The sequence below is a fragment of the Centropristis striata genome, chromosome 23 (assembly GCF_030273125.1).
Source record: "Centropristis striata isolate RG_2023a ecotype Rhode Island chromosome 23, C.striata_1.0, whole genome shotgun sequence".
NCBI classification, from domain to species: domain Eukaryota; kingdom Metazoa; phylum Chordata; class Actinopteri; order Perciformes; family Serranidae; genus Centropristis; species Centropristis striata.
The window spans coordinates 3,283,151-3,427,329 of record NC_081539.1 but is presented as its reverse complement, the minus strand read 5'-3'; the positions used below and the strand labels follow the sequence as shown (position 1 = coordinate 3,427,329).

At 37.5% G+C, this 144,179-nt stretch overlaps 4 protein-coding genes across 4 annotated transcripts; 1 reads left to right on the top strand and 3 right to left on the bottom strand.

Moving 5' to 3' along the window:
• Window positions 1-6,427: 6,427 nt before the first annotated feature.
• On the bottom strand, window positions 6,428-33,423 carry LOC131961928 (NACHT, LRR and PYD domains-containing protein 14-like). Its single transcript, XM_059326859.1, has 12 exons — window positions 33,278-33,423; window positions 31,610-31,726; window positions 31,191-31,307; window positions 30,146-30,327; window positions 25,048-26,845; window positions 23,818-23,994; window positions 20,233-20,406; window positions 16,296-16,469; window positions 12,368-12,541; window positions 8,562-8,735; window positions 7,734-7,907; window positions 6,428-7,303 (listed from the first exon to the last, which is right to left on the bottom strand). The coding sequence occupies exons 1-12, from the start codon at window positions 33,406-33,408 to the stop codon at window positions 7,294-7,296; spliced, it is 3,402 nt and encodes a 1,133-aa protein (XP_059182842.1). The 5' UTR covers window positions 33,409-33,423; the 3' UTR covers window positions 6,428-7,293.
• A 3,499-nt stretch (window positions 33,424-36,922) lies between these two features.
• Window positions 36,923-61,542, bottom strand: LOC131961724 (NLR family CARD domain-containing protein 3-like). The gene is made up of 12 exons (XM_059326578.1): window positions 61,398-61,542; window positions 54,077-54,193; window positions 53,664-53,780; window positions 52,870-52,986; window positions 52,493-52,609; window positions 48,770-48,951; window positions 45,656-47,447; window positions 44,595-44,768; window positions 41,666-41,839; window positions 39,027-39,200; window positions 38,208-38,381; window positions 36,923-37,716 (listed from the first exon to the last, which is right to left on the bottom strand). Exons 1-12 carry the CDS (start codon window positions 61,526-61,528, stop codon window positions 37,710-37,712), a joined length of 3,276 nt encoding a protein of 1,091 aa, XP_059182561.1. The 5' UTR covers window positions 61,529-61,542; the 3' UTR covers window positions 36,923-37,709.
• A 10,810-nt stretch (window positions 61,543-72,352) lies between these two features.
• On the bottom strand, window positions 72,353-100,098 carry LOC131961726 (NLR family CARD domain-containing protein 3-like). Its single transcript, XM_059326580.1, has 10 exons — window positions 100,063-100,098; window positions 99,669-99,818; window positions 95,796-95,912; window positions 95,375-95,491; window positions 94,276-94,457; window positions 91,128-92,925; window positions 89,888-90,061; window positions 79,199-79,372; window positions 75,550-75,723; window positions 72,353-75,078 (listed from the first exon to the last, which is right to left on the bottom strand). The coding sequence occupies exons 2-10, from the start codon at window positions 99,797-99,799 to the stop codon at window positions 75,072-75,074; spliced, it is 2,874 nt and encodes a 957-aa protein (XP_059182563.1). The 5' UTR covers window positions 99,800-99,818; window positions 100,063-100,098; the 3' UTR covers window positions 72,353-75,071.
• An 8,456-nt stretch (window positions 100,099-108,554) lies between these two features.
• LOC131961725 (NACHT, LRR and PYD domains-containing protein 14-like) lies at window positions 108,555-130,194 on the top strand. Its single transcript, XM_059326579.1, has 10 exons — window positions 108,555-108,736; window positions 110,025-111,822; window positions 112,838-113,014; window positions 114,293-114,466; window positions 119,244-119,420; window positions 121,495-121,668; window positions 123,715-123,888; window positions 125,361-125,534; window positions 126,189-126,362; window positions 126,820-130,194. Coding segments are annotated over exons 1-10 (3,030 nt in total). The 5' UTR covers window positions 108,555-108,735; the 3' UTR covers window positions 126,827-130,194.
• Window positions 130,195-144,179: the final 13,985 nt, after the last annotated feature.

Below are 144,179 nucleotides of genomic sequence, written 5' to 3'. Positions count from 1 at the left end.
CGATAATGTAATAAAGTGCATTTCCCAATAATGTAATGCACTTTTTTTTTTTTACCAATAATGTAATAAAGTATAACATTAATGGGAGGTTATTACATTATCAGGTTAGCCTTCATTTCTCAAGTCCTGATAATGTAATAATTCCCCAATATTGTAATAATTTAACAGCAGACCACCCATTACTTGGGTTCAAGTGGTGATACTGTGTATCAACTCTAGCTCAAGAGCTCTAGCGCCACCAACAGGTCAAAGTTGAATGTTTATTCACTTTTGACCCGTTTTTCACAAACGAACCAAACGGCTTCTTGAAATCTAAAGGTGCTTGGTGTTATACTTTATTACATTATTGGTAAAAAGTGTATTACATTATTGGGAAATGCACTTTATTACATTATCGGGAAGTTATTACATTATCAGGTTTTATTACGTTTTCAGTGGACTCGAGTGCAGATTTTTATTACATTATCAGGGTTATTACATTATCGGGAATTTATTACATTATCAGGTTCTACAAGCAACAATGTTTGATCAACACTCACTGTGTGCTACAGATGCTGCATTCATGGAGGAAGGAAGAGGAAAACTCTTCTTATGCCAAGATAATTCAACAGCCATTTTGATCATCAAAGTTATTTTCAAGCAAAGAAGCCAAACATTACTTTGTTCCAACACTTGTTGATCGTTCAAGTGAAGTCATTCGATGGTCATGTGGGCTTTAAGGAAAAGTCCTCCTGAGTCAGTGACATATTGGGCCTCATGCAGGAAGCGAGATACAATTTTATTGCCATTAATTCTTGTTCATATCCATATTTTGTTATTTATTTTAGACATATAGGCCTAAGTGGTGACTCTAAACTTTGGACTGTGGGAGGAAGCCAGAGAACCCACGGGGAGAACATGCAAACTCTGTGCAGAAACAGAAGAGCTGAAAGCTGGATTCAAACCCGGATTTGAGTACTCACCACAACAATCAATGTGAAGACTTCAGTGATTTTTGGGGATTTACAAATGTTTTCTTATTTTTGCTCTTCTTTTATAGGTAAGAGAGGATTCCAGGTGGAGTCCAGAACAATTTTACCAAGATAAGATTTAAAAAAAAAAAACAACAACCCAGAAATTGTTTGTTGTAACCAAGTAAACTGAAGTTTGAAATTTGAGGAACATATGAAAACACATGAATATCATAAAAACAAATTTCAATATTGTATGTTTCATAATTGTGTTGTTTGTGTATGTTTTATTAATCTGTTTTTGATTTCCTGTCCCTCCAGAATTGACGTTATGGAAAATCACATTGACTTTTAAGTTCAATTTACAGTACGTCCATTTTATTTCTGTTGAAATTCACTTTTTTGTGCCATATCTCCAGTTCTTGGGCACACAGCACAACACCTGACTGTATATATATTTGAGGGACGTTATCAATGCTAATAAATAATTCATTCAGCACACCTTGGTAGGAGCACACCTGGATGGCTCAGCACGTTTGTGCCTCTGGAGTTGACTTATTTTCTGTTTTATCATAACTGAAAATAAGGAAAAATCTAAGAGAATGTTTGTGTATGAGGCCCAGTGTTTGTCAGTAGCATTAGCCAGTAGAACAGCTGCCACTTTGTGTTCTTCAAAGTGAATTACCACAATTGTCATATTACATGAAAACAAGCGAAGCATCAGCCTATTTACCATGTTGCCGTTTCTGCGTGGATGTCCAAACATGATGTGACACAGGAAGCCGTTCCTTTAAACTCATCATGCACTTTCAGTGTAAACCAGGGGTCTCAAACTCACGGCCCGCGGGCCAATTGTGGCCCTTGTGACGATATTTTGTGGCCCCCACCTTGATATGAAAGTTTAATGTGAGTTTTATATGAATGGCACTTTACCGTGTTGTGTGTGGAAGGTCCCTTTATTGCTCCAGCTGGAGCTTTGTTTCACTTGTTTCTATGACGACGTTAACAAAAAGAAAGGCAGCTGCTACCAGAGCGTTTATTATCTGCCGTGTTGTTGTTACTGAAAAAAGTGGAAATGTTATGGAATGTAATTTTGTGTCTTTTTTTGGTAATTTTGTGTCTTTTTGGTAATTTTGTGTCTTTTTTTTGGTGATTTTGTGTCTTTTTTTAGTAATTTTGTGTCTTTTAGTAATTTTTTGTCTTCTTTTGGTCATTTTGTGTCTTTTTGTATTAATTTTGTGTCTTTCTTAAAGTAATTTAGTTTTTTTTCAGTCATTTTGTTTCTTTTTTTGTCATTTTGTGTGTGTTTTTTTGGTCAATTTCATGTCTTTTTTAAAGTAAGTTAGTGTTTTTTCAGTCATTTTGTGTCTTTTTTTAGTAATTTTGATACTGCCTCCAGCGGCCCCCAGGTAATTTGAGTTTGAGACCCCTGGTGTAAACCAAGTGAACGAAAATCTGCTGCTCCACGTTGATGGCTGTGTTTGGCCTTTCATATGACAAGAGTGGATTAAACTTGAGATTGTTCTAATTAAGTTGCAGAGGCAGCGACAATCATCTGGGGCCGGATTCACAAAAATGTTCTTAAGATAAAACTTTAGAAAATTCTTTTTTTTTAAAGAATAGGATGTTCCTAAGAATGTTCTTAAATGTTTTAATTATATGTCAACTGCCCAAATAATTTTTATGTGATACATTCACAAAAAAAACCACTCTGACCAACTCCAATGAACAAAACTTGTTAACACGTTGTCTAAAATAAATATTAAAGAAATCAAATACAAGACTAACCTTTTCACTGTAGCTGTTTTCAGACTGCTGAGGGTTTCTCTTCAAGTTGTGAAGAATTTAAAGAAGAAATCTAAGAACTTTGTTTTCAAGAATCTCACTTGTTCTCAAGTTCTATCTTAGGAAAAAAAACTTAAGGAGAAAGTTAAGAAAAAAAACTGAAGAAAAGATAAAAATGTCTTCATGAATACCAAATCTTCTTAAATTTTGTCGTAAGAGCAAAGTTAAGAAAAAAGTGGCACTTAAGAAGCATTTTTCTTAAGAATGCTTTGTGAATCCGGCCCCTGGAGTACATTTAGGTAAAAAACTGAATTATTTCTCAGTCCAGTAAAGCTATGATGGTAACACAGTTTCTGCCTGGGTGAATTAAACCTTATTATATTTAGAAATATCTTTAAAAAATAGAACAAAAAAGGAGCCAAACTAGCTAAAACCCTGTGTTATCAGCGTAAACACGGCGTATCAGTGTAATCAAAGGATTGTCCACTTTGTAGCTCTAAATATATGGTGAGAAAGAACAAGTACACAATTTGCCTCGAACGTTGTTTCTTGGCAGCAACAAGAAACAACAGGGCTGAAAACACCGTCACTTACCATTGATAGCCTTTTTTTTTAAGCCAAGACCGCCATCTTGTCAAAAAAAAACAAACAAATGCTTTTTGTAGACAGAGGTGATCCCTCTGAGGCACTACCAACTATCACTATAGAAGGATCAGGGCAAATTTCCTGATCACAAAAATACGTTAAAGTGTCAAAAATGGTTGTCCAGAATAAGACTAACTTAGGGCAAGACCTACATGTTACCAAGGGTGAACCGCGCTTGGTGAGACATGCATGCAAGTCGGATCCAGTCCAGGATAAATAGAGAGCCAACCTTTAGAAAGGTAGAGATGTGAACCATTTTCTTTATTTTCTGAGCCCACTAGATGGTGCTCTTTAAGGGTGTTTCCACTACAGTCCAGTACCCAGAATGAGGCGGGTCTCACACGCCAAAACGCCCCTAATTTGAATATGAGCCGTCCTGAGCGGTCTTTTGTCCGGACTTTTTTTTAGAAGAGCAGAGCCGTTATTCTCCACTGAAAAAAGCCTGGTTGCTGATTGGATAGAACACTAAGCAGGATGTGACATAGTACTCGACGCCACAACAACACGCGCCATTTGTAAAAGCCGGCAGAAGCAGTGTTGCCAACATAGCGACTTTGATGCTATATTTAGCGACTTTTCAGACCCCCTTAGGAACTATTTTTCAAAAAAATGACTGGCGACAAATCCAGCGACTTTTTCTGGTGTTATTGGAGACTTTTGGAGACTCGTTCTTACTCTTCTTAACGAGCCGCCAGCCCCCGCGGCTCATTAAGAAGAGTAAGAACGAGTTGAAGCGGCACAGTCCTCCTGCAGCAGTCTCTCCCAGCTGGAGCCGGAGGGGATTTTAATTGTGTGTGTGTGTGTGAAGCATTCATGCTTTAAGATGTGTAGCTTCTCTGCAGCAGCATCCATATCTGAAGCATTGTCTGTTGTCATGGCTACATATTAGTCTGGACACACATGGATGTAAAACTGCAACATGATTTGTTGACAGGTGGAAATATTCGTTATGTTGATTTCTGTCGTTTTAAACTCCAACTTCATTCAGATAAGTGCATTTTGACCGTTAAGTCAAACTAATGTTATAAAGAACAGTTTGTGTATGTGACTGGTACGATGGGTTGGAACCACTCGTGCATTTCATTTGTACAGAAGAAAAAAATCTTAATGGGAATAACTGGAGAATGTGACAACTTGTACATTCTAGATGTGTTTGGTAGTGAAGTGACAACGAAGCTTCGTGAACCATTTGCTTTATTTTTTGACCCCACTAGATGGCGGTCTGGGCTTTAAAAAAAGGCTCTAGCAATGGTAAGTGGGTGTATTTTCAGCCTTTTGCTGAACAAAGAGCGCCATCTAGTGGGCTCAGAAAATAAAGAAAATGGTTCATGAAGCTTCGTTGTCACTTCACTAGTGTTTGGTTCTTACATGAGGCCCGCTGTTCCTTCTGTGGACTTTGACATATTGTAATTACATCAGCTGACTTGCATCATCTTTTTAGGAAAGTTCACATAACCTTATGGTTTGCATGGCTAAATACTTTAAAAACAATTACTACAAGAAAAAACAAAACACTATATGTGTAACAACATTATCCTTTTAATGGAAGATGAATGTTCTTTCTCAGAGAGTTCCCTTTATGTTATTTCTAATTGGACATTTTTGACCTGATGCAGCCCAAAAATATGGAAGCCCAATTGTGTCACTAAAACAAAGATTCATAAATAAATCGTTATGGTTCAGAAGTAGTGAAGTGACAAAGAAGCTTCATGAACCATTGTCTTTATTTTCTTAGTCCACTAGATGGCGTTCTTTGTTCAACAAAAGGCTGAAAACACACTCAATAATCATTGCTAGAGCCTTTTTTTTTTTTTTTTAAAGCAAAGACCGCCATCTAGTGGGGTCAAAAAATAAAGCAAATGGTTCATGAAGCTCCATTGTCACTTCACTACTAAAATTCCAAATATACTATCTCATAATTATGATGGCCTCAAAATCTAATGACTCATTCTGTGAGGACCTGGAATATCAATAGTACATTTCTCTAGAGTGGTCTGACCTGCAGTTATGTCTTGCTATTAGAAAAATGAAACTTGATTTACAGTATTTCATCATTGCAGCATGTATGTTAAAGGTTTTTGTTCTGTCAGGAAAATAACGACATCCAGACCAGGTGTGTCTCTCTTTGTCTTGTCTCGTTGTGGTTTATTGGACCTTGTTGTGGCACCAGCTGAGGCGTAAAAGAATCGTACAACAGAAGACTTCTATGGGCTCTTTGCTCGGATTGAGTCTAGTTTTCAGCGTTTTCAGCAAAATATTGTTATCTGACATTTTTGGGGGGAACCCACTGAGACTTGTGTTACGGTCAAGAATATATGGAGCGCTAAAACCAGTGGGTTTTATAATGAGACAGGGCCCTGTGCAGCAACACGGTTTATTCTAGATATTGGAAACGCATGGCATAATATTCTGTTAAATCATGGCAAACTATGCAACAGTAGTTATGAAAGCATCTGAGCCTTTTATCTGCCCATCTTCTCCTTTTCAACTGATCTTTTCAACACAAAATACCATTATGCATTGTGAAATATGTAAATAAACTTAACTTCTGATAAAACATGATACTGACTAATGGATTTATTTGAAATTGCTTGTTAACACCAGATATGGCCTCATTTGCATATGTAAACATTAAAATACAAAAAACATGCAATACATTTTTTTCTCATCTTAACATAAGTAATCAACTGAGAAAGTTTCATGGTGATATCTATTATTTAATTTTTTTACACTATTCACCTGTGGTGTCTTGACTTTATTAGCTTATTATGCTAATTATGCAAATTGCCCAAAGTGCAACTTTTAGCAACCAAGTTGAATTCCATCCATTAGGCCTATAGATGACATTTCTGCAATAAAACTTTAGGGTACTCAACATTTCTGGGTTCAAGAAATTACGACTAGACTACTAGGTGGCGCTGCTGGAGCCGAGTCTGAATAAATTAATAAAGCCTTAATGCCAAAGACTCGATAAAGGGAAAGAGTCTTAATTAAAGTGTGAAAAAGGATTTTTTTTTTTAAAGTTTCAAATCAAATGGCAGTAAATTATAGTGAGTGGATTTTTCTCCTCATGCTAAACACATTACTCACTTTAAACTATGCATCTTACTGAGTATTGATTTATAAGGGTGGGACAAACCTGATAACAATATTAATGATTTTTATCACATATCATAAAGCTTAGCTGTGTTTTTAGGAGCAGGAAGTGAGAACTAACTATGTTTATTCCCCCCATTAAATCATTTTTTGTAGAAATCTGACAGAGTTGACAAAAAATGGATAACAACTTTAATGAGCCACATTTTCATAAAAAATACAATTTAAAGCAAGACAAAAATATTCTCTTATTAAGTATTTACACACATGTAATCAGGAGATACTTTAGATTTTGAAGACTTTGGAAACTCTTTCAAGACTCGAGAGTTATGAATTATTGTCTGGTAATAGGACAAGTGCATTAGCCATAATCTGTTAGTTATCATTTGAAAAACTTTAGTGAAGCCTTAAAGGTTTTAACTTCTACAACAAGCAAATATTCATCTGTCATAATATGAGAAACGGCTGATATTGGTAGTAATAAGGTAAGATCAACTTCTTTGGTTATTAACACATCAGAGGAAATGAACTACAATTCCCCTTTATTCCACAGGGTGGAGCTGTAACAGAACACAAAGCAGAAACATGCATCTAAATGTGTTGATGTAGAGTCACGTTGTCATGACGAGAACTAATGTGCAGAGGAACTCTGAATTCAGATTATATGAATGAATGAAACAACAGACGGAGGTGGAGGAGTCTCAGTGTGTCTGCAGAGAGAAGGACAGAGCAGCAGCAGAGCAGTCCACATCCTCTGATGATACTCTGTCACATCAGAGGAACACAGGGACCATGCTGGACTGGACTTTACTGGAGATCAATGCCACCTGATGAGAGAAGAAGACAGACAACCGAAGAGATAAATCAGAGACTCTCTTCATCAGCAACAAGTCTGTTTACTTTGCAGATTTCACTTAAGTACACAGTCGAAATAAACAGAGAGCCCTGAACGCATCATTACTGCAGAAAAAGAGAGATATGATGTTTGAGTTCAAAGCTGTTAAAAACCAGAGTCTCAGTCACACTTGATATCGTCAACTCTTGGATATTATAAATATTAAAATATCTGGACGAAACAAACTTGTGATGTTTCAACAAGCTTCTGGCTGATCTGATTGGCTGACTGTTCTCTCTGTGTTTCTGTCACCATTCTCCTCTCACAGCTTCACTGAGAAGGTCGGAGGTTTACAGGAAATACTGGATCTTTCTCTGATACTAACTGTGTTCCGTACAATACTGCTGAAACCCTCTACTGACCCCAGACTCTCCAGTCTGCAGTGTGGACTCTCCTTCAGATCACACAGCAGCTTCACGTCTGACTCCTTCAGGTTGTTTCCACACAGCTCCAGCTCTCTCAGATGGGAGGGGTTGGACTTCAGGGCTGAGGCCAGAGAAGCACAGCTGATCTCTGACAAACTGCATCTCTTCAATCTGAATAAAGAATAAATGATGCAGATAAAAACAGATTTATAATCCAATCAGATGTGTTCATGCTTTAATGTGCAGCTCAACATTACTGAGTCATAATCAATTAGCTTTTCTCTAAAATGAGTAGAGTGACTGTAATTGTGTTATTGTGGATCATCATGATGTCAGCCTTCTACAGACATCATCCAAATATCACCACAACATTCATAAAACTATTCATGTCAACACAAATTAATAACATGCTGCTGCTCTCAGTCAGGTCTGTCATTAGAGGATCAATACTATATTGAACCTTTAAATAGCTGTGTGTGTTCTGAAGGATCAATGTTCATGATACAACCTTATTTTTGAAAATATATTAAAATGACTTTATCAATATAAAACAGGGTAGACAGTTCAGGGTATCCTCTGAATACAGATGTAACCATTAACAAAAATTATGAGCGTGAGTTTACTTTAACAACTAGCAGTGGACATTTATACAGTTTATTTAAGAAACACTTGTTTTTTTATTCATTTTTAGGACTAGAAAAAAAAATGAACAAAATTAAATGTTCAACTTTATGAATGTTATGAAATGTAATGTTTATAAATGAATTAGGTTCCATTGTTGATTAAACATATTAGATTTATAAAAGTAACAGTTAGTGAACTGACCCCAGAGTCTCCAGTCTGCAGTTTGGACTCTGCAGAAAATCACACAGCAGCTTCACTCCTGAATCCTGCAGCTTGTTGTTGGTCAGCTCCAGCTCTCTCAGATGGGAGGGGTTGGACTTCAGAGCTAAAGCCAGAGAAGCACAGCTGATCTCTGACAAACTGCAGTACCCCAATCTGAATAAAGAATAAATGATGTGACTTTAGAAGACAATGTTCCCGCTTGAAATCATTCAGTGTTTAATTATGTGTTCAGAGCTGAAGAAGCTTTAGAATCAACAAGTTTAGAAAATGGAAACTCCTGAAAACACCTGAACTCCACATGATGGAGGTTAAAAACAAGTTGTGTGAGTACACTGACATCAAATCAGACATGATGGATTAAAAATGAACTGTTGTTACTTTCTTTATTTTCTGTTTCCCCTTATTCACAACAATTATGTGATTTAGTGAAAAATACTAAGATTTTTCTTTGAAATGAAACAAACAAGACTTTATCAAATTAATAATAATTGAGGTAAATTCACCCACTTCATATTCTCTCATTTCAAAGCACAGATTGAGGCTATTCTCATCAACACACAGATGACTGAGTGTGAGCTCTGCAATTACAAACATGTCAGAGGGACTAAAGGTCGGAATAGTTACAAAATAAAACGGTAATAAATATCTTGTAAAGCTTGTGGTTATAAATTTGAACAGATTTATGTTTGGATATTGATTCATATGATGCATAAAGTATAGGTATTGTTTAATATGGACAGTCAGCTCTGAAAAAAATAAATGTGGATTTGATCATAGAAAATGTAGTAAAAATAACAACCAGATTAATGGAATGGAATTAATGAAATTACTAGAACAACAACATTCGCTTACATTCAGACTAACTTTCTGTATTTCATCTGATATATTATTCATTGTTGGGTTTATGCATTACATTCTCTTTATTTCTATTGTGGGGATGTGGTGATTGGAGTGTGCCAGAGGGCAGTAGAGGGCTCAGTGTTCACTTGGTGATTGTGTTCAGAGGGAGAGCAAGAGGCACTAGGGTGATTAAACTTGGGTGAGCACCTGGGAGGCCTTTTGTCTTCCCTGGGTGTGGTTTGATTCACTGGAGCACAGAGACGCTTTTGGTGTGTATCCCTTAATTTCCCCACTTATGGTTTTGTTAAGACATGATATAGATTTGAATCTGATTTCTGTTTGTTTTTCTCTTTTGAGGTTATCAACCTGCTGACAATCCAGAAAAGTGACAATAGTCAAATGAAATAAAAGGATTAAATTGAGCGAGTTGACTCCTGCGTCCTCTGTGCCAAGCCTGGTCGAGTTCAGGCAGCTGAAACCCCTAATAACTCGACATTCATCATTTAAGAGAGAGAAAATATACATCACCTACTTTGTTTAGTAGGTAGATACCAAAGTTTCCAAACATGACAAATATGTCAGTATTAATGTTTTGTTGATCCAAAGAAATGGACAGAGACTTATATTATGAAAAAGACAGGCTGAGAAGCCCATGTTGCTGCTTTTAGAGACAGAAGCTGATTTCTGGAGGGACTTTGCTTGCTGGTCATTTCCAGGGATGCTACTGGTGGAGAAATGGTTTTAGGTTGTATTTGTTGCAAGTTGAATGCATATTTGATGGTAAAATGCTATTGTAGTTCATTTCTAAATTTCTAAATTCACTTCTGGCATAGATAGTAGTAGTACGGAAAAAACAATGGGCCTCATTCACCAATATCTTCTTAAGAATCTTCTTAGATTCTTTCTTAAGTCCTTCTTAAGAAGATTTCTAAGAAGACCCTACGTCAGATTCATCAACATGTTCTTAAGCCGCTGAAATGTTCGCAGCCGTGTTCTTCAATTGATGAATGCCAGGTGAGTCTAATTAACATAGGATTAGCATAGGTAACCGCCCATTAATGCCCATAAAAGGGCCCATAAAAAGGACTGCAGGGCCGTGTGTAGACGCCTCACAGAGGAAACAGCAAAAGAATGCCTAAAGCAAAACATAAATCCGTTGGAGCACAGGTAAAAAGAAAAAAAAACTTTAGCAGTTCAGAACTAGAAGTTCTGCTGCAGGAGATCACTCGGAGGAAGAAAATTATATTTAGCAGCCTCATTACAGGTTGCACCAACACAAACAAAAAGGAGGCCTGGGAGGCAGTTACGCGTGCAGTGGATGCATTAAAATGAACAAGAAATTGAAGAAAACAATGTTCTAATAATTTTTTCTATGACTATGTTCACTGCTCAAAAAAATAAAGGGAACACTTAAACAACACAATGTACAGTAACTCCTAGTCAATCACACTTCTGTGAAATCAAACTGTCCTTGAATGTGTGGTATCACTAATGGACGGCATGATTTCCAATTTAATTGATTCATATTAAAGCGCTGGCACATTTAATTTAATTAAAATGGAAAAAAAATGAAATGAATAAATAAATACATAAATATGACGGAAATTTCACTGTAATGTATTTTATTGAACTTAACAAAAGAAGACAACACAACCATGGCAACATGTCAGCACTGAAATGTGATTAAGAGTACTCCTGAGTGTTCGTAGGATTTGTTCTTACCTAACCAAAATCCTGGATAAGAAAATAATTCATGAATGCCACAATCTTTGTAAAATTTTCGTAAGTAGGACTTAAGAACAAATTTGTTCTTAAGAAGGGTTCGTGAATGAGGTTCATTGTTATTTGGAGTAATGTTGGCCTATTGAAATTAATGTAAGGTTTAATGGTAATTTTATATTTGTGTGTATATTTGATGTAAGGCAGTTTGACTAACTGCAGTATTTTTTGTTTGTTTTCTTTTTCTCTTGTCAAGGTTTTCAACCCTAACTGACTAACTTAATAACTAGATAGAAGAAAAGAAGAAGCGTTTGAGTTGAATACGTTTAACCCTGTAGATGTTCGAGGCCTTCATCAAGTTTGGGCAGAAGTAAAGTGAAATCCCCTGAGAACTTGACATGAATTTTGGGAAAATGGAAACAAAAGATATTTACGATATTTCTTTTAGGAATAGTGGAGTCATACATTCAAGGTGTCTTCAGTTTAAACTATTCAGTCAGATAGCTTTATAACAATGCTGGAAAAAGAAAATACTGAATATATACTAGTTATTATCTGACAGTTTAAAGAGATATAATTTGATACATGTATTATATTTATATATTTTTGTATGATTATGATCAAATCAAATCAATTTTATTTATATAGCCCAAAATCACAAATCACAGATTTGCCTCAAAGGGCTTCACAGACTGTACATGGTACGACATCCTCTGTCCATAGACCCTCACATCGGCCAGGGAAAAACTCCTTTAAAAAACCCTTTTAGCAGGGGAAAAAGAAGAAGAAACCTCAGGGAGAGCGACAGAGGAGGGACAGACGTGCAATAGATGTCGTTGTACAGGGCAGGTCAACAGAGTAGAGTAGAGTAGATAGAGGTTGGGGGGGGGGGGGGGGCACAGCAGCAGGTGATGATGCGCCACCATTGGCCAGTAGTGGTGGTGAGTGGACCAGGAGAGGAACATTCCCATCTGTGGCCGAACCAGATGTTAAATAAAAGATGAAAATCTGAGTGAATGATCCAGTGGAGGATTTTTCTTCTTATATTCAGGTTTTAAATGTGTAGCTCAACACTGCTCTGCCACAGTTAACAGACTAAACCACTGAAGAAGAACACAGACTTTAGCATTCAGATCCTCAGTGTGGATCAGTATAATATCAGCCTAATGTCGACACAACTTTCACATCATATTCATCTCAGCACAGAAGTTAAAATGGTGTCTGACCTCAGAGTCTCCAGTCTGCAGTTTGGACTCTGCAGAAAATCACACAGCAGCTTCACTCCTGAATCCTGCAGCTTGTTACTGCTCAGGTCCAGCTCTCTCAGATGGGAGGGGTTGGACTTCAGATCTAAAGCCAGAGAAGCACAGCTGATCTCTGACAAACTGCAGCTCCTCAATCTGAATAAAGAATAAATGATGTGAATTAAGAAGACAATGTTCATGCTTGAAATCATTCAGTGTTTAATACTGTGTTCAGAGCTGAAGAAGCTTTAGAATGAACAAGTTTAGAAAATGGAAACTCCTGAAAACACCTGAACTCAACATGATGGAGGTTAAAAACAAGTTGTGTGAGTACACTGACATCAAATCAGACATGATGGATTAAAAATGAACTGTTGTTACTTTCTTTATTTTCTGTTTCCCCTTATTCACAACAATTATGTGATTTTATGAAAAATACTAAGATTTTTCTTTTAAAATGAAACAAACAAGACTTTATCAAATTAATAATAATTGAGGTAAATTCACCCACTTCAAATTCTCTCATTTAAAAGCACAGATTGAGGCTATTCTCATCAACACACAGCTGACTGAGTGTGAGCTCTGCAATTACAAACATGTCAGAGGGACTAAAGGTCAGAATAGTTACAAAATAAAACGGTAATAAATATCTTGTAAAGCTTGTGGTTATAAATTTGAACAGATTTATGTTTGTATATTGATTCATATGATGCATAAAGTATAGGTATTGTTTGATATGGATAGTCAGCTCTTAAAAAAATAAATGTGGATTTGATAATAGAAAATGTAGTAAAAAATAACAACCAAATTAATGCAATGGAATTAATGAAATTACTAGAACAACAACATTCTCTTACATTCAGACTAACTTGCTGTATTTAATCTGATATAGTATTCATTGTTGGGTTTATGCATTACATTCTCTTTATTTTTATTGTGGGGATGTGGTGATTGGAGTGTGCCAGAGGGCAGTAGAGGGCTCAGTGTTCACTTGGTGATTGTGTTCAGAGGGAGAGCAAGAGGCACTAGGGTGATTAAACTTGGGTGAGCACCTGGGAGGCCTTTTGTCTTCCCTGGGTGTGGTTTGATTCACTGGAGCACAGAGACGCTTTTGGTGTGTATCCCTTAATTTCCCCACTTATGGTTTTGTTAAGACATGATATAGATTTGAATCTGATTTCTGTTTGTTTTTAAGACATGATATGATTTAGATTTGAATCTGATTTCTGTTTGTTTTTCTCTTTTGAGGTAATCAACCTGCTGACAATCCAGAAAAGTGACAATAGTCAAATGAAATAAAAGGATTAAATTGAGCGAGTTGACTCCTGCGTCCTCTGTGCCAAGCCTGGTTGAGTTCAGGCAGCTGAAACCCCCAATAACTCGACATTCATCATTCAAGAGAGAGAAAATATACATCACCTACTTTGTATAGTAGGTAGATACAAAAGTTTCCAAACATGACAAATATGTCAGTATTAATGTTTTGTTGATCCAAAGAAATGGACAGAGACTTATATTATGAAAAAGACAGGCTGAGAAGCCCATGTTGCTGCTTTTGGAGACAGAAGCTGATTTCTGGAGGGATTTTGCTTGCTGGTCATTTCCAGGGATGCTACTGGTGGAGAAATGGTTTTAGGTTGTATTTGTTGCAAGTTGAATGCATATTTGATGGTAAAATGCTATTGTAGTTCATTTCTACATTTCTAAATTCACTTCTGGCATAGATAGTAGTAGTACGGAAAAAACAATGGGCCTCATTCACCAATATCTTCTTAAGAATCTTCTTAGATTCTTTCTTAAGTCCTTCTTAAGAAGATTTCTAAGAAGACCCTACGTCAGATTCATCAACGTGTTCTTAAGCCGCTGAAATGTTCGCAGCCGTGTTCTTAAATTGATGAATGCCATCTCCTCGTGAATTGAGCGCGCGTGCCAGGTGAGTCTAATTAACATAGGATTAGCATAGGTAACCGCCCATTACTGCCCATAAAAGGGCCCATAAAAAGGACTGCAGGGCCGTGTGTAGACGCCTCACAGAGGAAACGGCAACAGAATGCCAAAAGCAAAACATAAATCCGTTGGAGCACAGGTAAAAAGAAAAAAAAACTTTAGCAGCTCAGAACTAGAAGTTCTGCTGCAGGAGATCACTCGGAGGAAGAAAATTATATTTAGCAGCCTCAGTACAGGTTGCACCAACACAAACAAAAAGGAGGCCTGGGAGGCAGTTACGCGTGCAGTGGATGCATTAAAATGAACAAGAAATTGAAGAAAACAATGTTCTAATAATTTTTTCTATGACTATGTTCATTGCTCAAAAAAATAAAGGGAACACTTAAACAACACAATGTACAGTAACTCCTAGTCAATCACACTTCTGTGAAATCAAACTGTCCTTGAATGTGTGGTTTCACTAATGGACGGCATGATTTCCAATTTACTTGATTCATGTTAAAGCGTTGGCACATTTAATTTAATTAAAATGGAAAAAAAATGAAATTAATAAATAAATAAATAAATATGACGGAAATTTCACTGTAATGTTTTTTATTGAACTTAACAAAAGAAGACAACACAACCATGCCAACATGTCAGCACTGAAATGTGCTTAAGAGTACTCCTGAGTGTTCGTAGGATTTGTTCTTACCGAACAAAAATCCTGGATAAGAAAAAAATTCATGAATGCCACAATCTTCGTAAAATTTTCGTAAGTAGGACTTAAGAACAAATTTGTTCTTAAGAACGGTTCATGAATGAGGTTCATTGTTATTTGGAGTAATGTTGGCCTATTGAAATTAATGTAAGGTTTAATGGTAATTTTATATTTGTGTGTATATTTGATGTAAGGCCGTTTGACTAACTGCAGTATTTTGTGTTTGTTTTCTTTTTCTCTTGTCAAGGTTTTCAACCTTAACTGACTAACTTAATAACTAGATAGAAGAAAAGAAGAAGCGTTTGAGTTGATTACGTTTAACCCTGTAGATCAGGGGTGTCAAACTGATCCAGGAAAGGGCCTAGTGGGTGCAAGTTTTCATTCCAACCAAGCAGGAGCACACATGACTCCACCCATCTAATCACCTGGGCTGTCATCACTCGTTTGATTTGTCGTATCAGGTGTGTTCTTGCTATAGGTTGGAACAAAAACCTGCAGCCAAAAGCCTGCAGCCATGACACATGTGCTTAAACCACATGTGTCAAACTGATCCAGGAAAGGGCCAAGTGGCTGCAGGTTTTTGTTCCAACCTAGCAAGAGCACACCTGATATGACAAATCAAACGAGTGAAGACAGCCCAGGTGATTAGATGGGTGGAGTCATGTGTGCTCCTGCTTGGTTGGAATGAAAACTTGCACCCACTAGGCCCTTTCCTGGATCAGTTTGACACATGTGCTGTAGATGGTCAAGGCCTTTATCAAGTTTGGGCAGAAGTAAAGTGAAATCCCCTGAGAACTTGACATGAATTTTAAGAAAATGGAAACAAAAGATATTTACGATATTTCTTTTAGGAATAGTGGAGTCATACATTCAAGGTGTCTTCTGTTTAAACTATTCAGTCAGATAGCTTCATAACAATGCTGGAAAAAGAAAATACTGAATATATACTAGTTATTATCTGACAGTTCAAAGAGATATAATTTGATACATGTATTATATTTATATATTTTTGTATGATTATGATGTTAAATAAAAGATGAAAACCAGAGTGAATGATCCGGTGGAGGATTTTTCTTCTTATATTCAGGTTTTAAATGTGCAGCTCAACACTGCTCTGCCACAGTTAAAAGACTAAACCACTGAAGAAGAACACAGATTTTTAGCATTCAGATCCTCAGTGTGGATCAGTATAATATCAGCCTAATGTCGACACAACTTTCACATCATATTCATCTCAGCACAGAAGTTAAAATGGTGTCTGACCTCAGAGTCTCCAGTCTGCAGTTTGGATTCTGCAGAAAATCACACAGCAGCTTCACTCCTGAATCCTGCAGCTTGTTGTTGCTCAGGTCCAGCTCTCTCAGATGGGAGGGGTTGGACTTCAGAGCTAAAGCCAGAGAAGCACAGCTGATCTCTGACAAACTACAGCTCCTCAATCTGAATAAAGAATAAATGATGTGACTTTAGAAGACAATGTTCATGCTTGAAATCATTCAGTGTTTAATAATGTGTTCAGAGCTGAAGAAGCTTTAGAATGAACAAGTTTAGAAAATGGAAACTCCTGAAAACACCTGAACTCAACATGATGGAGGTTAAAAACAAGTTGTGTGAGTACACTGACATCAAATCAGACATGATGGATTAAAAATGAACTGTTGTTACTTTCTTTATTTTCTGTTTCAAACAAGACTTTATCAAATTAATAATAATTGAGGTAAATTCACCCACTTCAAATTCTCTCATTTAAAAGCACAGATTGAGGCTATTCTCATCAACACACAGCTGACTGAGTGTGAGCTCTGCAATTACAAACATGTCAGAGGGACTAAAGGTCAGAATAGCTACAAAATAAAACGGTAATAAATATCTTGTAAAGCTTGTGGTTATAAATTTGAACAGATTTATGTTTGTATATTGATTCATATGATGCATAAAGTATAGGTATTGTTTGATATGGACAGTCAGCTCTGAAAAAAATAAATGTGGATTTGATAATAGAAAATGTAATAAAAATAACCAAATTAATGGAATGGAATTAATGAAATTACCAGAACAACAACATTCTCTTACATTCAGACTAACTTGTTGTATTTCATCTGATATAGTATTCATTGTTGGGTTTATGCATTACATTCTCTTGATTTTTATTGTGGGGATGTGGTGATTGGAGTGTGCCAGAGGGCAGTAGAGTGCCCAGTGTTCACTTGGTGTTTGTTTTCAGAGGGAGAGCAAGAAGCACTAGGGTGATTAAACTTGGGTGAGCACCTGGGAGGCCTTTTGTCTTCCCTGGGTGTGGTTTGATTCACTGGAGCACAGAGACGCTTTTGGTGTGTATCCCTTAATTTCCCCACTTATGGTTTTGTTAAGACATGATATAGATTTGAATCTGATTTCTGTTTGTTTTTCTCTTTTGAGGTAATCAACCTGCTGACAATCCAGAAAAGTGACAATAGTCAAATGAAATAAAAGGATTAAATTGAGCGAGTTGACTCCTGCGTCCTCTGTGCCAAGCCTGGTCGAGTTCAGGCAGCTGAAACCCCCAATAACTCGACATTCATCATTCAAGAGAGAAAATATACATCACCTACTTTGTATAGTAGGTAGATACCAAAGTTTCCAAACATGACAAATATGTCAGAATTAATGTTCTGTTGATCCAAAGAAATGGACAGAGACTTATATTATGAAAAAGACAGGCTGAGAAGCCCATGTTGCTGCTTTTAGAGACAGAAGCTGATTTCTGGAGGGACTTTGCTTGCTGGTCATTTCCAGGGATACTACTGGTGGAGAAGTGGTTTTAGGTTGTATTTGTTGCAAGTTGAATGCATATTTGATGGTAAAATGCTATTGTAGTTCATTTCTAAATTTCTAAATTCACTTCTGGCATAGATAGTAGTAGTACGGAAAAAACAATGGGCCTCATTCACCAATATCTTCTTAAGAATCTTCTTAGATTCTTTCTTAAGTCCTTCGTAAGAAGATTTCTAAGAAGACCGTACGCCAGATTCATCAACGTGTTCTTAAGCCGCTGAATTTTTCGCAGCCGTGTTCTTAAATTGATGAATGCCATCTCCTCATAAGTTGAGCGCGCGTGCCAGGTGAGTCTATTTAACATAGGATTAGCATAGGTAACCGCCCATTAATGCCCATAAAAGGACCCATAAAAAGGACTGCAGGGCCATGTGTAGACGCCACACAGAGGAAACAGCAACAGAATGCCTAAAGCAAAGCGTGATTTCCGTTGGAGCACAGGTTAAAAGAAAAAAAAAAATTAGCAGCCTTACCGCAGGTTGCAACAACACAAACAATTTATTTTCTGGAATAATACCTTGAAACCACAATATGTAACTGGCCGTAGAGGCCAAACTGGTCAGAGAGTTGGACTGTGATTACTTTATCAAGGACTTTTCCTCGAAGAAGTCCAGTAAAAAGCCGGTGGTTTAGGTGAGTAGTTTCTAGGACTGTAGCCGGTATCTAAGTACTCGGCATCCGAGTGCCTCGTTCGGTCGGACGGTCGGCCTGAACACATTAGCGCGATTTAGTGCATTTTTTATTACCATTACAACATGACTCCTCCATGGCATGTGCCTGTATTTGTGTGTAAGTGCGTCTGTGTGCGCCGGCCAGCGCGAGGGAGAGAGAGTATTAATGGGACACTCTGGATGCGCTGATTGATAGTTTTTTTAGGTGGTTATATTTTAATTAATACTACAAGGGCTGACTATTTGAGCATTCTGTCTCTCCCATAATATATGTATCGTCCTGTACGTGGCAGGTGCCAAACAAAACAAACCTAAAATGACAGTTATTTTGTGTGGTTGTGTGTTGGCCGGTTATGTGCATAATGGGAAGAGCGCCTTTGCGCGCACACTTTGCGTGTGTAGGCAGGGGCCCGTGGCGAGTTTGTGTCCAGAGGTTGTGGACTGAGGGGTTGCAACCTTGGCTTGATTTTATTTTTTATCACAGATGAAGTCCCGCAGAGCCAACTTGCAACAGAACCAGTACGGACAGAGCCCTCCTGCAGCAGCAATATATATGCCATTGTTTTGTAGGTCGTGGAGAAATGCCACCCATAAATAGGGTGGTATCACTAATGGACGGCATGATTTCCAATTTACTTGATTCATGTTAAAGCTTTGACACATTTAATTGAATTAAAATGAAAAATGAAAAAAAACAAAATTAATAAATAAATACATAAATATGACGGAAATGTCACTGTAATGTATTTTATTGAACTTAACAAAAGAAGACAACACAACCATGCCAACATGTCAGCACTGAAATGTGCTTAAGAGTACTCCTGAGTGTTCGTAGGATTTGTTCTTACCTAAGAAAAATCCTTGTTAAGAAAAAAATTAATGAATGCCACAATCTTCGTAAAATCTTCGTAAGTAGGACTTAAGAACAAGTTTGTTCTTAAGAACGGTTTGTGAATGAGGCCCAATGTTATTTGGAGTAATGTTGGCCTATTGAAATTAATGTAAGGTTTAATGGTAATTTTATATTTGTGTGTATATTTGATGTAAGGCAGTTTAACTAATTGCAGTATTTTGTGTTTGTGTTTGTTTCCTTTTTCTCTTGTCAAGGTTTTCAACCTTAATGGCTTAACTGACTAACTTAATAACTAGATAGAAGAAAGAAGAAGCGTTTGAGTTGATTACGTTTAACCCTGTATATGATCAAGGCCTTTATCAAGTTTGGGCAGAAGTAAAGTGAAATCCCCTGAGAACTTGACAATGAACTTTGGGAGAATGGAAACAAAAGATATTTACGATATTTCTTTTAGGAATAGTGGAGTCATACATTCAAGGTATCTTCAGTTTAAACTATTCAGTCAGATAGCTTCATAACAATGCTGGAAAAAGAAAATACTGGATATAAACTAGTTATTATCTGACAGTTTAAAGAGAGATAATTTGATACATGTATTATATTTATATATTTTTGTATGATTATGATGTTGAATAAAAGATGAAAATCAGAGTGAATGATCCAGTGGAGGATTTTTCTTCTTATATTCAGGTTTTAAATGAGCAGCTCAACACTGCTCTGCCACAGTTAACGGACTAAACCACTGAAGAAGAACACAGACTTTAGCATTCAGATCCTCAGTGTGGATCAGTATAATATCAGCCTAATGTCGACACATCTTTCACATCATATTCATCTCAGCACGGAAGTAAAAATGGTGTCTGACCTCAGAGTCTCCAGTCTGCAGTTTGGACTCTGCAGAAAATCACACAGCAGCTTCACTCCTGAATCCTGCAGCTTGTTGCCACTCAGCTCCAGCTTTCTCAGATGGGAGGGGTTGGACTTCAGAGCTAAAGCCAGAGAAGCACAGCTGATCTCTGACAAACTGCAGCCCTCCAATCTGAATAAAGAATAAATGGTGTGAAATGAGAAGACAATGTTCCCGCTTGAAATCATTCAGTGTTTAATAATGTGTTCAGAGCTGAAGAAGCTTTAGAATGAACAAGTTTAGAAAACGGAAACTCCTGAAAACACCTGAAAACACCTGAACTCAACATGATGGAGGTTAAAAACAAGTTGTGTGAGTACACTGACATCAAATCAGACATGATGGATTCAAAATGAACTGTTGTTACTTTCTTTATTTTCTGTTTCCCCTTATTCACAACAATTATGTCATATTATAAAAAAAATACTAAGATTTTTCTTTAAAATGAAACAAACAAGACTTTATCAAATAATAATTGAGGTAAATTCACCCACTTCATATTCTCTCATTTCAAAGCACAGATTGAGGCTATTCTCATCAACACACAGCTGACTGAGTGTGAGCTCTGCAATTACAAACACGTCAGAGGGACTAAAGATCGGAATAGTTACAAAATAAAACATTAAATAAAAATCTTGCAAAGCTTGTGGTTATAGATTTGAACAGCTTAATGCATGTACATTGATTCATATGATGGATAAAGTATAGGTATTGTTTGATATGGACAGTCAGCTCTGAAAAAAATAAATGTGGATTTGTTAATAGAAAATGTAATAAAAATAACAACCAGATTAATGGAATGGATCTGCAGACAGAGACAGCCATGATGTAATCAAGAGGTGTGACACAGAGCTGGAATATATCAAACCAAACTGGGAGCACTCCACAGCTAAAGTGTTCCTTTTCTATGTGTTGTATCAGATATTTAAAACAGATTAAATGAACCATCAAATGTTCTGCTCTCCACTGTTTGTGTGATCCCTCATAACGTGCTGCTCTAACAGCATTTCTTCATCACATTTCACCTTCACATAACTTCTGACGTCAAATTATTAGAACAACAACATTCTCTTACATTCAGATTAACTTGCTGTATTTCATCCGATATAGTATTCATCATTCAAGAGTGCTAAAATATACATCACATACTTTGTATAGTAGGTAGATACCAAAGTTTCCAAACATGACAAATATGTCAGAATTAATGTTCTGTTGATCCAAAGAAGTGGACAGAGACTCATATTATGAAAAAGACAGGCTGAGAAGCCCATGTTGCTGCTTTTGGAGACAGAAGCTGATTTCAGGAGGGACTTTGCTCCCTGGTCATTTCCAGCGATGCTACTGGTGGAGAAATTGTTTTAGGTTGTATTTGTTGCTAGTTGAATGCATATTTGATGGTAAAATGCTATTGATACTGACTAAATGGAGGAGAAGCAGCTTTTGGCTCCAGCTTCTCTAGTGTGTGACTCAGTGGTTTGTGTTGAAAAAAACAACAACAAAAAGAAGAGAAGAAGACGCTACAAAATGCCCCTCACAAAGTTGAAAAAGGGTTTCTGTTTTTATCACATGAAAATGTGACTATTTTACTGAAAAATAGATATAAGCAAGAATAAAGGAAAGGAACATTCAGAAATGAATTCATGATATACATTTATGTCCTATTTAATTATAATTTGTTTAACTGAATAATTATATTTATCAGCTCTATCAACTTTCATTTAGTTAATCATACATTACTGATCCATTAATTATTACTTATTTATGTATACATTTATTGATACATTTTAACTGGGTCTCCTTACTGTTCTCTTTACTAAGAAACATCTAAATATATGACATCACTATATTTTTATTGAGGACTGAGCTTACTAGCATTATTGTGAGTAGTGCAGTGCCCGTATTCGCACACCATCCAGCACATACACACTGAACATTGATATTTGCTGGAAACTATTGGAATCTTATTGGAAAATCGAACCTTGTAGCGCACTTTAAAGCAGAGCCTAGTCTGACTAACTGTCAGAGATATGAACTAGACACACACACACACACACACACACACACACACTTTTACAATATTTATTTTAGGAATAGTGGATTCATATATTCAAAGTATCGTCAGTTTAAACTATTTAGTCAGTCAAAGCATCAGAGAGCTTCATAGCAATGCTGGAAAAAGAAAATACTGATATTTTTCACCCTGTAATCTGAGTTTATATGATACATTTATTGTATTTATGTATTTTTTAGGATTATGATGTGAAATATAAGATTAAAATAAAGTATTTAAGAGGTTGAGAGTGAATGATCCAGTATAGGTATTTTCTTCATATATTCAGGTTTTAAATGTGAAGTTCGACGCTGCTCTGCAACAGTTCAACTGAAAATGGAAACTCCTGAAAACACCTGAACTCAACATGATGGAATTTAAAAAAAACATTTGAGTACACTGAAATCAAATCAGACATTTAAAAATTAATTTAAAATGAACTGTTACTTACTCTTCTTTCTGTTTTCTTTAATTCAGAACAACCATGTCAAATTATGAAAAACACTAAGACATTAATGAATATGACTTAATATAATAAATAATAAGTGAGGTAAATTCACCCACTTCAGATTGTCTCATTTCAAAGCACAGATTGAGGCTTTTCTCATCAACACACAGCTGACTGAGTGTGAGCTCTGCTTCATCCTCAGTCCTCTTTAGAACTGGATCAGATGTTCAGAGTAAAGTGAGATACATGTTCTCATCATCTCAGATTTAATCTAGTAGCTCCCTGAACAAACATACCTGCAGCTCATTATTTATGCTCCTGACAGATAGAGACTTTCTCAAAATTTTTAAAGTGTTTGTTCCTTTTGATTACTGACTATATTTACAGAGAAACCAGCTGTTCAGGTAACCAGAAGCCGCCAGATGTTTTGTTCCACAGAACCGTCTGAGAAGCCGTCATTGGAAACTGTTTGGAAAAAGGCAGAAGCTTCCAAAAATATCTGCCATCTGATTGGATGAACTATCTGTCTATCAGCGTCTATCACAGGCTGCTGAAGCCAGTTGGGAGAAGAGCTAAAACATGTCTTCCATGTGGAAAAGCCTTCAGTGTTCTTTGATCTTCCTTTAATGAAGAAATACTCAGTTTGAATACAACTATTATTGCAGCACCTTCGCTCGCCTCTTTCTCTGTTTCACTGTTTTATACAACAACAAGAAAGATTTGACCTGAGCCACATTATTGTTTTCAACAAACTGGAGTCATCACACACATCTAAAGTGTCGCCGTAGCAACCAGTAGCTCCTCACAGGACACTGATTGGTCCAAACCACTGGTGGTTCAGGCCCAAACACATGACCTGAAGCCTGACCACATGGATTTTTGTGATATGTGAGTCCAAATGCAAGAGAACAGGCTAACAAACTGGGTTATAGATCTGTGCCCAGGCAAACTCAGAAAACAAATGAACCAAACTAAATCTGAAACATCAATTATGATTCAAATTCAGCAGATATACACTGTGTGTGAGCACAATACAGGAACTGACCTCAGAGTCTCCAGTCTGCAGTTTGGACTCTCCAGTCCAGCACACAGACGCTTCACTCCTGAATCCTTCAGGTCGTTGTTGGAGCTCAGGTCCAGCTCTCTCAGATGGGAGGGGTTGGACTTCAGAGCTGAGGCCACGACTTCACAGTGAGTCTCAGAGAGTCGACAGCCAGAAAGTCTGTGATTACAGAAAATATAACATTTTAAACATAACTAATTATTTAGTCTTTTTTACTTTTCATCTCACATTTCAATAATTTAATGAATCCTGTTGCATTTATAGTAGAATTACTTCTAAAGATTGTAATATTATCATTTGTTGACTGATTGAACAGGTTGAAGTTCATGTTTTGGAGCTAAAAATGTGAGCAGTGAGCTGAAGCTCTGGAGCTCTGGTTCACTGGCAGAATGAACCTGGAGGTCCCAGCAGCTGACTGTGTGATGAGCTGCTGTGTGAGGAAATCAAGTTAATGCAGGTCTGAACAGGACCAGAGACAAGTTTAATAGAAACCACTGTGCAAATGTGGTTTCTAAATGAGAGAGAGAGAGAGAGACAGAGAGAGAGAGAGAGAGAGAGAGAGAGAGAGAGAGAGAGAGAGAGAGAGAATTCCTGATTATTTAAATCAATCAAAATTCTAATGCAGGAAAAAATCTGAAAATGAATTCATTGTTGGGAACTAAATGTAAAGTTGGAGATTTTATTGGAGAGAGAGAGGGATATTTGTCCTTTAAGTGGAGGATGGCATAGTTCAGAAACTGCTGAGAAGAAATATGCTAAAAATTACTGATAGAAGCTACGTTGAGAAAAATAAAACTTCAGTGACATCATTTCCAGTAGAAGACAAACATTACATGTCTGTGTGTCTATACAAAGAATAATAAATAGAGACGTTACAAAAACATGATGCAGACACTGTATACGATGTCAAACAGGCTGTGTGTTGTGATTCAGTGATGAGTGTGGAAACATTTCCAGCACACACTCTTTAGTTTTCTGGGCTGGATTTGTATGAGGCCTCCATCACTCCAACAGAGACAGATAGGAGATGATGACGTTGGCAGTGGAACATGTAGAATGTTTTCAATATGCAGGTTTAATGCTAGTTGAAGAAAACTTTGATAGTGTGCAGCTTTTATACTGTGCATGTGTGTAAAGTGTGTATCTTTACTCTAACACTGATGCTTCAGCTTTACATTGCTGTATAATGTTGATGATCACATATGGACTTACTTAGCTTTCCTGCAGTTCCTCACAGCTGGAATCAGTCTATGTTTTCCCACGTATGATGTTGTGTACTTGTCCAGGTCCAACTCATCCAGAACCTCCTCTGACATCTGCAGCATGTAGGACAGAGCTGAGCACTGGATCTCAGAGAGTTCCTTCTCTGATCTGTTCTCTGACTTCAGGAACTCTTGGATCTCCTGATGGACTGAGAGGTCGTTCATCTCCGTCAGACAGTGGAAGATGTTGATGCTTCTGTCAGGAGAGATCTTCTCAGTGTTCATCTCCTTCAGGTTGTTGATGGCTCTCTTGATGACTTCTGGACTGTTATCTGTGTGAACCAGCAGGCCTCCTAACAGTCTCTGGTTGGACTCCAGAGAGAGGCCATGAAGGAAGCGGACAAACAGGTCCAGGTGGCCATTTTTACTGTAAAGGGATTTATTCATGGCTCTCCTCAGGAAGACATCCAGAGATGACCCCCTATTGTCCCAGTCTTTCCCCAGAAAAGCCTCCAGTACCTTTTTGTTCCTGGTGGTGTAACAGTGGAACATGTAGACTGCAGCCAGAAACTCCTGAACGCTCAGATGAACGAAGCAGTAGACTGTTTTCTGGAAGATCACACTCTCTCTTTTGAAGATCTCTGTACAAACTCCTGAGTACACCAAGGCCTCTGTGACATCCAGACCAAAGCGCTCCAGGTCTTCTTGGTAGAACATGATATTTCCTTTCTGCAGCTGTTCAAACGCCAGCCTCCCCACCTTCAGAAGAACTTCTCTGTCAGCCTCCATCAGCTCCTGTGGACTCGTCTCATGTCCCTCATCATACTTCTGCTTCTTCTTCTTGGTCTGAACCAGCAGGAAGTGTGAGTACAGGTCAGTCAGGGTCTTGGGCAGCTCTCCTCTCTGCTCTGTAGTCAACATGTGGTCCAGAACTGTAGCAGTGATCCAGCAGAAGACTGGGATCAGACACATGATGTGGAGGCTCCTGGATGTCTGGATGTGTGAGATGATTGTGCTGGAGCGCTCTTCATCACTGACCCTCCTCCTGAAGTACTCCTCCTTCTGGGCGTCAGTGAAGCCTCGTACTTCTGTCACCCTGTCGACATGTTTAGGAGGGATCTGATTGGCCGCCGCGGGTCGGGAAGTTATCCAGACGAGAGCCGAGGGAAGCAGATTCCCCTCGATGAGGTTTGTCAGCAGCACGTTGACCGATGACTTCTGTGTGACATCAGACAAAACCTCCCTGTTGTTGAAATCCAGTGAAAGTCTGCTTTCATCCAGGCCGTCAAAGATGAACAGAAGCTTACAGACGGCGAGCTTCTCTGCTGGGACCTTCTGTAATGTTGGATGGAAAACATGGAGCAGCTCCAGAAGACTGTACTGCTCACCTCTGATCAAGTTCAGCTCCCTGAAGGAAAGCGGAATCACCACACTGACATCTTGGTTCTCCAAACCCTCTGCCCAGTCCAGACTGAACTTCTGCACCAAGAAGGTTTTTCCAACGCCAGCGACGCCGTTGGTCAGAACCACTCTGATGTGTCCCTGTTGGTCAGGTAAGGCTTTAAAGATGTCCTGGCACTTGATTGGAGCGTCGTGGACGGTCTTCTTCTTGGAAGCTGTCTCCAGCTGCCTCACCTCATGTTGGGTATTAACCTCTTCACTCTGTCCCTCTGTGATGTAGAGCTCAGTGTAGATCCTGTTGAGGAGGGTTCCACTTCCTGTTGCATCACTTCCTTCAGCCACACGTTCACATCTCCTCCTCAGACTGATCTTATATTCATCTAAAACATCCTGCAGACCACCAGCCACTAAAAGAGGAACAAGATAGACAAAGCAAGAAAGAGAAAAGCAATGAGTAGTAGTAATATTTTACCAATTCTATTACCAATATGAAAAAACATCAATATAAGAACATATAGTAGAAAATGCTATAAATCATTCATCAATTCTTGAGTTTAAAAAAATAAATTTGTTTAATAAAGAAGAAGAAAAGGTGTTTTCTGGGGGAACATCAGTAATGCTCCTTTTTCTCTCAGCCTCTGACTGTGTCAGTGTAAATGTTTGATTGACAGCAGGAGGCTGAGCCTCAGCAGCTCCACATGCTTTTGTCAGTGGAAAACTTTTCTGTGAAGCAGCAACAATTGGGAAGGTTTGTTTAAAATAGCAATAAGTTAACAAGGCTCTGAAATGCTGTATTTTATGTTTTACTGCTTGCCTTTAATCAGTTATACATATATTAAAGCTGATATCTTTAAGTACAAACCGGGACACCAGAGGAAACGTAAACTCCAAACCACAGAGATTCGCTTAGAAGCTCCAAAAGCACTGAGAGTTGAACACAGAGAGCTTTCTGTGGTTTGAACACAGACACACAAGTTGATCCAGTCAGTTTAACTACAGACTTGGCTTTGGTTTGAGGGAGGAGATCATCTCAGTCTGTTGCACGTAAAACCAGCAAGAGACAAAGTGAACAAACATGCTGAAAGCTGTAGGTTATAAACTGACAGCAGACAATGTTTTATTAGCAGACGCTGTTGAAGTGAGAGAACTGTTAAACATCTAAACGGGCTGATGTTGATGTCAGCAGGAACATGATGTCAGCTCCTTAATGTGCTGAAACTGACTAGTTAACTAGAGCTCCACTTTGTCTCCTCCGGTTCTCAATCTGAGTCTTTAAAACCGGACTCTAATAATATACAGAATACTTCTCCATCTCCACTCCCAAATAATGATTTTGTTCAAATCTTTTAATATTGTTCCACTGGACGTAATTGAGGTCCATAGAGCCCTAAAGCATTTGGACCCTGCTAAATCTGCAGGTCCTGACAAGCTTGAGCCATTATTTTTTAAGTTGGCTGTAGACTTCATAGCAGAACCTCTTAACCATATTTTTAATTTGACATTTTCTAATAATGAGATTCCTAACATGTGGAAATCTGCCTATGTCCTGCCTTTGTTGAAAGGAGGTGATCCTACAGTTTTAAACAATTACAGGCCTATTTCTAAACTATGTGTTTTAGCTAAAGTCCTTGAAAAGTGTGTCAGTGACCAACTGAAAGACTTTTTAGACGTGAATAATATTTTATCCCAACACCAGTCAGGTTTTAGAAAACGACACAGCACAATTACTGCAACATTAAAAGTAATTAATGATATAATTGAATCATTGGATTGTAAAAAGTATTGTGCTGCTGTTTTTATTGATCTTTCCAAGGCATTTGATACTGTAGACCATGCCACCTTGGTAGATAGGCTACTCAAAATTGGTTTATCTAGGCAGGCTGTACACTGGTTTTCTAATTATTTGTCAGTAAGAACGCAATGTGTCCAGTTTGCTGGGTCCTCGTCCTCCTCTCTCCCTGTATCAAAGGGCGTGCCCCAGGGTTCCATATTAGGGCCATTGTTGTTCTCCATTTATGTAAACAATCTTTGTGACACAATAACCAATGCTCCCTGTCATTTTTATGCAGATGACACTATTATTTATTGTTCATCCCCGTCAGTGGCAGACACTTTTCATTTCCTGCAGTCTGCTTTGGACGTTCTGCAGTCACAGCTGACAAAATTGAAATTAGTTTTAAATAGAGATTAATATTAGATTAATGTTTTTTTCAAATAGAAAACCTCTACCAAAAGTTTTGCCAAAGCTTATAACTAGTCATGGGACCGAAATTGAAAGGGTCAATTCGTACAAATACCTGGGTTTCATTATTGATGAAAAATTGTCTTTTAAACTTCATATTGAAAAACTGGTCTCCAAATTAAAAATTAAATTAGGTTTCTTTTTTAGAAATAAATCATGCTTCTCATTGCAGGCCAGGAAACGTTTGTTCACTGCGACCTTTTTACCGTTGTTAGATTACGGTGACCTGCTGTACATAAACGCCCCTGACCAGTACCTCAAGAAATTGGATACCGTCTACCACTGTGCTCTGCGATTTTTAACTGGCTGTGGAAATCGTGTCCACCATTGTACCCTGTATGCCACTGCAAAATGTCCATCGCTATCTGTACGCAGACTCTCACACTGGTTGTTTTTTGTTTACAAGTGTCTTATTGGGCTGGTCCCTTCATATCTATGTGTTTACATGTCCACAAACAAATGTAGCTATGGTTTGCGTTCTAGGGATGTGTTACAGATGTTGGTACCCAGAGCTAGAACTGAGTTAGGGAAAAAGGCCTTTAAATATGCTGCGCCTTCTGCCTGGAACATTGTGCAAAAGCAGCTGAAGCTGCCGGAGCTGGTCACCTTGGGAGAATTCAAAGTAATCCTGAAGGACAGAGAAGATAGTTCTCTTGGTCAATGCAATTGTTTGTAAAACTATTTTCTGATAACGACCAGGTTTATTCATTCATCTGTCACCAGTTTATTTATTTCATTTTTAACTGTACTCATTTAAATCTTCATATAGTCTTGTCCCTGATCTTGTATGTACTTTAATTGATGTTGAATGTGGTGTATGAGAATTGTGGTTGACTGTTCTTATTTTATCATGGTGCAGCCTTCTTGGCCAGGTCATTCTTGAAAAAGAGATTTTAATCTCAATGAATTTTTACCTGGTTAAATAAAGGATATTGATTGATTGATCCACTGCAGCTTCAAATACTGTTGGCAGTGCACTTTTCCTCAATGGATGTTTGGTCACTTGTTCAACAAGTCGATCTACAGGACAAGAAGTGTGTTTGTGTGTTAGAGAAGGAGGAAACATTAACAGCTGGACCTTGTTCTGTGTCTGTGGTAAATGTCTGTCTATGATAGAACAGTGATGTTACTGCTTTAAGCTGTTTAATAGTTACCTTTATCTAAGCAGAGGGAGAACGAAAAGCATGCTGATTAGTTCATGCAAAGACAGAGGGCCCTATCATAAAACAAAAACAGCAAATATACACCTTCTCTCAAAAAGTAGAACAGAGAACAACTGATACAGAGCAGATCTGTCTGCTGGAACAGAAACAACATGCAGTTAAATTAAATTTAAGGAATAAGTAAAGATATTTATAATGAGCTTAAAAGCCTGTGCTGTATGACACAACAAATGTCTCTGTATTAAAACAACAAGTTGTGTTTTAAGACATGAAGACATCAGCAGACAGAGGGACAGTCTTACTGGTTCTGGATCTTTGTCCACACTGGGGACAGGAGGAGTCTCCTGGTGAAGCAGACTGGTCCCAGTATGAGCTGATGCAGCATCTGCAGAACCAGTGTCCACAGCTGGTTGAGACGGGATCCTTCAGGACTTCCTGACACAAAGCACAGCAGGACAGCTGCTCCTCCTCATCACTCCTCTTCCTGTCAACACATTTCTTTATTTTCTTCAACATTTCTAGATGGGAAATGTTCAACTATTGTAGCTACAAAAACAGGTTTAAATGTGTGCTCTTCTGAAAACAGTAACTTGAACTGAGTATTTTATACCTCCAACAAGGAGGTTATGTTTTTGATTTGTTTCTCTGTTTATCAGCAGTAAAACAAAAAAAAGCCCAATTCTAAATCTTAGGTGAAGAGTGTTGGAAGGGGTCAGATCAGAATCACAGGGTCGATATACTAATTATTTTCCAGTCTTTTGTTAACATTGTGGGATGGTCTTGTTGGTGGACCTTCAAGTGTTTTTGGTTTATTTGCTCCCATATTTATATGAGGGATGCATTTCCCATGAACAGAACCAGACGGGTTATTCTGTTTCTGTCTGTCTGTATTGTAAACTATTAAAATAAGACATACATGTATTTCAAATTTTCTCAACATATAAGTGGTACAAATATTCATTAGTGTGTAGTTAATCAGCTAATAGCATTTACATCAACACAACCCATGGATGTTCATGTTCGTTCTGGAGCTTCAGGAACAATAAGTGGTGAAGAGAATCTAAGCTCAAAGTTCCACTTATTACTAATCCAAAACTTTTGAATAATAATGTTTTTGACCAACTTCAGCATTCAGTCAAAAATATGAACATTATCTTGAAGGGTCATTCTGAAAAAAGACATTTCTGTGTGTTTTGTTACAAAAATACAAGATCCATGTTAGTTTGAAACAGTTGCTGCACTAATCGGTGTGCATCATCATGAACATTAATCTTTCAGCAAAGTATTTCATCTCGATCCTTAATGAAACATCTTCTCTCTGATCAGTGTGTAGGACAGTTCTCTTACTTTGTGTCTGAGGGTCCAGGTTCATTACTGAAGGTCAGAGGTTCACTTCTGGACCAGTCACTCTTCATAGAGAGACAGCCGGACACTACAGACTCTGCTCTGTGTCTGTTCTGAAGTCTTTAATAACAAAAATAGTTTCAGTCATATCACATGAATCACTGATGATTTCTCTTTTTTGAAGGAAGCTCTAAGTACATAGCTGCTGTTACTGCAGATGGAGGTTTAATAGTTTGTATTATTCCTAAAATGGATTACAGGTTACAGGTTTTCTATGTGACTAACAGTGACACAGTGGAAGATGGAACAAATGATTTATCTTTGTGTCACAAAAGGTTCATGAACACAAAAATCAACAAAACATTACATTGGCAGACAAAACTGAAAATGAGTCATATAAATTAGTTAGTATCAGTTCTTACTTTGTGTCTGAGGGTCCAGGTTCATTACTGAAGGTCAGAGGTTCACTTCTGGACCAGTCACTCTTCATAGAGAGACAGCCGGACACTACAGACTCTGCTCTGTGTCTGTTCTGAAATCTGCAAACACAAAAATAGTTTCAGTCATATCATATGAATCACTGATAGGGTTGGGTACTGAACTCTTTTCAGGGTACAGACTGAATTACGTCAGTACTATCGATTGACGTTAAATCAGTCAGTGGCTGATTTCGGTACCTGAGAGCATCTGGTTGAGACAGCAATTGTTTTTTATAGCATGTTAGCTGAATGACTGGAAACAAAAACTGTGTGGAGAGTTAGCTGCCACGTTTGTTGTCATTTATGGTCACACCAACATCTCTGTCCTCTCCTCATCCACACACACAGGCGTGCATGCAGTGAAAGCAAAGAGGCGGCAATGAGGACAGTTAAAGAGAGCAAGCAAACTACGTCTCTCCTGCAGCATCATCAAGTTGTAATGAGTCAAGGCCATAGTGAGCCTCAAGTGTGGATAACTTTTTAAAACCTCACACAGACAACGCTCGCTGCAGTATGATGCAGTGATGTTGATGGTTTTACAATGTAGTGAGCCCACAGGACCCACAGGTGGTGATTTAAGTTGGTCCCTGAGAAACTCAAAGGGTCCCCAATAACATTTTAATTTCTTGAGAAATTATATTGTTTAACTCCTTTGATGTTGGTATGGTACGATATGGCTAAAATTAACGTATATATTCATGAACATTCAAAATCCATCTGACAATAAACATGAAATTCAAAATCTTTAAAGTTTAGGGTCACATCTGCATGACACACAAAATTCAAATAAAATAGCATTTTTGTTGCAACATAAATATAGTGGTGGAAAAGGTACTCAGATCCTTTACTTAGATAAAAGTATTAACACCACAATGTGAAATTACTCCACTACAAGTAAAAGTCCTGCATTCTAAAGTAAAAGTACAAAAGTATCAGCATCAAAATGTACTTAAAGTATCAAAAGTAAAAGTACTCGTTATCCAGAATGTCCCCACTCAGGTTGTTATATATATTCCAAATATAAATATTGTATTATTACTTTTGATACATTTATGTAAGCAGCATTTTACTGTCATCAAGCTCAAGGTCGGGTTCATTTGAACTACTTAATATACTGTTATGTAAAGCTGTCAGCTAAATGTAGTGGAGTAAAAAATTACAATATCTGCCTCAAAATGTAGAAGAGTAGAAGTATACAGTTACAGAAGTGGAAATACTCAGTACCTCAAAATTATATTTAAGTACATTACTTGAGTAAATGTAATTAGTTACATTCCACCAGAAATAGCAAAAAAGAAACATAAATATATATATTCTGTTTTCTGCTTACTCTAGAAAAACGCCATCTTGTCAGAATGGGGATGTATTTATTTTGCAGACACGCCTGAACATGACAACGGCAGCTGCCGTTCAAAGTATTGTTAACACAGCCACCGGAGCATGTTTTCTGTATTTCAGTACAGCTCGCCCCCTAGACGTTAAAACATGGTCAACATGTGTCAACAAAGCATCGACCAGTGGAAACGTCAGTTTATTTACTACGGTGCAGTTCTCTTGCAGGTTACTGTGATTGTTATAGTCATATATATGAGATAGTAGCAGTTCTCTTACATGGTGTCTGAGTGTCCAGGTGTATTACTCAAGTCTGGAGGTTTATCTTTGGACCGGTCACTCTTCATATAAAGATAGTCGGACACTACAGACTCTGCTCCGTCCTCCTCTTCCTCCACACGATCACTCATCTTCTGATCTGAAGTCAGTCTGAGAGGGAAAACAGCAACACTGACTGTGGCTGTTAACTCACAGCATTAAAGGAGAACAAGTCTGTTTGGGATGAGTCATGCCCAAGGCTTCGAGAACAGGAATTCACACACACACACACACACACACACACACACACACACACACACACACACACACACACACAGAGTACACAGTACAATAAAACCACTCAGTCCTCCACTTTCTTTAAATCTGTGATTGTTTTCTTTGTTTACAGCAGTTCTACTGTATTTTATTCAGCCATCATGACTTTGTGTTCTGGATTAAAACTCACCCTGCCTCAGCTTCAACTTGTCGTCCTCCCTGTTCTGTTGAGTTGCTCAAAATGGAGTCGCAGGTGACTGATATGTTCACTTTCAGGGTTCCCTCCCTGTTCTCATGAGACGGGATCAGATTTTCAGTGTTGCTCCTCCCCTCTCCATTTACAGGAAATAAGGCTGTTTTTATCAGTGTGTGTGTGTGTGTGTGTGTGTGTGTGTGTGACTTACTTCCTCTTCTCTAAGTTTTGGGTGTGACTTGAACAGACTTGTTCTCCTTTAATGCTGTGAGTTAACACTTAGTGTTGCTGTTTTCCCTCTCAGACTGACTTCAGATCAGAAGATGAGTGATCGTGTGGAGGAAGAGGAGGACGGAGCAGAGTCTGTAGTGTCCGACTGTCTTTCTATGAAGAGTGATGTGTCCAAACATAACCCTCCAGACTTGAGTAATACACCTGGACACTCAGACACCATGTAAGAGAACTGCTACTAACTCAGTGGTGTAGTCTAGTTTTTTGCAGTGGGTATACTGTCTATACTCATCTCCCGTCCCAGAACAACAACATTTTACAACAACCATCTTGGAGCAACACCTCATAAACACCATCACCACCTTGTGTCTGATGCTGCATCCTAACATGTTGATTACATACCCAGTCTTTCACAATGCTCTCAAGATGTATACTGGAGGCTATGCATTAGTGAATGTGATTCAGATTCAGATGTTTTTTTTATTCTTGAACTAAAAAACATCCGAATCTGAATCACATAAGACATAAAGAAGCATGAGACTGGACATGTCAGTTAGGAAAGCTGGCTCTGTGATTGGTTGGACACGCAACCGTTCATAGTTATGTGATTTCCCTGATGTTCATGAACGCGACATAAACCAAGGGGCTGAGAAGCCTGTCTATCATTGTCGTTCCCATGACAACGGGTTGTTTTGAGGTGGGCGGGAACTGGGGATGTCCTGAGAGCCGGCAGGCGAGAGAGCCGAGCTAACGGTTGGTCTGTTCATGACAAAGACAGAATATGGTTAGCTTGTTTTGGTGTTAGCTACGGCCCACAGTAGCCTGGTTGTTCACGAATAAAGCACCGTGAAACCAGCTGATGGTAGTGAATGTACTGAGGAACGGTACAATATATTTAAATATACCAACAAACACCTGCTATGCTAATTTCACTTGCCGGTTGGCGTTATGGTGGCGTCGGTCTCCTTCTGAGAAGCTTCAACTTCATCTTCATCTGGTTGTTTGTTTATATGTTTTTTTCTCCGACCTCTTCTGCTGAAGCTGCAGTGTCACCCGAAGCGTCTGTGGGTTCAGTGGCAGCTTCGGAAAACACTGAAAAAGTTTCCGGCGTTGTTTTTGTTTCATCTCGTTGTAATTCACTCGCTGATTTTCTCCTTTGTGCCGAGAAAGCCCGCGAAATGAATATGTTGCTGTTTTCATCAACGGACAACGGAAGCCTCAGAGGTCTAAACATCATGTGAACACAGGCTGGGTTGATTTAATGAATTAATCCAGGAGTTCCCCCAATTTAACATAAATCTCACACTTCAGATCAGACAAACTCAGTTGATACGACGAATTTTGGACAAATAATGAAGCAGACAACAACTAAAACATCTCTCTGTCTGTGCATTTATATATATTTTTATATTTTATTGTTACTTTTAATCTAAGTCCTTTGCTATCAGTTTAAAGGTCCATTCTGACCTCCTGAGTGTGTAACAGTCAGCTTCAAGCCAGAGACTCCTTGGAAAGTAACAACTTGATACTTTGGGATTTGTCAGAAAAGACACAAAATTACCCAAAAAAGAATCAAATTGACCATGAAATGACACAAAATGACCAAAAAAGTACATAAAATTAAGCAAAAAGGGACTCAAATTGACCACAAAAAGACACAAATTGACCAAAGCAAAAACCGCCATCTAGTGGGGTCAAAAAATAAAGCAAATGGTTCATGAAGCTCCATTGTCACTTCACTACTGAAATTCCAAATATACTATCTCATAATTATGATGGCCTCAAAATCTAATGATTCATTCTATGAGGACCTGGAATATCAATAGTACATTTCTCTAGAGTGGTCTGACCTGCAGTTATGTCTTGCTATTAGAAAAATGAAACTTGATTTACAGTATTTCATCATTGCAGCATGTATGTTAAAGGTTTTTGTTCTGTCAGGAAAATAACGACATCCAGACCAGGTGTGTCTCTCTTTGTCTTGTCTCGTTGTGGTTTATTGGACCTTGTTGTGGCACCAGCTGAGGCATAAAAGAATCGTACAACAGAAGACTTCTATGGGCTCTTTGCTTGGATTGAGTTTAGTTTTCAGCGTTTTCAGCAAAATATCGTTATCTGACATTTTTGGGGTGAACCCACTGAGACTTGTGTCACGGTCAAAAATATATGGAGCGCTAAAACCAGTGGGTTTTATAATGAGACAGGGCCCTGTGCAGCAACACGGTTTATTCTAGATATTGGAAACGCATGGCATAATATTCTGTTAAATCATGGCAAACTATGCAACAGTAGTTATGAAAGCATCTGAGCCTTTTATCTGCCCATCTTCTCCTTTTCAACTGATCTTTTCAACACAAAATACCATTATGCATTGTGAAATATGTAAATAAACTCAACTTCTGATAAAACATGACACTGACTAATGGATTTATTTGAAATTGCTTGTTAACACCAGATATGGCCTCATTTGCATATGTAAACATTAAAATACAAAAAACATGCAATACTTTTTTTTCTCTCATCTTAACATAAGTAAGCAACTGAGAAAGTTTCATGGTGATATCTATTATTTAATTTTTTTACACTAATCACCTGTGGTGTCTTGACTTTATTGGCTTATTATGCTAATTATGCAAATTGCCCAAAGTGCAACTTTTAGCAACCAAGTTGAATTCCATCCATTAGGCCTATAGATGACATTTCTGCAATAAAACTTTAGGGTACTCAACATTTCTGGGTTCAAGAAATTACGACTAGACTACTAGGTGGCGCTGCTGGAGCCGAGTCTGAATAAATTAATAAAGCCTTAATGCCAAAGACTCGATAAAGGGAAAAAGTCTTAATTAAACTGTGAAAAAGGATTTTTTTAAAAAAAGTTTCAAATCAAATGGCAGTAAATTATAGTGAGTGGATTTTCTCCTCATGCTAAACACATTACACAATTTAAACTATGCATCTTACTGAGCATTGATTTATTAGGGTGGGACAAACCTCATAACAATATTAATGATTTTTATCACATATCATAAAGCTTAGCTGTGTTTTTAGGAGCAGGAAGTGAGAACTAACTATGTTTATACCCCCCATTAAATCATTTTTTGTAGAAATCTGACAGAGTTGACAAAAAATGGATAACAACTTTAATGAGCCACATTTTCATAAAAAAAATACAATTTAAAGCAAGAAAACAATATTCTCTTAGTAAATATTTACAGATATTTTAGATTTTGAAGAATTTGGAAACTCTTTCAAGACGAGAGTGATGAATTATTGTCTGGTAACAGGACAAGTACATTAACCATAATCTGTTAGTTATCACTTGAAAAACTTTAGTGAAGCCTTAAAGGTTTTAACTTCTACAACAAGCAACTATTCATCTGTCATAATATGAGAAACGGCTGATATTGGTAGTAATAACGTAAGATCAACTTCTTTTGTTATTTACACATCAGAGGAAATGAACTACAATTCCCCTTTATTCCACAGGGTGGAGCTGTAACAGAACACAAAGCAGAAACATGCATCTAAATGTGTTGATGTACAGTCACGTTGTCATGACGAGAACTAATCTGCAGAGGAACTCTGAGTTCAGATTATATGAATGAATGAAACAACAGACGGAGGTGAAGGAGTCTCAGTGTGTCTGCAGAGAGAAGGACAGAGCAGCAGCAGAGCAGTCCACATCCTCTGATGATACTCTGTCACATCAGAGGAACACAGGGACCATGCTGGACTGGACTTTACTTCAGATCACTACCAGCTGATGAGAGAAGAAGACAGACAACAGAAGAGATAAATCAGAGACTCTCTTCATCAGCAACAAGTCTGTTTACTTTGCAGATTTCACTTAAGTACTCAGTCGAAATAAACAGAGAGCCCTGAACGCATCATTACTGCAGAAACAGAGAGGTATGCTGTTTGAGTTCAAAGCTGCTAAAAACCAGAGTCTCAGTCACACTTGATATCATCAACTCTTAAATATTATGAATATAAAAATATCTGGACGAAACAAACTTGTGATGATGTCAGCAGAAATACACATTTATTTCCTGGAGACATGAACACAACAACTCAAACACATGATCACAACAAGCTTCTGACTGATCTGATTGGCTGACTGTTCTCTCTGTGTTTCTGTCACCATTCTCCTCTCACAGCTTCACTGAGAAGGTCGGAGGTTTACAGGAAATACTGGATCTTTCTCTGATACTAACTGTCTTCAGTACAATACTGCTGAAACCCTCTACTGACCTCAGAGTCTCCAGTCTGCAGTGTGGACTCTCCTTCAGATCACACAGCAGCTTCACGTCTGAATCCTTCAGGTTGTTTCCAAACAGCCACAGCTCTCTCAGATGGGAGGGGTTGGACTTCAGAGCTAAAGCCAGAGAAGCACAGCTGATCTCTGACAAACTGCATCTCCCCAATCTGAATAAAGAATAAATGATGCAGATAAAAACAGATTTATAATCCAATCAGATGTGTTCAGGTTTTAATGTGCAGCTCAACATTACTGAGTCATAATCAATGAGCTTTTCTCTAAAATGAGTAGAGTGACTGTAATTGTGTTATTGTGGATCATCATGATGTCAGCCTTCTACAGACATCATCCAAATATCACCACAACATTCATAAAACTATTAATGTCAACACAGATTAATAACATGCTGCTGCTCTCAGTCAGGTCTGTCATTAGAGGATCAATACTATATTGATCCTTTAAACAGCTGTGTGTGTTCTGAAGGATCAATGTTCATGATACAACATTATTTTTGAAAATATATTAAAATGACTTTGTCAATTTAAAGCAAACATTAGTTCAGAGTATCCTCTGAATACAGATGTAACCATTAACAAAAATTATATTATTAACAACTAGCAGTGGACATTTTATACAGTTTATTTAAGAAACACGTGGCTTTTTATTAATTTTTAGGACTAGAAAAATAAAAAATGAACAAAATTAAATGTACAACTTTATGAATGTTATCAAATGTAATGTTTATAAATGAATTAGGTTCCATTGTTGATGAAACATATTAGATCTATAAAAGTAACAGTCAGTGAACTGACCTCAGAGTCTCCAGTCTGCAGTTTGGACTCTGCAGAAAATCACACAGCAGCTTCACTCCTGAATCCTGCAGCTCGTTTAAGCCCAGCTCCAGCTCTCTCAGATGGGAGGGGTTGGACTTCAGAGCGAAAGCCAGAGAAGCACAGCTGATCTCTGACAAACTGCAGCTCATCAATCTGAATAAAGAATAAATGATGTGACATTAGAAGACAATGTTCATGCTTGAAATCATTCAGTGTTTAATAATGTGTTCAGAGCTGAAGAAGCTTTAGAATCAACAAGTTTAGAAAAATGGAAACTCCATTGACTCCATCAAATCAGACATGATGGATTCAAAATTAACTGTTGTTACTTTCATTATTTTCTGTTTCCCCTTATTCACAACATTTATCTCATATTATGAAAAATACTTGGCCTTTTCTTTTAAAAACAAGGCCAAAATGAAACAAACAAGACTTTATCAAATAATAATAATTGAGGTAAATTCACCCACTTCATATTCTCTCATTTCAAAGCACAGATTGAGGCTATTCTCATCAACACACAGCTGACTGAGTGTGAGCTCTGCAATTACAAACATGTCAGAGGGACTAAAGGTCGGAATAGTTACAAAATAAAAAGTTAAATCAATATCTTGTAAAGCTAGTGGTTATAGTTTTAACAGCTTTTTTTATGTACATTCATATAGCATATAGAGTGTAGGTATTATTTGATATGAACAGTCAGCTCTGGAAAAAAAAAAGGCTGAAGAATTTGGATTTGTTAATAGAAAATGTAGTAAAAATAACAACCAGATTAATAAAATGGATCTGCAGACAGAGACAGCCATGATGTAATAAAGAGGTGTGACACAGAGCTGGAATATATCAAACCAAACTGGGAGCACTCCACAGTTAAAGTGTCCTTTTCTATGTGTTGTATCAGATATTTAAAACAGATTAAATGAACCATCAAATGTTCTGCTCTCCACTGTTTGTGTGGTCCCTCATAACGTGCTGCTCTAACAGCATTTCTTCATCACATTTCACCTTCACATTACTTCTAACGTCAAATTATTGAACAACAACATTCTCTTACATTCAGACTAACTTGCTGTATTTCATCTGATATAGTATTCATCATTCAAGAGAGAGAAAATATACATCACCTACTTTGTATAGTAGGTAGATACCAAAGTTTCCAAACATGACAAATATGTCAGAATTAATGTTCTGTTGATCAAAACAAGTGGACAGAGACTTATATTATGAAAAAAACAGGCTGAGAAGCCCATGTTGCTGCTTTTGCAGACAGAAGCTGATTTCTGAAGGAAATGTGCTTGTTGGCCATTTCCAGGGATGCTACTGGTGGAGAAATGGTTTTAGCTTGTATTTGTTGCTAGTTGAATGCATATTTGATGGTAAAATGCTATTGTAGTTCATTTCTACATTTCTAAATTCACTTCTGGCATAGATAGTAGGAGTAGGGAAAAAACAATGGGCCTCATTCACCAATATCTTCTTAAGAATCTTCTTAGATTCTTTCTTAAGTCCTTTTTAAGAAGATTTCTATGAAGACCCTAAGTCAGATTCATCAACGTGTTCTTAAGCCGCTGAATTGTTCGCAGCCGTGTTCTTAAATTGATGAATGCCAGGTGAGTCTAATTAACATAGGATTAGCATAGGTAGCCGCCCATTAATGCCCATAAAAGGGCCCATAAAAAGGACTGCAGGGCTGTGTGTAGACGCCTCACAGAGCAAACAGCAACAGAATGCCTGAAGCAAAGCGTAAATCCGTTGGAGCACAGTTAAAAAGAAATATAAACTTTAGCAGTTCAGAACTTGAAGTTCTGCTGCAAGAGATCACTCGGAGGAAGAAAATTATATTTTCAGCCTGAGTGCAGGTTGCACCAACACAAACAAAAAGGAGGCCTGGGAGGCAGTTACTCTTGCAGTGGATGCATTAAAATGAACAAGAAATTGAAGAAAACGATGTTATAATAATTTTTTCTATGAGTGTATATGCACTGCTCAAAAAAATAAAGGGAACACTTAAACAACACAATGTACAGTAACTCCAAGTCAATCACACTTCTGTGAAATCAAACTGTCCTTGAATATGTGGTATCACTAATGGACGGCATGATTTCCAATTTACTTGATTCATGTTAAAGCGTTGGCACATTTAATTTAATTCAAATGAAAAAAAAAATTAAATTAATAAATGAATACATAAATATGACGGAAATTTCACTGTAATGTATTTTATTGAACTTAACAAAAGAAGACAACACAACCATGCCAACATGTCAGCACTGAAATGTGATTAAGAGTACTCCTGAGTGTTAGTAGGATTTGTTCTTACCTAAAAAAAATCCTGGATAAGAAAAAAATTCATGAATGCCACAATCTTCGTAAAATCTTCGTAAGTAGGACTTAAGAACAAATTTGTACTTAAGAACGGTTCGTGAATGAGGCTCAATGTCTGGTTTTAAATGTGCAGCTCAACACTGCTCTTCCACAGTTAACGGACTAAACCACTGAAGAAGAACACAGACTTTAGCATTCAGATCCTCAGTGTGGATCAGTATAATATCAGCCTAATGTCGACACAACTTTCACATCATATTCATCTCAGCACAGAAGTAAAAATGGTGTCTGACCCCAGAGTCTCCAGTCTGCAGTTTGGACTCTGCAGGAAATCACACAGCAGCTTCACTCCTGAATCCTGCAGCTTGTTGCTGGTCAGCTGCAGCTCTCTCAGATGGGAGGGGTTGGACTTCAGGGCTGAGGCCAGAGAAGCACAGCTGATCTCTGACAAACTGCAGTTCCCCAATCTGAATAAAGAATAAATTATGCTGATAAAAATAGATTTATAACCCATCAGATGTGTTCATGCTTTAATGTGCAGCTCAATATTACTGAGTCATAATCAATGAGCTTTTCTCTAAAATGAGTAGAGTGACTGTAATTGTGTTATTGTGGATCATCATGATGTCAGCCTTCTACAGACATCATCCAAATATCACCACAACATTCATAAAACTATTCATGTCAACACAGATTAATAACATGCTGCTGCTCTCAGTCAGGTCTGTCATTAGAGGATCAATACTATATTGATCCTTTAAACAGCTGTGTGTGTTCTGAAGGATCAATGTTCATGATACAACATTATTTTTGAAAATATATTAAAATGACTTTGTCAATTTAAAGCAAACATTAGTTCAGAGTATCCTCTGAATACAGATGTGACCATTAACAAAAATTATGAACGTGAGTTTACTTTAACAACTAACAGTGGACATTTATGCAGTTTATTTAAGAAACACGTGGCTTTTTATTCATTTTTAGGATTAGAAAAAAAATATGAACAAAATTAAATGTACAACTGTATGAATGTTATGAAATGTAATGTTTATAAATGAATTAGGTTCCATTGTTGATGAAACAATGAAACATTAATTACACACATTAATTAAAAGAGGAAGCTTTAGAAAAATGGAAACTCCATTGACTCCATCAAATCAGACATGATGGATTCAAAATGAACTGTTGTTACTTTCATTATTTTCTGTTTCCCCTTATTCACAACATTTATCTCATGTTATGAAAAATACTTGGCCTTTTCTTTAAAAAGAAAAAAAAGGCCAAAATGAAACAAACAAGACTTAATCAAATACATAATAATTGAGGTAAATTCACCCACTTCATATTCTCTCATTTCAAAGCACAGATTGAGGCTATTCTCATCAACACACAGCTGTGAGCTCTGCAATTGCAAACATGTCAGAGGGACTAAAGGTCGGAATAGTTACAAAATAAAAAGTTAAATCAATATCTTGTAAAGCTAGTGGTTATATGTTTTAACAGCTTTTTTATGTACATTCATATAGCATATAGTGTGTAGGTATCATTTGATATGAACAGTCAGCTCTGGAAAAAAAAGGCTGAAGAATTTGGATTTGTTAAAAGAAAATGTAGTAAAAATATCAACCAGATTAATGGATCTGCAGACAGAGACAGCCATGATGTAATAAAGAGGTGTGACACAGAGCTGGAATATATCAAACCAAACTGGGAGCACTCCACAGTTACAGTGTTCCTTTTCTATGTGTTGTATCAGATATTTAAAACAGATTAAATGAACCATCAAATGTTCTGCTCTCCACTGTTTGTGTGGTCCCTCATAACGTGCTGCTCTAACAGCATTTCTTCATCACATTTCACCTTCACATTACTTCTAACATCAAATTATTAGAACAACAACATTCTCTTACATTCAGACTAACTTGCTGTATTTCATCTGATATAGTATTCATCATTCAAGAGAGAGAAAATATACATCACCTACTTTGTATAGTAGGTAGATACCAAAGTTTCCAAACATGACAAATATGTCAGAATTAATGTTCTGTTGATCCAAAGAAATGGACAGAGACTTATATTATGAAAAAGACAGGCTGAGAAGCCCATGTTGCTGCTTTTGGAGACAGAAGCTGATTTCTGGAGGGACTTTGCTTGCTGGTCATTTCCAGGGATGCTACTGGTGGAGAAATGATTTAAGGTTGTATTTGTTGCAAGTTAAATGCATATTTGATGGTAAAATGCTATTGTAGTTCATTTCTAAATTTCTAAATTCACTTCTGGCATAGATAGTAGTAGTACAGTAAAAACAATGTTATTTGGAGTAATGTTGGCCTATTGAAATTAATGTAAAGTTTAATGGTAATTTTATATTTGTGTGTATATTGGATGTAAGGCAGTTTGACTAATTGCAGTATTTTGTGTTTGTGTTAGATACATGTTCTCATCATCTCAGATTTAATCTAGTAGCTCCCTGAACAAACATACCTGCAGCTCATTATTTATGCTCCTGACAGATACAGACTTTCTCAAAGTTTTCAAAGTGTTTGTTCCTTTTGATTACTGACTATATTTACAGAGAAACCAGCTGTTCAGGTAACCAGACGCTGCCAGATGTTTTGTTCCACGAAGCCGTCATTGGAAACTGTTTGGAAAAAGGCAGAAGCTTTCAAAAATATCTGCCAGCTGATTGGATGAACTATGTGTCTATCAGCGTCTATCACAGGCTGCTGAAGCCAGTTGAGAGAAGAGCTAAAACATGTCTTCCATGGGGAAAAGCCTCAGTGTTCTTTGATCTTCCTTTAATGAAGAAATACTCAGTTTGAATACAACTGATATTATTGCAGCACCTTCGCTCGCCTCTTTCTCTGTTTCACTGTTTTATACAACAACAAGAAAGATTTGACCTGAGCCCACATTATTGTTTCCAACAAACTGCTGTCGTCACACACATAAAGCGTTGCCGTAGCAACCAGTAGCTCCTCACAAGACACTGATTGGTCCAAACCACTGGTGGTTCAGACCCAAACACATGACCTGAAGCCTGACAACATGGATTTTTGTGATATGTGAGTCCAAGTGCAAGAGAACAGATTAACAAACTGGGTTATAGATCTGTGCTCAGGCAAACTCAGAAAACAAATGAACCAAACTAAATCTGAAACATCAATTATGATTCAAATTCAGCAGATATACACTGTGTGTGAGCACAATACAGGAACTGACCTCAGAGTCTCCAGTCTGCAGTTTGGACTCTCCAGTCCAGCACACAGACGCTTCACTCCTGAATCCTTCAGGTCGTTGCCACGCAGGTGCAGCTCTCTCAGATAGGAGGGGTTGGACTTCAGAGCTGAGGCCACGACTTCATAGTGAGTCTCAGAGAGTCCACAGCCAGAAAGTCTGTGATTACAGAAAATATAACATTTTAAATATAACTAATTATTTAGTCTTTTTTACTTTTCATTTCCCATTTCAATAATTTAATGAATCCTGTTGCATTTATAGTAGAATTACTTCTAAAGATTGTAATATTATCATTCCTTGACTGATTGAACAGGCTGAAGTTCATGTTTTGGAGCTAAAAATGTGAGCAGTGAGCTGAAGCTCTGGAGCTCTGGTTCACTGGCAGAATGAACCTGGAGGTCCCATCAGCTGACTGTGTGATGAGTATGTATGATTCCTGATGATTCAAATCAATCTAAATTCTAAAAAACAGTCTGAATTCATTGTTATGAACTAAATGTAAAGTTGTAGATTTTCTTGGAGAGAGAAAGGAATGTTTTGTCCTTTAAGTGGAGGATGGCATAGTTCAGAAACTGCTGAGAAATATGATAAAAATAACTGACAGAAGCTACGTTGAGAAAAATAAAACATGTATGTATGCATTTCCAGTAGAAGAATATATTACATGTCTGTGTGTCTATACAAAGAATAATAAATAGAGACATTATAAAAACATGATGCAGACACTGCTTACAATGTCAAACAGGCTGTGTGTTGTGATTCAGTGATGAGTGTGAAAACATTTCCAGCACACACTCTTTAGTTTTCTGGGCTGGATTTGTATGAAGCCTCCATCACTCCAACAGAGACAGATAGGAGATGATAACGTTGGCACTGGAACATGTAGAATGTTTTCAATACGCAGGTTTAATGCTAGTTGAAGAAAACTTTGATAGTGTGCAGCTTTTATACTGTGCATGTGTGTAAAGTGTGTATCTTTACTCTAACACTGATGCTTCAGCTTCACATTGCTGTATAATGTTGATGATCACATCTGGACTTACACAGCTTTCCTGCAGTTCCTCACAGCTGGAATCAGTCTATGTTTTCCCTCGTATGATGTTGTGTAGTTGCCCAGGTCCAACTCATCCAGAACCTCCTCTGACATCTGCAGCATGTAGGCCAGAGCTGAGCAGTGGATCTCAGAGAGTATCTCCTCTGATCTGTTCTCTGACTTCAGGAACTCTTGTATCTCCTGATGGACTGAGAGGTCGTTCATCTCCGTCAGACAGTGGAAGATGTTGATGCTTCTGTCAGGAGAGATCTCCTCAGTACTTATCTCCTTCAGGTTGTTGATGGCTCTCTGGATAACTTCTGGACTGTTGTCTGTCTGACCCAGCGGGCCTCCTAACAGTCTCTGGTTGGACTCCAGAGAGAGGCCATGAAGGAAGCGGACAAACAAGTCCAGGTGGCCATTTTTACTTTCAAGGGATTTCTCCATGGCTTTCTTCAAGAAGTCATCCAGAGATGATCCCCTATTGTCCCAGTCTGTCCCCAGAAATGCCTCCAGTACCTCTATGTTCCTGTTGGTGGAACAGTGGAACATGTAGACTGCAGCCAGAAACTCCTGAATGCTCAGATGAACGAAGCAGTAGACTGTTTTCTGGAAGATCACACTCTCTCTTTTGAAGATCTCTGTACAAACTCCTGAGTACACCGAGGCCTCTGTGACATCCAGACCACAGCGCTCCAGGTCTTCTTGGTAGAACATGATGTTTCCTTCCTGCAGCTGTTCAAACGCCAGCCTCCCCAGCTTCAGAAGAACTTCTCTGTCAGCCTCCATCAGCTCCTGCGGACTCGTCTCATGTCCCTCAGCGTACTTCTGCTTCTTCTTCTTGGTCTGAACCAGCAGGAAGTGTGAGTACAGGTCAGTCAGGGTCTTGGGCAGCTCTCCTCTCTGCTCTGTAGTCAACATGTGGTCCAGAACTGTAGCAGTGATCCAGCAGAAGACTGGGATCAGACACATGATGTGGAGGCTCCTGGATGTCTGGATGTGTGAGATGATTGTGCTGGAGCGCTCTTCATCACTGACCCTCCTCCTGAAGTACTCCTCCTTCTGGGCGTCAGTGAAGCCTCGTACTTCTGTCACCCTGTCGACATGTTTAGGAGGGATCTGATTGGCCGCCGCGGGTCGGGAAGTTATCCAGACGAGAGCCGACGGAAGCAGATTCCCCTCGATGAGGTTTGTCAGCAGCACGTTGACCGATGACTTCTGTGTGACATCAGACACAACCTCCTTGTTGGTGAAATCCAGAGAAAGTCTGCTTTCATCCAGGCCGTCAAAGATGAACAGAAGCTTACAGACGGCGAGCTTCTCTGCTGTGACCTTCTGTAATGTTGGATGGAAAACATGGAGCAGCTCCAGAAGACTGTACTGCTCATCTCTGATCAAGTTCAGCTCCCTGAAGGAAAGCAGAATCACCACACTGACATCTTGGTTCTCCAAACCCTCTGCCCAGTCCAGACTGAACTTCTGCACGGAGAAGGTTTTTCCAACGCCAGCGACGCCGTTGGTCAGAACCACTCTGATGTGTCCCTGTTGGTCAGGTAAGGCTTTAAAGATGTCCTGGCACTTGATTGGAGCGTCGTGGAGCTTCTTGGAAGCCGTCTCCAGCTGCCTCACCTCATGTTGGGTATTAACCTCTTCACTCTGTCTCTCTGTGATGTAGAGCTCAGTGTAGATCCTGTTGAGGAGGGTTCCACTTCCTGTTGCATTACTTCCTTCAGTCACACGTTCACATCTCCTCCTCAGACTGATCTTATATTCATCTAAAACCTCCTGCAGACCACCAGCCACTAAAAGAGGAACAAGATAGACAAAGCAAGAAAGAGAAAAGCAATGAGTAGTAGTAATATTTTACCAATTTTATTACCAATATGAAAAAAAAATCAAAATAAGAACATATAATAGAAAATGCTATAAATCAAGGATCAATTCTTGAGTTAAAAAAAATACATTTGTTTAATATAGAAGAAGAAAAGATGTTTTCTGGGGGAACATCAGTAATGCTCTTTTTTCTCTCAGCCTCTGACTGTGTCAGTGTAAATGTTTGATTGACAGCAGGAGGCTGAGCCTCAGCAGCTCCACATGCTTTTGTCAGTGGAAAACTTTTCTGTGAAGCAGCAGCAATTGGAAAGGTTTGTTTAAAACAGCAATAAGCTAACAAAGCTCTGAAATGCTGTATTTTATGTTTTACTGCCTGCTTTTAATCAGTTATATATATATTAAAGCTGATATCTTTAAGTACAAACCGGGACACCGGAGGAAACGTAAACTCCAAACCACAGAGATTCACTTAGAAGCTCCAAAAGCACTGAGAGTTGAACACAGAGAGCTTTCTGTGGTTTGAACACAGACACACATGTTGATCCAGTCAGTTTAAAGACAGACTTGGCTTTGGTTTGAGGGAGGAGATCATCTCAGTCTGTTGCACGTAAAACCAGCAAGAGACAAAGTGAACAAACATGCTGAAAGCTGTAGGTTATAAACTGACAGCAGACAATGTTTTATTAGCAGAGGCTGTTGAAGTGAGAGAACTGTTAAACATCTAAACGGGCTGATGTTGATGTCAGCAGGAACATTTTTCAGCTCCTAAATGTGCTGAAACTGACTAGTTAACTAGAGCTCCACTGCAGCTTCAAATACTGTTGGCAGTGCACTTTTCCTCAACGGATGTTTGGTCACTTGTTTAACAAGTCGATCTACAGGACAAGAAGTGTGTTTGTGTGTTAGAGAAGGAGGAAACATTAACAGCTGGACCTTGTTCTGTGTCTGTGGTAATTGTCTGTCTATGATAGAACAGTGATGTTACTGCTTTAAGCTGTTTAATAGTTACCTTATCTAAGCAGAGGGAGAACAAACAGCATGCTGATTAGTTCATGCAAAGACAGAGGGCCCTATCATAAAACAAAAACAGCAAATATATACTTTCTCTCAAAAAGTAGAACACAGAACAACTGATACAGAGCAGATCTGTCTGCTGGAACAGAAACAACATGCAGTTAAATTAAATTTAAGGAATAAGTAAAGATATTTATAATGAGCTTAAAAGCCTGTGCTGTATGACACAACAAATGTCTCTGTCTCTGTACATCAGCAGACAGAGGGACAGTCTTACTGGTTCTGGATCTTTGTCCACACTGGGGACAGGAGGAGTCTCCTGGTGAAGCAGACTGGTCCCAGTATGAGCTGATGCAGCGTCTGCAGAACCAGTGTCCACAGCTGGTAGAGACGGGATCCTTCAGGACGTCCTGACACAAAGCACAGCAGGACAGCTGCTCCTCCTCATCACTCCTCTTCCTCTTCCTGTTAACACATTTTTTTAATTTCTTCAACATTTCTAGATGGGAAATGTTCAACTATTGTAGCTACAAAAACAGGCTTAAATGTGTGCTCTTCTGAAAACAGTAACTTGAACTGAGTATTTTATACCTCCAACAAGGAGGTTATGTTTTTGGTTTGTTTCTCTGTTTATCAGCAGTATAACAAAAAAAAGCCCAATTCTTTTATGAATCTTAGGTGAAGAGTGTTGGAAGGAGTCTGATCAGAATCACAGGGTCGATATACTAATCATTTTCTACTCTTTTGTTAACATTGTGGGATGGTCTTGTTGGCGGACCTTCAAGTGTTTTTGGTTTTATTTGCTCCCATATTTTTATGAGGCATGCATTTGCCATGAACAGATTATTTTATTCTACAGTCCAGACGGGATATTCTGTTTCTGTCTGTCTCTATTGTAAACTATCAAATGAAGACATACATATATTTTAAATTTTCCCAACATATAAGTGGTCCAAATATTCATTAGTGTGTAGTTAATAGGGCTGGGTATTGTGGCCAATTTCCTAAATCGATTCGATTTCGATTCATAAGGTCCTGAATCGATTAATCACGTTTCGATTCGATTCAATCCAATCCAATCCACTCTTAAATAATGAAAATGGCTCAACTGTTTTACAAAATACAAATGTACTTTATTTTTTCTCTACACCGTAAACAAAGGACAGTTTAAATTGGACAGTTTAAACTTGAGCTGTAAACACAACTGTCTGAAGTCTCAAAAGTGCAATTTTGAAATTAGGAAGGAATTGCTAGTGAAACTATACCTGAACTACAACATTCCATCACTGCAAATTGCATTAAGGCATTGTTTCTTAATGTGCAAAAATAACAACAATAATAGAAACAAAACTTAGTAAACTTATCCTGTCTTAAGTCAAGTCCTGTTATTGTGACTTTGTTCTCATTTGGTAATTGTGAGATTCTTGTGCAGGAAAAGGAGCTCATTGACATGATCTGGAGTTAGGCAGCTCCTTTTTGCAGTGACAATATCACCTGCGGTTGAAAACACCCTCTCCGACGCAATACTGGTCCCTGGGACACAAAGGTATTGCTTCGCCAGGCGAGCCAGCAGTGGATACTCCCTTTTATTTGACCTCCACCAGGTCAGAGGATTTTCATTCAGCCCAGCAGGTTTCTCCACCCTGTATCTTCTAATTTCATCTTCAGCCCTTGTTGCTGGAGTTTTCTCTTCATTTTCCTTTACTGTTGGTGAGTAGACTGCTCCAAGGAGAGACTCCAAGGTGCTGGATTTCTTGGGCTTTTTGGGCGAAGTCGCTCCCCCCTTCTCCTGAGCTCCTTCATCAGCATCGTTACCGTCAGTATTTTGCTGTCAAATAAGACAGAAAAAAGACATAAATAAATTAATAGATTGAAATAATGTATTAATTATTTTAAATTATATAATATTCATTATAATCCAATTGACAAAAATAAATAAATTGAACAGTTTAAAAAAAATACTTACATCACATGCAGCTGTGGCAGCCTCAGTCTGCAGTCTGGAGAAGGTGTCATCTCGCTCTTTAGCGGACAGGGATAGCAGGGCCTTAAAGCGAGGATCCAGCGCTGATGCTGCATACAATGTGTCCTTCTTCGCATCATATCTTAAAGACATTTCACAAATTATTTTTGTTATCATCACAGTATGAGGATAAACATGGCATGCATACATATATACAATTTCACACATACAAACAAAAGTGCATGGATGAAGTGGGCCGATGACAGACAGAGTGGGTTGCTTGTCCTCCAACATTGCCAGTGTAGCTTCTTTCATTGGTTTCAAGACCCGCACCAAATCTTCGGCAATCGTTACATCCTCCTCTGTTAAGGTCCACAGATCCTTTTCATTCCTGCGCACGTCTTGTGAAAGGAGGGTGGCAGTGATCGCTGGCTGTTGTTCTAAAAAGCGCTCCAGCATGTCCAGTGCGCTGTTCCACCTAGTCACAACGTCCAACGTTAGCTTGTGCGCTGGCAGTTGAAGCAGCTTCTGTTTTTCTTTTAGTATGTGATTTGCCGTCGTACTCCGATGAAAGAACGTTGCTGTACGCCTCACTCGAGCTAGCAGACGTGACACGGCTGGAATTTTTAGACCTGCTTGTGAGGCTAAATTCAGTGTGTGCGCGAAGCAGCCGACGTGCATTAGCTGCACTAGCTCCACCGCACGAACCATATTTGCAGCGTTATCCGTCACGACTGCTGGGTCTTTGCTGGTCAGCCCCCACTCCTGTATAGCCTGCGTCAACATATCAGCTATATTATTAGCTGTGTGGCTCGTAAGAACCTCGGTGGTCTGTAGCACATGAGACATGAGACACCACTCGTTGTCGATGTAGTGACAGGTCACTGTCATGTACGACTGCGTTGACAGTGATGTCCAGGTGTCACGTGATGCAGTGATGCCGACTCTCTCTGCTGACTGCATTTTCGCTAGGATGTCATTTTTCTCACATTTATACATCATAGGGATAACTGTGTCAGTCAGATGTTTACGTTGCACCATAACATAGTGTGGATCGAGCACCTGAACGAGCCGCTTGAAGCCTTCGTTTTCGACTACCGAGTACGGGCGCAAATCTTTGCAAACAAACGTTGCGATGGCCTCTGTTATTTTTATGGCCCGCGGAGAATCGGCGGGCAATGTTAGGGATTCCCTCAGTTTCTTTTGTTTTGCCCCGGACGGCTTGTTGTCCGAAGCTAACGTTAGCGTTGTGTGATACCTTGTCAAGTGGTTTCTGAGGTTTGTATTATTTCTGCAATAACTGAGCTCCGCTTGGCAGATCTTGCAAACCACTTTGCTTTTATCCTCTTTGTCCTTTGTCGTTTTGAATCCGAAATGGTTCCAGACGTCAGACTTAAGTTGGGACGGTTTGTTTATCGGTGTTGTAGCTGCGTCGGCCATCTTGCATGCTTGTGCGCTTGAATGAATATTAACCGGAACGTCCATAAATGCGCCATGGGTGCATTACGCACGTGACTACTGGGGTCAACGTCATAGGGAAAAATCGATCTCAGGCCCTATTAATCGAAGTTGCAAAATTTAAATGAAATCGATCCAAAATCGATTAAATCGATTTATTTACCCAGCCCTAGTAGTTAATCAGCTGATAATATTTACATCAGCACAACCCATGGATGTTCATGTTCGTTCTGGAGCTTCAGGAACAATAAATGGTGAAGAGAATCTAAGCTCAAAGTTACACTTATTAATAATCCAAAACTTTTGAATAATAACGTTTTTGACAAACTTCAACATTCAGTCAAAAATATGAATATTTTCTTGAAGGGTCATTCTGAAGAAAGACATTTCTGTGTGTTTTGTTACAGAAATAAAATCAGTACTTTACGTTTTTAAAAGCCAGACTAAGATCCATGTTAGTTTGAAACAGTTGCTGCACTAATCGGTCTGCATCATCATGAACGTAAATCTCAAAGTATTTTATCGCCATCCTTAATGAAACATCTTCTCTCTGATCAGTGTGTAGGACAGTTCTCTTACTTTGTGTCTGAGGGTCCAGGTTCATTACTGAACTTCAGAGGTTGACGTCTGGACTGGTCACTCTTCATAGACAGACAGCCGGACACTACAGACTCTGCTCTGTGTCTGTTCTGAAATCTTTAAAAACAAAAATAGTTACAGTCATATCACATGAATCACTGATGATTTCTCTTATTTGAAGGAAGCTCTAAGTACATAGCTGCTGTTACTGCAGATGGAGGTTTAATAGTTTGTATTATTCCTCCTAGAAGAGATTACAGGTTTTCTAGGTTAAGAACAGTGACACTGATATGAAGAGGAAGATGGAACAAATGATCTTTGTGTCACAACAAATAGACTGAAATGAGTCATAGAAGTTAGTTAGTTTCAGTTCTTACTTTGTGTCTGAGGGTCCAGGTTCATTACTAAAGTATGGAGGAGAATCTTTGGACCAGCCACTCTTCACAGACTGACAGCCGGATACTACAGACTCTGCGCTCTGTCTGGACTGAAACCTGCAAAAACAAAATAAGTTTCAGTCATACAAACATGTTCAACTTCTATTTATTTAAGCGCTTTATACACAAACTGCTGTTCCTGCAGATAATAAGGATGTTTATTAGATTGTATTAGTGCTCTTAGATTGGGTTACAGGTTTTCTAGGTGACGAACAGCTGTCACTGATATGAAGATGGCACAAATGATTTCTCTTGTCTGTCACAAAAGGTTCACAAACACAAAAATCAACAAACAATACATTGACAGACAAAACTGAAAATGAGTCATAAAATTAGTTTGTAGCAGTTCTTACTTTGTGTCTGAGGGTCCAGGTTCATTACTGAAGTATGGAGGAGAATCTTTGGACCGGCCACTCTTCATAGACAGACAGCCGGACACTACAGACTCTGCTCTGTGTCTCTTCTGAAATCTTTAATGACAAACATAGTTTCAGTCATATCACATGAATCACTGATGATTTCTCTTATTTGAAGGAAGCTCTAAGTACATAGCTGCTGTTAATGCAGATGGAGGTTTAATAGTTTGTATTATTCCTCATAAAACGGATTACAGGTTTTCTATGTGACTAACAGTGACACTGATATGAAGAGGAAGATGGAAAAAATGATTTATCTTTGTGTCACAACAAATAGACTGAAATGAGTCATAGAAATGAGTTAGTTTCAGTTCTTACTTTGTGTCTGAAGGTCCAGGTTCATTACTGAAGTATGGAGGAGAATCTTTGGACCAGTCACTCTTCACAGACAGACAGCCGGATACTACAGACTCTGCGCTCTGTCTGGACTGAAACCTGAAAAAACAAAATAAGTTTCAGTCATACAAACATGTTCAACTTCTATTTATTTAAGCGCTTTATACACAAACTGCTGTTCCTGCTGATAATAAGGATGTTTATTAGATTGTATTAGTGCTCTTAGATTGGATTACAGGTTTTCTAGGTGACGAACAGCTGTCACTGATATGAAGATGGCACAAATGATTTCTCTTGTCTGTCACAAAAGGTTCACAAACACAAAAATCAACAAACAATACATTAACAGACAAAACTGAAAATGAGTCATAAAATTAGTTTGTAGCAGTTCTTACTTTGTGTCTGAGGGTCCAGGTTCATTACTGAAGTATGGAGGAGAATCTTTGGACCAGTCACTCTTCATAGACAGACAGTTGGACACTACAGACTCTGCTCTGTGTCTGTTCTGATATCTGCAAACACATCAATAGTTTCAGTCATATCATATGAATCACTGATAGGGTTTGGTACTGAACTCTTTTCAGGGTACAGACTGAATAACGTCGGTACTATCGAGTGACGTTAAATCAATCAGTGGCTGATTTCGGTACCTGAGAGCATCTGGTTGAGACAGCAGTTGTTTTTTTACAGCATGTTAGCTGAATGACTGGAAACAAAAACTGTGTGGAGAGTTAGCTGCCACGTTTGTTGTCATTTATGCTCACACCAACATCTCTGTCCTCTCCTCATCCACACACACAGGCGTGCATGCAGTGAAAGCAAAGAGGCTGCAGTGAGGACAATTAAAGAGAGCGAGCAAACTACGTCTCTCCTGCAGCATCATCAAGTTGTAGTGAGTCAAGGCCATAGTGAGCCTCAAGTGTGGATAACTTTTTAAAACCTCACACAGACAACACTCGCTGCAGTAAAATGCAGTGATGTTGATAGGTTTTACAATGTAGTGAGCTCACAGGACCCACAGGTGGTGATTTAAGTTGGTCCCTGAGAAACTCAAAGGGTCCCCAGTAACATTTTAATTTCTTCAGAAATTATAATGTTTAACTCCTTTGATGTTGGTATGGTATGATATGGTTAAAATTAACGTATATATTCATGCACGTTCAAAATCTATCTGACAATAGCATTTAGCACAAAATAGCATTTTTGTCGCAACATAAATATAGTGGTGGAAATATGGGCTTAAATATGTCTCATTAATACTTGTAAACACACAGGGGGTGATCTACAAATATTTTTGATTTGCACACGTGTTTTGCTATCCACAAATACAAATTTCTAATTTGTAACTTGTATTTTGGTTTTTACAAATACGAGTGTACTTGTAAATATATTGTGTTTTTGTAAATACACAATTTTCCATTTGTAAAAACAAAAAAGCCATTTGTAAAACTGAAAATTCTGCTTGTGAAGTGTGACTCAGCATTTGTGGATCATTAATCACGCACACGCATCTCTTTACTCACTTACGCATTTTTGAGACGTTCCTGTCGCAGATCCACACAGATCTACAAGCAAATAGCTTGTGATTCACAAATGACCTGCCCTCCTCACCAGTAGGTGGCAGTGTTGTTGTATACATACAAATATTCCTTCCACAAACACAAATTTAGGATTTGTAACTTGTGTGTTGGTTTCTACAAATAAATGTCTATTCGTAAAAAAAAGCCATTTGTAAAACTGAAAATTCTGCTTGTGAAGTGTGACTCAGCATTTGTGGATCACCAATCACACACACGCATCTCTTTCCTCACTTGCGTATTTTTGAGACGTTCTTGTCGCAGATCCACACAGATCCACAAGCAAATAGCTCGTGATTCCAAGTAACCCTGGCTGCAGCCTGCAGACGGCGGCGGAGCTCAACGGACATTGAGCTGGGTGGAGTCAAACGTTGAGCTGGAGGAGTATGTTAGATTTACTCAATGGCACTGGCCGCATATAAACAAATAAGGAGCATATATATATTTATATTTTTGTTTGTAATGACTCAAGTAAAGAAATGAGGACTATTAGTTTTATATGGAATGACTATTCAGCATTCACAAGTATAGTTAATTTTGACTGACATGACATAAGCAATGATAATGTTATAAAACAGCAGAGAGTTGTATGAAAGCAATTAATGCATGTCCAAAAGCATTTATAATTTGTTGTAAGGAGAAACTGCTAATATGATGAGCACAAATGACTAAATGTTGTGGAGGTTGAACTAACTGTTGTGCAAATGTTAATATTGATGTGAGAAATGCACCAAATGACAAATAAGGGAGTTTGAAGCGCCATTAAAACTTTAAAAAGCTGTTGTCATTCCCATTTTCATCATGCTAAAATAGTTTGCATCCTTTTGAAGTCTAATGTCGAGTTTTTTTGCCTTTAGTGAATTCTAGTAAAATATGGGTCATCATTTATTTTGATAAATGTTAAAACTTTATCTGTCCTTATTTATAATGCTAGTATGATGTGTCATTTGTAACATTTTACTTGTACTAGAAAAATTCTGTCAGACACACTGACAAGGTGAGGTAGAGAGATCAAAGACTGAGGTGACTTTAACATCATCTTTATTGAACTGAACACAATTAAAAATCAAAGATAACATATTTAAAAAATAACTTATATAAAAAATATAATTAAAAATCACAGCAAAACCCCTCTATTAAACAACATAACACACTACTAAATTCAAAAATCAAAGCAAAAAAAACCCTCTATTAAACAACATATCACACCAATAAATTCAAAAATCAAAGCAAAAAAACCCTCTATTAAACAACATAAACCAATAAATTCAAAAATCAAAGCAATACACAACACAGTACAGGCCTAGAAGCCCATGTAGATAAGTATCCAAAACATATGGAATACAATAATGACAAAGTATGAAAAAATATACTGTACATATGATGTAATACAGAATATATGATGGGTATTTAAATATAATACTTAAAAAATATTAATATAAATAATATTTATAAAATATTAAATATCGAGCCACATGCACACATTTACTTACAGTTACTTACAAGTGCATATCCATACAATTAAAAATATATATACAGACAATGGCCCTTTTAATATAATAATACAGAATATATTTTATATTATTTCATATTTGTTTATTATTATTTCATAATTAAACTGTCACATGCATCAAGGAAGTAGGCAGTCCTCTGGTGTTGCTGCTTCTCAAACTGTATCCTCTGACAGAGTCGTATGGAGCTTCACAAGATTGACCAAATGTTTCTCATCTACAAAATAAGATAGCATAAATGAAAAATCCAGTCATCACAAACCTTTTGGGCTGGCTAAATCATATTGAATCATTGTTGAATGAGGCCTGATCATTTCTGTATTATTGCTTCAATATGTGATCATTCACTGATAGACAGACTGTAGCACAGGATTCAATACAGCCCCATATTCAGAAACATAACATATTCACCATACAGGTTATGATTCACCATATCAGATCTTTTAAACAATACTTTTACTATACTTTTACCATACTTTAGGCTGTTTATTTTGTTATAGCCTAAATATCTCCTCATCTTTGTGTCTCACAGCAAACCTGTCTCCTACAAATTATGTTTGTATATTACTGTTTAATAATTAGCCTCAGTTGTGTGGTGATAAGGTCATCACTGCCTGGATTATGTTCAGAAACAACACTTTTTTGAGTGAATGAAACTGTAATTTATAGGAGACAGTAGACACCTGAGTACACACACCTGGGCTAACGTTACACACACTATAGTTATCACACAGCATTATTAGCTGCTTTCTTAGCCTGCTCTAGTGATTTTATTAGCCCTTACTAACAGAGAAAAAGAGGATTGTGTAGATAAAGTATAAGCACGTACCATCAGTCATCTCTTTAACTAGGTCACGTCTTCTCACGTCTCCGGTGAACAGCAGCTAACAGGCGCCGCTGTTGTGAAGCTTGCGGGTCTACTTGTACTCCCGAGCTGTCGCAGTCTCTTTAACATTGTCCTCGTTTAGATAACTACAGTCAGAGACATTGTATGCTACCATCGGCTCATCCATGAGCGCAATATCTTCCTCCTCATCTTCCCCCAACTCACTCTCTCCGTCATTATCTTGGCTAACGTTAGCCGGACCGTTAGCGTCCTAGCCGGAGGTCCCGCTGTCTCTCTCTCCTCTCGTCTCCTCACCTACCGGTGCGGTGAAATAGTCCATAATTAACTCTGTCCAGTTATCATCACATGTAGCACCTCTATCTCTGATTAAATTGAAAAGTTTTGCAATGTTCTCCTCACATTAATCCACCGGAGCTAAACGACTGAAGTTCCACTGCTTTTGACTCCACTCAGCTCAACGTTTGACTCCACCCAGCTCAACGTTTGACTCCACCCAGCTCAACGTCCGTTGAGCTCCGCCCCGATCTGCAGGCTGCAGCCAGGGTTACTTGGAATCACGAGCTATTTGCTTGTGGATCTGTGTGGATCTGCGACAAGAACGTCTCAAAAATATGCAAGTGAGGAAAGAGATGCGTGTGTGTGATTGGTGATCCACAAATGCTGAGTCACACTTCACAAGCAGAATTTTCAGTTTTACAAATGGCTTTTTTTTTTACGAATAGACATTTATTTGTAGAAACCAACACACAAGTTACAAATCCTAAATTTGTGTTTGTGGAAGGAATATTTGTATGTATACAACAACACTGCCACCTACTGGTGAGGAGGGCAGGTCATTTGTGAATCACGAGCTATTTGCTTGTAGATCTGTGTGGATCTGCGACAGGAACGTCTCAAAAATGCGTAAGTGAGGAAAGAGATGCGTGATTAATGATCCACAAATGCTGAGTCACACTTCACAAGCAGAATTTTCAGTTTTACAAATGGCTTTTTTGTTTTTACAAATGGAAAATTGTGTATTTACAAAAACACAATATATTTACAAGTACACTCGTATTTGTAAAAAACAAAATACAAGTTACAAATTAGAAATTTGTATTTGTGGATAGCAAAACACGTGTGCAAATCAAAAATATTTGTAGATCACCCCCTGTGTGTTTACAAGTATTAATGAGACAAATTTAAGCCCATATGGAAAAGGTATTCAGATCCTTTACTTAAGTAAGTAAGTAAGTAAGTAAGTAAACTTTATTTATATAGCACCTTTCACAGACAGAAGTCACAAAGTGCTTCACATAAAAATCATACACATAACATAAAAATGTACATACAAGTTTTAAAAGACCAAAACAACAGCAATTTAAACAACCATAGCAGTCCCAAAACAATTAATCAAAAGCCTGAACAAATAAAAATGTCTTCAGTTGGCTTCTAAAAGTGACAACAGAATCTAGTGAGCACAGTGAGGGAGGGAGACTGTTCCAAAGCTTGGGAGCAACAGCCTGGAAAGCTTGATCATCTCTGGTTCGAAAACGGGTGCGTGAAACCATGAGCAGATTCTGGTCTGTAGACCTCAGAGGCCGAGTGGGGGTGTAGGTCTGTATCAGGTCACATATGTAGGGTGGAGCCTGGCCATGTAAGGCTCTGAATGTTAAAACCAGAATTTTAAAATGTATTCTATAGGAGACAGGGAGCCAATGTAAGGCTTTAAGAACAGGGGAAATGTGAGACCACCTATGTGTGCGGGTCAGAATTCTCGCTGGAGAGTTCTGTACTAATTGCAGACACGACAGCTCATTTTTGTTAAGACATGAAAACAAACTATTGCAGTAGTCTAGCCGAGAAGACACAAATGCATGAATAATGATTTCTAGGTCATTATGCGACACCATTTTTCTGAGTTTGGAGATTTTTCTCAGTTGAAAAAAGCAATTTCTTGTGAGCTGTTTGCAATGCTTTACTAGGGACATGTCTTTGTCAAATATGACGCCCAGATTTCTCAGGGTGGGTTTAGTTGACTGGCTTAAATCACCCAAGTACTTGTTTATATCTGGAATTAAGTCCTCCGGGGCAACAACCAGGGTTTCGGTTTTATCTGGATTTAGCTGTAAAGAATTTTTACACAGCCATTGTTTCACTTCCACTAAACACTGGACTAAGGAGTCAAGCTTCTGGACCTCCGTAGGCTTAAAGGAACAGTAAAGCTGTATATCATCGGCAAACAGGTGGAATGAAACATTGCTAAACCTTTGGATGGCCTTACCCAAGGGGATCAAATACAGCAGAAATAATATAGGGCCCAAAACGGAACCTTGGGGGACACCACATAACAGGTCCGCTGAATCAGACCTTATTTGGTTGGCTGAGACACTAAAACTACGACCAGTTAAATAGGAGGAGAACCAATTTAGAACTAGCCCTGACAGTCCTACTAGGTCCCTCAATCTTCTCAGCAGGATGCGGTGATCAACAATGTCAAAAGCTGAGGACAGATCCAGGAGAACTAAAACAGTGCATTTACCAGAGTCAGCAGACGGGAGCTTGGAAATAGGCCTGAAATTTTTTAGGTCTGTCGGGTCTAAGTCTACTTTTTTGAGTAGAGCCTCCACTATAGCATGTTTAAAAGCACTGGGAAACACACCAGTGCAGAGAGAGAGATTCACCATTTTGGTAACCCAGGGGCCAATTACATTCAACACAGAACCAAAAAGCCTGCAAGGAAGGACATCGGATGAACAAGAGGAGGGCTTCATTTTAGTCACTAACGCAGAAATATCATCAAGGGTCACAGACTCAAACGAGGTCCACACGTTGGAGACAGGCTCTGTGCCAGCAGGGTAATCACACAAGAGGGGCGGGATCTTATCCTTAATTGTCTTGATTTTGTTTCTGAAAAATCTTTAAAAATCATTGCTATCAGCATCACAGGAAACAGGGAGAACTGGAGCAGTAGGATATACAAGACAATTTATAGTGTCGAACAACACTTGAGGGTTTGTCTTGTTTGCCATGACCAACTGACTTAAGTAAAAGTATTAACACCACAATGTGAAATTACTCCACTACAAGTAAAAGTCCTGCATTCTAAAGTAAAAGTACAAAAGTATCAGCATCAAACTGTACTTAAAGTATCAAAAGTAAAAGTACTTGTTATCCAGAATGTCCCCACTCAGGTTGTTATATATATATTCCAAATATAAATATTGTATTATTACTTTTGATGCATTAATGAAAGCAGCATTTTACTGTCATCAAGCTCAAGGTCGGGTTCATTTGAACTACTTAATATACTGTTATGTGGACTGATTTATAAACATGCAAATCGTTTCAAATTGATTTGACCTGAAAAGTTTGCCTCAAAATGTAGAGGAGTAGAAGTATAAAGTTACAGAAGTGGAAATACTCAGTACCTCAAATTTATATTTAAGTACATTACTTGAGTAAATGTAATTAGTTACATTCCACCAGAAATAGCAAAAAAAAAACATAAATATATATATTCTGTTTTCTGCTTACTCTAGAAAAACGCCATCTTGTCAGAATGGGGATGTATTTATGCCATGACAACGGCAGCTGCCGTTCAAAGTATTGTTAACACAGCCACCGGAGCATGTTTTCTGTATTTCATTACAGCTCGCCCCCTAGACGTTAAAACATGGTCGACATGTGTCAACAAAGCATCGACCAGTGGAAACGTCAGTTTATTTACTACGGTGCAGTTCTCTTGCAGGTTACTGTGATTGTTATAGTCATATATATGAGTTAGTAGCAGTTCTCTTACATTGTGTCTGAGTGTCCAGGTGTATTACTCAAGTCTGGAGGGTTATCTTTGGACCGGTCACTCTTCATATAAAGACAGTCGGACACTACAGACTCTGCTCCGTCCTCCTCTTCCTCCACACGATCACTCATCTTCTGATCTGAAGTCAGTCTGAGAGGGAAAACAGCAACACTGACTGTTAACTCACAGCATTAAAGGTGAACAAGTTTTAACGATTTCAACTTTTAAATGTTATGGGTTTAATGTCAGTATAGCAGCTGCCTAAAATAATGTAGCTGTTTGTGTTAAATATTGACACAATATGATAATATTTAACAGGAATTGTGTTCTATCAAGGTCCATAAAACAGACCTTTGGTCAGATTCAGATGTTTAACAGGGGCTGTAAAGTTATATGGTGGAATGCAAATGAATTCAGTAATAAAACACTGTCACCAAACACCTTCTGGACTTCAGTCAGTCTGAGAGACAACCAGTAACACTGAGTATGAGCTCAGAACACAAAAAGCATGAGAAACAAGTTTCTTTCTGTTTGAATTCAGCATTCAGTCTGGTCTGAAAATGTTCCTTTAATGTGTTCTCCTGCTTTATCAACATACACAGATGGACCTCAAAAGGGTGCAAATGATTTCTCTTTGAGCGTGTCACAAAATGACAAATATTGGAAACAAATGTACTTGATACCAAACTTTAATATGCAAACAGAAAATAAACAGAAAATATTGTTATATAAGTGAGTTGGTATCAGTTCTTACTTTGAATCTGAGGCTCCAGGTTTATTACTGAAGTTCAGAGGTAGAAATCTGGACCGGTCACTCTTCATCGACAGACAGCCGTATACGTCAGACTCTGCTCCGTCCTCCTCTTCCTCCACACGATCACTCATCTTCTGATCTGAAGTCAGTCTGAGAGGGAAAACATCAACACTGACTGTTAACTCACAGCATTAAAGGAGAACAAGTTTTAGCGAGACTCACACAAGACTGAGAACACACACACACACACAGTGTACAGTACAATTAAACTTTCTTTAAATCTGTGATTGTTTTCTTTGTTTACAGCAGTTCTACTGTATTTTATTCAGCCATCATGACTTTGTGTGCTGGATTAAAACTCACCCCGCCTCAGATTCAACTTGTCGTCCTCCCTGTTCTCTTGAGTCAACTCAAGTGACTGATACTTCCCTGATCTCATGAACTGAGATAAGGTTTTCAGTGCTGCTCCTCCCCTCTCCATTTAAAGGAAAGAAAGCTCTGTGTGTGTGTGTGTGTGTGTGTGTGTGTGTGCTCAAACAAATCATGATGTGTTTCCCTTGTCTTGAACAGGTTTAATTAAAACAACTGTTGGTGGAAATGTTCTTTTTCATCTTAATGTCTTAAATGTCTTACATCTTAAATCATATTATTTAATATTTCTGCATCGTTTTCTTTAAGAGACATTCTTCTAAAGACCTGGATAACAAAATGACTCATGCATTATGAAAAATATTTAAAGCCTGTTTCCTGAGTCAAAACTATTATTTATGATCCTAACAAAGATGGTAGCCAGAAATTACACATATCCCTGTTTAGTTTGTACAATAAATATTATAATTTAGTCGTATACTAGCTATATCTGTATCCTGTGATTTAGAAAAAGAGTGAGGACTTGTCACTTCAAGCAACCTGGGTTTGGAAATACAGTCACATGTTTATAGAACCTGGTTAAAATCTTTACAACAGACTGAATATTTTATCATCCAGGTGTTCAACAGCGTGTTTGTGCGGTCTGGAAATACCTTCAGAACAGCTGACTGAAGGACGTTCTGGGTTTTCAAATATCAGAAAATATTTAACATGTATATTTGCATATTTATTAATATTTTTCTGTCCCTGCTGAGAAAAATGATCAATTATTATGAATTGTGTGACATGTTAAAAACTCATGCAGAATGTAGCTAACATCAGTTGTTGAACACTAAGATGACAAAATAACTGCGGCTCTCATCTTTACTACAATGATGAATTCAGATTTTACTTTCCAGTAATGCTCCAGATATCCGTTTATCTCAGACTGTGAGTCCGTGTATCTTCCCTTCAATCCATATCCGTTTGGAAATCAAAACACGGATAACGAATAGTGAATAATTAACCTTTCATTTACATTATGTCAAAGTCCCACTTGTCTCTTTTTTTAAACACAATGCATGACCAGGATATCAAGTATGAGAATAAGGGCCTGAATGTTGATTTTGAAAATTTACATTTTGCAATTTAGTGGTCATGAGGTCAGGATTATATGACCCTGAGGTTCCCGCGGCTGCGACCTCTTTCATTAAGGTAAACTTAAGGTTGGAGGATATGTCCAGGGACAAGATATGTTGTGTATCACTGTGGTCACTACCCAGTTCAGAAATACAGTCAAGCCAGCCGCCACTTGTTTTCAAGATGCGTGTATTTACTAGACATTACAGTACCAACGTGTTGGACCGGCCTTCAAAATAAAAGCCTTTAAAAAAAAAAAAACATCAGAATGTCTTGTAGTCAGCTGAGGAACATCCTGAGGATGTCCACTGTCTACCTGAAGTGGAATGATTCTGATTATGCACGGTTTTCTTTTAATTGCAATCTGAATTAGAAGAACAATTGTGTGTTATGCAATTTTTCAAAAGGCTTTAATTTTAAAATGATACATTAGAATGTACTGAAATCAAGTTAGGGACACCCTGAGGGGGTCTACTGTCCAAATGAAGTGGAATGATTCTCTGATTATGGAGAGTTTTATTTTAATTGCAATTTTAAATTAGATGGTAACAAGAAAACTGCTTTTATTTTGGGGGGGAGTTTTTCATTTTCTGTTTGTCTCATTTCCCATCTTATTATGTTAAAGGAAACATGGAAAATTAAAATGAGAAATGACAATCAATTCCTATTTAACAGGCATATTTTGAATAAAACAATCCAGTTTTTAATTGAAAAAAAAAATAAAGTTATTGGAAATGCTTGATAAAAGTACCAAAATGAAGCTAGTCTGATAAATGGTCCGGGTGAATCCGTGTATGGTTCGTTCTTTGGTTATTCTGTTTCAAAACCAAATCGGAAAAACAAACAAACTGCATCGTTTTTCTGTTTTTCAAAATTACCATAATTGGTAATATTATATATTACATATTAATATTACATTGCCATAGTATAATTCCTTTTTCTGTCCAAACGAAAATACAAAAAAACGAAAAACGGCGTTTGTTTGTTTGTTTGCTCCATGACTGGTTTTGTTGTTCACCAGCGAAGAAGAAGAAGAAGGAGAAGAAGAAGGAGGAGAAGGAGAAGAAGGAGAAGGAGAAGAACAAGGAGGAGAAGAAGGAGAAGAAGGAGGAGAAGGAGAAGAAGAAGGAGAAGAAGAAACAACAACAACAACAAAAATAATCCGGTATGGCAGCACTCCAGCCTTATGCTAGTTTAATCAGCGAACTTTTTGAAAGTGGAAATACACACGCGGAAATAAGCAGCGCTCTGCAGCGTGTTGGTGCTCCGCGGTGCTCCATTATGACGGTGAGGAGGTTCTGCATGGAGCACAATATGCGGAGACGAAATCATGTCTCTGATGCTCAATTGGAAACGGCAGTGATTTCTTCAATCTACAGGGTATGTGTATATTTACATATTTAATTTCCGTGGCCTGTTTATTTGTCGGAGAATAGTAATCTATGTTTTATCTATGTCTTTTAACAGACGGGTCCAACCTATGGCCGTAAATTTATGACGGGGTACCTGTCTTCAATCGGTGTGCGTGCAGGAGAAAGCAGGGTTGGAAGAGTCTTGAGAGAAGTGCATCAGCCTTACCACGATTTGTGACGACATGTAAGTAACACATTTATTTATATATAATCAATATTTTTTAACAATACTTTGTCATTTCATAAGTACATGACCAGTGGTGTAAAGTAATTAAAGTACACGTTTGAGGTAGTTGCAGTATTTCCATTTGATGCTACTTTATAATTCCATTTCAGAGAGAAATATTACTGCGGTCAAGCCAGCCGTCTCTGGTTTTCGCGTAGTGAAGCCAGCCGCTCCAACATTTCGAGTGCGCCCTTATTGCCGACTTTATGGCAAATACTTTGAGACAACTGGGAAAGTCAGCGCTAGCTTACTGCAGTGTGTGGAAACTTTCGGTTTTCAAAATAAAACTCCACTGATCTTGAGCCAATAGGTCACGTGACCTGGAAGCTATTGAGTTGTCTCAAAGTATTTGCCATAAAGTTTATTTGAGTGACTGAACAAACACACATGAGCAAATCAGTTATTATTGTATTCCTCTTTATTTTAAAGGGTGCTTGTAATCTGAACCCCATCCCCTACCATGCTGAGTATATGGGCCATAAGATACACATGGACCAGAACGAAAAGCTTGCCATGTTTGGTGTCACACATGTGGTGGCAGTTGATGGCTACAGCAGCAAAATTGTTGCAAATGCTACCATGCCTGTAAAAAATAATCTAATTATTTATGAGCAGGTGTACAGGTGAGTAATATACTATACTTACAAAGCAAATTTATTAAATGTAATTTTGTTTTTTAGGACTCTCATATAAAACTGAATGTTTCGTCAGTATCTATCCAATGCATTTTATTTCATTCATTGTAATGCATTCGACTTATTCGATGTGTCTATGCCACCAAATAGACATATATATATATATACATATATTATAATGAACACACATTCATTTGTTCCAGATCGGCAGTAGTCAACAATGGGATGTGGGACCAGGTGAGAGTTGACCATGGGAAGGAGTTTTATTTGTGCCTGTACATCCAGGAAATCCTTTCAAAGAACAGGTATAACCTCAGCAGGCAACCTTACGTTCAATCTACATCTTGCAAGGATACTAATCAAAATTAAGTGCGCCAATTATAACCTGAGACATTGAAAGATGAAAGAATTGACATTAATAGAGGTTTTGTTGCAAATTATATATCAATATGTATTTGCAAAGACAGGGAAACCATATGCAACAGTTCCATTCCAACCTGTATACAAACACACACATACACACACACACACACACACATAAATACAGAATATGTCAGGATTTGTCAACAGCTTTGAACACAATAATTAATATATGGAGCAGATACCAGCATTGTAAACGGTTTATCTTTGTGACTAATTTTTCTAACATATCTTGTTCACAACAGAATCTAAGGGTGGAGCGGATTTGGCCAGAGATAAATAATCGGGTTAACTACCCACTGAAGCAGGTCTTGGTTCACCTGGTCGACCAAGAGGCCGTAGACATGCAGGACAGCACTGTAAAATTCTGTGTCTCAAACCTGACGTGCCAGCTCAGCCAGATTGGGGTGAACCGGGTTGTGCAGTCATGGAATGCACATAGGATTCCAGGTATGCAAAAAAAAAAAAATGTAATTCCTGAAGAAACCAAAATATCCCCTCCATAACTGTTTTAGGATATATATAAACTTACATACTTTGAATAATTTGTCTGATATGCTTTTTTTTTTTTTTTTTACAAAATAGTAGTCGTACCAGTCTATGAGTAGTTCAAATCATGCTTGTAGGCCCGCCCCTTAGACACTTAAAACACTGTATAAACATCGTTCTGCCCAGTGAAGCTGAAACATAAAAACACATTTTTGAGTGCAGGTGGGCTTACATTAATTTCCCTTTACCAGGCAGAGGAGTACCAAATGGCCTAGCTACAGGAGGATGCCCAGCCAAAGTATTGGAGGACCTGCAACCCAGTGCTTCCATTGCAGCAGACAGGTATGAGCAGCATTTGGGAGCCTCTCTCAGAAGGGAATCAACCTTTGGTGTGGACCCATTTCACTCCGATGAAGTCAGGAGCCAGGCAGAAGAGGACTTTGCGGTTGCCTACCCTGATCTGTCCGTCATTTTTGACAGTGTGGTCAACAATGACCATAATGTGTTCAACGAAGCCCTTTTCTGCCTGCTGAATGTGACGGAGAGGCATGTGTGAAATTATTGCATAAATATTCACCCCCTTTTCAGGTAACTGACCTAATTAAACAGTTCAAGCTAGTTGATGCAGCAGTGTCACATTTATTTTACCTTATGTATTTCTAATGAATTGATACTATTTATTATTCCACTAGTTCCCTTGGATTTGACATAACTATCATATCAAAATTGTTATTCCTCATTTTTTAGATAAACAGTTGCAAATTATTTTACATTTCTACACATCTCGACTACTATTTTGGATCCAAATAAAAATTAGGGCAGAATTAAGTACATTAGGACAATAATAATAAGTGTCAATACAAATTTAATGAAAAAAATTACATTCAACAATATAATGCATAGGTAATTTACAAAAAAATTACCCTAAAAACACGTTGTACATCAACATACAACGTTGTACAACAACATACAACATTTTTTTAAATCTATGAAATAATGTTGCTCAGTGCAACCAGTGCATCATCCAACCCCACCACTGACTGTTGGTTGATATAAAATGCATCAGTTCTGCATTTAGGACAGTATGTATGGCCTTCCTGCCATTGCTCCATGCAGGCCAGGCAACCCAAGAGACTCCTGCAGCAACTTGCAAAAATGGGCTCAACAACATCAACAATATATGATATGTAACAGTAGCTGGTGGCCAGTGGTCTGCATTAAAACATGTGTAACATGTTCCATTGGGAACATTACAGGTATTAGTATTTTTGTGTAAACTTTCATGGTAAATAACTCATATTACATACTGTACCTCCACAGATGATGCAGGCAAAGGCAGCTTTCACAGCTGCAGCCTGTTCATCACTGAGGCACACTGTTGTGCGCCGGTTGGTTTGCACAAAGTGTACGAGGTCTTTCAGGGTCCTGGAGACCTCCTGGAGACCCTGGGATGCAAGCGTGACCTCCTCTATTTGGTCAACGACCTCAGAGAGTTGAGAGCTGAAAAACATACAGAACATAATGTAAAGTGTGAATTCCATTAGACATTACAACACTGACAACATATTGAGGAAAAATAGTTGTTCTACATCTGAAGAATCCTACTTTTCCCCCACTTAATTTAATTTCATACCAATCACAGCACACCAGCTGACCTTTGTATTTCATCACAGGCATTGTGTTGACCTGCACTTAAGTATCTAAACTACCTTTCTCTCCGTCTTTTGCTTCCACGTAGCCTCTGGAGATGCTCTTCTGGCACGGCATAAATTTTGCGGGCATGCTGGTTCCAGAATGCATATCCTGTAATGTAATGATTTTATAGGAGTAGTGTCTATTAACAACACACAGCAATTGTTTTGAATATGAAATATACATTAAAATATATGGACACCCTCTCCACAGCTGTAAACCTAGGGGAAACACTAGATATTGTGATTTGGTGCTATACAAATATAGTGACCATTATAAAGAACACAAGGCTTAAACACTTAAAAGTTGATGATGTCTCAACATTATTAAAAGGACCCAATTCGAAGAGATAGTGAATTTCTAAAAAGGAGACATTGAAATAACACCAACATGTTATTGACAACATTAAATGATAATAGGAATGGTTGGATTTAAACCTCTTGTTCCATCACAATCTATAATTTCATTCCCATGGCTGTCAATCAAGACAATTGGCTCATCTGCGCCCAGGGCTTCAGCCACCTTGTCCCTGATACTGCCCACCGAGGACTCGAACTCGGAAAACTTGATAGTCACGGTTTTCCTCGTCTCAATTTTCCTGTCCACGACCTCTGCTATTAAGACATTCCTGAGTATAAATATACACAAAACATTTAAGACCATTTATGAAGCCCATCTTATACTTACATGCATTATAGACAAGCAAACACAAAATGTAACAGGTAATAGTGATAAAGTAAAATTTTCAGTGTACTTGTATTTACCTTTGCATCATCTTTGGTCCAGTGGGTCTGGGAGCAATCAGAGGCCGAGCAGCTGAAGGACCAGGATCACTGCCACTGGATGGGCGGCGAAATCCAAAGGGCACCACAGGGTTTTGAGAGCTTTCAGTGGTGCTCTCCCCATTAATTTGGTAGTGGCCACCACTTTGTATATCTGTGGTCCTGAATACACCCTCTGGCCCTGGGAGTATTCCCCTGTTGCTGTCGTCCGTCAGATAGACACTGTCTGCACGGACCTAAAAATGAACAATATGGGTAAAACTTCATTTGAAGAGGTGTGCATAAGACTGACATGATGCAATAATAACTATGACATGACTCCTTTCATGAACATGGAATGTCTTTATGAAAGTTTATGACTGTTGCCATTCAGTCGACTATGTAAGCTTCATTGCAAATTATACACCAAGTAGATCCGACCACACAATCTGATTGGTCAACTACACATTTCGACTGTGTTCAGCACCTTCCTAATTACACAAAATATGACATGGTCGTTTCTGTGGCAACGTTGTTAAAACATTTGTATTCATTAAAGTAAATTAAGACCCACAGTGGAACACAGGAACTTGATTTAACAAGTTTTAACGGTATTTGAAGAGGCTCTACAATGTATGTAAATAAAGTTATTGTTCAATCTTATTTTTTTTACAATACTGTTACTGAAAATGTTTGGATCACATCAGTACTATATATATATATATATATATATATATATAAAAATAAAATAACATAATAAGACACATAGGGTATAAGGTTCTTCCCTTTATATTATTCTGGGGTTTCTGAAAATAAGTTTTTAAAGTGTATGAGAGTGCGTTCACATTTCTTATTTGACATCAACTCTAAAGTTTCGATATAAAATTTCAATTCTATTGTGAAAACACTGAAGTTAGGGAGGGATTTGGAAAACTTCATCTTTTGGATTTGAAACTTACCCATCAGAAGCATAGGATTTGTTAGAAAGCATACTGTTTTGTTATTAGATTCAAATTTTGAGATAATATCTATTGCGGCTTTCCTGTTCCTTAGAAGTCTCTTGAGAGGCAGAGAATAGGTCCTGTATATTTGTTTGACGTGCTGCTGCTGCTCCAAGGAAGCACACTGAGTCCAGAGAAGTTTAAGGTGTTTTAATGATAATCAGCGACTTTACACGCACGTATGATGTTGATTGTGTACACTTTATGGCGAACGTGTATCAAAGCAGATTACAAAAGCGATAACAAAGGCGGTCAACAAAAATTACGGCTACCTAGACTGGCCGCTCCCTCCTCCCGTGCAGGTGAAGCACACTCTGATATAACCTGTCAACTCCGGTGCTCACGTGACCCGAAACCATGGCAACAAGACAAACAAATTAAACACAAAATAATCAATCAATGAAGCAATATATGGCTCCTACAATATCTTTAGGTTAAAAAATGATGGGCTGTCCAGTCTTATCGAGTATGAATTTTTCCATATCCCTCCAATATATAGATGACAATGGGAAAACATAAAATAAGTGTAAAGTTGTCTCTGGCTCATCTACACAAACAGTGCACATTTCGCTTACATCAGCAACCTGGAAATTGATTCATCACATGGGTAAATATTATTTCATTAGAAATTTTAAGCCTCCTAATTTTTTATGTACATTGTGTGGAATAAAATTCCATAGTGACTCTGGTAGTACAGTGTCCATCTCCGGCAGTGAAAGGCGGGAGGTAACGCTAGCTTAATTGGTAGGGTAAATTAATCGCTAATTTATGCTTTGTACTGTTAATACAAAATGTGTTACCTGAAAAATCATTGAAATGTTTTCGGCGGTGAGATCCTCCGCTTTCAAGCTCAGCCGCCGGCTACCTCGGAAAAGCACATACATATTAACCATATTTTGCCGCTTTAGTTCTTGCTGCTTGAAAATTATTAATAAAAAAGTTTTGGCGCGTAGCCAGCTCACGTCATACCATCATAACTTTCCCAGAATTCCCTTGGGTAAATGTACAGATCCAAATATCACACAAACAAACAAACGCCGTTTGTCTGTTTTTTTGTTTTTCTGTTTTTGTGTGAAAAACAGAAAAACAGAAAAACGATGCAGTTTGTTTGTTTTTCCGATTTGGTTTTGAAACAGAATAACCAAAGAACGAACCATACACGGATTCAGGTGAATCCGTGTATGGCTCAGAAGTAGTGAAGTGACAACGAAGCTTCATGAACCAACCGTCTTTATTTTCTTAGTCCACTAGATGGCGTTCTTTGTTCAACAAAAGGCTGAAAACACACTCAATAATCATTGCTAGAGCCTTTTTTTTTTTTTAAAGCAAAGACCGCCATCTAGTGGGGTCAAAAAATAAAGCAAATGGTTCATGAAGCTCCATTGTCACTTCACTACTAAAATTCCAAATATACTAACTCATAATTATGATGGCCTCAAAATCTAATGACTCATTCTGTGAGGACCTGGAATATCAATAGTACATTTCTCTAGAGTGGTCTGACCTGCAGTTATGTCTTGCTATTAGAAAAATGGAACTTGATTTACAGTATTTCATCATTGCAGCATGTATGTTAAAGGTTTTTGTTCTGTCAGGAAAATAACGACATCCAGACCAGGTGTGTCTCTCTTTGTCTTGTCTCGTTGTGGTTTATTGGACCTTGTTGTGGCACCAGCTGAGGCGTAAAAGAATCGTACAACAGAAGACTTCTATGGGCTCTTTGCTCGGATTGAGTTTAGTTTTCAGTGTTTTCAGCAAAATATCGTTATCGGACATTTTTGGGGTGAACCCACTGAGACTTGTGTCACGGTCAAGAATATATGGAGCGCTAAAACCAGTGGGTTTTATAATGAGACAGGGCCCTGTGCAGCAACACAGTTTATTCTAGATATTGGAAACGCATGGCATAATATTCTGTTAAATCATGGCAAACTATGCAACAGTAGTTATGAAAGCATCTGAGCCTTTTATCTGCCCATCTTCTCCTTTTCAACTGATCTTTTCAACACAAAATACCATTATGCATTGTGAAATATGTTAATAAACTTAACTTCTGATAAAACATGATACTGACAAATGGATTTATTTGAAATTGCTTGTTAACACCACTGTCGTACTGCACTGTAACACAAATAGACTGCAAAGTTTCCTCGAAAAACATACACCTGGTGTATTTGCACATGAAAAACCTGGAAACATTTTAATAAAGTGGCGGTGTGGTCTTCTGCTGCTGGAGCTCATCTAGCTCAAGGTTGGACGTGTTGTGTGTTCAGAGGTGGTCTTCTGCACACCTTGGTTGTAACGAGTGGTTATGAGAGTTACTGCTGCCTTTCTATCATCTGGAACCATAGACTGTATATGAATAATGGACGTAGTGACCGTGACGTCACCCGTTGGTTTGTGGCCCGCTGGAAGCATCGAGTTCAGCATTTGGCTGTTTTGACCACAAAAAGAAGGATGATGATGCATATTTTCTTATGAATTTATTTTTTCTTTTTGCCAAATACCACATACACAATTGTAAGTTTTCAAGTAAAAAAAAACAAATTTCTTTTTGTTTAAGTCAGAGTTTGAACAGTATATCTCAACTCTCTCCTGTCTACAAAACATAAAAGCTGTGAAGACTGCCAACATATGCACTGCGTTTAATGTCTTTAACATGTAATCTTGCGTCTGTTTATTGTTTTATTTATTAATTTGTTTCGTTCTTTTCCATTTAATTATTCTTCTATTCTATTCTTTTTAAAATATTATTTACTTCTATTTTATTTTTTGCATTGTTTATCTTTCTGTAACTTGTTTCTTCTTGTAACTGTGCATTGCATTGCTTTTTGATATAAATAAAAAATTAAAATATAATAATAATTTTTTTTAAAAGCATCGAGTTCAGTGTTACACTCGGCGCCATCTTGTTTCCGATACAGGAAGCAGACCATATTTGGAGTGTGGAGGAGGAGAGGGATCTGATCACTGACTACAGCCTCTCTACACCTCAACATGACTAATTCATGTTAGCATTAACTGGAGCATTAACTGGGATGTTAGATTGGGCTAGCAAAAAATAAAAACAAACCTTATCTTACTGACCTCAGAAAACTGATCAGTGACTCCTTGGAGTGTCTGTTAGTCCAACCAAACACTGAACAAGACATTTAATGAACAAAACATTCAAATAAACTGTCATTAAGTGAAAATACAGTGAAAGGGTCAAAGTTATGAGACCAAACCGCTAAACGTCCTTTTAAAAATATCTATATAACGTTATATATAACTTTATTAACTCAGTCTTAAAGGGACAGTGAACAAATGTCTGCAGTCTGCTGCTGAGCCTCTAGGTGGCGCTGCTGGAGCCGAGTCTGAATAAATTAATAAAGCCTTAATGCCAAAGACTCGATAAAGGGTGAAAAAGTCTGAATTAAACTGTGAAAAAGGATTTTTTGTGAGCATGACTTTATCAAACGATCTGATTTTGTCTGTATGCAAATGAGCGCATATTTGATGAGATATGGCCTCATTTGCACATGTAAACATTAAAATACAAAAAACATGCAATACACTTTTTTTCTCATCTTAACATAAGTAATCAACTGAGAAAGTTTCATGGTGATATCTATTAAATTTTTTTTACACTAATCACCTGTGGTGTCTTGACTTTAATGGATTATTATGCTAATTATGCAAATTGCCCAAAGTGCAACTTTTAGCAACCAAGTTGAATTCCATCCATTAGGCCTACAGATGACATTTCTGCAATAAAACTTTAGGGTACTCAACATTTCTGGGTTCAAGAAATTACGACTAGACTACTAGGTGGCGCTGCTGGAGCCGAGTCTGAATAAATTAATAAAGCCTTAATGCCAAAGACTCGATAAAGGGAAAAAGTCTTAAACTGTGAAAAAGGATTTTTTTTTTTTTAAGTTTCAAATCAAATGGCACTAAATTATAGTGAGTCGATTTTTCTCCTCAAGCTAAACACATTACACACTTTTAAACTATGCATCTTACTGAGCATTGATTTATAAGGGTGGGACAAACCTGATAGCAATATTAATGATTTTTATCACATATCATAAAGCTTAGCTGTGTTTTTAGGAGCAGGAAGTGAGAACTAACTATGTTTATACCCCATTAAATTATTTTTTTGTAGAAATCTGACAGAGTTGACAATAAATGGATAACAACTGTAATGAGCCACTTTTTCCTAAAAAATACAATTTAAAGCAAGACAAAAATATTCTCTTAGTAAATATTTACAGAGATTTTAGATTTTGAAGAATTTGGAAACTCTTTCAAGACTCGAGAGTTATGAATTCTTGTCTGGTAACAGGACAAGTACATTAACCATAATCTGTTAGTTATCATTTGAAAAACTTTAGTGAAGCCTTAAAGGTTTTAACTTCTACAACAAGCAAATATTCATCTGTCATAATATGAGAAACGGCTGATATTGGTAGTAATAAGGTAAGATCAACTTCTTTGGTTATTTACACATCAGAGGAAATGAACTACAATTCCCCTTTATTCCACAGGGTGGAGCTGTAACAGAACACAAAGCAGAAACATGCATCTAAATGTGTTGATGTAGAGTCACGTTGTCATGACGAGAACTAATGTGCAGAGGAACTCTGAGTTCAGATTATATGAATGAATGAAACAACAGACGGAGGTGGAGGAGTCTCAGTGTGTCTGCAGAGAGAAGGACAGAGCAGCAGCAGAGCAGTCCACATCCTCTGATGATACTCTGTCACATCAGAGGAACACAGGGACCATGCTGGACTGGACTTTACTGGAGATCACTACCAGCTGATGAGAGAAGAAGACAGACAACAGAAGAGATAAATCAGAGACTCCCTTCATCAGCAACAAGTCTGTTGACTCTGCAGATTTCACTGAAGTACACAGTCGAAATAAACAGAGAGCCCTGAACGCATCATTACTGCAGAAACAGAGAGATATGCTGTTTGAGTTCAAAGCTGTTAAAAACCAGAGTCTCAGTCACACTTGATATCATCAACTCTTAAATATTATGAATATAAAAATATCTGGACGAAACAAACTTGTGATGCTGTCAGCAGTAATACACATTTATTTCCTGGAGACATGATCACAACAAGCTTCTGGCTGATCTGATTGGCTGACTGTTCTCTCTCTGTGTTTCTGTCACCATTCTCCTCTCACAGCTTCACTGAGAAGGTCGGAGGTTTACAGGAAATACTGGATCTTTCTCTGATACTAACTGTGTTCAGTACAATACTGCTGAAACCCTCTACTGACCCCAGACTCTCCAGTCTGCAGTGTGGACTCGCAACCAGATCACACAGCAGCTTCATGTCTGAATCATTCAGCTTGTTTCCAAACAGCTGCAGCTCTCTCAGATGGGAGGGGTTGGACTTCAGGGCTGAGGCCAGAGAAGCACAGCTGATCTCTGACAAACTGCAGCCCCACAATCTGAATAAAGAATAAATGATGCAGATAAAAATAGATTTATAACCCATCAGATGTGTTCATGTTTTAATGTGCAGCTCAACATTACTGAGTCATAATCAATGAGCTTTTCTCTAAAATGAGTAGAGTGACTGTAATTGTGTTATTGTGGATCATCATGATGTCAGCCTTCTACAGACATCATCCAAATATCACCACAACATTCATAAAACTATTCATGTCAACACAAATTAATAACATGCTGCTGCTCTCAGTCAGGTCTGTCATTAGAGGATCAATACTATATTGATCCTTTAAACAGCTGTGTGTGTTCTGAAGGATCAATGTTCATGATACAACATTATTTTTGAAAATACACTACCGGTCAAAAGTTTTAGAACAGCCAAATTTTTCCATTTTTTTATTGAAATTCAAGCAGTTCAAGTCAAATGAACAGCTTGAAAGGGTACAAAGGTAAGTGGTGAACTGCCAGAGGTAAATAAAAAAAGGTAAGCTGAACCAAAACTGAAAGATAATGTACATTTCAGAATTATACAAGTAGGCCTTTTTCAGGGAACAACAAGTGGGTTAACAACTTAACTCTATGGAGTCTTGGGCTATTTTGTCCATTTTTGAATTCTTTTCATGTCTTTGTAAGTCATTTTGTGTCTTTTTTTGGTCATTTTGTGTCTTTTTTTTTAGTCATTTTGTGTCTTTTGGTGTCTTTTTTTGTCATTTTGTGTCTTTTTTTGGTCATTTTGTGTCTTTTTTTCGTCCTTTAGTCCAACATAAAATGTGATTTTAAATCTTTTTTTTACTTTCAAAACACTATCATGCTCAATAAAGAATTTTAAATGTTGCAAATGTGCATTCATTTCAAAGTACACTGAGACATTAAACTGCATAATTTTCAATTAAATTCTGGAAAAGTTGGTGTGTTCTTAAACTTTTGACCGGTAGTGTATATTAAAATTACTTTATCAATTTAAATCAAACATTAGTTCAGAGTATCCTCTGAATACAGATGTGACCATTAACAAAAATTATGAACATGAGTTTACTTTAACAACTAGCAGTGGACATTTTATACAGTTTATTTAAGAAACATGTGGCTTTTTATTCATTTTTAGGACAAGAAAAAAAACAAATGAACAAAATTAAATGTACAACTTTATGAATATTATGAAATGTAATGTTTATAAATTAATTAGGTTCCATTGTTGATGAAACATTAATTAAAAGAGGAAGCTTTAGAAAAATGGAAACTCCATTGACTCCATCAAATCAGACATGATGGATTCAAAATGAACTGTTGTTACTTTCTTTATTTTCTGTTTCCCCTTATACACAACATTTATCTCATGTTATGAAAAATACTTGGCCTTTTCTTTAAAAAAAGACTTTATCAAATAAATAATAATTGAGGTAAATTCACCCACTTCATATTCTCTCATTTCAAAGCACAGATTGAGGCTATTCTCATCAACACACAGCTGACTGAGTGTGAGCTCTGCAATTACAAACATGTCAGAGGGACTAAAGGTCGGAATAAACAGGATTAAAAAAATAAAAGTTATATCTTGAAATATATCTTAAATATCTTGAAAAGCTGGTGGTTTGACGTTTTAACAGCTTTTTGTATGTAGATTCATATAGCATATAGTGTGTAGGTATTATTTGATATGAACAGTCAGCTCTGAAAAAAAGGGTGAAGAATTTGGATTAGTTAATAGAAAATCTAGTAAAAATATCAACCAGATTAATGGAATGGATCTGCAGACAGAGACAGCCATGATGTAATAAAGAGGTGTGACACAGAGCTGGAATATATCAAACCAAACTGGGAGCACTCCACAGTTAAAGTGTTCCTTTTCCACTGAAATGTTCGCAGCCGTGTTCTTAAATTGATGAATGCCAGGTGAGTCTAATTAATATAGGATTAGCATAGGTAACCGCCCATTAATGCCCATAAAAGGACCCATAAAAAGGAGTGCAGGGCCGTGTGTAGACGCCTCACAGAGGAAACAGCAACAGAATGCCTCAAGCAAAGCGTAAATCCATTGGAGCACAGTTAAAAAGAAAAAAAAACTTTAGCAGTTAAGAACTAGAAGTTCTGCTGCAGGAGATCACTCGGAGGAAGAAAATTATATTTAGCAGCCTTAGTGCAGGATGCACCAACACAAACAAAAAGGAGGCCTGGGAGGCAGTTACGCGTGCAGTGGATGCATTAAAATGAACAAGAAATTGAAGAAAACGATGTTCTAATAATTTTTTCTATGACTGTATATTCACTGCTCAAAAAAAATAAAGGCAACACTTAAACAACACAATGTACAGTAACTCCAAGTCAATCACACTTCTGTGAAATCAAACTGTCCTTGAATGTGTGGTATCACTAATTGACGGCATGATTTCAATTTACTTGATTCATGTAAAAGCGTTGGCACATTTAATTTAATTAAACTGAACAATTAAAAAAAAATGAAATGAATAAATAAATACATAAATATGACGGAAATGTCACTGTAATGTATTTTATTGAACTTAACAAAAGAAGACAACACAACCATGCCAACATGTCAGCACTGAAATGTGATTAAGAGTACTCCTGAGTGTTCGTAGGATTTGTTCTTACCTAAGAAAAATCCTGGATAAGAAAAAAATTCATGAATGCCACAATCTTCGTAAAATCTTCGTAAGTAGGACTTCAGAACAAATTTGTTCTCAAGAACGGTTCGTGAATGAGGCTCAATGTTATTTGGAGTAATCTTGGCCTATTGAAATTAATGTAAGGTTTAATGGGAATTTTATATTTGTGTGTATATTTGATGGAAGGCAGTTTGACTAATTGCAGTATTTTGTGTTTGTTTTCTTTTCCTCTTGTCAAGGTTTTCAACCTTTATGGCTTAACTGACTAACTTAATAACTAGATAGAAGAAAGAAGAAGCGTTTGAGTTGATTACGTTTAACCCTGTAGATGGTCAAGGCCTTTATCAAGTTTTGGCAGAAGTAAAGTGAAATCCCCTGAGAACTTGACAATGAACTTTGGGAAAATGGAAACAAAAGATATTTACGATATTTCTTTTAGGAATAGTGGAGTCATACATTCAAGGTATCTTCAGTTTAAACTATTCAGTCAGATAGCTTCATAACAATGCTGGAAAAAGAAAATACTGGATATAAACTAGTTATTATCTGACAGTTTAAAGAGAGATCATTTGATACATGTATTATATTTATGTATTTTTGTATGATTATGATGTTAAATAAAATATGAAAATCAGAGTGAATGATCCAGTGGAGGATTTTTCTTCTTATATTCAGGTTTTAAATGTGCAGCTCAACACTGCTCTGCCACAGTTAACGGACTAAACCACTGAAGAAGAAAACAGACTTTAGCATTCAGATCCTCAGTGTGGATCAGTATAATATCAGCCTAATGTCGACACAACTTTCACATCATATTTATCTCAGCACAGAAGTAAAAATGGTGTCTGACCCCAGAGTCTCCAGTCTGCAGTTTGGACTCTGCAGAAAATCACACAGCAGCTTCACTCCTGGATCCTGCAGCTCGTTTCCATCCAGCTGCAGCTCTCTCAGATGGGAGGGGTTGGACTTCAGGGCTGAGGCCAGAGAAGCACAGCTGATCTCTGACAACCTGCAGCAACTCAATCTGAATGAAGAATAAATGATGCAGATAAAAATAGATTTATAACCCATCAGATGTGTTCATGTTTTAATGTGCAGCTCAACATTACTGAGTCATCATCAATGAGCTTTTCTCTAAAATGAGTAGAGTGACTGTAATTGTGTTATTGTGGATCATCATGATGTCAGCCTTCTACAGACATCATCCAAATATCACCACAACATTCATAAAACTATTCATGTCAACACAGATTAATAACATGCTGCTGCTCTCTGTCAGGTCTGTCATTAGAGGATCAATACTATATTGATCCTTTAAACAGCTGTGTGTGTTCTGAAGGATCAATGTTCATGATACAACATTATTTTTTAAAATATATTAAAATTACTTCATCAATTTAAATCAAACATTAGTTCAGAGTATCCTCTGAATACAGATGTGACCATTAACAAAAATTATGAACGTGAGTTTACTTTAACAACTAGCAGTGGACATTTATACAGTTTATTTAAGAAACATGTGGCTTTTTATTCATTTTTAGGACTAGAAAAAAAAAATTAACAAAATTAAATGCACAACTTTATGAATGTTATGAAATGTAATGTTTATAAATGAATTAGGTTCCATTGTTGATGAAACATATTAATTAAAAGAGGAAGCTTTAGAAAAATGGAAACTCCATTGACTCCATCAAATCAGACATGATGGATTCAAAATGAACTGTTGTTACTTTCTTTATTTTCTGTTTCCCCTTATTCACAACATTTATCTCATGTTATGAAAAATACTTGGCCTTTTCTTTTAAAAAAGACTTTATCAAATTAATAATAATTGAGGTAAATTCACCCACTTCATATTCTCTCATTTCAAAGCACAGATTGAGGCTATTCTCATCAACACACAGCTGACTGAGTGTGAGCTCTGCAATTACAAACATGTCAGAGGGACTAAAGGTCGGAATAGTTACAAAATAAAAAGTTAAATCAATGTCTTGTAAAGCTAGTGGTTATATGTTTTAACAGCTTTTTTATGTACATTCATATAGCATATAGTGTGTAGGTATTATTTGATATGAACAGTCAGCTCTGGAAAAAAAGGCTGAAGAATTTGGATTTGTTAATAGAAAATGTAGTAAAAATAACAACCAGATTAATGGAATGGATCTGCAGACAGAGACAGCCATGATGTAATAAAGAGGTGTGACACAGAGCTGGAATATATCAAACCAAACTGGGAGCACTCCACAGTTAAAGTGTTCCTTTTCTAACTGTTGTATCAGATATTTAAAACAGATTAAATGAACCATCAAATGTTCTGCTCTCCACTGTTTGTGTGGTCCCTCATAACGTGCTGCTCTAACAGCATTTCTTCATCACATTTCACCTTCACATTACTTCTAACGTCAAATTATTAGAACAACAACCTTCTCTTACATTCAGACTAACTTGCTGTATTTCATCTGATATAGTATTCATCATTCAAGAGAGAGAAAATATACATCACCTACTTTGTATAGTAGGTAGATACCAAAGTTTCCAAACATGACAAATATGTCAGAATTAATGTTCTGTTGATCCAAAGAAGTGGACAGAGACTTATATTATGAAAAAGACAGGCTGAGAAGCCTTGTTGCTGCTTTTAGAGACAGAAGCTGATTTCTGGAGGGACTTTGCTTGCTGGTCATTTCCAGAGATGCTACTGGTGGAGAAATGGTTTTAGCTTGTATTTGTTGCTAGTTGAATGCATATTTGATGGTAAAATGCTATTGTAGTTCATTTCTACATTTCTAAATTCACTTCTGGCATAGATAGCAGTAGTACGGTAAAACAATGGGCCTCATTCACCAATATCTTCTTAAGAATCTTCTTAGATTCTTTCTTAAGTCCTTTTTAAGAAGATTTCTAAGAAGACCCTACGTCAGATTCATCAACGTGTTATTAAGCCGCTGAAATGTTTGCAGCCGTGTTCTTAAATTGATGAATGCCAGGTGAGTCTAATTAACATAGGATTAGCATAGGTAACCTCCCATTAATGCCCATAAAAGGGCCCATAAAAAGGACTGCAGGGCCGTGTGTAGACGCCTCACAGAGGAAACAGCAACAGAATGCCTAAAGCAAAGCGTAAATCCGTTGGAGCACAGGTAAAGAGAAAAAAAAACTTTTGCAGTTCAGAACTAGAAGTTCTGCTGCAGGAGATCACTCGGAGGAAGAAAATTATATTTAGCAGCCTTAGTGCAGGTTGCACCAACACAAACAAAAAGGAGGCCTGGGAGGCAGTTACGCGTGCAGTGGATGCATTAAAATGAACAAGAAATTGAAGAAAACGATGTTCTAATAATTTTTTCTATGACTGTATGTTCACTGCTCAAAAAAATAAAGGGAACACTTAAACAACACAATGTACAGTAACTCCAAGTCAATCACACTTCTGTGAAATCAAACTGTCCTTGAATGTGTGGTATCACTAATTGACGGCATGATTTCCAATTTACTTGATTCATGTTAAAGTGTTGGCACATTTAATTTAATTAAAATGAAAAATGAAAAAAAAATGAAATTAATAAATAAATACATAAATATGACGGAAATTTCACTGTAATGTATTTTATTGAACTTAACAAAAGAAGACAACACAACCATGCCAGCATGTCAGCACTGAAATGTGATTAAGAGTACTCCTGAGTGTTCGTAGGATTTGTTCTTACGTAAAAAAAATCCTGGATAAGAAAAAAATTCATGAATGCTACAATCTTCGTAAAATCTTCGTAAGTAGGACTTAAGAACAAATTTGTTCTTAAGAACGGTTCGTGAATGAGGCTCAATGTTATTTGGAGTAATGTTGGCCTATTGAAATTAATGTAAGGTTTAATGGTAATTTTATATTTGTGTGTATATTTGATGGAAGGCAGTTTGACTAATTGCAGTATTTTGTGTTTGTTTTCTTTTTCTCTTGTCAAGGTTTTCAACCTTAATGGCTTAACTGACTAACTTAATAACTAGATAGAAGAAAGAAGAAGCGTTTGAGTTGATCACGTTTAACCCTGTAGATGGTCAAGGTCTTTATCAAGTTTGGGCAGAAGTAAAGTGAAATCCCCTGAGAACTTGACATGAATTTTGGGAAAATGGAAACAAAAGATATTTACGATATTTCTTTTAGGAATAGTGGAGTCATACATTCAAGGTATCTTCAGTTTAAACTATTCAGTCAGATAGCTTCATAACAATGCTGGAAAAAGAAAATACTGAATAGTTATTATCTGACAGTTTAAGGCTCCCTATACATCAGAAGACTTTGAAAAGATTTGGAAAAGACTCCTGGAAAACGACCAGCTCACACCTGCTCACATCTAAAGACAAGTGTTTAGAGTTTTTAGTCTCACACTGAGATTTTAGACAGACTGTCAGTCTAGCAGGGAAACTATTTACAAGACTACAACTAGATTCTTTTAGCAGTTTTTTCCCATCATGCTCTTAGTAAAAACTGACTGAATGGAGGAGAAGCAGCTTTTGGCTCCAGCTGCTCTAGTGTGTGACTCAGTGGTTTGTGTTTAAAAAAGCAACAACAGGCTTCCGGTTATGGCGTCTGCCTGAGCAGCAGCAGGTTTCCGAGCTCCGATCCCGTGTCCCTGTTTTACACTTCCATTTTGCCAAGTTGACCCTCAACCAACTCGGTTAGTTCTGAAAGAGCTTCCCTTTACTATTTTGAACAAAAAATGCCAAGAAAGAAAAAAAATAACCAGGTTAAAACGGCATCGGGTGGCGACGAAGACGACGACGCTAGCATGTACCACACCTCGGTGAGTGATGAGGAGGATTTGGACGATGCTAACGCGGCTCACCAAGACGACGGTGCTAATATTTTAGCTGCCATTCGTTTAATGAGAGCTGACTTTTCTACTCAACTGCGCGAAGTCGTCTCTTCTAACCAAGAGATAAAAGAAGCAATTGGTGTTTTTTCTGAGAGGCTAACCGCGGCAGAGTCCCGCATTAGCAAAGCTGAAGACTTCATATCAGGGCTAACTAGCAAGGAAAAGTCCCTTCAAAAGAAAGTGCACGAGCTTACACTAAAACTTGACAACCTCGAAAACAGACACCGAAGATCGAACCTACGGCTGATCGGCTTGCCCGAGAAAACTGAGGGGGGAGACGCGGTCTCTTTCCTCCAAACCTGGCTGCCCGAAATCGTTGGACCGGGCACGTTTCCGGGACCCGTGGTCATTGAACGTGCCCACCGGCTGCCCGGCCGACAAGACCCGAGCGGACCCCCGCGCACTCTCATCATGAAGTTTCTTAACTATCAAGACAAAGTCCGAGTAATGAGAGCAGCTCGGAAAAAAGGAAAAGTGATGTATCGGGAGCACCATGTCATGTTTTTTCCAGACTTGTCAGTGGAGGTACAGAAACAACGCCGTCAATACAACGACGTGAAGCTGAAACTCCGGGAGCTGCACATGGACTTCGGGCTTATATTTCCCGCAAAGATGAAGATCTTTCATCAAGGCACCCGGCACCAGTTCAACACACCAGAAGAGGTTGAAGCGTTTATTCAACGTGTTCGTCAGCAGCAAGAGGGGTAAACAACTGTCAACATTATGTATGCTAAAACAGAATGCTAAACACATCACGTCTTAAGAGGGACAGTTATGAACATTGCCACAGTGTTGTTTATCCTGTATACAGTGTATACAGGTGAATTTGATTAGGTGGCTTACACTTGTGCATTTATTTTGAGGTTATTGGTCGACATGATTAACCCTCACGGGGAGCGGAGCACTTGACCTATAAAGTTTAGGTAGTACGTTCTTTGTTTTTTGTTTTTCTTTTCTCCCTTTTCTCTCTTGCTCCTTTCGAAGGATCAGTGAGTTTAACCGGATCGGTACAAGTGGGGTGGGCTTCGGTGTGACTTGATCACAGGGGGCGGGAAGGGCTAAGAGTTCTGTGTTATAATGAATGTTGTAAAGTTCTTGTTTTTGAAATGTAAGGTGCCTTTTTTCACAATTTTGGCAAAACGGTATTATCAGGGCCGTGTCATAATCACAGTATTTATTAATGAATAGGAATTTAGACATTCAGTTACTTTCTTGGAATGTTAGAGGATTAAGGAAATTAGTTAAAGTCAAGCAAGTTTTGAATAGGATCAAGCAATATAATCCCAAGATAGTTTTCCTACAAGAGACACATTTGCTTTCTAATGAAACAAATCGCTTAAAGAGGAGATGGCCAGGTCAAGTAATCACATGCTCTTTTTCAACTTATGCCAGAGGAATTGCAGTACTTGTCCACAAGTCTGTTCCTCTTCGTATCCAAAAGACAGTTTTGGATCCAGCGGGCAGATATATTATTATACAAGCTTCATTAGTAAACCAAGACTTGAATCTTGTGAACCTATATGGTCCTAATAATGACGACCCAAACTTTTATAGTAATATATTTTTGCAAATTTCTTCTCTTCAGGGTGTCATAATAATCGGGGGTGACTTTAACTGCGCCCTTGACCCAAAACTGGACCGCTCTTCAGGCATAGACCTAACCCATTCAAGAAGCAGGAAGATAATTCTCCAATTTATGCAGGAGCTTAACCTAATTGATATTTGGAGAGTTAAAAATCCTACAAAGAAAGAGTACTCTTGCCATTCAGCAACACATAATACATACAGTCGCATAGATTACTTTCTCGTGTCCAAATCTCTTGCTCCAGACGTCAATGAGTGTATATATAAGTCTATTCTCATTTCCGATCATTCTTTACTTCTGCTAAATTACACAGCTACAACAGCTGTCAAAGGGAAAAGACTTTGGCGCTTAAGGCCACAGTGGTTACATAACTCAAAATTCCTTGAATATGTTGGACAAAATATTGATGACTATTTTGAGTTAAATACAACAGAAACATCTGCCTCAGTAAGGTGGGAGGCTTTCAAAGCTTTTATTAGAGGTCAAATGATGGGATACACAAGAAATAAATCGAATAAACAATATCTTGAGATGTTGGAGCTGGAAAGAGATATAAAGGAACTTGAGTTGGAAGTAACTTCTGACAATAGCAGAGAAAAACAACAGAAATTAGCAATCCTAAAAGCGAAGTACAATAAATTATCCACTAATAAAGCCCTGGCAGGATTAATTAGACTTAAGCAGACCTATTATGATCAGGGAGAGAAGGCGGGGAAACTACTTGCTTAAAAACAGAACAAAATGCAAGAACTATCACAGAGATTGACACTGCTACTGGAGATAAAACGTCAGACCCTCAAATAATTAATACACTTTTTGAATCATTTTACACACAGTTATACTCATCGGAGTGTTTAATGACTAATGAATCATTTCAAGATTTTTTTGATCAGTTGACACTCCCCTCACTTAGTGAGGAAGCTAAAGCTGATTTAGATTCCCCCATCACATCAGCTGAATTATCTGAAGCAATTGATAAAATGAAAGGGGGAAAGGCTCCTGGCCCAGACGGGCTACCTATTGACATTTACAAAATCTTCAAGAGCAAGCTACTTTCTCCACTGCTAGATATGTTTGTGGAAAGCTTCAATTCCGGCAAACTTCCACCATCCATGTGCAACGCACTTATAATTTTGATACCGAAGCCTGGAAAACCAGCAACAAAATGCGACTCATATCGGCCGATTTCATTAATTAATTCTGATGCTAAAATAATTGCCAAAGTACTGGCACGGAGGCTTGAGAGGTACCTGCCTTTTCTCTCTGATCCAGACCAAAATGGGTTTGTTAGGGGACGACAGGCCTTCCACAGTGTCCGCAGGGTTCTCAATATTGTTTATGCAAAGACAGAACATCCAGATACAGCAGTGCTCTCGTTAGACGCAGAAAAAACGTTCGACCGCGTCGAACATCAATATCTCCACAAAGTACTCGAACGTTTTGGCTTTGGTCATTATTTCTCTGATTGGATTAAAGTCTTATACAACAATTCGGTAGCATCTGTATTAACAAATGATATTATATCCAAACCTTTAATCTTTCTAGAGGCACACGCCAAGGTTGTCCTCTTTCACCCCTCTTGTTTGTTTTGGCAATTGAGCCATTGGCTATCGCCATTAGGAGTAATCAATATATCACAGGCATTAAAATAAATGAGATTGACAACAAAATATATTTATTCGCGGATGATATTGTAATTTTTTTATCCCATTTAGAACAATCACTGCGTCACTTGTTCAATATCATTAGCTCTTTTAGTAAGCTATCCGGTTACAAAATTAACAAATCAAAATCTGCTATACTTTACCTTAAGCATTCAGATAGAATAAAACCCCCTGTTCAAACTCCATTCAAGGTGATTAGAGATAGCTTCACATATCTTGGTATTAAAATTACTCCTAAAATTGATGATTTAGTAGAGACAAATTATAACCCAGTGATAGAGTCAGTTGCGGAATCTATCAATAGATGGTCACTACTACCAATCTCCATGATAGGGCGGATCAACATACTTAAAATGAATGTTCTTCCAAAGTTCCTTTACCTCTTTCATTCCATTCCTCTCGGTCCTCCTATTAATTTTTTTTCAAAGATGAAAAGCATGTTCTGTAATTTCATTTGGAACAACAGACGGGCCAGACTTCGCTTATCTCTGCTTTATCTCCCCTATGATAGAGGGGGCTTGAAACTCCCAAATCTTCAATGGTATTATTGGGCTGCCCAACTCACTACTGCCTCTTGTTGGTTCTCACAAGGAACGCCTCAGTCGTAGATGAGTATGGAAAGAAGTATGTCATCCCCTCTACCACTCAAGTCACATCTATACTCGGCTAAATTAAAAGAACTAAAGACGTTAACAGATAATCCCTTTGTTAAAAACACAATTCTGGTATGGTACGAGGTTCATAAACATATAGATGAGATACCAATATTATCTCAATTTACACCAATCTGGGGCAACAGTGATTTTAAACCTGGGAAAAAAGATATGGGATTCAAAATTTGGGCAAACAAAGGCCTTAGTAAAATTGCAGATTTATTTGACAACAACGTTCTCTTGTCCTTTGTCGACCTGAAACAAAAATATGATATTCAACCAAACCACTTTTTTAAATACCTGCAGATAAGAAGTTATATATTTAAGCTACAGAAGTCTTTAGCTTTACCTACACTTAGTCCTATAGAAGAAATAGCAACAAATCAACATCCTAAGAAGGGATTGACTTCAAGCTTTTATGCATTAATCATGGAAGGATCAAAGGTTTCCTCAGATAGAAAGAGACTGGCATGGTGTGAGGATTTAAATTCAGTAATTACCACTGAGGACTGGCAGAATATTTGCTTAAAATCTCAAACACAAACAATAAATACCCATTTTAAACTGCTTCAATACAAGTGGATAATGAGAATATATGTAACACCATCTCAGCTAAATAAATTCAACCCCAATAACCCTGACACATGTTATAAATGTGGTAGAGAGGGCACTCTATACCATTGCCTATGGGACTGCCCACTCATTCAGGCCTTTTGGAGTGAGGTGATGGATATGATTTTGCAGGTTACAGGTATAAAACTAATAATAGACCCCCAACTATGTATCCTAGGTATTTTTCCAATAAATCATAACCTTAGCAAGGCGAATAAAACTATGATTATTTTTTGCATGCTACAAGCCAAATACACCATGGCTAAAGCATGGAAATCCACTACTAAACCGAGTATTAGTGTCTGGCTTGCAGGGCTATCAGATTCGCTGGCACTGGAAAAACTCACCTTCACGTTAAAGGGTAAATACCAAATTTTTGACAGTATATGGAGGTCTTTTATGGTGTTCTTAGAGGGGAGGTAAGCATTGGAGGCATGTTATCCCTGTATGTAAACCATCGACAAATGAAATAACCATGTATTTATCATACGTCTGTTTGTTTGCTCTTTTTATTTTTACTTATTTGTAATGCTTTCCTCTAAAGGAGTAGACAGATTATTTTTTATCTTTGTTTTGGACTGTGCAAATTACTCATGCTACTGCCCTGTGATACTCACATCGACGATAAGCCTTATTGTGATTGTTTTGTTTTGCACCTGTATTATACAGTATCTTGTTGTAGTGTGATTATTCTGAAAATTAATAAACAGACTTGTTTAAAAAAAAAAAAAAAAGCAACAACAACAAAAAGAAGAGAAGACGCCACAAAATGCCCCTCACAAAGAGGAAAAGGGGTTTCTGTTTTTCTGACATGAAAATTTGACTATTTTACTGTAAAAATAGATATAAGCAAGAATAAAGGAAAGGAACATTTAGAAATGAATTCATGATATACATTTATGTCCTATCTAATTATGATTTGTTTAACTGAATAATTATATTAATCAGCTCTATCAACTTTCATTTACTTAATCATACATTACTGATCCATTCTTTATTTACTTATTTATGTATACATTTATTCATACATTTTAACTGGGTCTCCTTACTGTTCTCTTTACTAAGAAACATCTAAATATATGACATCACTATATTTGTATTGAGGACTGAGCTTACTAGCATTATTGTGACTAGTGCAGTGCCCGTATTCGCACACCATCCAGCACATACACACTGAACATTGATATTTGCTGGAAACTATTGGAATATTATTGGAAAATCGAACCTTGTAGCGCACTTTAAACCAGAGTGAATTGTGTTACTGACCAGGTGTAGGCCTAGTCTGACTAACTGTCAGAGAGATATGAACCACACACACACACACACACACACACACACTTTTACAATATTTATTTTAGGAATAGTGGAGTCATATATTCAAAGTATCTTTGGTTTAGGGTTAGGTTAGGTAGTTAGGTAACTATTTAGTCAGTCAAAGCATCACAGAGCTTCATAGCAATGCTGGAAAAAGAAAATACTGATATTTTTCCACGTGAAATCTGAGTTGATATGATACATTTATTGTATTTATGTATTTTTTAGGATTATGATGTGAAATATAAGATTAAAAAAAGTAAAGTAAAGTATAGTATTTAAGAGGTTCAGAGTGAATGATCCAGTATAGGAATTTTCTTCATATATTCAGGTTTTAAATGTGAAGGTCAACACTGCTCTGCCACAGTTCAACTGAAAATGGAAACTCCTGAAAACACCTGAACTCAACATGATGGAATTAAAAAAAACATCAGACATGTTGGAATAAAAATGAACTCTTACTTACTCTTCTTTCTGTTTCCCCTAATTCAGAACAATCATGTCAAATTATGAAAAACACGAAGACATGAATGAATATGACTTAATATAATAAATAATAAGTGAGGTAAATTCACCCACTTCAGATTGTCTCATTTCAAAGCACAGATTGAGGCTTTTCTCATCAACACACAGCTGAGTGAGTGTGAGCTCTGCTTCATCCTCAGTCCTCTTTAGAACTGGATCAGATGTTCAGAGTAAAGTGAGATACATGTTCTCATCATCTCAGATTTAATCTAACTGAGCAAACTCAGAAAACAAATTAACCAAAATAAATCTGAAACATCAATTATGATTCAAATTCAGCAGATGTACACTGTGTGTGAGCACAACACAGGAACTGACCTCAGAGTCTCCAGTCTGCAGTTTGGACTCTCCAGTCCAGCACACAGATGCTTCACTCCTGAATCCTTCAGGTCGTTCCAGCCGAGCTCCAGCTCTCTCAGATGGGAGGGGTTGGACTTCAGAGCTGAGGCCACGACTTCACAGTGAGTCTCAGAGAGTCCACAGCCAGAAAGTCTGTGATTACAGAAAATAAAACATTTTAAATATAAACAATTATTTAGTCTTTTTTAATTTTCATTTCCCATTTCAATAATTTAATGGATCCTGTTGCATTTATAGTAGAATTACTTCTAAAGATTGTAATATTATCATTTCTTGACTGATTGAACAGGCTGAAGTTCATGTTTTGGAGCTAAAAATGTGACCAGTGAACTGAAGCTCTGGAGCTCTGGTTCACTGGCAGAATGAACCTGGAGGTCCCAGCAGCTGACTGTGTGATGAGCTGCTCTCTGAGGAAATCATGTTAATGCAGGTCTGAACAGGGACAGAGACAAGTTTAATAGAAACCACTGTGCAAATGTGGTTTCTAAATGAGAGAGAGAGAGAGAGAGAGAGAGAGAGAGAGAGAGAGAGAGAGAGAGAGAGAGAGAGAGAGAGAGAGAGAGAGAGAGAGAGAATTCCTGATGATTTAAATCAATCTAAATTCTAATGCAGGAAAAAATCTGAAAATTAATTCATTGTTGGGAACTAAATGTAAAGTTGTAGATTTTCTTGGAGAGAGAAAGGGATGTTTTGTCCTTTAAGTGGAGGATGGCATAGTTCAGAAACTGCTGAGAAGAAATATGATAAAAATAACTGATAGAAACTACGTTGAGAAAAATAAAACTTCAGTGACATAATTTCCAGTAGAAGACAAATATTACATGTCTGTGTGTCTATACAAAGAATAATAAATAGAGACGTTATAAAAACATGATGCAGACACTGTATACGATGTCAAACAGGCTGTGTGTTGTGATTCAATGATGAGTGTGAAAACATTTCCAGCACACACTCTTTAGTTTTCTGGGCTGGATTTGTATGAAGCCTCCATCACTCCAACAGAGACAGATAGGAGATGATGACGTTGGCAGTTTAATGTAGAATGTTTTCAATATGCAGGTTTAATGGTAGTTGAAGAAAACTTTGATAGTGTGCAGCTTTTATACTGTGCATGTGTGTAAAGTGTGTATCTTTACTCTAACACTGATGCTTCAGCTTGACATTGCTGTATAATGTTGATGATCACATCCGGACTTACTTAGCTTTCCTGCAGTTCCTCACAGCTGGAATCAGTCTCTGTTTTCCCTCATCTGATGTCTTGTACTTGTACATGTCCAACTCATCCAGAACCTCCTCTGACATCTGCAGCATGTAGGACAGAGCTGAGCACTGGATCTCAGAGAGTATCTCCCCTGATCTGTTCTCTAACTTCAGGAACTCTTGGATCTCCTGATGGACTGAGAGGTCATTCATCTCCGTCAGACAGTGGAAGATGTTGATGCTTCTGTCAGGAGAGATCTTCTCAGTCCTCATCTTCTTCAGGTTGTTGATGGCTCTCTGGATGACTTCTGGACTGTTGTCTGTCTGACCCAGCAGGCCTCCTAACAGTCTCTGGTTGGACTCCAGAGAGAGGCCATGAAGGAAACGAACAAAGAGGTCCAGGTGGCCATTTTTACTTTGAAGGGATTTCTCCATGGCTCTCCTCAGGAAGACATCTAGGGATGGGTTACTGTTTTTCTTGTCCAAGTCTTTCCCCAGAAAAGCCTCCAGTACCTCTGTGTTCCTGTTGGTGTAACAGTGGAACATGTAGACTGCAGCCAGAAACTCCTGAACGCTCAGATGAACGAAGCAGTAGACTGTTTTCTGGAAGATCACACTCTCTCTTTTGAAGATCTCTGTACAAACTCCTGAGTACACCGAGGCCTCTGTGACATCCAGACCACAGCACTCCAGGTCTTCTTGGTAGAACATGATGTTTCCTTTCTGCAGCTGTTCAAACGCCAGCCTCCCCAGCTTCAGAAGAACTTCTCTGTCAGCCTCCATCAGCTCCTGTGGACTCATCTCATGTCCATCATCATACTTCTGCTTCTTCTTCTTGGTCTGAACCAGCAGGAAGTGTGAGTACAGGTCAGTCAGGGTCTTGGGCAGCTCTCCTCTCTGCTCTGTAGTCAACATGTGGTCCAGAACTGTAGCAGTGATCCAGCAGAAGACTGGGATCAGACACATGATGTGGAGGCTCCTGGACGTCTGGATGTGTGAGATGATTGTGCTGGAGCGCTCTTCATCACTGACCCTCCTCCTGAAGTACTCCTCCTTCTGGGCGTCAGTGAAGCCTCGTACTTCTGTCACCCTGTCGACATGTTTAGGAGGGATCTGATTGGCCGCCGCGGGTCTGGAAGTTATCCAGACGAGAGCCGAGGGAAGCAGATTCCCCTCGATGAGGTTTGTCAGCAGCACGTTGACCGATGACTTCTGTGTGACATCAGACACAACCTCCTTGTTGGTGAAATCCAGAGAAAGTCTGCTTTCATCCAGGCCGTCAAAGATGAACAGAAGCTTACAGACGGCGAGCTTCTCTGCTGGGACCTTCTGTAATGTTGGATGGAAAACATGGAGCAGCTCCAGAAGACTGTACTGCTCATCTCTGATCAAGTTCAGCTCCCTGAAGGAAAGCAGAATCACCACACTGACATCTTGGTTCTCCAAACCCTCTGCCCAGTCCAGACTGAACTTCTGCACGGAGAAGGTTTTTCCAACGCCAGCGACGCCGTTGGTCAGAACCACTCTGATGTGTCCCTGTTGGTCAGGTAAGGCTTTAAAGATGTCCTGGCACTTGATTGGAGCGTCGTGGAGCTTCTTGGAAGCCGTCTCCAGCTGCCTCACCTCATGTTGGGTATTAACCTCTTCACTCTGTCTCTCTGTGATGTAGAGCTCAGTGTAGATCCTGTTGAGGAGGGTTCCACTTCCTGTTGCATTACTTCCTTCAGTCACACGTTCACATCTCCTCCTCAGACTGATCTTATATTCATCTAAAACCTCCTGCAGACCACCAGCCACTAAAAGAGGAACAAGATAGACAAAGCAAGAAAGAGAAAAGCAATGAGAAGTAGTAATATTTTACCAATTATATTACCAATATGAAAAAACATCAAAATAAGAACATATAGTAGAAAATGTTATAAATCAATCATCAATTCTTGAGTTTAAAAAAAATACATTCGTTTAATAAAGAAGTAGAAAAGATGTTTTCTGGGGGAACATCAGTAATGCTCCTTTTTCTCTCAGCCTCTGACTGTGTCAGTGTAAATGTTTGATTGACAGCAGGAGGCTGAGCCTCAGCAGCTCCACATGCTTTTGTCAGTGGAAAACTTTTCTGTGAAGCAGCAGCAACAGGAAAGGTTTGTTTAAAACAGCAATAAGTTAACAAGGCTCTGAAATGCTGTATTTTATGTTTTACTGCTTGCTTTTAATCAGTTATACATATATTAAAGCTGATATCTTTAAGTACAAACCGGGACACTGGAGGAAACGTAAACTCCAAACCACAGAGATTCACTTAGAAGCTCCAAAAGCACTGAGAGTTGAACACAGAGAGCTTTCTGTGGTTTGAACACAGACACACATGTTGATCCAGTCAGTTTAAAGACAGACTTGGCTTTGGTTTGAGGGAGGAGATCATCTCAGTCTGTTGCACGTAAAACCAGCAAGAGACAAAGTGAACAAACATGCTGAAAGCTGTAGGTTATAAACTGACAGCAGACAATGTTTTATTAGCAGAGGCTGTTGAAGTGAGAGAACTGTTTAACATCTAAATGGGCTGATGTTGATGTCAGCAGGAACATTTTTCAGCTCCTTAATGTGCTGAAACTGACTAGTTAACTCGAGCTCCACTGCAGCTTCAAATACTGTTGGCAGTGCACTTTTCCTCAACGGATGTTTGGTCACTTGTTCAACAAGTCGATCTACAGGACAAGAAGTGTGTTTGTGTGTTAGAGAAGGAGGAAACATTAACAGCTGGACCTTGTTCTGTGTCTGTGGTAAATGTCTGTCTATGATAGAACAGTGATGTTAATGCTTTAAGCTGTTTAATACTTACATTATCTAAGCAGAGGGAGAATAAACAGCATGCTGATTAGTTCATGCAAAGACAGAGGGCCCTATCATAAAACAAAAACAGCAAATATATACTTTCTCTCAAAAAGTAGAACACAGAACAACTGATACAGAGCAGATCTGTCTGCTGGAACAGAAACAACATGCAGTTAAATTAAATTTAAGGAATAAGTAAAGATATTTATAATGAGCTTAAAAGCCTGTGTTGTATGACACAACAAATGTCTCTGTATTAAAACAACAAGTTGTGTTTTGAGACATGAAGACATCAGCAGACAGAGGGACAGTCTTACTGGTTCTGGATCTTTGTCCACACTGGGGACAGGAGGAGTCTCCTGGTGAAGCAGACTGGTCCCAGTATGAGCTGATGCAGCGTCTGCAGAACCAGTGTCCACAGCTGGTAGAGACGGGATCCTTCAGGACGTCCTGACACAAAGCACAGCAGGACAGCTGCTCCTCCTCATCACTCCTCTTCCTGTCAACACATTTCTTTATTTTCTTCAACATTTCTAGATGGGAAATGTTCAACTATTGTAGCTACAAAAACAGGTTTAAATGTGTGCTCTTCTGAAAACAGTAACTTGAACTGAGTATTTTATACCTCCAACAAGGAGGTTATGTTTTTGGTTTGTTTCTCTGTTTATCAGCAGTATAACAAAAAAAAGCCCAATTATTTTATGAATCTTAGGTGAAGAGTGTTGGAAGGGGTCTGATCAGAATCACAGGGTCGATATACTAATTATTTTCTACTCTTTTGTTAACATTGTGAGATGGTCTTGTTGGTGGACCTTCAAGTGTTTTGGTTTTATTTGCTCCCATATTTATATGAGGGATGCATTTCCCATGAACAGATTCTTTTATTCTACAGTCCAGACGGGTTATTCAGTTTCTGTCTGTCTCTATTGTAAACTATTAAAATAAGACATACATATATTTCAAATTTTATCAACATATAAGTGGTCCAAATATTCATTAGTGTGTAGTTAATCAGCTGATAACATTTACATCAGCACAACCCATGGATGTTCATGTTCGTTCTGGAGCTTCAGGAACAATAAATGGTGAAGAGAATCTAAGCTCAAAGTTCCACTAATTAATAGTCCAAAACTTTTGAATAATAATGTTTTTGACAAACTTCAGCATTCAGTCAAAAAATATGAACATTTTCTTGAAAGGTCATTCTGAAAAAAGAAATTTCTGTGTGTTTTGTTACAGAAATAAAATCAGTACTTTGTGTCTTTAAAATCCAGACTAAGATCCATGTTAGTTTGAAACAGTTGCTGCACTAATCGGTGTGCATCATCATGAACATTAATCTTTCAGCAAAGTATTTTATCTCCATCCTTAATTAAACATCTTCTCTCCGACCAGTGTGAAGGAAAGTTCTCTTACTTTGTGTCTGAGGGTCCAGGTTTATTACTGAAGTACAGAGGTTGAAGTCTGGACCGGTCACTCTTCATAGACAGACAGCTGGACACTACAGACTCTGCTCTGTGTCTGTTCTGAAATCTTTAATAACAAAAATAGTTTCAGTCATATCACATGAATCACTGATGATTTCTCTTATTAGAAGGAAGCTCTAAGTACATAGCTGCTGTTACTGCAGACGGAGGTTTAATAGTTTGTATTATTCCTAAAATGGATTACAGGTTTTCTAGGTGACGAACAGTGACACTGATATGAAGAGGAAGATGGAACAAATGATTTATCTTTGTGTCACAAAAGGTTCACAAATACAAAAATTAACAAAAACATTACATTGGCAGACAAAACTGAAAATGAGTAATAAAAATGAGTTAGTAGCAGTTCTTACTTTGTGTCTGAGGGTTCAGGTTCATTACTGAAGGTCAGAGGTTCATCTTTGGACCAGTCACTCTTCATAGAGAGACAGCCGGAAACTACAGACTCTGCTCTGTGTCTGTTCTGAAATCTGCAAACACATCAATAGTTTCAGTCATATCATTTGAATCACTGATAGGGTTTGGTACTGAACTCTTTTCAGGGTACAGACTGAATTACGTCGGTACTATCGATTGACGTTAAATCAATCAGTGGCTGATTTCGGTACCTGAGAGCATCTGGTTGAGACAGCAATTGTTTTTACAGCATGTTAGCTGAATGACTGGAAACAAAAACTGTGTGGAGAGTTAGCTGCCACGTTTGTTGTCATTTATGCTCACACCAACATCTCCGTCCTCTCCTCATCCACACACACAGGCGTGCATGCAGTGAAAGCAAAGAGGCGGCAGTGAGGACAGTTAAAGAGAGCGAGCAAACTACGTCTCTCCTGCATCATCATCAAGTCGTAGTGAGTCAAGGCCATAGTGAGCCTCAAGTGTGGATAACTTTTTAAAACCCCACACAGACAACGCTCGCTCCAGTAAAATGCAGTGATGTTGATAGGTTTTACAATGTAGTGAGCCCACAGGACCCACAGGTGGTGATTTAAGTTGGTCCCTGAGAAACTCAAAGGGTCCCCAGTAACATTTTAATTTCTTGAGAAATTATAATTTTTAACTCCTTTGATGTTGGTATGGTATGATATGGTTAAAATTAACATATATATTCATGCACATTCAAAATCTATCTGATAATAAAGATGAAATTCAAAATCTTTAAAGTTTATTAGAAAACAACGGTCACATCTGCATGACACACAAAATTCAAATAAAATAGCATTTTTTTCGCAACATAAATATAGTGGTGGAAAAGGTATTCAGATCCTTTATTTAAGTAAAAGTATTAATACCACAATGTGAAATTACTCCACTACAAGTAAAAGTCCTGCTTTCTAAAGTAAAAGTACAAAAGTATCAGCATCAAAATGTACTTAAAGCATTGGCGTAGCCACGGGTGTGCCAGGGTGTGCCGGTGCCACCCACAGAGGCAGCTGGCACACCCAAAAAAATTGCCTTCAGATGATGCGTTGCGACACCTGGGCAGGTGTGCACCCATCAGGAGTGATTCTGATTTGCGCTCCTTGTGGATTATGATCCTTGACAGACAGCTGGTCGAACTGAACAACCGTTTTCAGAGTGACTCTTATGGAATAATGAAGGCTGCTGCCTCCCTGCTGCCTGCGTCTGACGCAATTTGCCAGCTGGACGCATTGCGCGCGCCGTGCAGGCATTATGGACTTCATTTGGAGGCCTCTGAACTCACTGTGTTTGGGCGACTCATCAGGCGTAAAGTTGACGGGGGACATCAGTTCCCGTCCCTTATTGAAGTCTTGGATTCATGTGACAAAGATGTTTTTTCCCAACATGAACGGTTTACTGCGTATTCTGTTGTCACTGCCTGTCACAAGTTGCTCTGTGGAGCGCCTGTTTTCGGTTGTGAACAGGATTAAATCCACCAGCAGAGCTACAATGCTCACAGAGAGACTTAACAGCATTTCGTTGCTCATGTTTGAGAAAGAGCTCGCGGAGAAACTGGACTCCGATGAAATAATAAATGCGTTCAAGGCCAAGCCACGCCATCTCGCCCTGTACATTCAGAGCTGCGCATTGCGCACAGGTGAGCGCAGTATCGTTGTGTCCTTTACTCTGCTGCTAAGCCCAATGTGTTCAGATGATTAAATAGTGTTTTTGATCACACGTAATGTGGATACGTTATGGCTCCTTGCATGAGTAAGTGCATGAATGTTATATTTCACTATGTTCATCTCATTGGGCACGCAATGTCTGTGTGTGTGTGTGTTGTGTTTTTGCGGTGTGCTTTTCCTATTCTTTTGTTATGCTGGGCTTACACCAAACGATTTCCCCGGTCCCAGACTAAAAACTGAAAGTCTTTAGTAAATCTAGGAGTTTTACTGGAGTCACGGCGCTCCCGTCATCTCCATGGTTAAGTGTAAGGTAGTAATCTGCTCTGTTTCATATCAGTCTTTTCCTAGTCTTGGGTTTGGCGCAAGTCTCAGTGATGTAACACAATCAACAACCAATATATGAGCGGGGAAAAGGTCCCCGGTTCCAGACCGGCCAGTGAAACCACTTCCACAGGAAAAAGGAACATCACAATAATGTTATTAAGCTCAGTCCTCAATACAAATATAGTGATGTCATATATTACGGCCACAAGTGGGATTTTGGGGGCGCTGTTTCTTAGTAAAGAGAACAGTAAGGAGACCCAGTAAAAATGTATAAATAAATGTAGGCCTATACATAAATAAGTAATAAATAATCGATAATTAATGTATGATTAACTGAATGAGAGTTGAAAGAGCTGATATATAAAAATATTCAATTAAACACATAATTAAATAGGGCATAAATGTATATCATGAATTCATTTATAAATTTTCCTTTCCTTTATTCTTCCTTATATCTATTTTGTTTACTGTAAAATAGTCAACTTTTCATGTCAGAAAAACAGAAACCCTTTTTCAGCTTTGTGAGGGGCATTTTGTGGCGTCTATTCATCTTTTTATTGTTTTTGTTTTTTTCAAGACAAACCACTGCACACACTCGAGCAGCTGGAGCCAAAAGCTGCTTCTCCTCCATTTAGTCAATTTTTACGAGCATGATGAGGAAAAAAATGCATGGTAGGTTAAAAATGCTAAAAGAATCTAGTTGTAGTCTTGAACATAGTGACCCTGAAAGATTGACAGCCTTTGTAGAATCTCAGTGTGAGACTAGGCTGGGACTAAAAACTCTAAACACTTGAGCTGATAGTCTTCCAGGAGTCTTTTCCAAATCTTTTTAAAGTCTTCTGGTGTATTGTTAGCATTATCGATTTATTTGAGAGCACGTCACAAGTGAATGTTTAAACCTGCTGTGAACTAACTGTTGACTATTACTGAAGAGAATGTGTGGATATGTTGTTGTTGTTGTGTTAATAATGTTGTATTCCAGAGACACATTCTTTTGAATGGTTGTGGAGGTGTAATAAATTTGGCACACCCAATATTGCTGGTGCACACCCAATGTCTTTTTTCTGGCTACGCCAGTGACTTAAAGTATCAAAAGTAAAAGTACTTGTTATCCAGAATGTCCCCACTCAGGTTGTTATATATATTCCAAATATAAATATTGTATTATTACTTTTGATACATTTATGTAAGCAGCATTTTACTGTCATCAAGCTCAAGGTAGGGTTCATTTGAACTACTTAATATACTGTTATGTGGACTGATTTATAAACATGCAAATCGTTTTCAATTGATCATATTTTTTCATGTTAAATTTGACCTGAAAAGTATCTAAAGCTGTCAGCTAAATGTACTGGAGTAAAAAGTACAATATCTGCCTCAAAATGTAGAGGAGTAGAAGTATAAAGTTAAAGAAGTGGAAATACTCAGTACCTCAAATTTATATTTAAGTACATTACTTGAGTAAATGTAATTAGTTACATTCCACCAGAAATAGCAAAAAAAAAACATAAATATATATATTCTGTTTTCTGCTTACTCTAGAAAAACGTCATCTTGTCAGAATGAGGATGTATTTATTTTGCAGACACGCCTGAACATGACAACGGCAGCTGCCGTTCAAAGTATTGTTAACACAGCCACTGGAGCATGTTTTCTGTATTTCATTACAGCTCACCCCCGAGACGTTAAAACATGGTCGACATGTGTCAACAAAGCATCGACCAGTGGAAACGTCAGTTTATTTACTACGGTGCAGTTCTCTTGCAGGCTACTGTGATTGTTATAGTCATATATATGAGTTAGTAGCAGTTCTCTTACATGGTGTCTGAGTATCCAGGTGTATTACTCAAGTCTGGAGGTTTATGTTTGGACCGGTCACTCTTCATAGAAAGACAGTCGGACTCTACAGACTCTGCTCCGTCCTCCTCTTCCTCCACACGATCACTCATCTTCTGATCTGAAGTCAGTCTGAGAGGGAAAACAGCAACACTGACTGTTAACTCACAGCATTAAAGGAGAACAAGTTTGTTTGGGATGAGTCATGCCCAAGGCTTCGAGAACAGGAATTCACACACACACACACACACACACACACAATAAAACACTCAGCCTTCCAATTTCTTTAAATCTGTGATTGTTTTCTTTACATATACAGCAGTTCTACTGTATTTTATTCAGCCATCATGACTTTGTGTGCTGGATTAAAACTCACCCCGCCTCAGATTCAACTTGTCGTCCTCCCTGTTCTGTTGAGTTGCTCAAAATGGAGTCTGAGTTGACTGATACTTTCACTTTCAGGGTTCCCTCCCTGTTCTCATGAGCTGAGATCAGGTTTTCAGTGTTGCTCCTCCCCTCTCCATTTACAGGAAATAAGGCTGTTTTTATCAGTGTGTGTGTGTGTGTGTGTGCCCACACAGATCAGTTTTGACCATGATATGTTTCCCTTGTCTTGAAAAGGTTTAATTAAAAGTACTTTTGGTGGACTTTTTTTTTCCATCTTAATGTATAAATCATATTATATCTGCATCGTTTTCTTTAAGAGACATTATTCTAAACATCTGGAATAAAAAAGATACTGTCTGTTGCATTATGAAAAAGACTTTAGGCCTGTTTCCTGAGTCAAAACTATTTTATGATCCTAACGAAGATGTTACGCATCTCCATGTTTAGTTTATACAATAAATATAATATGTTAGTATTATAATATAGTAGTATTCAAGTTATATCTGTATTATATTTTTTTACAAATATATCTACTGTGAGTGTGTGTGTGTCTGACTGACTTCCTCTTCTCTAAGTTTTGGGTGTGACTTGAACAGACTTGTTCTCCTTCAATGCTGTGAGTTAACAGTCAGTGTTGCTGTTTTCCCTCTCAGACTGACTTCAGATCAGAAGATGAGTGATCATGTGGAGGAAGAGGAGGACGGAGTCTATAGTGTCCGACTGTCTTTCTATGAAGAGTGATGTGTCCAAACATAAACCTCCAGACTTGAGTAATACACCTGGACACTCAGACACCATGTAAGAGAACTGCTACTAACTCAGTGGTGTAGTCTAGTTTTTTGCAGTGGCTATACTGTCTATACTCGTCTCCCGTCCCAGAACAACAACATCTTACAACAACCATCTTGGAGCAACACCTCATAAGCACCATCACCACCTTGTGTCTGATGCTGCATCCTAACATGTTGATAACATACCCAGTCTTTCACAATGCTCTCAAGATGTATACTGGAGGCTCTGCATTAGTGAATGTGATTCAGATTCAGATGGGTTTTTTTTATTCTTGAACTAAAAAACATCTGAATCTGAATCACATAAGACATAAAGATGCAATGAGACTGGACATGTCAGTTAGGAAAGCTGGCTCTGTGATTGGTTGGACACACAACCGTTCATAGTTCTGTGTCTTCATCTGGTTGTTTGTAAATGTTTTTTTCTCCGACCTCTTCTGCTGAAGCTGCAGTGTCACCCGAAGCGTCTGTGGGTTCAGTGGCAGCTTCGGAAAACACTGAAAAAGTTTCCGGCGTTGTTTTTGTTTCATCTCGTTGTAATTCACTCGCTGATTTTCTCCTTTGTGCCGAGAAAGCCCGCGAAATGAATGTGTTGCTGTTTTCATCAACGGACAACGGAAGCCTCAGAGGTCCAAACGGTCCGCTTGCCAAAGTATAATTCCTTTTTCTTTTAAAACGAAAAAACGACAACAGTGCCCCCTTTTCCTTTTTTCGTTTTAAACCAAAAACGAAATGTATATATATATTACAATAAAAAGACACAAAATGACCAAAAAAAGACACAAAATTATTTAAAAAAGACACAATGACATTACATAACATTTCCACTTCTTCCGGTAACAACAGCACGGCAGATAATAAACGCTCCGGTAGCAGCTGCCTTTCTTTTAGTTAACGTTGTCATAGAAACAAGTGAAACAAAGCTCCAGCTGGAGCAATAAAGGGACCCTCAACACACAACACGGTAAAGAGACATTCATATAAAACTCACATTAAACTTTCATATCAAGGTGGGGGCCACAAAATATCATCACGAGGGCCACAATTGGCCCCGCGGGCCGCGAGTTTGAGACCCATGCTTTACATGATATCACGAGGTTCTATCCCAAGAGTTGTGTTGCATGCACGGTTAGGTAAGGTCTAATCTTCCTGATGTTGTGTCCGGAAAACTCTCTCTGTGCAATTATGGATTAATCATGCAATATGCTTTTGATACAATGATTATGATCGTGTGTTAATATTGGTTCAGAAACTATGATTACTTTAAATACATTTATCCCAACTGCTTAAACTGATTAAGATTCTATAATCACAAAAATATATTGTATGTTTCATATTTTATCTTTCATATTTTGTGTGGACATTGCAAGATCTGTGTCTCCAATTATATCTCTGTGAGTCATAACAATTTACAATTTAAAATTACTCCACTACAAGTCAAAGTCCTGCATCCTAAAGTAAAAGTATTAAAGTATCAGCATCAAAATGTACTTAAAGTATCAAAAGTAAAAGTACTCCTTATCCAGAATGTCCCCACTCAGGTTGCTTTATATATTCCAAATATAAATATTGTATTATTACTTTTGATACATTTATGTAAGCAGCATTTTACTGTCATCAAGCTCAAGGTCAGGTTCACTTGAACTACTTAAGATACTGTTATGTGGACTGATTTATAAACATGCAAATCGTTTTAAATTGATCATATTATTTCATGTTAAATTTGACCTGAAAAGTATCTAAAGCTGTCAGCTAAATGTAGTGGAGTAAAAAGTACAATATCTGCCTCAAAATGTAGAGGAGTAGAAGTATAAAGTTACAGAAATGGAAATACTCAGTACCTCAAAATTATTTTTAAGTACATTACTTGAGTAAATGTAATTAGTTACATTCCACCAGAAATAGCAAAATTATATATCTATAAATGATATTCTAATTTTTTTTAATGTACCTATATTACCCCTTGAGGAGAATATGCAGAAATTGTTTTTTAAGAGTTGAACATTTTTAATCAGCAGCAGATTTTTACTACGCTGTTCATCACCACCCAACACTTTGAGGCATCTGCTTCTCATTTAGACCCTTTAGGTTGTCTAGTATCTGATTTAGAGTCAGGGTTAAGTGGGATTTAAAAAAAATCCTAGAATCCATAATTGTTTGAACAGATTGTGAATTTGTCAGAAAATCGGTGTGTTTATATTTCAAGCATGGTTTCTGTATTTCTCACCAAATTGGTTTGACCTTGTTATGTACCAAATAATCCTGCAAATTCTTGGTGTTTTTTGTTGTTGTTGTTGCAGTTTTAGGAGCTGCTGGTGTTCACTTGTGGTCTTTGGCGCCATCTAGTGCTGCCCAGAATGTAGTGCAATTTGTTTCCAGAGCCTCTGGTTAAAGATTATACTTGTACTTATAAATGTGTCTAAATTGAGTTTAGAAACAAATGAAACCAATGAGATTGAGCAGATTTAAAAACATTTAGTTGGACTGAAAAAACTGGGGAAGCGTAAACAGATTCAACTTAAACAAATTAAATCTAACAGTGTTCCTTCAGGAAACACACTTAGTACAAAATGATGTTTAAAGAATGGAAAAGAGGTGGCCAGGGCAGCTTTATTCAGCTCTTTTTTACTTCACAAGCCATTGTAATAATTCATAACTCAACCCCCTTTGATTGATGATTGTCTGTAACTAACTGTGCTGCTGCCTGTCTTGGCCAGGACTCTTTTGTAAAAGGGATTTTTAATCTCAATAAGACTTTCCTGGTTAAATAAAGGTTAAATAAAAAAAATGTAGATCCATCAGGTGAAGTTAATAAGTATATTCTCATGAACATGGTACAGCTCACAGCAAAAATCAAAAAGGTTTGAATACATATTTTTGTTTACCCTTTATAGCACATACAATCTAATGCCACTGTTTAATATGAATTGATAATGTATTAGAACATTTTTAAGGTATTTTCTGACATTTTTAGAGACACTGTGAGCAAAATAAATCATTAGAGTAACACATTTTTAAATAGAAATAAAGAAACAACATGTCTATTTTTTTTTGTTTGCCAAGCACTTAAATATGCTCAAGGGTAGCGGGTATCATCAAAATGTATTTTATTAAAATGTACACATATTTTAATGCAAACAATTCCATCTTTACTGTAACAAATTACCAGTTTTTCTCATAAATTTTCATTCAGATTTTGATTTTGTTGTTAAAAACCAGTGGTGTAGTCTACGTGATACGCAGGTATTCGCCGTATACACACTGGAAAAGGGGAGTGATTTGCGTATACCCAGTGGTTTATTCTGATACGCCGGTATACACTCTATATACTTGCTAGATTTTTTTTTTTTTCATATATCCACTTTATTCGCGAGCATACGTAACAATGTCATTTAGTGACAGTTTTCACATGTTGATTAATTCAGCTATTCTCAACCTTGGGATCCCGACCCCAATTGGGGTCGCGAGATGATTTCTGGGGGTCGCCAAATCATTTTGGAAGTCAGCTCTGTCTCCACTGTGTTAAAGTGTTCATGTGTTAATGTTTTAGTCTTTTTGGTCATTTAATGTCTTTTTTTGGTCATTTTGTTTTTTGTGGGGTTTTTTGGTCATTTTGTGTCTTTTTTTGGTCATTTTGTGTCTTTTCTGGTAATTTTGTGTATTTTTTGGTCATTTTGTGTCTTTTTTTTTATCATTTTGTGGTCAACTTGTGTTTTTTTTTGTCATTTTGTTTATTTTTTGGGCCATTTTGTGTCTTTTTTGGTCAATTTGTGTCCTTTTGTGGTCATTTTTTGTCTTTTTGTGGTCAATTTGAGTCCCTTTTTGCTTAATTTTATGTACTTTTTTGGTCATTTTGTGTCATTTCATGGTCAATTTGATTCTTTTTTGGGTAATTTTGTGTCTTTTCTGACAAATCCCAAAGTATCAAGTTATTACTTTCCAAGGAGTCTCTGGCTTGAAGCTGACTGTTACACACTCAGGAGGTCAGAATGGACCTTTAAATTTATAGCAAAGGACTTAGATTAAAAGTAACAATATAATATAAAAATATATATAAATGCACAGACAGAGAGATGTTTTAGTTATTGTCTGCTTCATTATTTGTCGTATCAACTGAGTTTGTCTGATCTGAAGTGTGAGATTCATGTTAAATTGGGGGAACTCCTGGATTAATTCATTAAATCAACCCAGTCTGTGTTCACGTGATGTTTAGACCTCTGAGGCTTCCGTTGTCCGTTGATGAAAACAGCAACACATTCATTTCGCGGGCTTTCTCGGCACAAAGGAGAACATCAGCGAGTGAATTACAACGAGATGAAACAAAAACAACGCCGGAAACTTTTTCAGTGTTTTCCGAAGCTGCCACTGAACCCACATACGCTTCGGGTGACACTGCAGCTTCAGCAGAAGAGGTCGGAGAAAAAAACATTTACAAACAACCAGATGAAGATGAAGGTTTTCATTGTCATGAACAGACCAACCGTTAGCTCGGCTCTCAGGACATCCCCAGTTCCCGCCAACCTCAAAACAACCCGTTGTCATGGGAACGACAATGACTGACAGGCTTCTCAGCCCCTTGGTGTGTGTCGCGTTCATGAACATCAGGGAAATCACATAACTATGAACGGTTGCGTGTCCAACCAATCACAGAGCCAGCTTTCCTAACTGACATGTCCAGTCTCATTGCATCTTTATGTCTTATGTGATTCAGATTCAGATGTTTTTTAGTTCAAGAATAAAAAAAACCCATCTGAATCTGAATCACATTCACTAATGCAGAGCCTCCAGTATACATGTTGAGAGCATTGTGAAAGACTGGGTATGTTATCAACATGTTAGGATGCGGCATCAGACACAAGGTGGTGATGGTGCTTATGAGGTGTTGCTCCAAGATGGTTGTTGTAAGATGTTGTTGTTCTGGGACGGGAGACGAGTATAGACAGTATCGCCACTGCAAAAAACTAGACTACACCACTGAGTTAGTAGCAGTTCTCTTACATGGTGTCTGAGTGTCCAGGTGTATTACTCAAGTCTGGAGGTTTATGTTTGGACACATCACTCTTCATAGAAAGACAGTCGGACACTACAGACTCTGCTCCGTCCTCCTCTTCCTCCACACGATCACTCATCTTCTGATCTGAAGTCAGTCTGAGAGGGAAAACAGCAACACTGACTGTTAACTCACAGCATTAAAGGAGAACAAGTCTGTTCAAGTCACACCCAAAACTTAGAGAAGAGGAAGTCAGTCAGACACACAGACACACACACACACACACACACACAGACACACACACACACACACACACACACACACACACACACACACAGTAAATATATCTGTAAAAAATATAACTACTATACTAACATACTATATTTATTGTATAAACTAAACATGGAGATGCGTAATATCTGGCTACCATCTTTGTTAGGATCATAAAAATAGTTTTGACTCAGGAAACAGGCATAAAGTCTTTTTCATAATGCAACAGACAGTAATTTTTTAAATCCAGATGTTTAGAATAATGTCTCTTAAAGAAAACGATGCAGAAAAGGTGCCAAAGTGGTAAATTAAATAGATGTGATATAATATGATTTATACATTAAGATGAAAAAAAAATGTCCACCAAAAGTAGTTTTAATTAAACCTGTTCAAGACAAGGGAAACACATCAAGGTGAAAACTGATCTGTGTGGACACACACACACTGATAAAAACAGCCTTATTTCCTGTAAATGGAGAGGGGAGGAACAACACTGAAAACCTGATCTCAGCTCATGAGAACAGGGAGGGAACCCAGGAAGTATCAGTCAACTCAGACTCCATTTTCAGCAACTCAACAAAACAGGGAGGAATACAAGTCTAATCTGAGGCGAGGTGAGTTTTAATCCAGCACACAAAGTCATGATGGCTGAATAAAATACAGTAAAACTGCTGTAAACAAAGAAAACAATCACAGATTTAAAGAAAGTGGAGGGCTGAGTGGTTTTATTGTACTGTATACTCTGTGTGTGTGTGTGTGAGGCTAGCCCATCTTTAGGGGTGCTTCAGCAACCCTAAAGATGGGCTCAGCACCCCTAAAACTTGGAGTAAGAAATGTTGTTATTCTAAAATCTTTGTTCGTTAATGAAAAGCTCAAATGATGTCCAAAACAAACTCCGTAGTTTGTGGTTTAAATGTATATATGTTAGGGGTGAAAATGAAAACACCCCCGCTTAGCAAATGGTATCACCCTCTCCTCTGAGCCTGGCTGCACCGCCCCGCTGACCGACCGTCATCCAGCGCGACACACGCAGAGTGACAATCCTTTAGTTGTCGTGTTGTGAAGCAACTAAGTAAGTTGCTCCAAAGCTGTGTCCCGTACTTCTTTCCTTTATCCGAGAGTTGTTCAGATTCAGATACCATATCGGCGAGTACTGAAGTCCAGGCACCGTGTTCCAGTTAGTTCCGTAAATTTGACGTCACGCTGGTCTTTTTTGTGGCCCGTCGTCATGGAAACGCGACTCCCTGTCAGTGCTGCGGCGTTCGGACCAGAGTGAAAACAAACGACATAATCACTGTATAATACCAGAATGTGTGAAAACACTCACCGTGGCTTTTTAAATGAATTGTTATTTATTCCTAGATTTATATCTGATATTTTTCAGTTGTGTCTTACTGTCAAAGTAGACAATAAAAAATAGTTAAATGTTTTTCTTTGCTGTAATTATTCATGTTTTACAGAGGATTTAACCTGAACCAGACTATGCAACAATAATAATCACATTACATTCATGCAGGCGGAGTAGTATATGGGTCAATGACAAATAAGGGTTGGCAAGACTTACACATATAATTACTTACTTTTAAAAAAACATCAAATTAATTTTTTTTTTTTGGTATTTCTACATTTACACATTTCGTCAATTTTGAGCAGAACATATTCTAAATACAACCATTTTTTCCAAAAGTTTTGACAAATTATGTAAAAATTTGTTATATACCATAGTGTTGCAATGTAAACGTGGATTGTATTTTTTCTCATTTTAGTTCACATTTATTTCCATGTATATAATCAGATTTTTATGGGGAAAAAATACTTGTTACACCAACTGACACTGCGTTATATTATATATTATACTGACTTATACATATAAATACTTACTTTTAAAAAAACATCAAATTAATATTTTTTTTAGTATTTCTACATTTACATATTTCACTTATATGTTAAGAAAATGTGAATTATACGTATGTTTTCTTTTGAATATCTTCGTTTACAATAGAGACAGACAGAAACAGAATATCCCGTCTGCACTTTAGAATAAAATCTGTTCATGGGAAATGCATGCCTCATATAAATATGGGAGCAAATAAAACCAAAAAAACTTGAAGGTCTGCCAACAAGACCATCCCACAATGTTAACAAAAGAGTGGAAAATAATTAGTATATCGACCCTGTGATTCTGATCTGACCCCTTCCAACACTCTTCACCTAAGATTCATAAAAGAATTGGGCTTTCTTTTGTTATACTGCTGAAAAATAGAGAAACAAACCAAAAACATAACCTCCTTGTTGGAGGTATAAAATACTCAGTTCATGTTACTGTTTTCAGAAGAGCACACATTTAAACCTGTTTTTGTAGCTACAATAGTTGAACATTTCCCATCTAGAAATGTTGAATAAAATAAAGAAATGTGTTGACAGGAAGAGGAAGAGGAGTGATGAGGAGGAGCAGCTGTCCTGCTGTGCTTTGTGTCAGGACGTCCTGAAGGATCCCGTCTCTACCAGCTGTGGACACTGGTTCTGCAGACGCTGCATCAGCTCATACTGGGACCAGTCTGCTTCACCAGGAGACTCTTCCTGTCCCCAGTGTGGACAAAGATCCAGAACCAGTAAGACTGTCCCTCTGTCTGCTGATGTACAGAGACAGAGACATTTGTTGTGTCATACAGCACAGGCTTTTAAGCTCATTATAAATATCTTTACTTATTCCTTAAATTTAATTTAACTGCATGTTGTTTCTGTTCCAGCAGACAGATCTGCTCTGTATCAGTTGTTCTGTGTTCTACTTTTTGAGAGAAAGTATATATTTTACTGTTTTTGTTTTATGATAGGGCCCTCTGTCTTTGCATGAAGTAATCAGCATGCTGTTTGTTCTCCCTCTGCTTAGATAAGGTAACTATTAAACAGCTTAAAGCAGTAACAACACTGTTTTATCATAGACAGACATTTACCACAGACACAGAACAAGGTCCAGCTGTTAATGTTTCCTCCTTCTCTAACACACAAACAGACTTCTTGTCCTGTAGATTGACTTGTTGAACAAGTGACCAAACATCCGTTGAGGAAAAGTGCACTGCCAACAGGATTTGAAGCTGCAGTGGAGCTCGAGTTAACTAGTCAGTTTCAGCACATTAAGGAGCTGAAAAATGTTCTTGCTGACATCAACATCAGCCCGTTTAGGTGTTTAACAGTTCTCTCACTTCAACAGCCTCTCCTAATAAAACATTGTCTGCTGTCAGTTTTTAACCTACAGCTTTCAGCAAGTTTGTTCACTTTGTCTCTTGCTGGTTTTACGTGCAACAGACTGAGATGATCTCCTCCCTCAAACCAAAGCCAAGTCTGTCTTTAAACTGACTGGATCAACATGTGTGTCTGTGTTCAAACCACAGAAAGCTCTCTGTGTTCAACTCTCAGTGCTTTTGGAGCTTCTAAGTGAATCTCTGGTTTGGAGTTTACATTTCCTCCGGTGTCCCGGTTTGTACTAAAAGATATCAGCTTTAATGTATAACTGATTAAAAGCAAGCAGTAAAACATAAAATGCAGCATTTCAGAGCTTTGTTAGCTTATTGCTGTTTTAAACAAACCTTTCCAATTGCTGCTGCTTCACAGAAAAGTTTTCCACTGACAAAAAGCATGTGGAGCTGCTGAGGCTCAGCCTCCTGCTGTCAAACAAACATTTACACTGACACAGTCAGAGGCTGAGAGAAAAAGGAGCATTACTGATGTTCCCCCAGAAAACATCTTTTCTTCTTCTTTATTAAACAAATGTATTTTTTTAAACTCAAGAATTGATCCTTGATTTATAGCATTTTCTACTTTATATGTTGGTAATAAAATGTTTTACTACTACTCATTGCTTTTCTCTTTCTTGCTTTGTCTATCTTGTTCCTTTTTTAGTGGCTGGTGGTCTGCAGGAGGTTTTAGATGAATATAAGATCAGTCTGAGGAGGAGATGTGAACATGTGACTGAAGGAAGTGATGCAACAGGAAGTGGAACCCTCCTCAACAGGATCTACACTGAGCTCTACATCATAGAGGGACAGAGTGAAGAGGTTAATACCCAACATGAGGAGAGGGAGCTGGAGACGGCTTCCAAGAAGAAGACCGTCCACGACGCTCCAATCAAGTGCCAGGACATCTTTAAAGCCTTACCTGACCAACAGGGAAACATCAGAGTGGTTCTGACCAACGGCGTCGCTGGCGTTGGAAAAACCTTCTCGGTGCAGAAGTTCAGTCTGGACTGGGCAGAGGGTTTGGAGAACCAAGATGTCAGTGTGGTGATTCCGCTTTCCTTCAGGGAGCTGAACTTGATCAGTGATGAGCAGTACAGTCTTCTGGAGCTGCTCCATGTTTTCCATCCAACATTACAGAAGGTCCCAGCAGAGAAGCTCGCCGTCTGTAAGCTTCTGTTCATCTTTGACGGCCTGGATGAAAGCAGACTTTCTCTGGATTTCACCAACAAGGAGGTTGTGTCTGATGTCACACAGAAGTCATCGGTCAACGTGCTGCTGACAAACCTCATCGAGGGGAATCTGCTTCCCTCGGCTCTCGTCTGGATAACTTCCCGACCCGCGGCGGCCAATCAGATCCCTCCTGCGAGTGTCGATAGGGTGACAGAAGTACGAGGCTTCACTGACGCCCAGAAGGAGGAGTACTTCAGGAGGAGGGTCATTGATGAAGAGCGCTCCAGCACAATCATCTCACACATCCAGACATCCAGGAGCCTCCACATCATGTGTCTGATCCCAGTCTTCTGCTGGATCACTGCTACAGTTCTGGACCACATGTTGACTACAGAGCAGAGAGGAGAGCTGCCCAAGACCCTGACTGACCTTTACTCACACTTCCTGCTGGTTCAGACCAAGAAGAAGAAGCAGAAGTATGATGAGGGACATGAGACGAGTCCACAGGAGCTGATGGAGGCTGACAGAGAAGTTCTTCTGAAGCTGGGGAGGCTGGCGTTTGAACAGCTGCAGAAAGGAAACATCATGTTCTACCAAGAAGACCTGGAGTGCTGTGGTCTGGATGTCACAGAGGCCTCGGTGTACTCAGGAGTTTGTACAGAGATCTTCAAAAGAGAGAGTGTGATCTTCCAGAAAACAGTCTACTGCTTCGTTCATCTGAGTGTTCAGGAGTTTCTGGCTGCAGTCTACATGTTCCACTGTTACACCACCAGGAACACAGAGGTACTGGATGCTTTTCTGGGGACAGACTGGGACAATAGGGGGTCATCTCTGGATGACTTCCTGAAGAAAGCCATGGAGAAATCCCTTGAAAGTAAAAATGGCCACCTGGACCTTTTTGTTCGCTTCCTTCATGGCCTCTCTCTGGAGTCCAACCAGAGACTGTTGGGAGGCCTGCTGGGTCACACAGACAACAGTCCAGAAGTCATCCAGAGAGCCATCAACAACCTGAAGGAGATGAGGACTGAGAAGATCTCTCCTGACAGAAGCATCAACATCTTCCACTGTCTGACGGAGATGAATGACCTCTCAGTCCATCAGGAGATCCAAGAGTTCCTGAAGTTAGAGAACAGATCAGAGGAGATACTCTCTGAGATCCAGTGCTCAGCTCTGTCCTACATGCTGCAGATGTCAGAGGAGGTTCTGGATGAGTTGGACCTGGGCAACTACACAACATCATACGAGGGAAAACAGAGACTGATTCCAGCTATGAGGAACTGCAGGAAAGCTCGGTAAATCCAGATGTGATCATCAACATTATACAGCAATGTCAAGCTGAAGCATCAGTGTTAGAGTAAAGATACACACTTTACACACATGCACAGTATAAAAGCTGCACACTATCAAAGTTTTCTTCAACTAGCATTAAACCTGCGTATTGAAAACATTCTACATGTTCCACTGCCAACGTCATCATCTCCTATCTGTCTCTGTTGGAGTGATGGAGGCTTCATACAAATCCAGCCCAGAAAACTAAAGAGTGTGTGCTGAAAATGTTTTCACACTCATCATTGAATCACAACACACAGCCTGTTTGACATTGTAAACAGTGTCTGCATCATGTTTTTATAACGTCTCTATTTATTATTCTTTGTAAAGACACACAGACATGTAATATTTGTCTTCTACTGGAAATTATGTCACTGAAGTTTTATTTTTCTCAACGTAGTTTCTATCAGTTATTTTTTACCATATTTCTTCTCAGCAGTTTCTGAACTATGCCATCCTTCACTTAAAGGACAAAACATCCCTTTCTCTCTCCAAGAAAATCTACAACTTTACATTTAGTTCCCAACAATGAATTCATTTTCAAATTGTTTTTTAGAATTTAGATTAATTTGAATCATCAGGAACTCTCTCTCTCTCTCTCTCTCTCTCTCTCTCTCTCTCATTTAGAAACCACATTTGCACAGTGGTTTCTATTAAACTTGTCTCTGTCCCTGTTCAGAACTGCATTAACATGATTTCCTCAGACAGCAGCTCATCACACAGTCAGCTGCTGGGACCTCCAGGTTCATTCTGCCAGTGAACCAGAGCTCCAGAGTTTCAGCTCACTGGTCACATTTTTAGCTCCAAAACATGAACTTCAGCCTGTTCAATCAGTCAAGAAATGATAATATTACAATCTTTAGAAGTAATTCTACTATAAATGCAAAAGGATCCATTAAATTATTGAAATGGGAAATGAAAAGTAAAAAGACTAAATAATTAGGTATATTTAAAATGTTTTATTTTCTGTAATCACAGACTTTCTTGCGGTCGACTCTCTGAGACTCACTGTGAAGTCTTGGCCTCAGCTCTGAAGTCCAACCCCTCCCATCTGAGAGAGCTGGTTCTGAGCTTCAACATCGACCTTAAGGATTCAGGAGTGAAGCGTCTGTGTGCTGGACTGGAGAGTCCAAACTGCAGACTGGAGACTCTGGGGTCAGTTCCTGTATTGTGCTCACACACAGTGTATATCTGCTGAATTTGAATCATAATTGATGTTTCAGATTTAGTTTGGTTCATTTGTTTTCTGAGTTTGCCTGGGCACAGATCTATAACCCAGTTTGTTAGTCTGTTCTCTTGCACTTGGACTCTCAAAAATCCATGTGGTCAGGCTTCAGGTCATGTGTTTGGGCCTGAACCACCAGTGGTTTGGACCAATCAGTGTCCTGTGAGGATCTACTGGTTACAACGGCAACGCTTTAGATGTGTAGGACGACTCCAGTTTGTTGAAAACAATAATGTGGGCTCAGGTCAAATCTTTCTTGTTTTTGTATACAACAGTGAAACAGAGAAAGAGGCGAGCGAAGGTGCTGCAATAATATCAGTTGTATTCAAACTGAGTATTTCTTCATTAAAGGAAGATCAAAGAACACTGAAGGCTTTTCCCCATGGAAGACATGTTTTAGCTCTTCTCCCAACTGGCTTCAGCAGCCTGTGATAGACGCTGATAGACAGATAGTTCATCCAATCAGATGGCAGATATTTTTGGAAGCTTCTGCCTTTTTCCAAACAGTTTCCAATGACGGTTTCTCAGACGGTTCTGTGGAACAAAACATCTGGCAGTTTGCCGTCTGGTTAACGTCTGGTTACCTGAACAGCTGGTTTGTCTGTAAATATAGTCAGTAATCAAAAGGAACAAACACTTTGAAAACTTTGAGAAAGTCTCTATCTGTCAGGAGCATAAATAATGAGCTGCAGGTATGTTTGTTCAGTGAGCTACTAGATTAAATCTGAGATGATGAGAACATGTATCTCACTTTACTCTGAACATCTGATCCAGTTCTAAAGAGAACTGAGGATGAAGCAGAGCTCACACTCAGTCAGTGTGTTGATGAGAAAAGCCTCAATCTGTGCTTTGAAATGAGACAATCTGAAGTGGGTGAATTTACCTCACTTATTATTTATTATATTAAGTCATATTCATTCATGTCTTAGTGTTTTTCATAATTTGACATGATTGTTCTGGATGAGGGGAAACGGAAAGATGAGTAAGTAAGAGTTCATTTTTAATCCAACATGTCTGATTTGATTTCAGTGTACTCACACAACTTGTTTTTAACCTCCATCATGTTGAGTTCATGTGTTTTCAGGAGTTTTCATTTTCTAAACTTTTTCATTCTAAAGCTTCTTCAGCTCTGAACACATTATTAAACACTTAATGATTTCAGGCATGAACATTGTCTTCTAAAGTCACATCATTTATTCTTTATTCAGATTGGAGAACTGCAGTTTGTCAGAGATCAGCTGTGCTTCTCTGGCTTTAGCTCTGAAGTCCAACCCCTCCCATCTGAGAGAGCTGGAGCTGAGCAGCAACAACCTGCAGGATTCAGGAGTGAAGCTGCTGTGTGATTTTCTGCAGAGTCCAAACTGCAGACTGGAGACTCTGGGGTCAGACACCATCTTTACTTCTGTGCTGAGATGAATATGATGTGAAAGTTGTGTCGACATTAGGCTCATATTATACTGATCCACACTGAGGATCTGAATGCTAAAGTCTGTTTTCTTCTTCAGTGGTTTAGTCCGTTAACTGTGGCAGAGCAGTGTTGAGCTGCACATTTAAAACCTGAATATAAGAGGAAACTGGATCATTCAATCTGCATTTCATCTTTTATTTAACATCATAATCATACAAAAATACATAAATATAATACAGATCAAATGATCTATCTTTAAACTGTCAGATAATAACTAGTAGTGGGGCGGATTAGCTCAATATTTTACAACAATCGTTCACTTTGTGATAAAAGCATGAAATTTGGTAGATGTGTTGGTGAATATGTTTCGAACAAATCTGGATATTGGGCCACCTCAAAAGCGCCCCCTAGTGGCCGTGGCAGGCATTTGTTATACGAATAAATCAATAATGAGTAAAAACTGCCCTTTTAATAATACCAACTGGTGATGAATTGTATATTGTTGGAAAGCCTGATTAGTCACCTTTACAACGAGGTACAGCTTGTAAGGATCGTGCATTCATGGAATGAGCAACGGGGCTAAACGTGTGGGTAGCAACCCCCAAAAATGTGCATCCCCTGTGTAGTGGGGCGGATTAGCTGAACAATCGTTCATTTTGTGATAAAAGCATCAAATTTGGTACACTCATTGCTGAATACATGTTTAATGAATCTGGATATTGGGCCATCGCAAAAAAAATTCTGATGGCTGTGGCGGCCATTTTTAAAAATGGTCATTTAAAAGCGGCCATTTTTTAAAATGGCCGCCGGTGGCTACTGGCGAGGAATGCTTTGCCTACCCTACAGCTGCTGTTTCATGTTTTCAGCACCACAAATATAATTTAGAGACATGTTAAAGTGACAAAAGCTTTATTACAGTCTAATAGAAAAGAACATTAACTTTGTATAACATTTTATTAGGTCTTGATATTCCCATTCACAGGCTACGGCCTCCTCTTTGGCTTGTATTCTTCTGTTGCTCCTTAAAAAGAAAAAATAATTTTCAATATTGTATGACCTGCAACAATAAAAACAAAACACATTTAGACAGAGAAAAACATCATAGATTTTAAAAATTTTACTAGGGTTACTTTTTGCAGGTTACTCTTTCTGGCAAAATCCTTGTACTGAGGTGTGTGACTTAGTCAGGCGGCTTAGCCAAATAAAGGGGACACGCCGGACAAGAGCACCACATTTTTTCCACATACTCTCTATCATTATAGGTTTCAATTTTTAGTAGGAGCCACTTCATCAAGATTGCGGTGATGGCAGCCATATAAAGTCTATGAGAAATGCTATATCTTCCAAGCCACTTAGAAGGTCAATCTTGGTGTCAAAATATACATTTTCTGGGTCCAGGAATCATTTAAAGCTATTGAGAATATCACTAGATGATTATTTGATCAAATAGATATGTTCATTTTCACTCAGACTGGGTAACTCGCTTCAAGTGCTGCAGCAGGGTATCCTGAGTTGAAACTGTTTGGAATCAATGTTCACGGGAGAGTGTGGATTAGCTGCCATGTACACTGCTCAAAAAAATCAAGGGTACGCTTTCATCTCATGTCAGATCTTGATCAACAAATTATTTACAGTGAGTCATCCAGTGATATTCTCATAGCTTTAAATTATTCTTTGACCCAGAAAATGTATATTTTGACACCAAGATTGACCTTCTAAGTGGCTTGGAAGATATATTGGTTCTCATAGACTTATGGTTTATGGCTTATATGGCTGCCATCTCCTATCTGCAATCTTGATGAAGTGGCTCCTACCAAAAGGTGAAACCTTTGATGATAGAGAGCATGTGGAAAAATTTTGGTGCTTTTGTCCGGCGTGTCCCTTTCTTCTCAAATCTGGTCCTAAGCCGCCTGACTAACTGTGATGGAGTTATAAAATACATTTAAAAAAAGAAAAAAAGAACCACATGGGCAAAGGAGACATTACATATAGTGTGTGTGTGTGTGTGTGTGTGTGCAGAGAGGGATGCCCACATTCCACAGGACATAATTTAACAGCGTCTTATTAAGCTTTCACACCCAACAGCCACTGATACATGTTCCAAGCTAACTAGCTAGCTTAAGTACCTATTTTTGCTATCTTGCTAATTTACTTTTCCGCCAAGGCCCATGATTATTGTTTTTCTCTGTAGCCTTTATGATGTTCATAGCATATTTTATTCATAATTATAGCAGGTGAAATAAAATATTTAGACATACCTTGATGGACAGTCCACTGCACTGCTTGTCCCAGGAAGCAAATGCTAGCTAGCTCATTTGCTAGCTAGCTCGATGGCTAGCCCGATTGTGGTGGGGCAGGAAAAATAACTGAAAGAGTGTCTAACTGGATTTTTGTTAATTTAATATGTGTATTTACATTTTTTAATTTACGTTTGTATATTTAGTTTAAATTTTTTAAATATTTTAAGAAATACTTTAAATATTTTTTGTAATTTTAACGAAGAAAATGACTGCTATGGCCACTAGGGGGCGAATTTGCGATGGCCTAATATACAAATTTGTTTGAAACATATCCATCAACACATCCGCCAAATTGTGTGCTTCTATCACAAAATAAACAATTCTTGTGATTTATTGAGCTAATCCGCCCCACAGGGGATGCACATTTTTGGGGGGTGCTACCCACACGTTTAGCCCCGTTGCTCATTCCATGAATGCACGATCCTTACAAGCTGTACCTCGTTGTAAAGGTGACTAATCAGGCTTTCCAGCAATATACAATTCATCACCAGTTGGTATTATTAAAAGGGCAGTTTTTATTCATCATTGATTTATTTGTATAACAAATGCCTGCCACGGCCACTAGGGGGCGCTTTTGAGGTGGCCCAATATCCAGATTTGTTCGAAACATATTCACCAACACATCTACCAAATTTCATGCTTTTATCACAAAGTGAACGATTGTTCAGCTAATCCGCCCCACTATAGTATATATTCAGTATTTTCTTTTTCCAGCATTGTTATGAAGCTATCTGACTGAATAGTTTAAACCGAAGATACCTTGAATGTATGACTCCACTATTACTGGAAAAAATATCGGAAATATCTTTTGTTTCCATTTTCCCAAAATTCATTTTCAAGTTCTCAGGGGATTTCACTTTACTTCTGCCCAAACTTGAAAAAGGCCTTGACCATCTACAGGGTTAAACACTATCAACTCAAACGCTTCTTCTTTCTTCTATCTAGTTATTAAGTTACTCAGTTCAGCCATTAAAGTTGAAAACCTTGACAAGAGAAAAAGAAAACAAATATGAAATACTGCAATTAGTCAAACTGCCTTACATCAAATATACACACAAATATAAAATTCCCATTAAACCTTACATTAATTTCAATAGGCCAGCATTACTCCAAATAACATTGTTTTTACCGTACTACTACTATCTATGCCAGAAGTTAATTAAGAAATTTAGAAATGAACTACAATAGCATTTTACCATCAAATATGCATTCAACTTGCAACAAATACAAGCTAAAACCATTTCTCCACCAGTATCATTCCTGGAAATGGCCAGCAAGCAAAGTTCCTTCAGAAATCAGCTTCTGTCTCCAAAAGCAGCAACATGGGCTTCTCAGTCTGTCTTTTTCAAAATATAACTCTCTGTCCACTTCTTGGATCAACAGAAAATTCATTCTGACATTTGTCATGTTTGGAAACTTTGGTATCTACCTACTATACAAAGAAGGTGATGTATATTTTCTCTCTCTTGAATGATGAATACTATATCAGATGAAATACAGCAAGTTAGTTTGAATGTAAGAGAATGTTGTTCTTCTAATAATTTGACGTCAGAAGTAATGTGAAGGTGAAATGTGATGAAGAAATGCGGTTAGAGCAGCACGTTATGAGGGATCACACAAACAGTGGAGAGCAGAACATTTGATGGTTCATTTAATCTGTTTTAAATATCTGATACAACACATAGAAAAGGAACACTTGAACTGTGGAGTGCTCCCAGTTTGGTTTGATATATTCCAGCTCTGTGTCACACCTCTTTATTACATCATGGCTGTCTCTGAGTGCAGATCCATTCCATTTATCTGATTGTTATTTTTACTACATTTTCTATTAACAAATCCACTTTTATTTTTTTTCAGAGCTGACTGTCCATATCAAACAATACCTATACTTTATACATCATATGAATCAATGTACATACATAAAGCTGTTCAAATCTATAACCACAAGCTTTACAAGATGTTTATTTAATGTTTTGTTTTGTAACTATTCTGACCTTTAGTCCCTCTGACATGTTTGTAATTGCAGAGCTCACTCTCAGTCAGCTGTGTGTTGATGAGAATAGCCTCAATCTGTGCTTTGAAATGAGAGAATATGAAGTGGGTGAATTAACCTCAATCATTATTAATTTGATAAAGTCTTGTTTGCTTCAGCTCAAGGAAAAATCTTAGTTTTTTTCATAAAATCACATAATTGTTGTGAATAAGGGGAAACAGAAAATAAAGGAAGTAACAACAGTTCATTTTGAATCCATCATGTCTGATTTGATTTCAGTGTACCCACACAACTTGTTTTTAACCTCCATCATGTTGAGTTCAGGTGTTTTCAGGAGTTTCCATTTTCTAAACTTGTTCATTCTAAAGCTTCTTCAGCTGTGAACACGTTATTAAACACTGAATGTTTTCAAGCCGGAACATTGTCTTCTAAAGTCACATCATTTATTCTTCATTCAGATTGGAGAGCTGCAGTTTGTCAGAGATCATCTGTACTTCTCTGGCTTTAGCTCTGAAGTCCAACCCCTCCCATCTGAGAGAGCTGGACCTGAGCTGGAACAACGAGCTGCAGGATTCAGGAGTGAAACTGCTGTGTGATTTTCTGCAGAGTCCAAACTGCAGACTGGAGACTCTGGGGTCAGACACCATTTCTACTTCTGTGCTGAGATGAATATGATGTGAAAGTTGTGTTGACATTAGGCTGATATTATACTGATCCACACTGAGGATCTGAATGCTAAAGTCTGTTCTTCTTCAGTGCTTTAGTCCGTTAACTGTGGCAGAGCAGTATTGAGCTGCACATTTAAAACCTGAATATAAGAAGAAATATCCTCCACTGGATCAGTCACTCTTATTTTCATCTTTTATTTAACATCATAATCATACAAAAATACATCAATATAATACATGTATCAAATGATTTATCTTTAAACTATCAGATAATAACTAATATATATTCAGTATTTTCTTTTTCCAGCATTATTATGAAGTTATCTGACTGAATAGTTTAAACTGAAGACACCTTGAATATATGACTCCACTATTACTAAAAGATATATCGGAAATATTTTTTGTTTCCATTTTCCCAAAATTCATTGTCAAGTTCTCAGGGGATTTCACTTTACTTCTGCCGAAACTTCATAAAGGCCTTGACCATCTACAGGGTTAAACGTTAATCAACTCAAACGCTTCTTCTTTCTTCTATCTAGTTATTAAGTTACTCAGTTAAGCCATTAAGGTTGAAAACCTTGACAAGAGAAAAAGAAAACAAACACAAAATACTGCAATTAGTCAAACTGCCTTTCATCAAATATACACACAAATATAAAATTCCCATTAAACCTTACATTAATTTCAATAGGCCAGCATTACTCCAAATAACATTGTTTTTACCGTACTACTACTATCTATGCCAGAAGTTAATTAAGAAATTTAGAAATGAACTACAATAGCATTTTACCATCAAATATGCATTCAACTTGCAACAAATACAAGCTAAAACCATTTCTCCACCAGTAGCATCCCTGGAAATGGCCAGCAAGCAAAGTCCCTCCAGAAATCAGCTTCTTTCTCCAAAAGCAGCAACATGGGCTTCTCAACCTGTCTTTTTCATAATATAAGTCTCTGTCCATTTCTTTGGATCAACAGAACATTAATTCTGACGTATTTGTCATGTTTGGAAACTTTGGTATCTACCTACTATACAAAGTAGGTGATGTATATTTTATCTCTCTTGAATGATGAATACTATATCGGATGAAGTACAGCAAGTTAGTCTGAATGTAAGAGAATGTTGTTGTACTAATAATTTGACGTTAGAAGTAATGTGAAGGTGAAATGTGATGAAGAAATGCTGTTAGAGCAGCACGTTATGAGGGACCACACAAACAGTGGAGAGCAGAACATTTGATGGTTCATTTAATCTTTTTTAAATATCTGATACAACACATAGAAAAGGAACACTTTAACTGTGGAGTGCTCCCAGTTTGGTTTGATATATTCCAGCTCTGTGTCACACCTCTTTATTACATCATGGCTGTCTCTGTCTGCAGATCCATTCCATTAATCTGGTTGTTATTTTTACTACATTTTCTATTACCAAATCCACATTTTTTTCAGAGCTGACTGTCCATATCAAACAATACCTATACTTTATACATCATATGAATCAATGTACATACACAAAGCTGTTCAAATCTATAACCACAAGCTTTACAAGACATTGATTTAACGTTTTATTTTGTAACTATTCCGACCTTTAGTCCCTCTGACATGTTTGTAATTGCAGAGCTCACACAGTCAGCTGTGTGTTGATGAGAATAGCCTCAATCTGTGCTTTGAAATGAGAGAATATGGAGTGGGTGAATTTACCTCAATTATTATTTCTTTGATAAAGTCTTGTTTGTTTCATTTTAAAGAAAAATCTTAATATTTTTTTATAATATGACATAATTGTCATGAATAAGGGGAACAGAAAATAAAGAAAGTAACAACTCTTCATTTTGAATCCATCATGTCTGATTTGATGTCAGTGTACCCACACAACTTGTTTTTAACCTCCATCATGTTGAGTTCAGGTGTTTTCAGGAGTTTCCATTTTCTAAACTTGTTCATTCTAAAGCTTCTTCAGCTCTGAACACATGATTAAACACTGAATGATTTCAAGTAGGAACATTGTCTTTTAAAGTCACATAATTTATTCTTTATTCAGATTGAGGAGCTGCAGTTTGTCAGAGATCAGCTGTGCTTCTCTGGCTTTAGCTCTGAAGTCCAACCCCTCCCACCCGAGAGAGCTGGACCTGAGCAGCAACAAGCTGCAAGATTCAGGAGTGAAGCTGCTGTGTGATTTTCTGCAAAGTCCAAACTGCAGACTGGAGACTCTGAGGTCAGACACCATTTTTAATTCTGTGCTGATTTGAAAATGATGTGAAATTTGTGTCGAGATTAGGCTGAAATTTTAGTGATTCACACTGAGGATCTCAATGCTAATGTCTGTGTTCTTCTTCAGTGGTTTAGTCCGTTAACTGTGGCAGAGCAGTGTTGAGCTGCACATTTAAAACCTGAATATAAGAAGAAGAATCCTCCACTGGATCATTCACTCTGATCTTCATCTTTTATTCAACATCATAATCATACAAAAATACATAAATAAAATACATGTATCAAGTTATCTCTCTTTAAACTGTCAGGTAATAACTAGTTTAGATCCAGTATTTTCTTTTTCCAGCATTGTCATGAAGCTATCTGACTGAATAGTTTAAACTGAAGATACCTTGAATGTATGACTCCACTATTCCTAAAATAAATATCGTAAATATCTTTTGTTTCTATTTTCCCAAAATTCATTGTCAAGTTCTCAGGGGATTTCACTTTACTTCTGCCCAAACTTGATAAAGGCCTTGACCATCTACAGGGTTAAACGTAATCAACTCAAACGCTTCTTCTTTCTTCTATCTAGTTATTAAGTTACTCAGTTAAGCCATTAAGGTTGAAAACCTTGACAAGAGAAAAAGAAAACAAACACAACATACTGCAATTAGTCAAACTGCCTTTCATCAAATATACACACAAATATAAAATTACCATTAAACCTTACATTAATTTCAATAGGCCAACATTACTCCAAATAACATTATTTTTACCGTACTACTACTATCTTTGCTAGAAGTGAATTTAGAAATGTAGAAATGAACTACAATAGCATTTTACCATCAAATATGCATTCAGCTTGCAACAAATACAACCTTAAACCATTTCTCCACCAGTAGCATCCCTGAAAATGACCAGCAAGCAAAGTCCCTCCAGACATCAGCTTCTTTCTCCAAAAGCAGCAACGTGGACTTCTCAGCCTGTCTTTTTCATAATATAAGTCTCTGTCCATTTCTTTGGATCAACAGAACATTAATTCTGACGTATTTGTCATGTTTGGAAACTTTGGTATCTACCTACTATACAAAGTAGGTGATGTATATTTTATCACTCTTGAATGATGAATACTATATCAGATGAAATACAGCAAGTTAGTCTGAATGAAAGAGAATGTTGTTGTTCAATAATTTGACGTTAGAAGTAATGTGAAGGTGAAATGTGATGAAGAAATGCTGTTAGAGCAGCATGTTATGAGGGACCACACAAACAGTGGAGAGAAGAACATTTGATGGTTCATTTAATCTTTTTTAAATATCTGATACAACACATAGAAAAGGAACACTTTAACTGTGGAGTGCTCCCAGTTTGGTTTGATATATTCCAGCGCTGTGTCACACCTTTTTATTACATCATGGCTGTCTCTGTCTGCAGATCCATTCCATTAATCTGGTTGTTATTTTTACTACATTTTTTATTAACAAATCCACTTTTTTTTTCAGAGCTGACTGTCCATATCAAACAATACCTTTACTTTATACTTCATATGAATCAATGTACATACATAAAGCTGTTAAAATCTATAACCACTAGATTTACAAGACATTGATTTAACGTTTTATTTTGTAACTATTACGACCTTTGGTCCCTCTGACATGTTTGTAATTTCAGAGCTCACACTCAGTCAGCTGTGTGTTGATGAGAATAGCCTCAATCAGTGCTTTGAAATGAGAGAATATGAAGTGGGTGAATTTACCTCAATTATTATGTATTTGATAAAGTCTTGTTTGTTTCATTTTAAAGAAAAATCTTAGTATTTTTTTATAATATGACATAATTTTTGTGAATAAGGGGAACAGAAAATAAAGTAATCGTTCATTCTGAATCGAACATGTCTGATTTGATGTCAGTCTCCATCATGTTGAGTTCAGGTGTTTTCAGGAGTTTCCATTTTCTAAACTTGTTCATTCTAAAGCTTCTTCAGCTCTGAACACGTTATTAAACACTGAATGTTTTCAAGCGGGAACATTGTCTTCTAAAGTCACATCATTTATTCTTTATTCAGATTGAGGAGCTGCAGTTTGTCAGAGATCAGCTGTGCTTATCTGGCTTTAGCTCTGAAGTCCAACCCCTCCTACCTGAGAGAGCTGGACCTGAGCAACAACAAGCTGCAGGATTCAGGAGTGAAGCTGCTGTGTGATTTTCTGCATAGTCCAAACTGCAGACTGGAGACTCTGAGGTCAGACACCATTTTAACTTCTGTGCTGAGTTGAATATGATGTGAAAGTTGTGTCAACATTAGGCTGATATTTTACTGATCCACACTGAGGATCTGAATGCTAAAGTCTGTGTTCTTCTTCAGTGGTTTAGTCCGTTAACTGTGGCAGAGCAGTGTTGAGCTGCACATTTAAAACCTGAATATAAGAAGAAAAATCCTCCACTGGATCATTCACTCTGATTTTCATCTGTTATTCAACATCATAATCATACAAAAATGCATAAATATAATACATGTATCAAATTATCTCTCTTGAAACTGTCATAGTAACTAGTTTATATCCAGTATTTTCTTTTTCCACCATTGTTATGAAGCTATCTGACTGAATAGTTTAAACTGAAGATACCTTGAATGTATGACTCCACTATTCCTAAAAGAAATATCGGAAATATCTTTTGTTTCTATTTTCCCAAAATTAATTGTCAAGTTCTCAGGGGATTTCACTTTACTTCTGCCCAAACTTGATAAAGACCTTGACCATCTACAGAGTTAAACGTAATCAACTCAAACGCTTCTTCTTTCTTCTATCTAGTTATTAAGTTAGTCAGTTAAGCCATTAAGGTTGAAAACCTTGACAAGAGAAAAAGAAAACAAACCCAAAATCCTGCAATTAGTCAAACTTCCTTACATCAAATATGCACACAAATATAAAATTCCCATTAAACCTTACATTAATTTAAATAGGCCAACATTACTCCAAATAACAATGAGCCTCATTCAAGAACCGTTCTTAAGAACAAATTTGTTCTTAAGTCCTACTTACGAAAATTTTACGAAGATTGTGGCATTCATGAATTTTTTTCTTATCAAGGATTTTTGTAAAGTTCAATAAAATACATTACAGTGAAATTTCCGTCATATTAATGTATTTATTTATTCATTTCATTTTTTTTTCATTTTAATTAAATTAAATGTGCCAACGCTTTAACATGAATCAAGTAAATTGGAAATCATGCCATCAATTAGCTTTACAAGATATTGATTTAACTTTTTATTTTGTAGCTATTCCGACCTTTAGTCCCTCTGACATGTTTGTAATTGCAGAGCTCACACTCAGTCAGCTGTGTGTTGATGAGAATAGCCTCAATCTGTGCTTTGAAATGAGAGAATATGAAGTGGGTGAATTTCCCTTAATTATTTTTTTTTTATAAAGTCTCGTTTGTTTCATTTTGGCCTTTTTTTTATAAAAGAAAAGGCCAAGTATTTTTCATAATATGAGATAAATATTGTGAATAAGGGGAAACAGAAAATAATGAAAGTAACAACAGTTCATATTGAATCCATCGTGTCTGATTTGATGGAGTCAACAGACTTTCCATTTTGTAAACTTGTTCATTCTAAAGCTTCTTCAGCTCTGAACACGTTATTAAACACTTTATGATTTCAAGCAGGAACTTTGTCTTCTCATTTCATACCATTTATTCTTTATTCAGATTGAGGAACTGCAGTTTGTCAGAGATCAGCTGTGCTTCTCTGGCTTTAGCTCTGAAGTCCAACCCCTCCCATCTGAGAGAGCTGGGCCTGAGCAGCAACAAGCTGCAGGATTCAGGAGTGAAGCTGCTGTGTGATTTTCTGCAGAGTCCAAACTGCAGACTGGAGACTCTGAGGTCAGTTCACTAACTGTTACTTTTTTTGATCTAATATGTTTAATCAACAATGGAGCCTAATTCATTTATAAACATTACATTTCATAACATTCATAAAGTTGTACATTTAATTTTTTTAATTTTTAATTTTTCTAGTCCTAAAAATTAATAAAAAGCCACGTGTTTCTTAAATAAACTGTATAAATGTCCACTGCTAGTTGTTAAAGTAAACTCATGTTCATAATTTTTGTTAATGGTCACATCTGAATCCAGAGGATATTCTGAACTAATGTTTGATTTATATTGACAAAGTCATTTTAATATATTTTCAAAAATAAGGTTGTATCATGAACATTGATCCTTCAGAACACACACAGCTGTTTAAAGGATCAATATAGTATTGATCCTCTAATGACAGACCTGACTGAGAGCAGCAGCATGTTATTAATCTGTGTTGACATGAATAGTTTTATGAATGTTGTGGTGACATTTGGATGATGTCTGTAGAAGGCTGACATCATGATGATCCACAATAACACAATTACAGTCACTCTACTCATTTTAGAGAAAAGCTCATTGATTATGACTCAGTAACGTTGAGCTGCACATTAAAACATGAACACATTTGATGGGTTATAAATCTATTTTTATCTGCATCATTTATATTTCATTCAGATTGTTGAGCTGCAGTTTGTCAGAGATCAGCTGTGCTTCTCTGGCCTCAGCCCTGAAGTCCAGCCCCTCCCATCTGAGAGAGCTGGAGCTGTATGGAAACAACCTGAAGGATTCAGACGTGAAGCTGCTGTGTGATCTGAAGGAGAGTCCACACTGCAGACTGGAGACTCTGGGGTCAGTAGAGGATTTCAGCAGTATTGTAGTGAACACAGTATCAGAGAAAGATCCAGTATTTCCTGTAAACCTCCGACCTTCTCAGTGAAGCTATGAGAGGAGAATGGTGACAGAAACACAGAGAGAGAACAGTCAGCCAATCAGATCAGCCAGAAGCTTGTTGTGATCATGTCTCCAGGAAATAAATGTGTATTACTGCTGACAGCATCACAAGTTTTTTTTTCCAGATATTTTTATATTCATAATATTTAAGAGTTGATGATATCAAGTGTGACTGAGACTCTAGTTTATAACAGCTTTGAACTCAAACAGCATATCTCTCTGTTTCTGCAGTAATGGGGGGCTCTCTGTTTATTTCGACTGTACTTAAGTGAAATCTGCAAAGTAAACAGACTTGTTGCTGATGAAGGGAGTCTCTGATTTATCTCTTCTGTTGTCTGTCTTCTTCTCTCATCAGCTGGTAGTGATCTCCAGTAAAGTCCAGTCCAGCATGGTCCCTGTGTTCCTCTGATGTGACAGAGTATCATCAGAGGATGTGGACTGCTCTGCTGCTGCTCTGTCCTTCTCTCTGCAGACACACTGAGACTCCTCCACCTCCGTCTGTTGTTTCATTCATTCATATAATCTGAACTCTGAACTGAGTTCCTCTGCAGATTAGTTCTCGTCATGACAACGTGTCTCTACATCAACACATTTAGATGCATGTTTCTGCTTTGTGTTCTGTTACAGCTCCACCCTGTGGAATAAAGGGGAATTGTAGTTCATTTCCTCTGATGTGTAAATAACCAAAGAAGTTGATCTTACCTTATTACTACCAATATCAGCCGTTTCTCATATTATGACGGATGAATATTTGCTTGTTGTAGAAGTTAAAACCTTTAAGGCTTCACTAAAGTTTTTCAAATGATAACTAACAGATTATGGTTAATGTACTTGTCCTGTTACCAGACAATACTTCATAACTCTCGAGTTTTGAAAGAGTTTCCAAAGTCTTCAAAATCTTAAGTATCTCTTGATAACATGGGTGTAAATATTTGCTATGAGAATATTTTTGTCTTGCTTTAAATTGCATTTTTTTTATGAAAATGTGGCTCATTAAAGTTTTTATCCATTTTTTGTCAAGTCTTTCAGAATTCTACAAAAAAAATAATTTAATGGGTTATAAACATAGTTAGTTCTCACTTCCTGCTCCTAAAAACACAGCTAAGCTTCATGATATGTAACAAAAGTCATTAATTTAGAAAATAAAACATTTCTCGCTAGAAATGTGATCAAAATCAATTTTTATCCAGAAACTAAGTGAAAATATAGATTTTTTTTTTCACTAAAAATGAGAGAACTGTCCGCCATGTTTTTTGTTCTGACTGCCGGGACCTTGAACGTCACGTGACTTGGAACAAACCAATAGGAAAAAATATCCATGGAATAGCCACGGGATATGACTGTCGTTAACTTGCATTGTAGCAAAGTCCGTGTCCGTTTCACGGAAATTTGAGTGATCCAGTGGCTATTCCACGGATTTTGAGTTAAGCAAATCCGTGGCTATTTCACAGATTCCTGTGAGACCAGGTTCCATATATCACATCCTCCAATGAGGGAAATACTTCTCTCCCATCCTCCGAAACATCACAACACATCCACATGAGGCACTTCAGCACATTAACACACATATTCTCTGACCTATAGTGCTGATTCAAGAACACACTCATACAAACTGTGTGGTTGACATTCCCAGGGTGCTCCAGTTGCTTTACAGTGTTGCCTGTCACATCAGATCTGCCTCCTGTTCAGGTTGAGAGCTGCCCACAGAGCAACCAGGCGTAAAAGGTCATCACCACACACCATTGATCAATAATAATTAATTAATGTCATTGAAAGACGCATAAATCTTCAATGAAGAGAGTCTTTGGACTCCAGAACAGTGGAGGTGCCAGCAGAAGTCCATTGGATTTAACTCTATGGAGTTTTTTTCTCTTATTTTGTCCATTTTTTAATCCTTTTCATCCTGCCTGTATACACTTTAAAATGTTTAAATGCCATGTTGGTATATATATTTTTTCCACCTATATGACCTGATAATAATTTATTTTTTATTCTGACTTACTGGATTAAAACATTTTGAACCAAAAAGAAACAAAGAAAAACCAACATAAATGTGATCTTGTGATTGTGTGTGATCCTGTCATCAACTCTGGTTTTTATTCTAGTGGGACTCCATTTTATTTGTGCCTTGTGTGTTTAGCGTAACAATTTTGGTCATTTTGTGTCTTTTTTTGGTCATTTTGTGTCTTTTTTGGTCATTTTGTGTCTTTTTAGTCATCTTGTGTCTTTTTTTGGTCATTCTGTGTCTTTTGGTCATTCTGAGTCTTTTTTGGTCATTTTATGTCTTTTTTAGTCCTTTAGTCCAACATAAATTGTGATTTTGAATCTTTTTTTTACTTCAAAACACTATCATGCTCAATAAAGAATTTTAAATGTTGCAAATGTGAACAAATGTTGAAGATCTGACATATAAGAGGGTTCCATCCAGTTCTATCATTTTGTACTAAATATATTTGAGCTTGTCTCCAGTTTTACTTGGTATATCATCATCAAACTGAAACTGACCTCATGGAGTTTACAGCCAGAACTTTAGAGGTAAATTTACAGTAGGGCTCCACGCTGCTTTGTTTTCTAGTCTGGATGGAGTCAACAAGTCTGGATTATTTGGAGCTTTTGGAGACTCAACAACCTGCACAAAGATTACAGAGGGTTAAAAGAAGAATCACAGGAAGCTGTTAGATCAGGGGTCTCAAACATCAAATTACCTGGGGGCTGCTGGAGGCAGTATCAAAATGACCAAAAAAAGACAAAATTACTAAAAAATAAAAAAAAAAATAAAAAAAAAATTACTTAAAAAAGACTAAAATTGAATTTATTAGTTTGGAACTGATCATTCAGTTCTCACAATCAATAAATAAAGAATAAATTGTAAACTTCCATGACCGTATTTGTCCCAGCCTCATCCATAACTTCTTCCTCCGTTTTGTGGCGAGTGGCAACAAATGTTACGAAAAAAAAACGTAGGTGCTGATTGGCCGAAGAGGTGCTATGTGTATCTGCGCTCGATTGCTCTGCTTCAACTACCCAGATGTTCGTCACATAGACTGTATATAAATAATGGACGTAGTCACCGTGACATCACTTGTTGGTTTGTGGCCCGTTGGAAGCCTCGAGTTCAGCGTTACACTTGTCTCCATCTTGTTTCCTATACAGGAAGCATGACCATATTTGGACTGTGGAAGAGGAGAGGGATCTGACCACTGACTACAGCCTCTCTACACCTCAACCTGACTGAGAGAAGCTGCTGCTAATTCATGTTAGCATTGACTGGAGCATTAACTGGGATGTTAGTTTTGGTTAGCAAAAAAAACAACTAAATGTTTGTTACTGACTCCTTGGAGTGTCTGTTTGTCCAACCAAACGCTGAACAAGACATTTAATGAACAAAGCGTTCAAATAAACTGTCATTAAGTGAAAATACAGTGAAAGGCTCAAAGTTATGAGACCAAACCGCTAAACATCCTTTTTTCTATCTATATAACGTTTTATATAACTTTATTGACATGTTGCCGTGGATACGCATTGTTCTGCTTCTCTCCTGATGACGGCTCGCCTTGTTAGTGACCTGTCAATCAAAGGTAGCCCCGCCCCAAATCATACGGTTCTTTATGTTCTATTTTCTTCTAAATGGGGCCATTATTTACACTATTAACATCAGATTGTCTTGAAGAAGATTTTTTACTAGTGATTGAGACCATAGTGTTTTCCTAAAAAACATTTCTGAGGTAATAAATCAAGTGAGAAGATTTCTAATTTTGCATTGAAAGAATGGACATAAATGCTTTTGCAGCCACACTTAGCGCCCCCTGCTGGAATTTTCAGTAGAATGCAGCTTAAGGCACTTCCTGGTTTGCCTCCCTGCTCAGACCAGGAGGTTGCCGCCTGGTTTGTCGCAGGAAAATTGAAGTTGAATTTTGCGAACTGAATTTGAATTGTCAGAACTGAATGTTCAGTTCCAAACTAATAAATTCAATTTCAAATTACAGTTCAGATTCCGTTTTTTTTAAATGCAATGACTCAAATTGAATTTTTTAATGCAATTATTCAAGTTAAGCAATTCAAATTCAAATATCAATAATTCAAGTTCAGTTTCTGGTGGCACATATTTTCAACCCGTAGCTTTAATGTGAATTAAAATATTAACATTTTTCACAAACCAGCAGAAACATTAAGGTACTAGCGGGCCCAATTCGGCCCAGGACAAGTGACCTGTTAGTCCCACAGCAGAATGTCACTGTTCATGTTCATGGAAGGCCAGTGAAGCATGCAAAGCCAACTCTCTGAATATTCAGTATGTTCTCTGAATTCCTCTAAGGCATCCTCTGAAAGATGAGGATGTCAAAGCTGGACCCACATGGTATATGGTGTGTGTGTGTGTGTGTGTGTGTGTGTGTGTGTGTGTGTGTGTGTGTGTGTGTGTGTGTGTTCTTGTACTTCCTACATAGTGAGGACCAGAACACGTTTTTAACCAACAGAGTGAGGACATTTTTGCAAAGTGAGGACATTCCGGCCGGTCCTCACTTCTTTAAAGACTTTTTTTTTGTGAGAGAGATTTCAGACTTTATTTTAGGGTTTAAGGTTACAATTAGGTTTATGTTAGGGTTAGGGTTGGGCATTTAGTTGTGATGGTGAACGTTAGGGTAAGGGTTAGGGAACAAGGTTATTATAGTTAACGAAAACAAAACGAAATAACAAAAACTAGAAGTGAAAAAACATTTTCATTAACTGAAATAAAAATAAAAATCTGAGTTTTAAAACAACGATGACTAACTGAAACTGTATTGTGTGGTTACAAAACTAACTAAAATTATAGTGAAAATGTCCTTCGTTTTCATCTTTGTCAACTTTTTTCATACATAATGAAGATGGATCAGACAAAGGAAATAAAGGCAAAATTTACTGTGACCTCTTTTAATCTCCCACCCAACAAATACCCCATTACAAAAAACTAAAACTAATAAAAACTAAACTAAAACTAGCAAAGTCACTCTAAAAACTAAATTAAAACTAACTGAATTTGAAAACAAAAATTCACAACAAAATTAAAACTTAAACTAATGAAAAATCCAAAACTGTTATAACCTTGCAAGGGAATTCACTGTTACAATGAGGGCCCTCACAAAGATAGAAGTGCAAGAATGTGTGTGTGTGTGTGTGTGTGTGTGTGTGAGTGAGTGAGATCTCCTACTAATACCAGGATATTCTCTACACCACTGTGGCTGGATGGATGGATGGATGGAGCTATGTTTTAAATTATTCAAATAATGTTTGATGCTGAACAAGCATTCAAGATGCATTCATGCGTCACACAACTCAAACTGGATAAAGACACTGTGCGTTCATTTAAATTGTTTCTGAGGCATCCATCTGTTAAATTAAACATGACTCAAAAATAAATCTCCACTAGCTGTACCTACAGGCTGCACCACTGCTGTTGGACACAGCAACAATAGATATTTCACGATCTCATGTTGAACGTCTTGTGTCAAAAAGGAAGAATCATTCCAGCAGTTTGGTGAGTTGATTGTTTACTTGATTGCATGTAAAATCTGCAATGATGGCTCTTATTGTGCCACAACAACATTTTCAGAGACACACACACACACACACACACACACACATATATATATATATACATATACCGCATATAAGTATTTGACCTGAGAACAGTGAGAAGTAATTTTTTTTCACATGTATTTTTATACCATTGAATAATGACTGAATACATAAGCTTAAGCAACAAAAATATTGTTTATTTTTCTTCAAGTCCAACAGACCAGTGCAGTTTTAATTTTAAAGTCCTGGCCCTAATATATATATATATATATATATATATATATATATATATGTTGCTAATTCATGTTAGCATTAACTGGGATGTTCATTTTGGCTAGCAAAAAATAAAAACAAAATGAATGTTACTTTCCGAAGAAAACTGAGCAGCGACTCCTTCGAGTGTGAAGAAGATTTTTTACTAGTGACTGAGACCATAGTGTTGTCCTGAAAAACATTTCTGAGGTAATAAATCAAGTCAGAAGTTTTCTCATTTTGCATTGAAATGAATGGACAGAAATGTTTTTGCAGCCACACTTAGCGCCCCCTGCTGGAATTTTTTGGTAGAATGCAGCTTATGGCACTTCCTGGTTTGCCTCCCTGCTCAGATCAGGAGGTTGCCGCAGCAATGAATTTTAGTCAAGTTGGAGACCGTCCAACAGTTGAACCCTTATAAAGAACAATATTTTCATATTCATAAATTCTGTATTTTCCAGAGAGAGAATGAGTAAATGGCTTGTCGTAAACCGTATTTAATTTTTTTTGACAGAAATGAACCATCTCTCAGACAGAACTGTGGGTAATTGTGAGGATCACTGGTGTTTTTTTCATTGCTTCTCTTTTTCCCTCTTTGCAGTCAAAGAAAGTAGGACAAGGCCAGCAGCTGCACTGTAAAACCCACAGGAACGGAAGGAAAGCACACTTCCTCTCCATTCATTCCTAATATAACCAGCACACAATCTGATGGCTTTCTGAAAAGACACAATGTCATTATGATTATTAACAACTGGAGCTGATAATTTGCTCTTCATTCACCACGACGTCAACAGTTAAAGGGGGTGGAGTGGTGGTTTTAAAGCTAAAGCTTGAGTTACTAAAAGGACTCAGTTTGCCCTCCGCGCTGTCTGAAAGGCAGGGGCTGTGTTTTTGCTGTGATAATTATCCCTGTTTGGCCGGTGTGAGTCAGAATCATTACATCTCTGTGTGCTTCCAGCTCAAAACACAGAGCTTTTGTTTTTTTTTTAATTTTGGAGACAATATATACACTGAGACAGGGACCCTGTTGCTATAGCAACCTCGAGGAAGAAAGACGGAGGGAAGCAGGAAGGCTTATTAAATCGGAGAATGCAAAGGAAAGGAATAAAAGTGAAATATTTGTTTCAATTCTCTCTATCATTTCTCAACTCACAATTTGGTGGGTTAAGACACACACACACACACACACACACACACACACACACACACACTTGTACTCCTGTCTTTGTGAGGACCCTCATTGTAACAGTGAATTCCCTTGCAAGGTTATAATAGTTTTGGATTTTTCATTAGTTTTAGTTTTAATTCCGTTGTTCATTTTTGTTTTCAAATTCAGTTAGTTTTAATTAGTTTCTAGAGTCCGTTTGCTAGTTTTTGTTTAGTTTTCATTAATTTTAGTGTTAGTTGTAGTTTTTTGTAATGGGGTATTTGTTGGGTGGGAGATTAAAAGAGGTCACAGTAAATTTTGCCTTTATTTCCTTTGTCTGATCCATCTTCATTATGTATGAAAAAAGTTGACAAAGACAAAAATGAAGGACATTTTCACTATAATTTTAGTTAGTTTTGTAACCACACAATACAGTTTCAGTTAGTTATCATTGTTTTAAAACTCTCATTTTTATTTTTATTTCAGTTAATGAAAATGTTTTGGCTGCAGAAGCATTTTGGTCCATTCATTTCAATACAAAATGAGAAAACTTCTCACTTGATTTATTACCTCAGAAAATTATTTTTTTAGGTCTCTAAATATAGCAACAAAGTCACTAAGTTGGCAACACTGCTTCTGCCGGCTTTTACAAATGGCGCGTGTTGTTGTCGGGTAGAGTACTACGTCACATCCTGCTTTGTGTTCTATCCAATCAGTAACCAGGCTTTTATCAGGGGAGAAAAAAGACCCTGCTCTTCTACAGGGACGAAAAAAGTCCAGACAAAAGACCGCTCAGCTCGGCTCATATTCAAATTAGGGGCGTTTCGGCGAGGGAGACCCGCCTCATTCTGGGTACTGGACTGTAATGGAAACAGCCCTATTGCCTATTATCACATGTATCCTATTGCAGCAGGTCATTCTAAGTCAGTGGCTGTGTGACTCAACACTGAGATGACCAATTACTATGAGTCATGCTGTCTGGTCTAGCTGTTTAATATGACTAAAAGGTCAGTGAACAAATCACCAAGACAAATGTATAAAGCATTAGTAAAAATTAGGGCCGGGACTGGATTAAAAATATTAATCTAATTAATTAGAGGCTTTGTAATGAATTAATCGAAATTAATCGCATTTTAATCGCATATTAATCGCATATTAATCGCATATTAATCACATATAAATATTTGACCTGAGAACAGTGAGAAGTAATTTTTTTCACATGTATTTTTAGTATACCATTGAATAATGACTGAATACATAAGCTTAAGCAACAAAAATATTGTTTATTTTTGTTCAAGTCCAACAGACCAGTGCAATTTTTGCCATTAAGTGTAGCAATAGCTTTGTAACAGGGGTCTCAAACTCAAATTACCTGGGGGCAGCTGGAGGCAGTATCAAAATGACCAAAAAAAGATGCAAAATTACTAAAAAAAACACATTATTTTAAAAAATGACAAATATGATATTTAAGCATTGAAAACCTTTATTTTAGCTTATTTAAAATTCCCATTTAAGTATATTTGGAAGATACAAATAAATTGATTGAAACAATGAGACTTACCAACAACAACTATTTTTGTACGACAATGACATTTCTCATTTTTGTGCACAATTACTTTTTATTTTAATTTGAAAGTTAATCTTTTTATTTTTATTTACACAAGCCTTTATTGCATGAATAAACTATTGTACAATGGACACATTCTGGGTTCCTTTTGTGTACAATGAGATATTGTTTGAACAAAAAATAGGTAAGAATTGTTCCGTCGTTCATCGTTATAAATTGATCTTTTTTTTGGAGGTTTCAAAACAGCGATAATCACATTTCATATTCAATGGACATTGGGTTCATGCAGATATTTAACGTTCTGTGTTTTGCAGAAACGTACAATGGCTACATTTATTCTGGTGACTGGGTTGCATTCTGAAGTTGTATTTAACCCTCTAGAGTCCATGAAACAACCAGAACATTACTTCTTCATGACGTGAAGACATAAAAATAAAGCCTCTAGCCCCTCTTGACTCTTTCCATCAGCTTCCCTCTAAATTTCTGGCTTGAAACTCCATACCAGATTTTTTTTTTGGATGATATTCGTCCAAGTAAAACTGGAGATAATGTCAAATATATTTAGTATAAAATATAGAACTAGATATTATCCTCATTTTACCTGTCATATGTTATATTTGCAACCTGTGTTCATTTTTTGCAACATGTACATTTCTGTGTGTGAAACATAATTTTCAAGATCAGATTTTGTGTTTTCCTTTGTTTCTTTTGGGTTCAAAATTTTGATCAAGTAAGTCAAAGTTAAAAATGAATTATCAGGACATATAGGTGAGGTTACGCTGAAAAAACTGATACCAACATGGCATGTCGAAGATTTTTTAAAGGACATAATAGCCCAAGATTTCAGAGGGTTAAATCCATCTGAAAAAAATCCAACATTTACTCTTCTGTGAGAGAAGATACATATCTCACATTTTAATTTACAGCTGTATAACAAAAAAACATTAAGAAAAGTCTTCAAGCTGCATAGAGCTGCTAAATTCACTGTTACTAACCCTTTCTTGATCCAGCGTAAAGTGTAAAAATTACGATGCAATACTGTTCAAGCCAGCCAAATGAGTGTGAGGTGGTGAGAGAAAAATTGAACTTAAATAAGGGTAATCATCCACTGCTAATAAAAAAACATAAAACTCGAAGCAATAGAGTGCATCTGTCATCTTTTCTCCAATCACAGCATAAATAAATCTCTACAGACCTAATGTAGGACACACAGCGCAATGCACCTTTAAATAATTTGTCGGGCTCTTCATCCTTTTGAATGAGACAGCTTTAGCATTTCCAGTGTGTATCTTTAAATTATTGAATACTGCTATTTGAATTATTCAATGTTAACTTGACTTGACTCTGTGGTTTGAGAGCAGCTTTTCAGAATGGTGATGTTTTAAGACCATTACTAGATGAGGTATGTCATGAATTGGAAAGCTAAACGTTGTCTAATATACCACAGCCCTCAAAGAAAGCGGAAAACCACCTACTCGGCATAAAAACACAGTAACATCGTTTACCGTTTGTTTCACAATACTAACAAACACCATAAAAGATGCTAACTACACTTACTGTTCTGATTCGTCTGCTAGTCTCCCAGTTTTGGTGTAAAACAGACTTTGTTGGTAGAGAACATTGATTGATTGATTGATTGATTGATTGATTGATTGATTCATTCATTCATTCATTCATTCATTCATTCATTCATTATTCTTAACCCTCTGGAGTCCATCTATTTATTAAAAATTCATGTTTTATTTACAGTAATAACTTTCTTTATATATGATATGTAGACAAGTTGAGGAAGCCAATTGAAAGTTCAATCATAGGAGCTTTCACAGTGTGCCATTTCTGTTTCTAGACCATTTTTAAAATGTGAATTTTCTTTCTACAATGAAAACTATTGCTACTTTTAATTTACATGCAATAGACTGTTTTGTAGTTTTATTATTTTTATTTTTATTTATTTTTCTGCTGTTTTTGTGTGTATAAATGGTAAAATAAAAAAAACAAAAAATGGTACCTTTCCACAGACACCTGTGTCTTTTGTTTGTATTTTGGGTTCCTGGCAGCTTTATACTTTGTTAATTAAAATAAAATGAAAAATCGGACTGACAAGTTTGCATGGAGAAAAAGGAGCCATGCATGTGATGTAAGGACAGACTGAAAGATGCTAAACAGAGACAGAAATTAATGCATAGGAAGTTGACAAATTTGAACCAAAACTCCTGGACTTCAGAGGTTTAACTGCTCAACATCCACGCATACAGTCCAGGCGGCAACCTCCGGATCTGAGCAAGGAGGCCCGGCATTTATACTAAAGAGTGAAAGTTATCCATCCTGACTTCCTGTGTTTTGATTGACACACTGGGCCATTTTATGTAGCCTAGATGTAGTGTAGTGTGGAGTGATATGGTTCAGATATCTACATGGTTAGAAGAGCACTATGATGGTTGGTGAGTTATCAGTTGTGGTGGGCCGGTCGGGGCAAAAATGGCACGGGCCAATTTTTTGTCCCAGTCCAGCCCTGCAATCAGATGGATGGATGGATGCATGAATGGATGGAGGGATGGATGGATGGATGGATGGAGGGATGGAGGGAAGGATTGATGGATGGATGGATGGATGGAAGGATGGATGGATGGATGGATGGATGGAGGGATGGAGGGATGGAGGGATGGAGGGAAGGATTGATGGATGGATGGATGGATGGATGGATGGATGGATGGATGGATGGATGGATGGAAGGATGGATGGATGGATGGATGGATGGATGGAATGATGGATGGAATGATGGGTGGATGGATGGATGGAATGATGGATGATGGAATGATGGATGGAATGATGGATGGATGGATGGATGGATAGATGGATGGATAGATGGATGGAAGGATGATGATAGGATGGATTGATGGATGGATGGATGGATGGATGGATGGATGGATGGATGGATGGAATGATGGGTGGATGGATGGATGGATGGATGGATGGATGGATGGAATGATGGATGGATGGAACGATGGATGGATGGATGATGGAAGGATGGATGGAATGATGGATGGATGGATGGATGGATGGATGGAATGATGGATGGATGGATGGATGGATGGAAGGATGAATTGATGGATGGATGGATGATGGAAGGATGGATTGATGGATGGATGGATAGATGGATGGATGGAAGGATGAATTGATGGGTGGATGGATGATGGAAGGATGGATTGATGGATGGATGGATGGATGGATGGATGGATTGATGGATGGATGGATGGATGGATGGATGGATGGATGGACAATTCATTAATTTATCAAATACAAAAAGCTTAACCCTCTATGTTACGGTGTTGCCTCATTTTTGTCCTGTCAAATTTCTACAATGCATGTTTTTGAGTGATGCAATACTTTAAAAAAGAGGGAAGAGTATAGGGAACCAATAGCAATGCTTTGATTTGTCACATGACCTCCAGGAGGCCATATTGAAACCCAATGTTGCAGACTTTTCCAAAGGAAACAGCTTTGCCATTTTGCGCCACAAAAAATCACTGAAAACGTCATTTCCTGGCCCTTTTCCATCTGGAAAAAAAAATTGCTACTCCAGACAAGAAACCGGTTAAAAACTTTCCTTTTATGATGTTTTTAAATTTAAAATGTTTTGTATTGTACCCTGTTGAAGCTACTGAATCTTTTACACATGTTTGTCCAATAAATAATTGAAAAAAAACTACTTTCTTTTTCACTTGTGCACTGTTATGGTACAATGTTGCCTACGGGCAACAAACCCCAAAAACTTACCAAATTTTAAAAATTATAACATTTCTTCAGATGATGTTTATTTATTCTATTTTAAGACAAGAAAACAAACACTCCAAACATTTTTTTCCTAACTGGTATCATAATGTGTGCCATAGAGGGTTAATGATGGTCATTTTAACATGGTTTTCATTCAATTATAACACAGTAGAGGGAATACATAAAACATATTTTATTGAATTTCACTTTATTTCTTTGATCTATTTAAATCAAATGTAACTTTATAATTCAAAGCAGTATATTCATTTGGTCCGAGATGCATACAGGGATGAAAACAGCAAAAAAGAAAAAGAAAGAAAAGGCAGTTTAAATCTCTCATACTCTGCCTTTAAATGATTCATTATTGTCCATTAATTTGGAAATAAGTCGATTTATAAGCAATTTGTATTTTCTTTCTTCAACTGTGAGTTGAGTTTTTGTAATATACCCAAGGATTGGTGACTCAATAACATGTCCATTTGTAGATTTTGCAGTGCAATAATCGACAAAATAAACTTTAGACCAGAGCAAAACAAACTGTGAATCTGAAATGACTACAGCCACACGGATGAGAGGACATACATTGATTGGTTTCAATAGCAAACATTTATTCCAATCATTTGGACAATGCACAATTTGTCACCTAATCCGATCAACGTGCTCCGAACACAGTGTGACTGCTAGATTCAAATGTCTCTAAGCAATCAAAACTTTAGCTATTTTCACCGTTACACAAAAAGGTAACTATTGAGCCTTTTTTTTTTTTCATTTTTAAACTCAGCTGATGGTAAAAATCAATCAATTTTTACAGGGTTTTTTTTTCTTGCTGCATAGAATTCATACAGCTGATCACAGTATCAGATAACATCAATTATTCATCCGGGACAACACAAGAGGCTACACATGCAGAGAGCATCCATTCACAGTTCTACTTATTAGATCTACATTTGCTACCCACATGTCACATTACACTCTTTGATTTCACAGGCCTTTGGGAAAACCTCTAAATCAGACAAATTGTTTGAAACAATGCCTTAGCATTAGCTTAGCATTTTTTCTTTATATATATATTAAATACATTACTCTGAGGGGATTTCTGTTATCTCTGTGTGTCATCCTAAAGGGAGTCTGGACAATGTTAAGGCTTTGATCTCAAGAATGTGACTTGTATTTTGCTCCCTCACATCGTGTAAGACGACCGTCACCAGGTGATGTCATACAGACTGGTTTCACATCTAAGTATAGAGTAAAAATGGCAGTCTACTTTGATATGTCTGCTGTGGAGTAAAATGTTACACTGGAATATATGACTGCTGTATCGTTCAGTGGGTAGCTCTATTGTATTGCACACTAAGACATCTTCAGTACTTTATTAAGTCATTCAGTCCTATATTTATTCCAACATGGTCTCACAGGAATCCGTGAAATAGCCACGGATTCGCTTAACTCAAAATCCGTGGAATAGCCACGGAATCACTCAAATTTCCGTGAAACTGACACGGATTTCGCTACAATGCAAGTTAATGACAGTCATATCCCGTGGCTATTCCAACATACAAAGTGATGATGTACATTCACTGAGTGAATATTTAGAAAATAAAACAGATATTTATCGCTAGAAATGTGATCAAAATCCATTTTTATGCAGAAACTAAGTCAAAATATTGATTTTTTTCACTAAAAATGAGAGAACTGTCCGCCATGTTTTTTGTTCTGACCGCCGGGACCTTGAAAGTCACGTGACTTGGAACAAACCAATAGGAAAAAATATTAACTTGCATTGTAGCGAAATCCGTGCCAGTTTCACGGAAATTTGAGTGATTCCGTGGCTATTCCACGGATTTTGAGTTAAGCGAATCCGTGGCTATTTCACGGATTCCTGTGAGACCAGGTTCATTTATTTAGTTATTTTTTATTATATATAGGCAGTCATATTTCTCCGGTGTGTAGATTAGTAGGTTTTGTTCACACTAGCTAACAAATTTATCAATATAGTAGGCCAATTATGCAATGTAAGAAAGCACAAGATAACAGTAAAGGAGACATCTGGTGACATTTCTCAAAATATCATCAAATCTCATGTCCAGATCAAGGTTATTATAGTTAACGAAAACTAACAAAATAACGGAAAAAAATTTGTTAACTGAAATAAAAATAAAAATCAAGAGTTTAAAAAAAAAAAAAAAGATAACAAACTGTATTTTGTGGTTACAAAACTGACTAAAATCATCGTGAAAATGTCCTTCGTTTTCGTCTTTGTCAACTTTTTTCATCCGTAAACCTTTTTGGTTGATATGAAATCTATTTCATCTATCTGGTTTTATGACTTAATAAACTTATTGGGGCTGAGATGGATCAGACAAAGGAAATAAAGGAAACATTTATTGTGACATTTTTTTTTAAATCTGGCACCAAACAAATACCCCATTACCAAAAAAACTTACACTAAAACAAATAGAAACTAAACCAAAAGTAATCATTTTCCAAAAAATAAAAACTAATTAAAACTAGCAAACTCACTCTAAAAACTAATTAAAACTAACTGAATTTGAAAACAAAAAATCACAACGAAATTTAAACTAAAACTAATGAAAAATCCAAAATTATTATAACCTTGGTGTTACTTTAGCTGGACTCATTCCACATACACTGTCCTGTTGGTCCAAACATAACTAAAGCACAGAATGTGTATTATTTTGTGGTTTTCTACTGATATGAAGCTTTTTGTTTGAATATTTTACTTGAGATTTGAAATGTTTTTTAGTACGAAAGCTCAAAGTTTCAGCTCTGATTCCAGGAGGTCGGATTGTTTTTCTTTTACTTATAAACGAACACATTTTTATTTATTTCTCCTAAAATCTGGGGGGGAAAAAAATCAAATTAAATAATAAAAACTGGCAAATTTATTAAGTTAAAACCTGTGGCAGCCAGTTTCAGCCAAGAAAAAATAAAAATAGAATGAAAAATAATTTTAGGTTGTATAGAAGATAGTGTTTCGCTCTAAGAAACCATATAAAATGTCACTGAATTCTCTTTACTGTTATCCTTACAGCATTGCATTGAAAAAGATAATTTTTCTTCTAAACTGTAATGGTTATTCACAACTGAATCAAATTTCAGTGCTGAGGCATCAAACATTATATAGTAAAGTAGCCAGCCGAAGTGTTTATTTGCTTTCTATGAAATGCACCTCATTAGGTAATAAGTAAAATAAATTATTTGGTCAATCTGGATAGTAGAGAACAACAACGAAGCTTCGTGAACCATTTGCTTTATTTTTGGACCTCACTAGATGACAGTTTTGGCTTAAAGAAAAGGTTCCAGCAATGGTAATTGAGAGTGTTTTTTTTAACCCTTTGTTGAACAAAGAGCGCCATCTAGTGGGCTAATAAAATAAAGAAGATGGTTCATGAAGCTTCGTTGTCACTTCACTACTGGATAGCATGTCTGAAGTCAAAAACTGTGATTACACATTCGTAGTTCACTCTAAAATGCAAAAATGAAACCTGTGTTTGATTGTGTTTCACAAATTCTAACAACCCTCGACATTCTCTTGTGTTTCATATAATGAAGATCAGTCAAAACTACTCTACATACAATAGGATGTGTTAACAGATGCTCACTTCATTTAACCCTTTGATGCACAACATGGGTCTAAAGTGACCCGATATGTATGAGTTTTTGTCTTCTATATCTTTGCAATAAATTATTTTCATCATTCAGTATTCCAGGTTTTCCTCAATTAGTTTGTTTTTGATCATCATACATCCTAATTTTATCTTTCCTTGATTCATTTTTTACTAAAATCCCTTTTTGTGTCACTGCCATTCTAATGCACAACATGGGTGAAAAATGACCCATATCGATTTTTTAGCTAAGTAGCTTGCTAAGCTAACTACTTAGCTAACTTCTTCGCTAAGTATTTAGCTAAGTAACGTGCTAAGCCAACTACTTAGCTAACTTCGTTGCTAAGTAGTTAGCTAAGTAGCTTGCTAAGCTCACTACTTTCCTAACTTCTTGGCTAAGTATTTAGCTAAGTAGCTTGCTAAGCTAACTACTGAGCTAACTTCTTGGCTAAGTAGTTAGCTTAGCAAGCTACTTAGCCAAGTAGTTAGCTATGTAATAATACAAAAACTATTTTTCTTCATAAAGTATGAGAGGCAAAATGGAAATAATGATCTGTTGTTTTCAAAAACAAGATATTTAAAGAATACTTGGAAAATTCAATCAAAAATATCAAAATATAGAGCAAGCATTAAATAACATGGGAAATAATTGTGGGTCATTTTTGACCCATGTTTTGCGTTAGAAGGGGGGTCAATATGTTGTGCATCAAAGGGTTAAGCAAAGACACAACACCAGTCTGTAATAATGACCTGTCCCTGCGTGCAGTAATAAGGGTATGGACGTATGTTATTGTGTGGGCACAAGAAAGCATTCTGAGGTGAAGAATAAAACCAATCCAGCGACTTAAGTGCTTGAATTGTTGCGGCACTCAGAGCTTGGCGATTTGAATAAGAAAAAATAACGTCGTTTTCATATTCAATACACCCTTGATTTAGTAATTTGATGTTACAGTGAGCTTCATTAAAGCAACAAAAAAAAAAAGGAAAGAAAAGAAAAGAAACAGCCTGTAGTATTGACCTGAAGGGGCAACAGTACTTAGATGAAAAAGATTGTCATATAACTCTCACTATGAAACACTGAAATAAAGAACATACTGTTAAAACACATTTGTAAATTCAATCTTTTCTTCTTCTTCTTTTTTTTTTTTTTTTTTTTTGCACATTTATGATAAAAATATTGTGATATGCACTATAGAAAAGTGACCATGCAAATGTTATTAGGCTATAGAATAAAGCATGTACATTATAATGCAGGCGTGCTATACAAATACTTAAAATTACATCTGATGGTTTATTTTTATTTTTTAATGAAAAATTCTAGCTTTGGCAAATGTTCTCATATAATCACTCTGGATAAACATTTTCATAGCACATATTTGTGCCAATACTGTGTTTGTATCAAATTTAATTTATATCCAGTGGTGCTTATCTAACCACTGAGATACTAATTAATGATATGCACTATAATGTAAACCACTGTAAACAACAGTCACTATCCTGTTCTTACTTTGTATTAATGGAAAAGGAAAAAAAAAAAGAAACGTTTAACACAAATGCTATCAGCATATAGAATATTCTTAGAGAACTGGCAGCCTCTACTGGCCTTTACATAGTATTAGATACACTGGACTGGATTTAGTAGAAAATCTGCTGGTTGCTATTTGGCACAAAAGGAAATTAATTCACAGCACAAAACTGGAAGAAGGTGCTGTTCTTCCAGTGGATTCGGCGGATGGCGGTTGGGCTGCTAAACCCAGCAAAGATCACCTGTTACATGTTTATACTGTTCAGTG

Coding starts and splice junctions, on each gene's coding strand:
- LOC131961928 (XM_059326859.1), bottom strand. CDS start 33,408: ATGAGTGATCGTGTGGAGGAAGAGGAGGACGGAGCAGAGTCTGTAGTG. Junction 31,308..31,609: donor CCTGGACCCTCAGACACAAA/GTAAGAACTGAT, acceptor TTGTTATTAAAG/ACTTCAGAACAGACACAGAG. Junction 7,908..8,561: donor TGCAGACTGGAGACTCTGGG/GTCAGTTCACTA, acceptor TTCTTTATTCAG/ATTGAAGAGATGCAGTTTGT.
- LOC131961724 (XM_059326578.1), bottom strand. CDS start 61,528: ATGAGTGATCGTGTGGAGGAAGAGGAGGACGGAGCAGAGTCTGTAGTG. Junction 44,769..45,655: donor AGGAACTGCAGGAAAGCTGT/GTAAGTCCAGAT, acceptor CTGTAATCACAG/ACTTTCTGGCTGTGGACTCT. Junction 39,201..41,665: donor TGCAGACTGGAGACTCTGGG/GTCAGACACCAT, acceptor TTCTTTATTCAG/ATTGATGAGCTGCAGTTTGT.
- LOC131961726 (XM_059326580.1), bottom strand. CDS start 99,799: ATGAGTGATCGTGTGGAGGAAGAGGAGGACGGAGCAGAGTCTGTAGAG. Junction 94,458..95,374: donor CCTGGACCCTCAGACACAAA/GTAAGAGAACTT, acceptor ATGTGTTGACAG/GAAGAGGAGTGATGAGGAGG. Junction 79,373..89,887: donor TGCAGACTGGAGACTCTGAG/GTCAGTTCCTGT, acceptor TTCTTCATTCAG/ATTGAGTTGCTGCAGGTTGT.
- LOC131961725 (XM_059326579.1), top strand. Junction 111,823..112,837: donor AGGAACTGCAGGAAAGCTCG/GTAAATCCAGAT, acceptor CTGTAATCACAG/ACTTTCTTGCGGTCGACTCT. Junction 119,421..121,494: donor TGCAGACTGGAGACTCTGGG/GTCAGACACCAT, acceptor TTCTTTATTCAG/ATTGAGGAGCTGCAGTTTGT.